The 144179-nt window shown below is 41.8% G+C and overlaps 1 protein-coding gene across 5 annotated transcripts; it reads left to right on the forward strand.

Annotated features, from left to right (window-relative positions):
- Positions 1–233: 233 nt before the first annotated feature.
- zdhhc21 (zinc finger DHHC-type palmitoyltransferase 21) lies at positions 234–77191 on the forward strand. 5 transcript variants are annotated; one of them, XM_063049129.1, is made up of 11 exons: positions 234–648; positions 749–867; positions 967–1111; positions 8034–8071; positions 8188–8403; positions 10341–10439; positions 51256–51367; positions 60963–61101; positions 63914–64030; positions 73981–74024; positions 74877–77191. In XM_063049129.1, exons 5-11 carry the CDS (start codon positions 8250–8252, stop codon positions 75007–75009), a joined length of 798 nt encoding a protein of 265 aa, XP_062905199.1. In that variant the 5' UTR covers positions 234–648; positions 749–867; positions 967–1111; positions 8034–8071; positions 8188–8249; the 3' UTR covers positions 75010–77191. The 5 variants fall into 5 exon arrangements, with proteins under 5 accessions (XP_062905199.1, XP_062905198.1, XP_062905197.1 ...); XM_063049128.1 differs by having other exon boundaries at positions 967–1104; XM_063049127.1 differs by lacking the exon at positions 967–1111 and having other exon boundaries at positions 235–648.
- Positions 77192–144179: the final 66988 nt, after the last annotated feature.

Genomic DNA, 144179 nt, shown 5'->3' on the forward strand with positions numbered 1-144179 from the left:
AATGTAATCTGAACAAAAATCGGTCCTTGTTAATGATTTTACAAGCTTGGAAAACGCTGAAACGTAATTCAAGTACCACCCTTTTCACGGCTCCACCTTGTGCCTATTCATTTAGTCACTTAGGTTTACCTTTGTTGTTGATGTATGTGAATACGCGTATGCAAACAGTTTTGTCATGGAATGACATGTCATTAATATAGGTATTTTCCCCCTTGTGATATCTGAATTTGAAGTCGCCGGTGAACCATGATCGGTCTGTAGGTATTAGCAGAGCCATGCCCCTACGCTGGATTCCAGCGTTGGCGCCTCCTGCCGGTTCTTGTTTCGGGACCAGTCTGCAGCGAGGAACACAGGAAATGGTGGTACGCTGTTTGTCTCCGCGGTTGCTGGGCTGGGGAGGTAGGTGGGGAGCTCCTAGTTGCGCTGCACTTCGCTGTATCTGGGTATAAGCGCATGCGAGGTCGGAGGAAGTAGAGAAGGGGCCGAAGGTGGCGGCGGCGGCGTCGGAACGCAGCAGCTCCAGCGCACAACGCAAACTCTGACTCAACGCGCCGGGAGCGGAGCCGCCCTCCACACCGACCTGATCCATCAGTTCGCCCACAACCCCGAAAGACTGAAAGGGGAACTACTAGAAGAGACGGAGCAGCTGTAAGTGACAACACGAGCAAGTTTTTATTCTCGTATATTAAATAGATATTATTTGAGATATTTATGGGCATAGTTTTTCATATTTATCCCTCTTATTTAGGCAGCATTTGTCTTAGCACGTCTGAGGTACTGGAAAGAGGATCATATTGGAAATACTCAACTGACCGGCCAGCAACTATGCAGAGCGGGACAGTTAACATTTTACGTCGTTGGTGTTGGGTAACTAATTCTGAATTTAATTCTCTGTAATTGGTTGCAATCAGATATAGAGCTTGCTTTAACCTAACATAAATGGGAGTATATTTTAATAAAATGCAGATCGGATGATGTCTTGGATTAAGTTCACCGATCTCCTTTAGAGATTCACACATTGACGACTAGAATGAATTACTGCTAACAAGAACTAAATCTGGGGGTGTGTAGATGGCGACCTGCGACTCTCCTACATCTTAATAGGTAAAAGGTAATTTTCCTTGTGATTAAAAACTTGCGCGGTTTCCCAGAGCCACTGGCACATTTATTTCGAGGATCGGTTCGGCAGTTGGAAGACACGGGGGCGGGGGAGGCTGTAGAATTGTCTCCAGCTTGCATTTATCCTCAACACTTTCAAGTTCCGAATCAGTAAGGTTGAAGCATTCTGTGTATCTGCTCCTGGAACGGAAAGCAACATGTGAATTTATTGCAAATGCTGTTATGGCAACATTTAAGATGATAATTGGCGTCGTCTTGTTTTTCAAGCAGCCAGATAATGAAGGCTTTCCTGGTTCGTGCAGGAATTTGGGTTCCGGCTTGCCTCCACAGTAGGCTTGTCACCTTCTAGGGCCTGTTCTGCCCTAGAAATGATTTAAATCCATCGCAACTATTTATGTTTATCGCTTCCAACGCCATTTTAATAGTTTTTTTTACCTTGCGTGAAGTTGCAGTCCGTGTTGTGTCCCATTAAGTAGATGCATAGACACAGGTTCAGTGGTAATTTAAATTACTGAATCATGCCAATTGAACCAATTTGTGTCTGCCAAAAGCAAATCTCATCAGTTTTCCCATCCACTCGCTATCCACGCACGGTTTTGAAAGTTATTTTGTTCAAATTGTTTGAAGTGGCCTGTAGGTTGGGCAACAAGAAAAGGGAGAAGGATAAGACCATAAGATACAGGAGTAGAATCAGGCCAGTTGGCCCATCAAGTCTGTTCTGCCATTTCATTATGGCAAGTTCATTTTCCCTCTCAGCCCCAATCTCCTGCATTCTCCCCATATTCTTTCATGCCCTGCTGAATAGATAGATAATTTATTGAACCCAAAGGAAATTACAGTGTCACAGTAGCATTATAAGTTCACAGACATAAATATTAGATGGGAAGTAGAAGGAATAAAAAATAAGTTGCCACAGTCTAACAGGAAGGGGGCATCACTACCCTGGCTATAGATTGACTTATTATAGAGCCTAATGGTTGGGGGTAAGAATGACCTCATATAGCACTCTTTGGAGCAGTGCTGTTATTTTAGTCTAAAAGTGCTCATCTGTTCAGCCAAGATGGCATGTAGGGATTGAGAAACATTGTCCAGAATTACCAGGATTTTCCGTAGGGTCCTTTATTCTGCCACAGCCTCCAGTGTGTCCAGTTTGATTCCTATAATGGAGCCAGCCTTCCTAATAAGTTTTTTTAAGCCTGTTGGCGTCACCCATGTTGATGCCATTGCCCCAGCACACCACTGCATAGAAGATTGTACTGGCAACAACAGACTGATAGAACATGTGAAGGAGAGGACAGCATACTCCTAAAGACCTCGGTCTCCTCAGGAAGTGGAAACGACTCTGGCCTTTCTTGTACACGGCCTCTATAATGGTGCTGCACTCATGTCTGTCATGCAGGTGTGCCCCCAGGTCCTCAACACATCCACGTCCTCACCATCAATAGTAATAGAGAACAATGCAGGCTTAGTCTTCCTAAAGTCCATCACCATCCCCTTGGTCTTCTAATGTTGAGCTGCAGATGATTCAGCTTGCACCATTTGACAAAGTCCTCCAAAGGTCTTGTATTCATCCTCCCTCAAATCTATCAACCTTTTGGCAAAATTTTAGCTAGATGACCTGTCGTCAGATATTAAAATAGGTTTTTAGATCCACAGTTAACAGTTGGAGCTAGAGAACAGAAAATGTTGAAGAATATGTACTGACTACTCGAGGACATTCCATTGAGGATAGCTGTGAGTGAAAATACAAGCAGTTGAATTTTAGCAACAATTTTTGAAGTCATGATGCTTTCTCTTAAATGCCTAGCTGCCTTATTTAGAATACTCACCCGGTTGGGCAGCAACTGTGCAAAGCTAGACAGTTAGTGTTTCATTTCCTTCTGCCATTTCCAAATCTTGCTGAAAGCACTTCTGTCTCCCACAAGCTGCAATATCTTGCTTTTAAAACTTATTGTATCTGGTTTTAAGCATATTAAAGCAACATGTTCCAATTAATTGGCACTAATTCTTTCAGAGTTAAATTCCTTGTCCCTCTGGAATTTTGGCCATTTACTTTAACCCTGTGTCTTGTGCTTAAAGATTCTCCTGAGATAAAACACTTCATTTATTTTATTAATTCTTTGACCACTGAACATCTCCATCAAATTGCTTCTAATGTTCTCTGCTGAAAGAATAATATTCTCACTGCTATTTCTACCGGTTCTTCCCCACACCAATCCAAAGCTGTGGCTCTGAATTGATTTTTCTTAACTTCAAACAAATTAACAATTAATTTGTGTTTTGGCATGTAGTACTTGCTTTTCCATTTGGCTTATTATAAAGTGATGGCTTCCAAATGGTTTATTTTTCAACTTGCACTGCCACTTTTAGTGTGTATTTTTTACCCAGCTCCCTCCTTCTGAGTGTCCTGATTCTCATGCCTACTTAAACATTGTACCATTTTGTTTGTACTGTCGATCTTGACTTTTCCTGCCAGGATTATCATCTGTTTTAGCAGACCCATACGATGGAGCATGACTTGCTGCCAGTCAAGTATTGTGGCTGATGCGGTTTACTTTTTTCACAAAAACAGCAGCTGATGCCTGACAGGAAGTTTGGAAGGTGCTGTGCTTCCTGGGTCACTTAGGATGGGCTTCCATGTGCTCATGATGTTTGAGCGTATGCCTCCCAGTATCATCCTGAATGCTCCTTTTGTGGTCTGAGAGGTATCGGGACTTTCAGGAGTCTGTGAGGTTATTGAACTTTTTCAGGAATCTGGTGTTATTTATGCAGTCTGCTCATCTGAGTCTCCTACATTAGCTTTTTTTTTGTCAAACATCTATTCTTTTGAAGGGTTAGTAATCACTAAACCAGCAAAATGTGGAATGCATTTTTCTATGCTCATCCTTCTGACGTCATCAAGCCATTGAAATCTTTCTGGCATTGGATCAAATGAGCCTACTGCTCTCCTGCTCCTTTGTGACAGAAGAACATTTCTTATCCTTAATTCAGCTGGCAACAGACCCAGAGATGTAGCCTTTACTTGGCTCAACCTGTTTTCCTCTGTCAATCTCATTTCAGCTAGCTCGATGAATATTATTATTTCAATCTGTTGTATTGCCATAATACCTCTCTGAGCTGGTCCTGTTACGTAAATAAGGAAGTTGTGTTACGCAATAGTCATTCCTAATTGTAAACCAGATCTGTTAAATTAAGGGTCTTTAACCTCTGTCCCACTTTGCATGTTACCCAATATGATAGCCTATCTTGTATCATGAGAATTATTTTCATGCCAGCCTTGTTTGAGTGAGGTTGCATTGAAATGGCATTTCTGCTGTATCACATCATTGCTGCAATCTGAAAAATTTATTGGTTATGATCTGGCTACAGATGTAAGCCCTATTTTTATAAACTGCAACCAACCCCTAGTAGATACTAGCTTCTATTACAATAGGCACCTGTCAGGTGTTCGTATTTGTTTTCACAGTTTAGTGGTTTCACAGTTGCAAATGATTTCCTTTACAAACAACTTTTGATTGACCAACTTTTGCACTGGTTTCAGTTCTGTTACATTTTCCATGTTCAACAAATTTTCTTTCTAAATTTGGCCACTTCTCAAGAGCACTTCTGCATCCTTTACAAATAAATATCAAATAAAGCTGAATGACTAAAATGTTTGAGTTTAGGATGAGGCTTTTGTTTTAATTGTCCTGGTTCACATACACTAATGGTCACAATATGAAGCTTGGTCTCATCATTCCCACCTTTCTTGGCCTATTTATTAATGTTCTGTAGGTAGTTGGTTTAGTCTCACTGATTAACAATATAATTGGATAAATTTGGCAACTTTTGCTATGTATAATGCTTGTAGATTTTCATTTTTTAAAAAAAAAGTTCCCCGAAACCAATTATTTACCTTGTCAATTCCACTTTTACTTAGGACATTGACTAGTACAGAACAGGAGCAGGCTCTTTGGCCTACCAAGTCTGTGCTGACTATGATGCCAATTTAACTAGTTTTAAAATGCTCACACATGGTCCATATCCCTCTATTACCTTCCTGTTCATGTGTTTGCCTGACTGACCCTTAAATGTTGCTGTTGTATTTTTTTCTACCACTTCCCCTGGCAATGCATTCCTGGCACCTGACACTTTTTAAAGAACTTGCTTTGCATATCTTTTTAAACTTTCCCTGTCACCTTAAAGCTGTGCTGTCTAGTATTTGACATTTTCACCTCAAGGGGAAAAAGGTCTCCAATTCTCTACCATCTATACTTCTCCTAATTTTATGAACTTTCAAGTCCTCCTCAACACCTGTTTCCGTGCTGTAAATGTTAAACTAACTTACTTACTGCCTATTATGCTGCCGGCATTTAGGGCAGCCATAAATTTCCTCCTTCATGCCAGTGGCTTCCTTCATCATGTCAATGGCTTCCTCTGAACAACAGAAGTCCAGAGAAAACAAACAAGTTTGACCAACCAACAGGAATTCTGCAGATGCTGGAAATTCAAGCAACACACATCAAAGTTGCTGGTGAACGCAGCAGGCCAGGCAGCATCTGTAGGAAGAGGTGCAGTCCACGTTTCAGGCCTGACGTTAGTCCTGACGAAGGGTCTCAGCCTGAAACGTCGACTGCACCTCTTCCTACAGATGCTGCCTGGCTTGCTGCGTTCACCAGCAACTTTGATGTGTGAAGTTTGACCAACCTCTGATTGCTCTCTAATCTAAGCAACATCTCAGTGAACCTCTCCTGCATCCTACAGTGTAGTGACCTGAACAAATGTGGCTTGGCTACTTTTGAGTTTGGAATTAAATGGCATAGTATATTTTAAGGAACTGGCTGTTGTAAGAATGCTTAAGTTCACGTTTTTGATGGTGACTGTGCAACATAGAACAGTACAGCCCAGGAAAAGGCTTCTCAGCCCGTATTGTCATGCTGAACTACTTAAGCTATTGATGCCTAATTACATTATTCCTTTCTGCCTTCACAAGCTATATGTGTGTGCCTGACTAGGAGCCTTTTAAGGCATGTGTGAATAGAGAGAGCCTTCCATGCACAGGGGAACCAGATGATTCACCGCACTATCAAATAGCCACTATATTCGCACGATTGACCTGAGACAGTACCTTTTCTATTGTATCTGTCTCCACTGCCATTCCTAGCAGTGCATTTTAGGCACACAGTAGTGTTTTCTTTTTAAAAAAAACTTATGCTGCCCATCTCCTTTGTACTTGCCCCCTCTCACCTCAAATGTTCTACAAGTTTATCAGTCTGCTCCTTTGCCTTTCATAATTTTTCGACTTCTTCAGATCTCCCCTCAGCCGCTGCTTCTTCAGAAAAAACGGTGTAGTTTGTCCAAATTCTGGACTTGCTTACTGTAGTTATATCCTAATGTTGGTTGTAGGTAGAAATACCTGCAGTTCATCGACCTCATTCTCCAGCCTCTCCTCCACAAAAATGCCCACATTGCAGTCCAGTCAGTTTGCTTCTAGAATTCCCTTTTTCAATTTAAGTATAAGTAATGCAGACTCCAAGAAAAAGTAACAGAATATCTAATGGTTTTATCCCACTCTTCCCAATCCACGATGTGTGGGTGGGGCGGAGGTTTGGATTAGGGATTCAAAGTTATCTGCACAATATCCTATACATTTCCTGTCCTGTTTAAGCACAGTGGGCAATATCTTCCAGACTCCCTGTCATCTGCAGGAGTAAGTGGGGCTGAATCACTGCCAACTGTAACAGACTACAAGTGGGTTCTGCCCTTTCCAAATTCTCAGTGAAGAAGAGGATGTTGGCTGTTACTGTGACAGTTGCCATAGCTGTGGCAGGCTGCTGATGATGGTGTGCTCAAATCTCCACCCACTTATTCCAGGCTATTGGTTTCAGGTGGTTTCGGTATGTGTCTCAGCTGCTGTTGCTGCACTCTACATCCGGTTTTCCCTCAGCCCTCTTTTCACATTGCCTCTGCCTTTTTGACACTTTGTTTAAGATGACCTTGTACCCCCACTCTGCCAGGTGCTGGGCTGCTGAACCACATGCCATTGAGTGAGCTTGCTAATGGGGTAGACCAGAGATGAAGAATAATGGGCACGTTGTCTTCTGGAACGTTAAAGGTGTCTCCAGCTTCAGTCTTGCTTAAACCTTTGCTTAATTTGTGGAGTCTATTTGTACATGCACTTGTTTGCTACTTCACAGCTTGAGTGGCACAGATTCAGCCCTAAGTTCCAGTGTTTATTTTAATTTGAGATACAGCTCAGAACAAGCCCTCCTGTTTAACCCTAATCTCAGGACGATTTACAATGACCAATTAACCTACTAACTGATACATCTTTGGACTGTGAGGAAATTGGAGCACTTGGAGGAAACCCACGCGCTCATGGGAAGAACGTACAGACTTCTTGCAGAGGATGTCAGAAAGGAACACAACATTGTGTAAAGATTTCCCATTCTCCCTTTATCTGGGTGGGTTTCCACCAGGTTCTCTTTATCTCTCTCATCTCGGTCGTTCAGTTGGTATATTAAATAACCACTATAAATCGGCCTTGGTGTATAAGTAGTGATAGAATCTTGGGGTAGTTGATGGGAATGGGGGGGGCGGTGGTGAGGATTAGAATAAAAATGTGATTACTGTTGAATAAACATGGATGGAGGCTTGGTGACTGATAGGCTGAATGGAATATGGACTGGAGAATGAAATGAGAATCAAAACTGTGGTCACATTCTGATGCAGAATACTGGGCAGAATGACTTGTTCCTGTAGGAAAAATCTATATTTTTATAAAGTAAGCATGATTGTATATTGGTAACAAGAAAAGTTCAGTAATGCTTCTTAAATATTTCAGGTAATGCTCTGAAACATTCTGGCTAATTATTAATGAAGAACATAGCTGTTGTGCAGGTGATCATTGATGTTTTGTTTTCTTTTCTCTTAAGGTATATGTTGTTTGACCTTCCTACAATGAATAACGCAGGTATGAGAAATACTTAACAAAGAATGATGTGAACCTTCAAGCAAGTAAAGCTGCTTGTGTTAATGTAAAGTTAGCAAATGTATTTTCTTAATTTTTTCTTTGTTTTTATTTACCAGGAGCAAGATGTAGGATGTATTATGAAATTCCAACTGGCAATTACTGAGGGAGCATTTTTGTGATGGGGCTTCGAGTTCATTTCATCCATGATCCACAGGGTTGGTGTTGCATCAGTATAATCACCTTCATTTGGCTGTACAATACATACTACATCCCCAAACTTATCCTGTTCCCTCACTACGAAGAAGGACATACTCCAGCTGCTATGATAGTGCGTAAGTAGTAATGGTTTCTTTTACCGTGGCTTAGCTGGGCATTAGTGTTACTGAACTCACAGAATGACAATAAATAGTATGCCTAGGGACTTGTGACTTCCCTTCATTCAGATGGGGCCTGTGTTGGAGATTATTTCCTGACTATGCATACTAGAAAGGTCAACTGTAAGGAGAAGTACACCCTTAGTATCATCAAAATGCAGCAAGATCTTTGGGTCCAAGTCTGCAGCTTCCTGAAATTAGATGGGGTGGTAAAGATAGCATACATTGTTGCTGTGAAGCATTGCATTGTTGCAATGAAGAAAGGCCTTCATTCTTCAGGGCATTGAGTATGGGAGTCAGGAAGTCATGTTGTAGGTATGTGAAGCTTTGATTTGGCTACACTTGAAGTACTGTGTGCAGTTCCGGTCACCCAATTACAGGAAGGACGTGGAAACTTTGGAAAGGTACAGGAGAGGTTTCAACTTAGATTAGAGTGCCCGACCTTTAATGTTGGACAAACTTGGATTGTTTCTCCAGAGTGGAGGCTGAGGGAAACCTGATCAATTTCTAAAGTTCTGTGAGATGCACAGATAGGGTAGGTCATCAGAATCTATTTCCCAATGAATAAATGTCAAATAATAGATAATGTTCACTTAAGGTATGAGGGGGAAAGTTTAAAGGAGATGTGTGTTAGGTGCCTGCAATGGGCTGCCAGAGGTAGTAGCAGAAGAAAGTCGAAGGCAAAGTTGAGTTTGTTGTTGTATGTAAAAGTACATACATGCACACGTCCAATGAAAAACTTACTGGCAGCAGCAGTACTGGTATGTAGCATCATATAAGCAGCATAAAAAAGAAAAACAAGTCCCTTTTGGTGTAGGGTGGTCATTGTGTTGCTGTACTGAAGCAGTGATTAAGGTTGTGCAAGAACAGAATGAAGGAAGGGAAGTAGCTGTTTCTGAACCTGGTGGTGTGGGGCTTCATGTTTCTGTACCTCCTGCCTGATGGTAGCTGTGGGAAGGTGGCATGCCTTTTAGGTTGTCACGTGTATATGGAGGGATATGGATCATGCACAGGCAGAAGAGGTTTTGTTTAATTCAACATCATTTTTGGTGCAAACACCATCTGCTGAAGGGCCTGTTCCTGTACTATACTATTCTATGTCAAGGCACAGTTTATGGGGAAAATGCTGTAGATTTGCTATTACAAGTGTGAATTTCTGTGAAAAAGTATGGATCTGTTTGGTAGTGTAATGGTTCTGACCACATTCTGACTCTGGAATTTTGCACAGAACATTGAACTTTAGCATTTTATTTAGTAACTTGGTGAATTTTCTCAACAAATATCAATTATAGATGAATTGAAATGGTAATGGTGAAGTCTAACTTGGCAATTATTTGGTTTCTGGATAATTAGGATATTTATAAACACTAGAAGGTCTGCAGATGTTAGAAATCCAAAGCAACACATACACAAAATGCTGGAGGAACTCAACAGGTCAGGCAGCATTTAGGAAATGAACAGACAGTATTTCAGACCAAGGCCCTTCTTCAGGGCTCAGGGTAATTTGGATAATTGCCAGTTCTGGAACAGTAGATCTGTCTGTTCTTGTTTGTACTGTATATTCTGCTTCCGGATGAAAATGCAAGGCAAAATATAGGAGAGAATTAGTGTTCATAATGTATCTGGTACTGTAACTGACCTGAGAAAATGTTGGCAAATTGACAAACATGAACACATCTTTAAAAAAGGAATTCATAAATAAAGCTAACAATGAATAGTAACTAGCATGGGAGTGGTTTTGAATCTCCATTTAGAAAGAAATAGGGTATCAGTGGCAAGTGTAAACATGTAATCATCTCAAAACTGAAGTACTCTTCACTACTAACAAAAAAAAAGAATAATTATATTTAATTAAAATAATCTTCAAACTGGATGTCTCCTTTTTTATTTTACAGTTTATTACTTGGTGTCACTGTTCTGTGTAATATCTCTAGTGAGAGCCTCCATTGCTGATCCTGGGAGATTGTCGCAAAACCCGGAATTTCCGTATTCAGGTAGGGCTCTTGATGTAGGCTGTGTTGACATTCCTAAGCTGGGCCAAGGGATTTGTCTCTCTGTTGTATAACATTATCTCTGCATTGATTAAACATATGCTACGCAATGTGCCATTATCCTGGGTGATATGTTTCAAAATCTGTACATGTTGCTTCAGCGTTACTCGCGATACTTCTATTATGACTCCTGTTTTCATTTGTATTAAGAGTCAATTGTTTTGATGTTTTAATGGTTCCCTCATCATTTAATATTGACAGCCCGTGAAGAGATTCTGCTTCAGCTGATGAATTCTAGCAAGGTTAGTGGTGGCCACTGCTGTCGTGCTGAAAGCAATGGTAAATGGCAGATCCTAAAGCAATAGAAGGAGCCTCTGCTAAGTTTATCTTACAGATTTATATCATTAGCAAGAATCCATTTTTAATCAGGTATCAAAATTTATTAGTGATCATTTTTTATTCAGACTGAGTTAGCATTTAATTGCCCATCCCTAACCGGTAGTTCTTGAGGGATGGGTGTGCCCACAATGCTATTAGGAAGGGATTGGAGAATGAATGGCAATATAATTTCTAATTTGGAATGGTGTGCAACTTCCTGGTAGTGGTGTTCCCTTTTGCAGCTACTGTTCTAGTCGGTAGAGCTTGTGGGGTTGAACGGAGCTGTCTAAGGAGCACTGGTGAGATACTGTAGTGCATTCTGCAAATAGTACAAACTGTTGCTGCGGTGTATCGGTGGAGGAATATGTGAATGGTTGTGGATGAAGTGCATATCTATGTGGTTTGCTACATTCTGTATGGTATCAAGATTTATTGAAGATGCACTCATCAAGGCAAGTGGAGAGTGTTCTGTCATGCTCCTGATTTGTGCCATGTAGATGGCGGATAGACTTTGTAGGGTTCGGTGACTTATTTGCTGTAGGATTCCTAGACTCTGACTTGCTCTTGTAGTTTTGTTATGTCTATGGATACTCCAGTTCTGTTTCTGATCAGTGGTAATCTTGATAGAGGGTGCTTCAGTGATAATAATATAGTAATGCCATTGAATGTCGGGATGAGTTCTGGGTTTTCTCTTGAGGTTATCGTTATTGGCTTGTACTCATTTGAAATGAACTAAATTGATCATGTTTGCGATCGTGGCATAAAGTAATAAAAGTGTATAAAGATGGTGCTGCTGCCTCACAGTTCCACTGATCCAAGTTCAATCCTCACCTCTGGTGATGTCTGTCTGAACACAGGACTGTACAACACTGTTTAAGCTACTCTAAGATAAATCAAACCCTTCCCTCCCTCCAAAGCCCTTTCATCCAAGAGTCGCTCATTCTCTCCAAGAGTTTTTCATCTCTCTAAGAGTCTCTTCAATATACATCATGTACCTGCTTCAACCTCCACCCCTGGCAGCACATTCTATGCATTTGTCACTCTCTGTGTTTGTTTTAAAAAAAAAAATTTCTCCCCCCCCCCCCCCCACCGCCCCCAATACATGCCTTCAATCATCTTAAAATAATGTCCCCTCATATTAGCCATTTCTGCCTTGGGAAAAAGTCCCTGACTATCCAATCCATCTATGCCTTTTATCGTCTTGTGCACCTCTAACAAGTCACTCTCTCATCCTCCTTTGCTCCAAAGTGAATCGGCCTAGCTCACCTAACCTATCTTGAGGCATGCTCTCTAATCCAGGCAGCATCCTGGCATATCTTTTGCATCCTCTCTAAAGCTTCCACATTCTTCCTGCAAAGAGGTGACCTGAATTGAACACAATTTTCCAAGTGTGGTCTAACCAAGGTTTAATAGAGCGGCAACATTATTCTACAGGCTCTCGAACTCAATTCCCCTATTAATAAAGGCCACCACTCTATACGCTCTCTTAGCCACAGTATCAAGGTGTGTGGCAACTTTGAAGGATATTTGGACTTTGACCCCCAAGACCCTTTAGTTTCTCCGCACCGCCACATTTTCCTCCCATGCCAGAAAGTGAATTGTAGAATGTTAGACTGTAGAGCGCATGGGTGGTAGCAGAATCAATGGAGAGGTTATGGGCAAGTGAAAGAGGAGAACCTAAATGGTCTGTGTCGATATTGTCTACTTGTTGGGCCAAATGGCCATTTTTTGTGAGGTTACAGGAATAGAAATCTGAGAAGGCTGGGTAAGAGTATATTATTCCCTACATCATTTTTGTGCAATCTCCATTTCAATTCCCAGTCATTTACATATTACAGCTGTTTTTTCCCTTGAAGAAGTAGATGAATTCATTTTGGTGGAATCTATTTAAAGATCCAAGCCCTTTTGTGCTGTGAAACACATGATGTATACAATAGGTTTCAATAGTTTTCAATAGGTACATTTCATGACAGAGAAATGTATACAATATACATCCTGAAATTTGTTTTCTTTGCAAACATCCATGAAAACAGAGGAGTGCCCCAAAGAATAAATGACAGTTAAATGTTATAACCCCAAACCACCCCCGCCCAGCTTCCCCTCCCACTCACAAGCAGCAGCAAGGCAACGACCCCCCCCCCCGCTAGCAAAAAAGCATCGGCATCCACCACTGAGCACTCAAGCATGCAGCAAAACATCAATAAAGACGCAGACTTGCAGTACCCCAAAGACGACTCGGTCACCCGGTAATTTGACATACCACAGGTTCTCTCTCTCCCTAATAAAGCACAAAGAGGTGTCCCTGTTTGACAGTGAGAGGAGTAACTCGCCAATTTATGGTGTTGAATGTCTACCGAGCTCTGTGCTCAAAGAACTCGGGTCTCTGGGCACACAGCCAGCAGCCAGCTTGCTGCTTTCTATCTTCCATTTCTTCTGCCAGGTGGCGGCACCGACCTCGAGTCTCCCCTTCTCCAGAGCCACAAAAAGCCGGCACCCTGAAGGCGTGCCAGTCTTCTAGGACACGTCCTTGGCATATTGAATAGCGGCTAGTCATGGCCGGGCCAATTCCTGCAAAGAACCAAAGTCAGTGTGTAATTCTAGATCAGGGTCTGCAAAATAACTCTAAAAAGGAAAAATAAAAGATATTGAAGGTAGAAGTAGAGCTGTTTCCGAAGATGCAAGCAAAGGATTTGCCACTGGTGGCCATTGTCCTCCTAAGTTCCTCCCACATACCCAGTAATTTTTAAGCTTGTATTTTCCCATGTGCCGTTATGAGGTTCCTGTAACCAAGGTATCCCAATATTTAAATAGCTCTGATAACATATTTTCTACGTTTCTATAAAAGTTGCACATTAACTATTAGAAGGAATCTAAAAGGAGATGACAGTTAACCATGGAAGAAAGGGAAGGAGTAGGGGAACCAGAGGGGGGTTATGGGCAGGTGAGGATAACCAGAATCCACTGCCATCCACCTCATAGCTCCTGCACTCCTTTGCTCAATCTGCTGCAAAAGGCAGGGCCTCCCAGAGACTGCCCATTCCGGTTCACTTCCCATTCCCATTCTGACATGTATGCCCATGGCCGCCTCTACTAATATCATGAGGCCAAAGTCGGGTTGGACGAGCAACACCTCATATTCCATCTATATTGTCTCCAACCTGATAGCATGAACATAGATTTCTCCAACTCCTGATAATTACTCCACCCTCAACCAACCCCTCCTTTTTCCATTCCTCATTCTGGTTTTCCTCTTGCTCTTCTCCTCACCTGCCCATCAGCTCCCTCTGGTTCACCTGTTTGTTTATTTTCTTCAATGGTACACTGTCCTCTCCTATTTGATTTCTTCTTGACCTTGTTACCTCTTCCACCAATCCCCTCCCAGCTTCATTCTTGATCCCACTCCTTCCCTCAGCCATTCACCTTGCCCCTCACCATTGTTACTGCCCATTACGCCGCTGGCGTTTAGGGCAGCATGAAGGTCTTCCATCTCTGGTGGTGTTCAGGCCTTCCTTCAGCATGTCAGTGGCTCCCTCTCAGCTTTCACTATTGTCTGTCATGCAAGACTCAGGAATACCATCACACTCAGCTGTAGAAGGATTCTTCATTGCTGTTTTCATAACAAATTTGTTTTACCAGTCAAGGTTGTTAGCCCTGAGCTGAGCCCCTGAAGCTGGAAGAGCAATGGTCCACTCTTAATCTGGCCTCTGCCATTTGACCTGTTTTGCATGGATGACCATACCAAGAGCCAAAGTGTAAAGGCCTGACTCCAGCCAATATAGCCCTTTAGGTCGTTGAGGCACACAAGCCTCCAAGCCATGAAGAGGTTGTGGTCCTCTTGGAGGTTGCCCCTCACCTGTTACCTATCACCTACCAACTTGTACTCCTTCCCCTCCCTCATCATCTTACTTTAGCTTCTGCCACCTTTCCGGTCCTGGTGGAAAGTCTCTGCCTGAAGCAGCAACTGTTGGTTCACTCCGTAGATGCCACCTGACTTGCTGAGTTCCTTTAGCACTTGGTGTGAGTGTTGCTCAGTCTGAGGCTGATCAACTATCTGAGGTACAGATTGTACATTTTTAAGCAAACAAAATCTGTGGCTAGTTTCCATGTGCTGACCACCTGGTTGTGGAGCAATGTAAAATGATTTGGATAATCATGATCTTGTGCCAGTCACTTAACTTTCTACAACTGCAGTCTGCTTGTTTACTTCACAAATCAGCAGGCAGGAATACAGTATATGGAAAGCAGCTAGTATCTGAAGCGAGAGGAAGTATGGTCTGTTTTTTTTTAATAGTTTCACTAAGGTTGGTGCACAGATAATACCTTGGAGGCTGCTATCATGTGTGGGGTTCCTGCAGGAATGAGCTGATTGAGTCTCGGAACGTTACAATGGGCTGGTTAATCAAGGAAGCAAGCCTAGTGTGAGAAATGACTGGAAGCAGATAAATGCACATTAAACCGTATCTTGACCACACGAGATATGTGCTGGCCAGATGTGTAAGCAGTTTCAGATGAGCTTAGCTGCTACAGGCAATTTATCTGTTCCTTATTAGATTCTAACTGGCTCTCAGGGAATGACAACATGGTGCCTATCCATAGAAAAACAGATTGGAGCTCATTACTGATGTGAGGAAGCTAGGACAGAAACCAGTATTTCACGCTGGTTCTGCCTGTTGCTGTCCAAGATAGGCTGGTTATTGCGGGTGAGGGGGCGGGGTATGGGGGGGCGCAAGGATTAGAATCAAATGGTGCCAAGCTAGTCAGGATGTGCAGTAAAAATTACAGCAGGAAGTAGAAAAGGTGTGTAAAAAAGGGAAATGTTACAATAGTTGCGGGGGATTTCAATATGCATTTAGATTGGGAAAACTTGGTGCTGGATCCCACGAGAGGGAATTTGTAGAATGCCTACGAGATGGCTTTTTAGAGCAGCTTGTGGCTGAGCCCACTAGGGAAGAGGCAATTCTGGATTGGGTGTTGCATAATGAACCAGATCCAATTAGGAAGTTTAAGATAAAGAAACTCTTGGGAGGCAGTGATCTTAATATGATAGAATCCACCCTGCAGTTTGAGAGGGACAAGCTAAAGTCAGATATATTAGTATTACAGTGGAGTAAAGGGAATTGCAGAAGTACGTGGGTAGAGCTGTCCAAAGTTGATTGGAAGGGAACACTAATGGGGTGAAGGCAGAACAGCGATAGGTGGATTTCTAGGAGCAATTTGAAAGATGCCGGATATATACATCCCAAAGAAGTAGTCTTATTCTAAAGGCAGGATGACACAACTGTAGCTAACAAGTCAAAGCTAACATAAAAGAATTAGTGTGAAATTTAAGGATTAGGAGGCTTGTGAAAACCAACAGAAGGCAACTAAAAAAACGATAAGAGAAAAGGTGAAATATGAAGGTAAGTTAGCTAACAATATAATAAAAGCACACCAAATGATAAAGGTATGGCAGATGAACTGAATAAGTATTTTGCATCAGTCCTCATAGTGGAAGACACCAGCAGTATGCCAGAAATTCAAGATTATTGGGGAAGTAACAGTAGATGTGGTTGCTTTTACCTAGAGTAAAGGTGCTTGGGAAGCTGAAAGGTCTGAAGGTAGATGTGGCGAGATCTGAAGGATTATTAAATATGGACTGTTCCTTTAAAAAGGGAGAGAGAGCGGAGAGTGTGTGTTGAGTGGGAGAACAACAAAAACCTTGTGAGTTGCCTTGGAAACGGCAAGGTGGATCTATATGATAGACAGCTGGTGTTCAGCAGTTGTGGAATATATAGAAGGTCAACTGTCTTTGTAGTCAGACACACCAGAGACACGGACGACACTGACACTGGTTGAGCTTTGTGTGCCCACGACAAAGGTGGGGTTTTTGCTCACAGTGTGGACAAAGGGGTGACCGGTGGAAAGCTGTCGGTGTGTTAACCCTCGCCTGGGTTGATAGCTTTACCACGTGAAAACAGCATTCTCTTTTGTGTGGTCACAGTCAGTGACTTTAATAAGTTTCAGGAGCAGGAGGATGATGTGGAAGATTTGACGGCATCGGCACTGGCAAGACAAAACATCTCTCTTTCTCCACTCTACTCAATTCAATATCTAGAACTAAACTGACTTTATACCTATACCATCGTGAGACCGTATCATTTATCACCTGAGCTGGGAGAAGTTTGGGAACTTTATTTACTCACATATATGCACATACTATACTCTGCTAATCTGTTTGCCTTATCTGGTTTTGTATTACTTTATCACATAGTTACTAATAAAATAGTGTTTATAACAGAAGACTCAGACTCCAGGTGTGTCCATTTCTGCTGGTCCTTTTTACGGGGTACGTAACAATTTGGGGCCTTCATTTGGGATATGAACAAATTGGTGGGAGCCATTTTAAAAATTGTTTGGGGCTTGATTTAATAGTTGATCTGATTGGGGAAAATCCCTGCTGCTTTGTGTGAGTGGAATATCAGCAGAAATGGAGCTTGACGTTAATAAGTTTGTGGCAGAACCAACCCCTGAGGCATTGGATGATGTTAAGAGGGATGTGTTGGTGGGAATTGCTCATAAGTTAAAAGTTAAGGTGACTACTAGAATGAAGAGGTTAATAGCACAGCATTATGCATCCAAAGGAACATTTGAGGAGGAAGCATTGGAAATGTTTGCTGAAGGTAAAGTACTTACTGAGGCTGAGGCTCAGCTTCAGGCAGCAAAAATGAAGTATGAGCATGAGTTACAGCTAAAACAGCTCGAGGCCGATGAAGCAGAAAAGCAGAGAGTACATGAAGCTAGAGAGGCGGACAAACGGAGGGAGTTCAAGAGGGAGAGGATGTGGCAAAGAGGTCAAGTGCCAGGTTGTGGTGATGAGTTGGCGGTACTGTTTAATATCAGCCAAGGAATTAAGTTAGTACCACCATTTGATGAAGCCGAATTCGATAGGTATTTCCTGCACTTCGAAAAGGTGGCCCAGACTCGGCAATGGCCAAGGGATCAGTGGGCTGTCCTGTTACAAAGTGTGTGGAAGGGAAGGCTCAGCAGGCGTATTCTGCCTTGACCCTTGAACAGTCAAAGAATTATGATATAGTGAAAGACGTGGTGCTTAAGGTTCACGAGTTGGTTCTGGAGGCATATAGACAAAAGTTCCGAGATTTGAAAAAGTCTTGGAACCGAACCTATGTGGAGTTTGCCCATGAAAAACGGTTGTATTTTGATCGTTGGTGTACTCAAAAAGTGCAGATGAGGACATGAATGCCTTAATGGAGTTGACGCTGATTGAAGAATTTAAAAACTGTGTCCCTGTTGTTACGTACCCCATAACTGGGTTGCCAAACCAGCAGAAATGGATCACTCAGTTGGAGTCTGGAGTACTAGAACTAAGAAAGTTTTATTAAAGAAACAAACAACACAGTAATCGAAAGGATAATAAATGCAACAGTTCAGCGATGATAAACACACATGTGCACAGAATTAAGATAACAGCATCAATCAAGCTCTATCGTTGTCTAGGGGTAAATGACCAAATTTCAAAATGACTCAAAGTTCAGTCCAGTTCAGTTCGCAGTAATCGTTGCCATGGCGATGGACAACGTGGGGGAAGAGAGAGATAGAACAGGAACAACTGATCATTCAGAACGGCTTCACTCACAGACCGGCGAGATTGCTCACAAGCAACTTTTGGGCGGGTCCTTGGTGATGTCACCTGAGGTCACCGACTGTGACCCCTCCTCCAGATGTGGTCGATCCTCTGCAGCGAACCCGGCACCCGGGCAAGGGCGGACACACACCGGGTTCCCGCTGATCGTACCTTTCCACCCTGGTCGTTGTCTGGTACTTCTCACCCACTCGTGAGAGGCGCACCGCTTCCAGGGTCTCGTTACCTCGGGTGGCGTGTGTGTCTGTCTTAGCGAACCTGTCCCTTTTTATCCCCCTGCTGGGGTATCGCCTGTCCATCACTTCAAACAGTTCAGGGTTCAAAGGGGGGAGCCGCTCCAGACAGCTCTCTCTCTCCCACGTCCCTTCATTACACATCTCCAGACGCTGCTCCATTGTTCCTTATCTCTCCTTCCCCTGAGGGCAGGTGGCAGACCACTTGCTGATGTCACTGATGCTAACCCAGGCCAGCAAACATCTTAATTTTATGTGTATTCTCGTCACACTGTTAACATAAAGACATACTTGAGTGGAAAAGAGGCTGCGACCCTGTCAGAGTCTGCTAGGTTAGCAGTTGAGTATGCTTTAACCCACAAGGTAAAGTTTTTCCCGAGCAAAAGCTACCAAAGGAGTAGCAGAGACAACTAAGATACCCCACAGGTTAAGCCAGAGAGTAAGTTAGGAACTAGTGACAAGAGTAAGGAGGAAGGAAAGCAGTTAAAAGAGAAGTTTGCCAGTTTTACCTGTCACTATTGTAAGAAGCCTGGTCATGTGGCGGCAGATTGTTTTGCTGTGAAAAGGGAAAAAGGAAAAGAAAAGGAGACAGTTGCAATTGGTTGTGTTCAGTCGGTTGAGACACCACGGTGAAAGAAGGGGTCTGACCGAGTGCAAGAGGGATTTATGCGGGTTATCTCAGATGGATTTGTGTTTGTAAAAGAGGGGCCAACCCCGGTTCTGGTGAAAATCTGGAGGCACACTGGAGCTTTTCAGTCACTGATATTGGACTTCGGTGTTGAGACGAAGATCGATGAAGTCAATATTATTAAAGGAATTGGAAAGGGGACTGAATCTGTGCCTTTGCATAAGGTAATTTTGAAATGCAAATTGATGTCAGGACCTGTTAAGATAGGGGTACGATCTGAGTTACCAGTAGACAATGTTGATGTCTTGCTGGGTAATGACCTTGCAGGTGGGGATGTTTACTCAGCAGTGCAGCTAACAAGCAAGCCTGTGGCTGACAACCCACACATGGATACTGATGTTTACGCCGCATGCGCAGTAACCCGAAGCATGTCTAAAAAGTCTGCTGATGCAGATAGTTTGGGGCAGGGGGATTCTGAGACCCATGACAGCAAAACCAGGGGTTCAAATCATGATAATTTGTCAGAGACTTCTCTACCTTCCATGTTACAGCAGGATTTGGGTAGTAAGGAGGATGAGAAATGTTTGTCCTTGTCCAGGGATGAATTTATAGCAGAACAAATCTGAGATTCAGAAATTGCTGCATTAAAGGAGACAGCTCTCACAGAAGAGCAGGTTCAGAGAGAGTCAGTAGGATATTATCTAAAGGATGGGGTGTTAATGAGGAAGTGGAGACCACCTACTGTGCCTGCAAGTGAGGATTGGGCCATTGAACATCAAGTTGTGGTCCCAAAAGTTTACAGGGCTGAGGTTTTAAACATGGCTCATAGTATGCCTTTAGGTGGACATTTTGGAGTGAGAAAGACAGTGAATAGGATTATGAAGGAATTCTATTGGCCTAATTTAAGAAAGAATGTTGTGAATTTTTGCAGGACTTGCCATACTTGCCAGGGTGTGCGGAAACCTAATCAGTTTATTCAAGTAGCACCACTTAAACCGATACGTGCTTTTGGTGAACCTTTTTCTTGGGTCATAGTGGATTGTGTTGGCCCATTGCCAAAGGCTGCAGCTGGTCATCAGTACTTGTTAACAATTGTGTGCTGCGTCTAGGTTCCCTAAAGCAGTGCCTCTCAGAAACATCCAGTACAAGACTGTGGTAAAAGTACTCATCAAGTTTTTCACACTGGTAGATCTGCCCAAAGAAATTCAATCTGACCAGGGTAGTAACTTTACTTCGAGAACATTCCCGGGGATAGTTAGAGAACTGGGAGCTAAGCACATTGTGTCATCTGCATATCACCCAGAGTTCCAGGGAGCCTTGGAACGGTTCTACCCCACTCTTAAGACCATGATTAAAACATATTGCGTGGAAAATGGAAAAAACTGGGATGAGAGGGTTCCCCTACTCTTATTTGCTGTTAGGAAACTGATTCAAGAATCATTGGGGTTCAGTCCCTTTGAATTTGTTTTTGGTCACAAAGCTAGATGACCTTTATCCCTACTCAGAGAATAGTGGTCTGATCCGAAAGTGTGTGTGAGCGTGCTTGATTATGTTTTGGAATTCAGAGGCAGACTTAACAAGGCTTGTGACCTTGCAAAGGAGAATTTACAGCACTCTCAGATAAAGATGAAGCTGTGGTAAGACTGGAAAGCTAGAGAACAGATATATCGTGTTGGAGATAAGGTCCTGGTGCTGTTCCCCCTCCTTATTTACCCTCTTCAAGTGAGATTTAGTGGACCATACCAGATACATTGATTCTTTGAATTATGTTATTAGAACTCATGACTGAAGGAAGGCTACTCAAGTCGTGCACGTAAACCTGCTCAAGCCTTATCATGACACGGAGACATCACCTGTGAGGACTGTTATGAAAACAAATGAAGCTGTGGAACCTGGTACCGAGATACCAGATAATTTTAATAAGCTCAGTGTAGTCTCCACAAGGCTCGAAAACACTGTTGTCTTGGAAAATCTTGACTGTAAAATCCATCATTTAGAACCTGAGCAGCAAAAACACTTGAAAGGCTTAATTTATTCCCTGACATTTCAAGACAGCGCACGGCTGCAGTAAATGACGTAATTGTAGATAAAGTTGATCCAATTAAGCAGCGCCCGTACAGAATGAACCAAGACAAAAATAAAATGGTTAAACAAGAAATTGAATACATGCTGACAGCTGGCATTATAAGGCCATCTACCTCAGACTGGGCATTGCCCTGCGTTATTGTCCCTAAGCCGGGAGGAGGCATGAGATTCTGCACAGACTACAGGAAGGTTAATGCAGTAACCAAGACAGATGCTTATCCTATCCCAAGAATGGACGACTGTATTGATAGTGTGGGGAAGGCTAGATACCTTACAAAGATTGACATGTTGAAAGGATACTGTTATGTTCCTAGACAGAAGGGGCTAAAGAAATATCTGCATTTGTGATGCCATCTGGACTGTATGAGTACAATGTTTTACCCTTTGGTATGAAAAATGCTCCAGAGACATTCCAAAGGATGATGAATTCAGTGATTCAGGGTTTAGAAAATACAGGGGCTTATATTGATAATCTGGAATGGAATGACACATGGGAAGAGCATATCTCAGCAGTAGAGAAACTGTTTGAAAGGCTGTCCAAGGCGAATCTTACTGTAAACCTGGCTAAAAGTGAATTTGGCCACACCACTGTCGTGTATCTTGGCTATGTAGTAGGCCAGGGCCAACTGGATCCTGTGCAGGGCAAAGTTCAGGCTATTGCTGAGGTTCCCGTTCCAACGGGCAAGAAAGCGTTAAGAAGGTTTTTAGGAATTGTTGGGTATTACCATAAGGTTTGTAAGAACTTCGCAGACATCGCTGTCTCCCTAACGAAACTCCTGGGGAAGAGTGAAAGATTTGTATGGAGTGACCTTTGCCAGGAGGCATTTGAATGCCTGAAAACCATCCTGTGTTATCATCCTGTGCTCAAAGCACCTGATCTTAATAAACCATTTTTGATCGCGGTAGACGTTAGTGATGAAGCTGCCGGGACAGTATTGTTGCAAAAGGGTGATGATGAAATTGAACATCCAGTAGCTTATTTCTCAAAGAAATTTAATACGCATCAGAAAAATTACTCTACTGTTGAAAAAGAGTTGTGATCACTCATTTTAGCATTGCAGCATTTTGATGTCTACATATGTCCTGCGCAGAAACCACTTGTGGTTTACACGGACCATAATCCATTAGTGTTTCTGAGGAAAATGAAGGATAAGAATAGAAGGTTACTTAACTGGAATTTGATCTTGCAAGAATATGACATGGAAATAAAACAGGTGGAAAGGTGCTGCCAACATAGCAGACTGTTTTTCTGGATGTTAAATTCAAGTTTGTATACACTTTGTTATGTTACCTGACACTTACACATGTATTGCATTAAGCTGTATAATCGATAGTTAAGACAAAGATTTTGCTCCTTGGTCAAAATTTTTCCTAAAAGGAGGGAGGTGTGACGAGATCTAAAGGATTATCAAATATGGACAGTTCCTTTAAAAACGGAGAGAGAGCGGAGAGCTTATTTGAGTGGGAGAGCAACAAAAAGCTTGAGTTGCCTTGGAAACAGTAAGGCAGAGCTATATGATGGACAGCTGGTGTTCAGCAGTTGTGGAATATATACCAGGTCAACTGTCTTTGTAGTCAGACACACCAGAGACACGGACGACACTGACACTGGTAGAGCTATATGTGCCCATGACAAAGGTGGGGTTTTTGCTCACAGTGTGGACAAAGGGGTGACCGGTGGAAAGCTATCGGTGTGCTTAACCCTTGCCTGGGTTGTTAGCTTTACCACGTGAAAACAGCATTCTCTTTTGTGTGGTCACAGTCAGTGACTTTAATAAGTTTCAGGAGCAGGAGGATGATGTGGAAGATTTGATGGCATCGGCAATGGGAAAACAAAACACTTCTCTCTTTCTCCACTCTACTCAATTCAATATCCAGAACTGAACTGTCTTTATACCTATTCCATCGAAGACTGTATCATTTATGATCTGAGCTGGGAGAAGTTTGGGAACTTTATTTACTCACTTATATATGCACATACTGTACTCTGCTAATCTGTTTGCCTTATCTGGTTTTATATTACCTTATCACATAGTTACTAATAAAAGTGTTTATAACAGAAGACTCAGACTCCAGGTATGTCCATTTCTGCTGGTCCTTTTTAACCCGTTATGGGGTACGTAACAGTAGATTAGTCAGCTGGACCAGATTGACTACACCCCAGGGTTCTGAAAGAGGTAGCTGAAGAGATTGTAAAGGAATTAATAGTGATCTTTCAAAAATCATTAGTTTCTGGAATGGTTCTGGAGGACTGGAAAATTGCTAATGTCACTCCACTCTTTGGGAAGGGAGGGAGAAGAAAGGAGATTATAGGCCAGTTAGCCTGACCTCAGTGGTTGGGAAGATGTTGGAACCCATTATTAAGGATGAAGTTTTGGGATACTTCAAGGCATATGATTAAATAGGTTAAAGTCAGCGTGGTTTCTTTAAGGAGAAATCTTGCATGACAAGCCTGTTGGAATTCTTCGAGGAAATATCTGACAAGATAGAAAAAAGGCAAGTCAGTGGAGGTTGTGTACTTGGATTTTCTGAAGGCCTTTGACATCTGTTTAATATATACATATATATGTACTGTAATTGATTTACTTAATTATTTTTCTTCCTGTATTATCATATATTGCACTGAACTGCTGCTGTTAAGTTAACAAATTTCATGATATATGCCGGTGATAATAAACCTGATTCTGAGATGCCACACACAAAGCAGCTAAACAAGTTTGACTAGAGGGTGGTGAGAATCTGTGGAATTTATTGCCACAGACAGCTATGGAGGCTAAGTCATTGGGTATTTTTAAAGGTTGTGGGGGGAAGGTAGGGAAATGGCGTTGAGAGGGATAGGAAATCATCCATGACGGAATGGTCTGGCTGTGGTTAATGCTGGAACACCGAGCACAGTGGAGAGCTCCAAGTCGACAAGCATGACTTGGCACGCAGGCAATCAGAAGCTTGGGGTTCCAGTAGAGGTGCTGATCTTCCTTGTAGGTAAGTCAAATTAGTGGCAGTACAATTGGAGGTGCTGACTGCTATCAAAAAATTTGCACCTTTTGTGTGGCTGTGCCTCAGCCTCGGTATCTGCTTCTGAAAGCTTCAATCATGCCTTTGTCTTCTCAACTACTACTTCTTCCAGTGTTCTACTGACTAGTACAGCATTGTTGAGCTTCATGAACTCGAGCTCTTACAAAACTCTACTGCTTGCATTAAAGCTTGTACTTCATCTGGTTCTTGATGATTGGTATCAGCTTCCAAGAGCAACAAGGCCCCACTTCAATTTCCCATGTGTTCTGTCCTCTCTGAGATTTTGCTGCTTCCCATCTGGACTTTCAGTCCTATAACCCACTAGAGAGCAGAGCAGGACATAAAACACAGCAGGCCAGGTAGCATCCGTGGAAAAGATCGGTGGACGTTTCAGGCTGGAACCCTTCATCAGGACTGAAGAAGGAAGGGGCAGAGGCCCTATAAAGAAGGTGGGGGGAGGGTGAGAAGGAGAAGGCTGGTAGGTTCCAACTGAAAAACCAGTAAGGGGAAAGATAAAGGGGTAGGGGAGGGGAAGGAGGGAGGTGATAGGCAGGAAAGGTGAAGAAGAGATGGGGGGAAAACACAATGGGTAGTAGAAGGAGACGAAATCATGAGGGAGGTGATAGGCAGCTGGGGGAGGGGGCAGAGTGACATAGGGATAGAGGAAGGGAGGGGGAGGGAATTACCGGAAGTTGGAGAATTCTATGTTCATACCAAGGGGCTGGAGACTACCTAGACGGTATATGAGGTGTTGCTCCTCCAACCTGAGGTTAGCCTCATCACAGCAGTAGAGGAGGCCATGTATGGACATATCTGAATGGGAGTGGGAAGTAGAATTGAAGTGGGTGGCTACTGGGAGATCCTGCCTGTTTTGGCGGATGGAGCGGAGGTGCTCGACGAAGCGGTCCCCCAATCTGCGTCAGGTTTCACCGATGTAGAGGAGGCCGCACCGGGAGCACCGGATGCAATAGATGACCCCAACAGACTCAAAAGTGAAGTGTTGCCTCACTTGGAAGTACTGTTTGGGGCCCTAAATGGTGGCAAGAGAGGAGGTGTAGGGATAGGTGTAGGACTTGCGCTTACAGGGATAAGTGCCGGGTGGGAGATCTGTGGGGAGGGACCGATCCCTGCGGAATTCAGAGAGGTTTCTCTCATGGTTCCGTCTCCCTTTACTACCTATTGTGTTTTCCTCTATTCCTTCTTCACCTTTCCTGCCTATCACCTCCCTGCTTCCCCTCCCCCACCCCTTTTGTCTTTCCCCTTACTGGTTTTTCACCTGGACCCTACCAGCCTTCTCCTTCCCACCCTCTCCCCACCTTCTTTATAGGGCCTCTGCCCCTTCCCTCTACAGTCCTGACGAAGGGTTCCGGACCGAAACGTTGACCGATCTTTTCCATGGATGCTGCCCGACTTGCTGAGTTCCTCCAGCATGTTGTGAGTGTTGCTTTGACCTCAGCATCTGCAGATTATTTTGTGACATAAAACACAGCACTGGTAGAGCTGCTGTCTTGTGCCAGAAACTCTGAATCAAGTTTAATATCACTGGCATATGTTGTGAGATGTGTTGTTTTGCAACAGCAGTACATTACAATATCTGTTACAATTGATGGTGAGGATGTGGATGTAGTGAGGGCCGACATACCTGGGGGTGCACCTGGATGACAAACTTGAATGGAGCACCAGCATAGAGGCTGTGTACCAGTAGGGCCAGAGTTGCCTCTACTTCCTGAGGAGACTGAGGTCCTTTGGAGTATGCAGGCCTCTCCTTCACATTTTCTATCAGTCTGTTGTCGCCAGTACATTCTTCTCTGCAGTGGTGTGCTGTGGCAATGGCATCAACATGGGTGAAGCCAACCAGCTCAATAAACTGATTAGAAAGGCTTGCTCAGTTATAGGAGTCAAACTGCACATATTGGAGGCTATGGTAGAACAAAAGACCCTCTGGAAAATCCTGGCAATTCTGGACAATGTTTCTCTTCCTCTGCATGCCACTTTGGCTGAACAGAGGGACAGTTTTAGTGATACACTGAGACAACAGCACTGCTCCAAAGAGCGCTATATGAGGTTATTCTTACCCTCGGCTATTAGGCTCTATAATGAGCCAACCTATAACCAAGGAAGTGATGACTTCCCCTCCTGATAGACTGTTTGAGGTAACTTATTTTTTATTCGTTCTTACTCCTCTTATAATATTTGTATGTCTGTGTACTTGTAATGCCACTGTGACACTGTGATTTCCTTTCGGATCAATAAAGTATCTGTAATGTTTTTAAAAATTGAAATTACAATGAGGATTAATTTTTAAAAATAAATTAAGTAAACAGTGCAAAAAGAGAGCAATTTTTTTTAAAAAAAGTGTCATCATCAACAAATTTGTCGATGGTGTTTGAGTGGTGCCTAGTCGCACAGTCACGGGTGTAGAGAGATTAGAGGAGTGGGCAGAGATCCCCGAGGTGTCGCAGTGTTGTTTGACAGTGAAGAGGAGATGTTATTTCCAATCTGCACTGACTGTGGTCTCCCAATGAGGACGTCAAGGCTCCAGTTGCAGAGGGAGGTATAAAGGCCCATGTTTTTGAGCTTGTTGGTCAGTACTGAGGGTATGATGGTGTTGAACAGCCTAGGTTCAGAACTGACCTTGGGTGCTGTCTCTGCGTGTTCTTCCTGTAACCATGTGAATTTGTTCTGGGTGTTCAGGTGCCCTCCCTCATCTCCAAGACAAGCAGCCTGATAGAGTAACTGGCCATTGTAGATGGGTGGTAAAGTCTTTTTGGAATTGGTGTGAATGTGAAGATAATAAAATGGAATTGGTCTAACTGGATGGTTGATAGTTGGTGTGGATTTGTTGAGCCATAGAAGCAGTTTCTGTGCTATATGACCTTGGATAGTTGGTCTAATAATTCAATGCCCTGATGTATAACTTGTTAAAATTACTCCTGAGGATATTGTTAGAATACTTGGTTTAGTGAGCTGTTTTGCATTTCCATTTGTGGTCAGTGGATAATGGTAGTCTGGACCTCTGCCACTTTTTGCTCATCCTCATCACTCCTGAGACATAGTTAAGTCGATTGATGTTTTGTAGTTATCCCTTCTAGGAGAACCCAATTCAGCATCACTTGATAATACAGTAGTGCATCAAGTTAAGCTGCTGCCTGTCAGCTCCAGTGACCTGGGTTCAATCCTGACCCCGGTGTTGACTTTGTGCAGTATGTACGTCAAGTGAAAAGGAAGGATTCTGCTTCAGAACTTGTATTCAGTTTGTAGTCTGCTCCAACTTTAGTGATGTGTTTTTATTTTCATTTATTGACATGACTGAGGTTTTGATAATAAAAATAAAAGGTGTAAAGTTTACAGCAGCAGAAGATGTGGAATAGATCCTTATCTTTTTGAAGATGTGACACTAAAATATTTAGGAACACAAGATCATTTTAGAGATTTTATTTCAGTCCAGAATTATTTTAAATGTTCAAGAAGAAGTGAACCATCATATGTGAATATTATCTTTCATTTCTCTGAACATTCATTTGGAATTGTGAGGACTTATACCTATTAAAAATTCAACAATACTCTAGTGGTCTAAATGTTGGTCTAAATGCTCTTTGGGGCAAGGAGCTTGAAGAGAGAGGAAAGGGAATCAATACAATGACCTTTGCAAATAATTGGGAGCAAAAATTGATCAAATGAAAATTCATTCTTTTCTAGACTATTTTGTGTGAAATGTTTTGATGGTAGATTTTTCCCCATTAGCTATTAATTACATTGGCAAATGCAAGTAGTTCAAGTAACATGCCGGCAACACCCACCCCCGTTACAGCTGTTCTGATAATGGAAACTCGCCCTTACAGAATTTGCAAATCACTATCCAAATATTAAAGATACAGAGTAAAATCTGCTGTTGCAGAACTTGTGTGGAGTTGGGAAGATAACAAATAAATTAACAATTTTGTAGTACAGATGACACAGCTTTGCTTTACGGAAAGTTATTGGTCACACTAACAGTAAGTGAAATTATCTACCAGCGGAATTGTTTGAGACAGGCACATTAACAGCATTTTAAAAAATTCTTGCATGGATGCAGGGAAATGTTTAGGGTGATGTAGGAGACTAGCTTAGATTGGAATGTTAGCCAGCATGGACAAGTTGGGCCGATGGGGCTCATTTCTGTGTTCTGACTCTTTGACTATGACTGAATAGTTGAAAGGCAGTACAGATTTCCACCGCCATCCGGAGGTAGAGCATTCCTATGAAACGGTTCGTAAGCCGGAATGTGGTAAAGTGAAGAAGCAATTACCATTTATTTATATGGGAAAAATTTGTGAGCATTCGCAGACCCAAAATATAACCTACCAAATCATGTCAAATAACACATAAAACCTAAAATAACAGTAACATATAGTAAAAGCAGGAATGATATAAATACACAGCCTATATAAAGTAGAAATACTTTTCTACAATCATTGCCGCACTGTTCTCCGTAGCAAAAATCTCACGCAAGCGCTCTCGGCAGAAACACGACGCAAGCGCTGTTGGCAGAAACACTTTCTCCAGTAACCTTTAAGCTGTGAAGCTGCCAAATCATACCAAATAACGCATAAAAATACACAGCCTATATAAAGTAGAAATAATGTATGTACAGTGTAGTATCACTTACCGGAATTGGGAAGACAGCGCTGAGCACACTGATGATGGTGTGTTAGGCTAAGTCGTCAAAGGTTGGGGTGGTGCAGTGGTCCCCAACCTCCGGGCAGTGAACCGATACCAATCCGCGAAGAATGCAGAGGTGGCCGGGACGCACCCAGCACATCTTTAAGAAAAAAAAACCAAAATAAACAAGCTAATTAATTAGGTGCCACCTGGCACGTAAATGCCGGTCCAGATCAGAGGTGACGCAATCGGCAATCGCCTCTGAACTGGGCCAACATCTACGTGCCAGGCAGCACCTAATTAATTAGCTTGTTTATTTCGGTTTTTTTCTTAAAGATGTGCTGGGTGCGTCCCAGCTACCGCTGCACTGCTGCATTCTTCGCGGCAATGGATCGGAGGTTGGGGACCACTGGGGTGTCATTTCATCATCGTCTGTTTCCATCAGGGCAGGCAGGTCATCTTCTATGTCTGCCTGCCTCGATGTCGAAGGTCGAGGTTTGTCGTCTGCTGTGGCTGACGTGGAAGGCTTGATAAACGACAGTATGCTTGACTGCTTAGCCTCCCGCATTTTTCTATCATACAGTTCTTTGTAAGCACTCAAACCATCCTGCAAATATGCCCTAAACGGACATACCCTTTCAAAAATTAATGTCATACTTTATCATTGCAGCGAAAATCTCACGCAGTTGCCTCACGTTCAGTTCCTGGATGACTTCACTTTCGGTCCGTTGGCTACTGCATTCGGTTTTGATTGTTATCCTTTCCCCTTCCAATTGCATCAGCTCTTCATCTATCAGTTCTTGGTCATGGGATGCCAAAACCTCTTCAACATCATCTTTGTCAACATCCACAAGCCAAACTCACTTTGTCCTTACTTTGTTCACCACGATCGAAACGCTTAATTATATCTAGTTTTACGCTCAGTATAACACCCTTATGAGCTCTTTTAGGCTTTTCCGATACCTTAGAACTCATCTTGCTAACGGCTGCTCACAGGCACGTGTTTAAGCAAAGCCGGCTAGAATGCAGTTCTGGGGGAGGAGCTTGGCTGCTCGGGGTGTGCGCTGCCTTTTTTCATAACAGTGAAAACACCTTCTATTAGCAAAAACAGGTAACTTAACGTAGGTCTTTCGTAACAGCGAGGTTTCGTAAAGCAAATGTTCGAAAAGCGGGGGGCACCTGTAATAGGAAATCAGATCCTTACAAATAGATTTTAAAATGATGTTCAAACTAAAAGTAGCTTTCTAAAGAAGAGGAGAAGAGAAATTAGGTGCAGGTGTCTTTCCCTATTAGATTTTGTTAGTGAGATTACCCAAAACAGTGAAGTATCTTAAGTGGGCAACAAGGCAACAATGGTCCAAGATGAGATTTAAGATATTAGTTGAGATCAACATTACCGGGAAAGAAAGTTAAATGGTCAGTAATAACATAACAAAAATTAAGATAACTGAATCAAAAGACTTGAGCATAGGCCCAAGTATTGTGCTGACCTGTGAACCTACAGACATCCCTGAGCACAATCTTCCAAAGGTGTGCTGACTAGTAGATTCCAGTAGTCAGCATATTTTGAGAGCTATTTAAGCCATAGCCCTAGATGCCCTATCAAAATTACTCGTTAAATTTTAAGATGATTAAAATCTAACCATTAAAACAAATACACTTGAGAACAAATGTACATTATAAGTAAGTTCTGTGAAGTCAATTTGATAAAATTTGTGCTTGTGTGCATATGGTTTTTGTAATGGTTCAGTGGGCAAGTTTCTTAGCCTGGGTGGTTGCTGAAAATCTCGAAGTACAACCAGGGAACACTGACTTTTACAGGTGGCCACTGGCAGAGTGAAAATGACCTGAAATCAGTGACCTGCTCATTGGAAGCTGAGGGCTGCCATCTTCACTTCTGGGTCCTGTGATTCCACCCTAATACGTAGACATAAGTAACCAGTCCTAAGGTCTTAAATGAGGTGGGGGGGAGAAAGAGAAATTGAGTAATGAACGGAATACGTGTTAAAAATTTAAATTTTTAAAAAGTCATCCAAAAATATAAGAAATTATTATGTATTCTGTTCTCACAGGTAAGAAACACAATAGATAGATACTTTATTGATCCCAAAGGAAATTACAGTGTCACAGTAGCATTACGAGTGCACAGATATACAAATATTAGAAGAGAAGAAAGAATGAATAAAAAATAAGTTACCTCAAACAGCCTGACAGGAGGGGCGGGGGGTCATCACTTCCCTGGCTATAGGTTGACTCAGTATGGAGCCTAATGGTCGAGAGTAAAGGATGATTTATACTTGTGTGTCAAATGTACGCAGTAGCTACCACGTACCCTACGCCATAGGGTGACATACACCTCCCCAAAAATGTAACTCGTATCACGGCGACGCAGACCGCAACAACTGTGATTGGTCCGCTTGGTAGCATCACATTTCCTCATACGCATTTCCGGTTGCTTTTCTCTGCCGTGTCTGTACACTGATGCAAAATAAATGGTTGGAGACGATGAACCATTTCGTCAAATCTACCTGCCAACATCTGAAAATATTTGAAATGCATTTCCTCGTCCATGTCTCCCACGAAGAAACTCAACACAGTGGCATAGAAACCCCACCGCCAACTACTATTTTGGCGGTGAATTGCAGAGCAACACAGACACAACTACACATGCTCACTACGTTGTAGGACTACGCAAAAGTATAAATCAGCCTCAAGAATGACCTTGTATAGCACGCTTTGGAGCAGTCCAGTTGTTATAGTCTATCACTAAAAGTGCTCCTCTGTCCAGCCAAGGCGGCATGCAGAGGGTGAGAAACATTGTCCAGAATTGCCAGGAGTTTCTGTAGTGTCCTTTGGTCTACTGCAGATTCAATGTTTAAAGTAATAGAATATCTGCGCACCCAAAAAATATCATAGTTAAACTGGCCGTTTTATTGCTTAGTTATTGCCTGAGAGGCTAATTACAGGGAAACAGCAGACAATTTAGGACAGAAGGAAATAAGTATTAAATAAACCAAATGCAGAAAGACAGATCCCAAAGGCATGCTGTTGTGCAGTTCTGTAGGTCATGGAAGAGATACTTTATTAGGTATGAGTCGGTCGTGGCTATCCCTCGAGGTCGAGGATGATGGTCTTCGTTCTGTTGATCTACTTACGGGCTCTCAAGTGGCTTATGAGTCCAAGCTTGGCTTTGAAAGTTCTTCTGCATTCAGGACAGGTAGTTCCAGCTGGCAGATCGGGCTTTGGTTGTTGCTGCCTTTCCATTTTCTTCTCTTTAATTCTGCACATCTGTTGGCTTCAAAAGTTGCTGTTCCTTCTCGGATGATGGCTTGCCAGAGTTTCCTGTCCTTGGCATTGGTTTCCCAATTGTTGATGTTATATTTCTTCATGTTGCCTTTTAAGACGTCTTTGAATCTCTTCTGTTGTCCACCTCTTTTACGTTTGCTGCCTTTAAGCTGGGAGTAGAAGATTTGTTTCGGCAGACGTTCATCTTTCATCCAAACAACATGACTGCTCCATTTTAGTTGGTTCTTGATGATATAGGGTTCAAATTGCTTGTTGTTTTTGCTTCATTTAGCACACTGACTTTGGTTCTTCTATCTTCCCAGCTTATATTTAAGATGTTTCAAAGACAGCGTTGATGGAACTTTTTCAGATGTCGTCGGTATGTTGTCCAGGTTTCTGATGCATACAGGAGCGTTGGGATTACCACTGCTTTGTACACTAACATCTTGGTGTTTGTTAGGTATGAGTAGATAATTAGAGGATTTGGAATATTGCCGAAGGACTAGCAGAAAGCTGGTGCTGATTTTTGCATCAAGAGAGGAAGAAGAACAAATTTGGTGAGTGATCAAGCTTAGTAGTGAGAAAGAAATTTGAATCTTCAATCAAGATGAAACAGAAATATATTCAGCAGCCTCGAAAAAAGCTGATTGCTTGAATGGAAATGCAAAGAACCTATGGAACAGATAACAACCCCCTAAGGGTAAAGAAAGCGTAGTGCTTTATATGATGAGAAATAGACTTTAGTCACAGACAAGCTAACCCTACCTGCCTAGAAATTTTCAAGCATTTTTACGGGCATTCTACAAGGCAGCTGTGAGCATCACTGACTATTTTGTCCATAAACTCCTGCTGAAAATGTTCCTTGCTCCCAAAATCAGACAAAACAAGTTTGAATCCGGAGGCAAAAGAATGCCTGTGTGTAATTTTCAGGTTTGTTGAAGGGGTGCACCAGAGCGTAAAATTTCTAAATGGAGAGGGAGAAGGAAAGATGCCATTCTGTGCTGAAACAAGTGTTTTGCCCTTCTATGTCCATGCTGGTTATCACTATCTGCACTCATCCCAGCCACGTGCATTTGACCCATATCATTCCATGCCATGGTTTCAAGTGTTCATGTAAATAGTTTTCATTTCCCCCTCAAGCAGTTCATTCCAGTTTCTAATCACTCTCTGGGTGAGAAAGTTAATCCTGTAAATCTGTAACCCTTTATTAAAGCCATGCCTTCTGGTCATGAACACCTTAAGAGGATAGGTTTCTCACTATCTACCCTATCTAGCTCCTTGTAATCTTGTTTGCCTCTATCAAGTCTCCCATCAGCTTTCTCTGCTCCAACCAATCCAGTCTTTCTTGTTTTATATGCTTCCCTTCAGACTATGTCCCAGTGAATCCTTTGCTACACCATCTCGCAGACTGTCACATCCTTGCTATATAGCATGCTAACTAGAACTGTGCACTTTACTCCAGGAGTGGCCTAACCAGCGATTTATATAATTGTACAATAATCTCCCTGTCCTTGTGACTGAGTGATGAAGGTAAGTGTCCACTTGCGTTTGTGACCAACTTTTCGACCTGTGCTGCTGTCTTCCAGGATCCTTGGTCATGGACAACAAGTTCCCTTTGTTCTCCTGTCCTTCATAGAGTCCTACTTTTCATTGGAAATACACCAGTCTTGTTAGTCCCAACGAGGCTGACATATGAGAATCCCAATACCAACTGTTGTAGTTTCCCTTTTGTAACAGGTTTGCTAAACCAAGTTTCCACACTTCTCTCTGCAAACACAAAACCAGCTTTGGATCAAAAATGTACTAGATCCCATGCCTTCTTGCCTTTTGAATAAGTTTTCCATGTCAAAGATCTTGCTTGCAGTCCACGTAGAACACATCAACTGCACTATACACTCACCAAAATACTTAGTCACCTCTTCAAAAAAAAACTGATCACTACCATATGTCCTGCAGGACATACACAGCAATAGTCATAGTCATACTTTATTAATCCCGGGGGAAATTGGTTCTCATTAGTGCCATCCTCTATAGCCCTGATATCCAAGTCACATCAGATAGACAGGTATGACTGTCAGTAAGTAGTTCCCAACTGAATTGCTGAAGTTTGGTGAAAAGACCTGGAGATGCTCATTACTGGTTTCACTCTGGGAGGGGATGAAATGTAACTGATCATTCATAGAATGCAGTATAAAGAATAACTTTAGTCTATAGGTGCAAAGCAGCACACTTCAAAGAATTACTGGGTAAAATTCAAAAGCAATTGCAAACATGATGCCATAAATGAAGTACAGCTGTCAAGAGTGGTTCTTGATATTATCCCATAGAGACAAGTGTGAGGGTAGAAAATTATTAAGTTTCATCATTGGGTCAGTATTGTGAAGCTTTTTCTATTTTTGAGGATGTAAAGCTTGAGAACATATATATATAATGATTATGACTGAATTCAGGTAAAATATATTCAGTAGGAGCATTATGTAAATGTTGAAACACAGTTCTTCTGTGGTGATTACCTTAACTGTCCTTATGGTTGAGTAAATGAAAAGATTTTATAGATATGCTGATCAAGTAAAATAATTAGTAAGGAGACTCGTAAAAAGAGTCCTGCTGAAGAGTTTTGACCCAAAACGTTGACTATACTTTTTTTCCATAGATGATGCCTGACCTGCTGAGTTCCGCCAGCATTTTGTGTGTGTTGCTCGGATTTCCAGGATCTGCAGATTTTCTCTTGCTTCTTGTAAAATCCAACATGCTTTACTGGATTGTTGTTAAATATAAAATTCTGCACAGTTTAAAAGAACTGGAAATATTTGTTCTGAACGATGCAGTTAATGGGAGTCTGCTTGTGTGTGATGGTCTCTGGAGAAGAGCATGAATGGTGACCCTGGCTGTACTGAAGTATTCTTGGTTCTGTTCTGTGGGAATGGCAGTGACCTGGGCTTGTGCACTGGCCAATAGCTGCAAGGACTCTGAGGTGCCTCTTTGCCAGTCCTAGTGCAGGAATACTGTATCTTCAACAACCTTAATGGTCCAAATTTCCCTTTCAGCATTTGCTCCAGATTTCAGTTTTGTTTTGTTTTGTACCTTCTAATCTAGGGCCTTTGACAGCAATTCTATAACAGTACCTTATCTGACATCAGTATGGAAGCTATAGAACTTTATCGTCATTGCAGTTGTGCACTTGTTCACTGAGCGTTGAAGAAATCTCTAATATAATCGGCCACAAGCATGAGAAAACCAGTAGGTGCTGGAAATCCAAAGTAGTGCACACAAAGTGCTGGAGGAACTGCATCGAAGGCCTGCTGAGTTGCTCCAGCAATATAATCAGCCACCTTGTTCTGTGCAAAAATTCAAGAATTCTATACAAGCAGCTATGCTTTATGATTATGCTCCCAGAAGACTGTCCATTTGGTGATACTTTTTTTCCTTAACATGAAGTCACGTCAGCTGCAGACCCAAGAGACCGCAGATGCTGGAATCAGTAGCAACACAAAACCCTAGAGCACCTCAGTTCCTCCAGCTTTGTGTATGTGTCTGTCCACATCATCATCACATAAAGAAATGAGAGTTAGAGACAAAACTGGCGTAAATTCTGTAAGCAAATGTTTATTCTGCTTCTCATTATTTTGTAGTGACACATGAATTCAGTAAGGGAGAATTTCCATTAACCAAGCTGCTGCAATGCACTGTCACGGTTATTGTGACCAAAGTGACATTGTAGTAAAAATTGTGCTCAGATAGGAAAAGTGCCTTAAATTTCATTCCCCGCTGTGTTGTGATGGAAGGGGAAGTTTCATTTGTCAGTGGAACCTAAACTGAGTGAGGTTTGGTTGGAATGAGTGAAATAGAAATCGGATTTGCTAACCTTGTTAATAATTCTGAATCAAAACCCACTTTATTCTTTGCCTTTCTTGTTTTGTTGAATCTCAGTTGAGAGATTACTGAAAGGTGTTTGCCCTCACCTTGCCTATGTTTTTAAATTTTCTCTGTACCTGGAGTTTAGAGGAGGTGGTGGAATCGGATACAATTAGGGCAGCATAGTAGCATAGCAGTTAGCGCGATCACTTTATAGCGCCAGCGATTATGGTTTGGGTTTGATTTGTCTCCCCCCCCCGCCCCCCGTGTCTGTCATGAGCTTGTGCATTCTCCCCATGACTGTGTGGGTTTCCACCAGGTGTTCCGGTTTCGAACAACATTCCAAAGACTTGCAGTGATAGCAGGATAGCTCTGTTGCCCTGGAAGTGTGGCGAGAATTGCCAGTTGCATAGCACAATCCTCACACTGTGGCTGTGGGCGCCAAACAACCCATCACACTGCATGTTTCAATGTTTTGATGAACTTGGAACAAATAAAATTAATCTTTATTATGTTGAAGAGGCACATAACAAGGCAAGTATAGAAATATATGGTTCAAATGTGGACAAGTGTAGACAGGCAAAATATCGGCTGGGATATGGTGAGATGAGCGGCCTGTTTCTATGCTGTACAGCTGATTCTAAGAAGGAATAGGTAATCTGTGGGTACTGCACGCTATGGCTGGAACTTGCTGTCTGGGGGTTTGTGGTTGTATACTGTACTGCAGCTGCCATTAGCTCTTCAGCAGAAATTTGTCCTTCAGTTTTTCAAATAAAGGGTGAGAGTGGATTTGGAAAATGTACTCCAATTGCTTCTCTGGTTACTCAGCAACAGTGCACGTAACTGAAAATTAAAATGTTTTCAGGAAATGGCTGAGTTATATTTGGATGGTAATTCATCTTTATTTAACTGTCAGAATGATGTCATCAGTATATTTTTACTATGTTCCAAAACTTGAACTTCATGGAAGGAAAAATCTGGAGCTAGTTATTATAGGCCTAATCCTAGCACCACTTGATAGGTAGGAAGAGGGGGTGGGGTGGCTCTGTGGGTAAAAAAAAATGAAATAAAATTGTTAGAAAGTGGTTACAGAGGATCAAAAGGCATAGATAGAATTGTTGTGGGTGGAGCTTAGGAACTGCAAGGGTAAAAAGAACTTGATGGGAGTTGTATACACCCCCCCAAAGAGTAGTGAGGATGTGGTCTACAGATTACAAAGGGAGATAGAAAATGCATACCAAAAGGGTGATGTTACAATAGTCATGGGTAGATTGGGAAAATCAGGTTGGTGCTGGATCCCAAGAGGGGAATTTCTAGAATGCCTATGGGATGTTTATTTAGAGCAGCTTGTGGTTGATCCCACTAGGGGATCAGCTACTCTTGTTTGGGTGTTGTGCAATGAACCAGAATTGATTGGAGAGCCTGAGGTAAAATAATTCTTATGAACAAGTGATTATAATATGATAGCATTCGCCCTGCAGTTTGAGAAGGAGAAGCTAAAGTCAGATATATCAGTATTACGTTGGAGTAAAGGGGATTACAGAGGCATGAGAGAGGAGTTGGCCAAAGTTGACTGGAAGAGAACACTGGCAGTGATGACGACAGAGCAGCATTGCCTCCAAGTCACCTCAAATACTTTTTCACAATGGTTGTACCTTCTTTAAAGTGTTAACATCCAAGTCAACCATTTTGAATAGTTTTGCATTTCCTTTCCCTCATTTTGAGCAAGTCAGCAATCTGCAACCTTTGCCCTTTCTTTAAGCAGCCGTTTGGAGCTTTGCAAATGTGGAATCTAATGCTGCTTTGAGATTCTCCATGCAAACTGTGAGGACGAAAAGTTTCAAGGAGATGTGCAAGATATTTTTATCTAAGCAAGTAGTAGGTGATTCATGGGTAGATATGGTAGCAATTGGAGTCTTTGGATAGAAACATAAATATGCAGGGAATGATGGGATATGGATCATGTGCAAGAATGATGGGCTGCAGGGCCTTTTCCTGTTGTGTACTGCTCTTCTGTAAGAGATTTCTCCAAATTACAAAAAGCATTGTAGAGATGTACTGAATCAACAATGTTCCCTGTTACTCAGTGGCAAGAGGAAGGAAACCAATAGCAAAGAAAAGGCAAAAGTGAATCATATTCACAATTTGATGTGAGAATTAAATCCAGTTCTCTATGTTGCTTTTACTGTGTATTAGTCTTGTCTTGGGTACCTACTTGGGATTTTTCTACAATGTGGACGAGATATATCAGAATAGTCCCAGGATGCAGGATATCAGAGGAAACCAGTGTGTTATGTTTGTTCTCAATAAAGACAAACTTAGTGTGTTTAACGCGAGAACATTTTATTACTCAGCTACTCCTGCTGAGCGTGTGTGACCAGCTCCCTGTCGTCATTTCATATCCCCTGGGATGAACTGCTCACATGCCCACTGGGACCTGAAGTCCTTTATTATCTGCGCACATGATAACATAGAGTGTAGCTGGAGTAATTATTTAGAGCAGGGATTATCAAGAATCCATTCATTAGAGGCATCCAAAATTAAATGGGGTAAATGATGAGAAATTATTTATACCAATAGTAGGTTCAGCAGTTAGAACACAGATGTAAGTTAATTGGCAAAATTGCTAGAATTATACGAGGAGATTGTTTTTGCTGCTTTTGGATGATGCAGAATTACTATTTGAAAGGTTAATCATTACAATTCCCACAGCGGTTTTCATTTTTGAAAAGAGAATCAGATGCACCATTGAAGGAAGAAAATTGCAGGTCTGACCTTTACAATTAGACAAGTACAGTTTCCTATCCATGATATTGATGTCGGCAGACTTGATGATGGAAACATTGCTCGAGGAGGTGAGATTATGTTCTATCTTCTTGCTGTTGTTTATCATTTAGTTGGAATATTCTCACATATTTGCCCATGCTGGAATCTTTCTCAATCATGCTACATGACGTGTTTCTTCACTAACCACCATCATCATAGGCAAGCTTCCAAATTTTAAGTATAATGGATTGAAGCATCAGCTGAAGAAAAGACAGTTCAGGTCAGAGTTTAGAGGAATGCTTATAATGAGATCCTATGACAAAATGCAACCTCAGCCATTTGGTCCTACTTTTAACACCAGTTGATGGAGAATCTGCCCTTCACCAGCCTGTTTCATTTGGTTCAGTGCTGTCTTGAGGATAAAGGTGGCAGATCTCATTAAACCTCAGGAATTTAGATCCTCCCGTTTGGACTGAGGCTCTCACTCGGACTGAATGGGTCATTAACTTTATTGATAAGAGCTGCTTGATAACACAGAAAATAAGAGTACAGCACATGAACAGGATCTTTGGTCCATGATGTTCTGCTAAACTAATTAAGCTAGTAGTTAAATGTCTAAGTAAACTAATTCCTTCTGCTTATACAATGCTCATGTTCCTTCATTCTTTGCACATTCTAGAGCCTCTTGAACACTCTATCATATCTGTCTCCACTACCACTAGCACCACATCCCAGGCACCCACTATTCTGAGCTAAAAAAAAATAGCAACTTGCCCCAACCCACACATCTCCTTTGAACTTAGCCACTGTCCTCTTAAATGCAAGCCCTGTAGTCTTAGACATGAATCCCACCGTTGGTCAGCGCCGACCTTGGATTTTGTGTCCCAGCACACTCCATGTTAATCAAGCCAATATGTAAACAAGGACAGTATGACATAGAGACCAAGCTGTTGCCCGTGTAGCAGGCTGCCCCTCTCCATACAGCTAATGAATCCCAAGGAACGGGAGAAACTGATATGGTTTGGCACCAGTGGCATTGGAGAAGTTGCCAGTCAAGGTTGAGCTCAACACAGGTCTGCCGTAGAGACTTCAGCTCCGGAATTTTCCTCACAGCTTACTCCTGAAGCCTGACCCATGAGTGGGTATAGCCACAGGGCAGTGAGGTTTGAGACCAGAGTTTTTCTTGTCCTAGCTGAGCTGCCAACCACAGTTGATGAGCCCTATCTGCCCAAAAGCAACTGGTTTTAAGGTACCAGTAACCCGCCTTTGCCCCTTCTCCTGTCAGTAGAAACAGTTCCACTGGGCTTAGTAGCTCAGCCACACATGAAGGCCAGAAGCTGGACTTGGTTATCAGAGGCTATTCGAGACACACAATATATTAGACATGCACATTTTCAATAAAGTGATGATAAAGCTGATTGCAGTAAGCTGTCTCGATACTTTACTGATCTTTGAGAGGAGATGATAGTTACATAGGCAGGACATCCCTGTGTAATTCTCCACTCTTTCAGTTTAGCTGCTGGTGTTGACGTTGCAGTGAAATAACTTGGCTGGATCTGTGGCTTGATCTTCAGCACCAGAATTGTGATATTGTTATTGGTCATAGGCAATGTAGTTTTCAAATGACTCAAACATCTCTGGAGCCTAGCTAAAGAAGGGCTGCCTTGAAGTCAGGGCCCTTGGAAAAACACAAAGATAGTTCAGAATGGGAGGTAGGTGGAAATGGGTCTTACATTTGTACCCTGCTGGACTCCTGCATCCCTGAGGATGAGTCTTTTCACAGAACTTCTCTACCCCCCCCCCATTAATAACTTTTTATCTCGCAGAATTATGAGGATTTTCCCACACATAGTTGTTGTTTGGACTATTTTTAGCTCAGTAGTTAATTTAATGTTGGCCATTTGCCACCTAGGTGGGCTGCCATGCAAGAAGAACGACTAAGTGGGAGATAGAGCAGGTGAGTATTACGCTCCTCCCCCACGTGCTCAAGAGTTTGCTACATTGGCAAAATCGTTCGTATCCAGTATTAGATTATTTCTCAGAGCAGGCGCTTCATATTGTTTGCATGTGGCTTTCAGCAATGTGCACGTAGCTTGTATTTTTAGATTTTTTGTGGGAAGATGCCAATAGACACATCATACTGCCTGGATGGGAACTCCCAATTAATTGTTAATAGACCTGTGATTGTTCTTGAGCTGGATGCACCAATGTAGAGAAGAAATATGAACATTCTATCATCCAGTTGCTGTGCCAGCTTCTTCAGTGCACATGTTGAACTAAGCATAGAACTTCAAATTTATGAAATTAGTTGTTTTTTTTTAAACTGCATCATGGAAATGGAGTTTTTAAATTTGCTTGTGTATCCATCTCTTGAGGACTGGCAGCTTAATGTTCCAGGGTTCCGATGTTTCAGACGTGATAGAGGCAGAGGAATGAAGGGTGGGGTGACATTGCTCATCAGAGAAAATGTAACGGCAGTGCTCAGGCAGGACAGATTAGAGGGCTTGTCTACCAAGGCCATATGGGTGGAGCTGAGAAACAGGAAAGGTATGACCACATGAATGCTGTTGTATTATAGACCGCCTAATAGTCAGCAAGAATTGGAGGAGCAGATATGCAGAGAGATAGCAGAGAACTGCAGGAAACATAAAGTTGTGATAGTAGGGGATTTTAGTTTTCCACATAGTTATTGGGACTCCCATACCGTTAAAGGTCTAGATGGGTTAGAATTTGTAAAATGTGTTCAGGAAAGGTTTTTTTTTGGCGTGTGCCTGCGTGCATGTGCGTCCGTGCGTGTGTCCGCGATGATGTCTTTTTCATGGCTATTTTATATGGCGCGGAGCGAGAGAGACTGTGGTGCGCCACTCCTCACACAGACATTTTCGGAGTATTTTTCCCTTTTTATTTTATGAGATCGAGTGGCGATCTCGACACTCAACCCGGCACGGATGGAAAGCATACTTGGGAGCGGACCCGACTGGTTTCGAGCCTGGGAACCTCTGCTCCCAGGTCCGGCACTGATGTCACTGCACCACCAGATGGCCCAGGAAAATTTTCTAAATCAATATATAGAGGTACCAACTAGAGAGGATGCAATATTAGATCTCCTATTAGGAAATGAGTTAGGACAGGTGACGGAAGTGTGCGTAGAGGAACACTTAGGTTCCGGTGATCATAACACCATTAGTTTCAACTTGATCATGGATAAAGATAGATCTGGTCCTCGGGTTGAGGTTCTAAACTGAAAAAAAGGCCAAATTTGAAGAAATGAGAAAGGATCTGAAAAGCGTGGATTGGGACAGGTTATTCTCTGGTAAAGATGTGATTGGTAAGTGGGAGGCCTTCAAAGGAGATATTTTGAGAGTGCAGAGTTTGTATGTTCCTGTCAGGATTAAAGGCAAAGTGAATAAGAATAAGGAACCTTGGTTCTCAAGGGATATTGGAACTGATAAAGAAGAAGAAGAGAGATGTATGACATGTATAGGAAACAGGGAGCAAATAAGGTGCTTGAAGAGTATAAAAAGTGCAAAAAAATACTTAAGAAAGAAATCAGGAGGGCTAAAAGAAGACATGAAGTTGCTTTGGCAGTCAAGGTGAAGGATAATCGAAAGAGCTTCTACAGGTATATTATGAGCAAAAGGGTAGTAAGAGATAAAATTGGCCCTCTTGAAGGTCAGAGTGGTCGGCTATGTATGGAACCAAAAGAAATGGGGGAGATTTTAAATGGGTTTTTTCCATCTGTATTTACTAAGGAAACTGGCATGGAGTCAATGGAAATAAGGCAAGTAGTGAGGTCATGGAGCCTATACAGATTGAAGAGGAGGAGGTGCTTGTTATCTTGAGGCAAATCAGAGTAGATAAATCCCCAGGACCTGACAGGGTATTCCCTTGGACCTTGAAGGAGACCAGTGTTGAAATTGCAGGGGCCCTGGCAGATATATTTAAAACGTCGGTATCTACGGGTGAGGTGCCGGAGGATTGGAGAATGGCTCATGTTGTTCCATTGTTTAAAAAAGGCTCTAAAAGCAATCCGGGAAATTATAGGCCAGTAAGTTTGACATTGGTAGTAGGTAAATTACTGAAAGGAGTACTAAGAGATAGGATCTACAAGTATTTGGATAGTCAGGGACTTATTAAGGAGAGTCAACATGGCTCTATTAGAATTTTTCGAGGAGGTTACCAGGAAAGTGGATGAAGGGAAGGCAGTGGATGTTGTCCACATGGACTTCAGTAAGGCCTTTGACAAGGTCCCGCATGGGAAGTTCGTTAGGAAGGTTCAGTCGCTAGGTATACATGGAGAGGTAGTAAATTGGATTAGACATTGGCTTAATGGAAGAAGCCAGAGTGTGTTAGTAGAGGATTTCTTCTCTGAGTTGGAGGCCTGTGACTAGTGGTGTGCCACAGGAATCAGTGCTGGATCCATTGTTATTTGTCATCTATATCAATGATCTGGATGATAATATGGTAAACTGGATCAGCAAATTTGCTGATGATACATAAATTGGAGGTGTAGTGGACAGTGAGGAAGGTTTTCAAAGCTTGCAGAGGGATTTGGACCAGCTGGAAAAATGGGCTGAAAAATGGCAGATTGAGTTTAATACAGACAAGTGTGAGGTATTGCACTTTAGAAGGACAAACCAAGGTAGAACATACATGGTAAATGATAGGGCACTGAGGAGTGCAGAAGAACAGAGGGATCTGGGAATAAAGATACAAAATTCCCTGCAAGTGGCGTCACAGGTAGATAGAATCGTAAAGAGAGCTTTTGGTACATTGGCCTTTAGAAATCAAAGTATCAGCATCTGCAGAATTCCTGTTGATTGAATATAAGAGTTGGAATGTTATGGTGAGGTTGTATAAGGCATTGGTGAGGCCGAATTTGGGGTATTGTGTACAGTTTTGGTCACCAAATTACAGGAAGGATATTAAATAGGCTGAAAGAATGCAGAGCGGGTTTACAAGGATGTTGCCGGAATTTGAGAAACGGAGTTACAGAGAAAGGTTGAATAGGTTAGGACTTTATTCCCTGGAGCGTGGAAGAATAAGGAGAGAATTGATAGAGATATATAAAATTATGATGGGTATAGATAGAGTGAATGCAAGCAGGCTTTTTCCACTGAGGCTGGGGGGGGGGAAAAAACAGAGGACATGGGTTAAGTGTGAAGGGGTAAAACTTTAAAGGAAATATTAAGGGGAGGGGGCTTCTTCACACAGAGAGTGGTGGGAGTGTGGAATGAGCTGCCAGATGAAGTGGTAAATGTGGGCTCACTTTTAACATTTAAGAAAAACTTGGACAGGTACATGGATGATAGGTATATGGAAGGATATGGTCAGTGGGACTAGGTAGAAAGATGGTTTGGCACAGCCAAGAAGGGCCAGAAGGCCTGTTTCTGTGCTGTAATGTTCTATGGCACTATGGTTCTATGTTGCCTGACTCACTGAGATCCTCCAGCAACTTGTTCTAAATTCCAGTATCTGCAGTCTCTTGTGTGTCCATGTTCTAATATTTACAATGGTTTCCCAACAAATCAGCTTGAACACCATACGTTTAAGAGCACGTGGATTTTGAGGTGAACATAGTCTATAAGGATTGCAAAGATGTTAGAAATTAGTGATCAAGCTATTAAGTTATACACTTCGAGATACATAAAATGATATTTATGACTAAATGTAGGGAGGAACCTGCTTGCATATTTTCTGCTTAGATTCCTTGTAGACCTGAAGGTACACAAAATGACAAAATAACTGGCAATAAAATCTTTATTGTCTGATTTGTCACCAGTAATTTTAAAACATTTGATTTCCACTTGTTATTACCTACATTGATGCTGTAAAGAAGATAGTTTTATCGGTAGTGTCATACTGTAGGTGAGGTACCATCTGATTTCTTCTAGAAGCATTTACCACTATAGTGACATTTTCACAAGGCTATCTGGACATTAACCTGCGTGTTTAATTATTAGTGCCAGGAAATGAGTGTTTAGTTATTAACCTTCTGTACTATTTTGCAGATTGGTCAATATTTTCACTGTAATTGCTGATGCATTAAAAGTATAAGGATTTGATAAGATAATTTTAAAATATGGTGAATATACATCACTTCTGTCCTGTGGGGCTCTAGGTAGCAGATTTTAATATTTTTAAAACCTGAGTAGTGGAGCGGCAGGATAACATAGTGGTTGGCACAATGCTTTACAGGTACAGGCGACTGGGTTTCAATTCCTGCCACTCCCTGTAAGGAGTGTGTATGTTCTCCCCGTGATTGCATGGGTTTCCTCTGGGTACTCCAGTTTCCTTCCACAGTCTGAAGATGTAGGTTAATTGGTTATTGTAAATTGCCCTGTGATTATGTTAGGGTTAAATTGGGCGTTGCTGGGTGGCGTGGCTCAAAGGGCCCACTCTGTGCTGTAACTCAATAAAATAAAAAAAATCGGTGGCTATTGGAATACAATTCTTCATCCCGCAGATTGAAGATGTTATGTTCTGAGGAAGGATCTTCAATCTGAAAATTGCTTTCTTTTTCTTCCCACTCATGCAGCCTGAACTGCTGGGTATTTCAAGTGTTTCCTGCTGCTTTCAGATCTTCAGAACCTGCGGGGATACACTTGGTGAATTTGTTCCAGGCTTTTTTCATTCCCTGACAATGGCAAGCTTTTGCTCAGCAGCACCCTCTAATGGTAGCACCTCCCAATGACATGCTGCAGTGACAAATGGATAACGATTTCTACAACTCTGGCCTTCCCCTGAATCTCCACTACTTTTCATTCAATCTTCTCTGCCTCAAACTGCTGATTGTGTAAATGTGCTGTAGGTTTAGGAAGGTGCGACATGCTTCTGGCATGATGAAGATGGGACCTTCAGCTTACCAAGTCTACGCTAACCATCAAGTACCCGTTTGCCCCTATCCATTTTGTTTTCTTCACACTTCATGAACTTGTCCTTGTTAAGTGTTTTTCCATTTTACATGCTCAAGTACTGGAGACATCAGTCAAAGGAAGAGAATTTTGGCCGAAGGCTGAAGCTTACCCTTGCCAATGTGTAGATAACCTCCACTAGCATATCTCTGGGACCCATCTCCGACCAATAAGATCCCTTCCTCCTTAGCAGAGCTCTGACTGCTGCCTTGGAGTTTCTGATTGGCTCTGGCAGTGTTGGAAGATGAGAGAATCTTCCAGTCAGTCTTAGCAGTGTTTATGTGGGTGACCCCTTAGTCAAATCATTAGATTGTCCAAATCCTGTTCCTGATATTTGAGCAGGCAAGTTGAGCCAAGACAGCATCATTGTAGATTATGTTAAATGAGTTGTTGCATCCCGAAAAAGATGTGAGCAAGGCGGTATAAATATTGTTTTTTTTGTACCTTTGGAATTGTTGTGGTGTGGCTTGTAGTTACTAGCTGCAGAATCGTTCTCTATTTGGGTGACAGCCTTGCCAAGCACCCTTGTACCCTGGAGGACTCCTACAACCTCATTCTGATGGTGCAGTCAGAGGCTATTCTTTGTGGGCCCTGGTTGAACTCTTGCTGTAAAATTTAGAACTCTTCATTTCAGTTCCTCCTGCTTAGTTTCATTGTATATCATACCAGTGAAAAAATTGGACACGGATGCATTTTTCTTCTGTGTCTTCAGTTAACTATGGAGCAACTACATGTTGTTGGTCAGGAGTTCCATGACCCTGCACAAAGTACCCTGCAGCCAATAGAGTGCATTTGATGTGTGGTCACCATTGCTTATAGGCATCAAATGAACTTTTGTTTTGACATTTGACTGGGATATCGGGAAGAACTAAAGGGTTTCACAGTGGTTGCAGCTAGGCTCACAGGACCAGTGACACGGCTTCACTCCTGACCTCATACTATCATTGTGAACATTGTTTGTTCTCCTTATAACCCTGTAGGTTTCCTCCAGGTGCTCTGTGTTAGATACGAGGGCTATGACCGAAGGAAAAAAAGATGGCTGGAGTTGCTTAGCACTTGGTTAAACTTGTAACTATCAGCAGTTTTTGTTTTATTATTTTCACAAAAAGACATCTACTGGAAAATACTATAATAGCTGCATACTTATTTTTTGTCCCATGTGAACTCCTGGCAACCCTCACCTGTCTCTCTGCCACTGAGAGCAACAAGCCCCATTGATTCGGCACCAAGACATGCCATCTTTAATTACCCACAAAGTTATCTTAATACACATGAATTAGAATATGATGCACTCCGCAATGTAGTTACAATCATATTACAAAATAAGTATAAGTATCTAACTGAAATACAGTATACAAACAACGTTCAATATACACATTTATATATCCCCCATTACTGAAGAAATAGAATATTTCACTGTGTTTGTGTAGTAAACTATATATATATAGTAACTGGGTTACCTGTCTGGACACGCCCCTCTGCTGACTGCCCCTGTGGCTCCTCCCACAGACCCCTGAATAAAAGCGATTGGGCCATGGCTCCTCCTCTCAGTCCAGGGGCAGATACTCAGCATGCTGGAGGTCACATTTTACTGCTAATAAAAGCCTTTCAGTATTTACTGTACTTCCAGTCTTTTGGAGTTATTGATGGTGCATCAGTATGGCGGAAGAGGCCCCATAAAGCCAACCCCTCAGGATCCATTATCAGAATATACTGGGGAAGACATTGAAGTGCGCACACTCAGCACAACAGCTGTGTGTGTGTGTGTGTGTGTAAGGAATGCACTTACCAAGCACACTCCATCGCAGTCTGGTTTCTTCCCACATCCTAAAGAAGTGAAAGTTAGTGGAGTAATTGACCATTATAAATTGCCTGCAGTATGTAGTTGTTTGGTAGAAACTGGTTGGAGTTGTTGATAATGTGGGGAGAACTTAAAAAGAGGAATTAACGTAGGATTAGTATTAACATGATTGGTGAAGAGTATGAACTCAAATGAGCTGAAAGACCTGCTTCTCCGCTTTACTTTTGAACCTGTAACTTTTAACTCTAGGGTCAAAGTTAGTGCCAATAAGTAGAACAAATAAAATCAAGTTTGTATTTTACTCAATAGACAAGTGCTGTAATCAGATGCCATCATCTTTTGGGTATATTTAAGACGGAGGTTGATAGATGCTTGTAGTCAGAGTTTAGAGGAATACAGGGAGAAAGCAGGAGATTGGGGCTGAGAGGGAAATGAGTCAGCCGTGATGAAATAAGAGCATAAGACCGTAAGACATGGGAGCAGAATTAAGGCCATTTGGCCCATCGAGTCCACTCTGCCATTCAATCATGGATGATCCTTTATTTCTCCTCCTCAACCCCATTTCCTGGCCTTCTCCGCGTAATCTTTGATGCCATGTTCAATCAAAAACCTATCAATTTCTGCCTTAAATACACCCAGCGACGTGGCCTCCGTAGCTGCACGTGGCAACGAATTACACAAATTCACCACCCTCTGGCTAAAGAAATTTCACAGCATCTCTGTTTTGAATGGACGCCCCTCCATCCAACAACATCTGGCACACTGCTAGTGCCTTCAACAGTGAAAACTGTTGCAAAATACTCATTTAGTTCATCTGCCGTGTCCTTGTTATTATTTTTCCAGCCTCATTTTCTAGCAGTCCTGTACCACTCTCATCTCTCTTTTTTTTTACATACTTTTACTGTCCACTTTGATATTATTTACTAGCTTGCTTAGATATTTCATCTTTTTCCTTCTAATGATTTTTTTATTTGCTCTGTAAGTTTAAAAAAAAAAATCCCAATCCTCTATCTTCCCACTAATTTTTGCTTTGTCGTATGCCCTCTCTTTTGTTTTTACATTAGCTTTGACTTCCCTTGTCAGCCACAGTTGTACTATTTTGTCATTTGAGTATTTCTTCATTTTTGGAATACACATGTCCTGCACATTCCTCATTCTTCCCAGAAATGCACACCATTTCTGCTCCGCTGACATCCCTGCCAGCAGCTCCTTCCAATTTACTTTGGCCAACTCCTCTCTCATACCACTTTAATTTCCCTTACTCCACTGAAATACTGTTAGATTAGACTTTACTTTCTCCCTATCAAATTTCAAGTTGAACTCAATCATATTGTGATCACTGGTTCCTGAGGGTTCTTTTACTTCAAGCTCCCTAACCACCTCTGGTTCACTACATAACACCCAACCCAGTATAGCTGATTCCCTAGCAGACTCAATGACAAAGTGCTCTACGAAGCCATCTCTTAGGCATTCTTGAGATCCATTACCAACCTGATTTTCCTAATCGTCCTGCATGTTAATATCTCCCATGACTATCATAATATTGCCCTTTTGACTCCCCTTTTCTATTTACTGTTGTAGTCTGAGGTTCACCTCCCAGCCACTGTTGGGAGATCTGTATGTAACTGCCATCAACATCCTTTTATCCTTGCGGTTTCTTAATTCAACCCATAAGGATTGGACATCTTCCGATCCTATGTCACCTCTTTCTACTGATTTGATGCCATTCTTTACCAGTAGAGCCACAGAGCAGACTTGACGGCCAAGTGGCCTAATTCTGCTCCTATATCTTATGGTCTTGTAAGCAACCTGTTCTTCCTGAAGAAGAGTCTTGGCCTGTAATGTCAAATGTTTCTTTATTTCTATAGAGGCTGCCTGACCTGCAGAGTTCCTCCAGCATTTTGTATGTGTTTCTCTGTTTGGAATGTTGTTTCCAGACCTTACCACAACACCAAACTGCAGGTAGTCGTGAAAAGATGCTTAAGGGACTGACGGCATTAAAAGTACCTGGGACTGGAAAATTGCAAAAGTCACTCCACTTTTTAAGAAAGGAGGAAGGCAGCAGGAAGGAAATTATAGATTAGTTAGCCTGACCTCAGTGGTTGGGAAGGTGTTGGAGTCAATTTTCAAGGATGAAGTTATGGAGTACTTGGTGACTCAGGACAAGATAGGACAAAGTCAGCATGGTTTCCTAAAGCGAAAATCTTGCCTGACAAATCTATTGGAATTCTTTGAGGAGATTACATGTAAGATGGATAAAGGGGATGCAGTGGATGTTGCATATTTGATTTTTCAGAAAGCCTTTGACAAACTGTCATACATGAGGCTGCTTACCAATGTAAAAGCCCATGGTATTACAGGAGAGTTACTGGCATGGTTAGGGCATTGGCTGATTGGTAGGAAGCAGTTAGTGGGAATAAAAGGATCCTTTTCTGGTTGGCTGCCAGTGACTAGTGGTGTCCCATTGGGGTCAGTTTTGGGACAGCTTTTTATGCTGAATATCAGTTATTTAGTTGAAGGAATAGATGGCTTTATTGCCAAATTTTCAGATGATATGAAGATTGGTGGAGGGTCATGTAGTTTTGAGGAAATGGGTAGGCTGCAGAAGGACCTGGACAGATTAGGAGAATGGGAAAGAAAGTGGCAAATGAAATACAAAGTTGGAAAATGCATAATCATGCACTTTGGTAGTAGAAATAAATGTGTGGACTATTTTTTAAATGGTGAGATACAAAGGGAATTAGGAATCCTTATGCAGAACACCCTAAAGATTAACTTGCAGATAGATTCAGTCATGAGTAAGGCAAATGCAATGTTAACATTCATTTCAAGAGGTCTAGAATACAAGAGCAGAGATGTGATGCTGAGGCTTTATAAGATACTGGTGAGGCCTCACCTTGAGTATTGTGAACAGTTTTTGGCACCTCATCTGAGATAAGATATGCTGGCATTGGAATGGTTTCTGAGGAGGTTCAGAAGGATGATTCCAGGAATGAAAGGGTTATCATACTAGGAACATTTGTTAACTCTGGGTCTGTACTCGCTGGAATAGAGGATGATTGGGGGGGGGGCGGGGGGAATCTCATTGAAATCTTCTGAACATTGAAAGGCCCAGACAGAGTAGATGTAGAACGGATTTTTCCCATGGTGGGGGAGTCTAGGGCAAGAGGGCACAGCCTCAAGATAGAGGGGCATCCATTTAAAACAGTTGCAGAGTGATTTCTTTAGTCAGCGGGTGATGAATTTGGAATTTATTACCACAGGCAGCTGTGGAGTCCAGGTCGTTGTGTGTATTTAATGCAAAGCCTGATAGGTTCTCGATTGGACAGGGCATCAAAGGTTACCGGGTGAATGCTGGGGATGGGGCAGATAAGGGGGGAGGAAAAAGAATCAGACATGATTAAATGGCAGAGCAGACTCGATGGGCCTAACGGCCTAATTCTACTCCTGTGTCTTACGGCCTTATCGCATCAAATCACTCCTTAAATGTTTGAGTGAATGAGTTCTGTAGGAATACCTTTCTTAGGAATTGTTGATGATTACATTTTTTTTCAAGTCCATTTACCTTTATTTTTCCAGAAAGACAAAACTGGGAAATCTGTAACAAATGCAACCAGATGAGACCAAAGCGATCTCATCACTGCAGTCGATGTGGACACTGCATTCGAAAAATGGATCATCATTGCCCATGGTAAGTCTTTACTTAGCATTTCATTCTTTTGCTTGAAAGAGCAACATATACATAAATGAGGATTCCTGTTTTTCTGAATGAATGCAAAATTTGATATGTACAGTTGCCTCTGGTTTCTAAACTATATCTGAATATTGTATAGGTTCTGAACATCAAACTCTTTTAGATCCCAAGCCTGTTAAATGCACGGAAGTGAGCTTATGAATATCTCACTTACACACTTGATCTAGCTTTTCTTTTTGTATCTGGACTTAAAATGTTGTCTACTGTGACTTCTCCCATGTCGTCTTAATGCCACTTTTATTCAAAGAGTAAAGTGTACAATTGAATTCAATATCATCTCCCAAACCAATTATAGTAAAAATTCTGAGATTATCATTCTTAAGAAGGTGATGTACTTTGGCATATGTACCAGCCATACTGTATACAGTTCCAGGCCCTCATCTGTTCAATGCCTGGAAATAGTTCGGCAGACCAAATGGATATTATTGTTATCCAGAAACTGTCAATAAATGTGGCCTCTTCAGTGATGTGCACAACCCGGGTCCTTGGTGCTGAGGTCACATTGTTCACATTTCACCAGATCCTGTTACGGAGATGCTGTTCTGTGCTTTGTCTGAGAAGGAGAGGAAGGAAAGGTTCAAAGCCACCTGAAGAAATGCAGTATCTGTACTGAATCCTCTCAGTCTGCACCTGACTGGTCAAGATGGAAAAGGAAAATTTCAGGGAGTACAGAGAATTCTGAGGATGCGTTTTTGGAACACAGAGACTGCACACATAAGTGAAAAGAGAAGTGAACCATATCTCAACTAGTGCTAACCACCGCCTGTCCTATCTGTGGAAGAGTCTAGCTCCCACAATAACCTCAATACTCACCCCCAAGCTCACAAAACTGATGAAGAAGCAAGTCATCCTCAGTCCACAGGAGTTCCTAAGAAGACAACCCAAAGGCAATTAAAGAACTATATCTTTAAAAGGAGGAAGTTGACATAAAATTGTGACAACAGGAAATCGGTTGCAGCAACAGAAATAGATTTAGAATGTTTATATGTTTGATGAATTTTGATGATAATGTCAAAATTCGATCAATAGTTACATATAAGGTAGTCCCAAAAGGAGCGAACTGATTCTAATAATCCCTATGGTCGACAGATACCTTCTGGAATCCCACTGGTCACTGTGCCACAGATTACTGGTAAAATAATGCTCTGATTACTCAAGGGTGTTGTGCTACATGGTAGAGCTACTAGGACTTGATGTTTCAATCCCTATGGTAAGTTGGCACTCTCGATGTTGGCAGTGGGTTTGGAGTGGTGACAAGGAGGGAGGGTAGGTACATCATCGGGGTCATCAGGTGGGCACCCTCCTTCTTTGACGTTTCATTGATAAGCCCACACCGTCTCCAGAGGGCTCAATGGTGCTACCTGGCGTCCCAGATCCACCCTCCTCAGTTCCATATCCTCCTGTCTTCATCTTGCAGCCCAGTTGTTGTCTTTTCTTTTAATCCAAATCCAATTGCTATTTTCTTCTGCTGCATTTGACAAGGACTTGATTGCTTGTTGGAGGGAGTGACCCCTCACCCCCATCTTCTTCAATAGACTGGTCGTAGATGTAGCACCGAATCCCATGCATCCCACTTCTACAGGGAAGATCTTGGTCTTCCAGCCATTCCGGGGAACTTCAGTTGCCAGTTCAGAGTACTTGGTCTTTTTCTTCTCATAAGCTTCTTTGACACCATCTTCCCATGGTACTGCCAATTCCACAACATATGGCAGTTTGGCTGTTGTGGACCACAGGACCATGTCTAGCCGGAGTGTTGTAGCCGCAATATCTGGGGGAAACACAAGCTTTTTTTCCAAGTCCACGTCCATTTTCCAATCCTGAGCAATCTGCAGAATGCTTACAGCACTGTTGCAGAAAAGCAGCATCCAACATCAGGGACCCCACCATCCAGGCCACGTTCTCTTCTCGCTGCAGCCATCAGGACGGAACTACAGGAGCCTCTGGATTCTCACCACCAGAATCAGGAACAGTTTTTACCCCTCAACCATCAGGTTTTTGAACTATTTGGGATATCTTGAGTCATGAAAAAATGTAGCCTCTTCAGTGATGTCTACAACCCATCACTGAAGAGGCCACATTTTTGAATAAGGCATCCACTCGAGCTGTGCCCTACTGTACCAGGTATTGCCTCTCCTCTCCTCCCATTGGATGTTCTCTCTCTCAATCTATACTTTTGGCACAGCTTTACCTAGCCAGAATATTGGTTAATGAACTTGTTACCACACTGAAATCTGGGTGTGGCAGGCCGGCTGGCTGCGCAATGACATCAGTGCTGGACTCTGGAACGGAGGTTCCTGGGTTCAAACCCAGTTGGGTCCGCTCCCGAGTACGTTTTCCATCCGTGCTGGGTTGAGTGTCGAGATCGCAACTCGACCTTGTAAAATAAAGGGAAAAATACTGTGAAAATGTCTGTGTGAAGAGGGGCTCACCACAGAGTCTCTCTCACTCGCTCCACGCCTTGTAAAGGCATGAAACAGACATTGTCGGAGACCGCGCCTGTCTGCAAATGGAGTAGCAGCAATCTTGTGCTGCTCTTAGTTTTGTCTCTCTCCCCTAGTTTAAACTTCAAATTTAAAATTTTTATTGTTGATTCTTGAGGGGGAACAATATGTCTATGTCTACGAGGAGTGGGAAGAACTTGTCTGAACCTAGTGACAAAGGTAATGGGAAAGGAAAGATGCAAAGGAAAGATCTGATGAAATGCCACCATGGGCTGAAGATATTGTTCAGACACTGAGTTCAATTAAAGATCAGAATGGATCAATTAAAGACCAACTGGAAAATAATAGTAATGAAAGGAAGTCAATTTTGGGAAAACTTAAAGACTTGGAAACTCAAGTCATTACACACGAAGAGGAATTGAAGATAATTAAGCAAAAATTGTTTGAAGCTACAACCCGTTGGGAAAGATATCAAAATAAGATTATAGACCTGGAAGCTAGGTCTCGCCGAAGGAATATCCGAATTGTTGGGCAGGAATATACGAATTGTTGGGCTGCAAGAAGGAGCTGAAGATGGAGATTTAACTGCTTACTTTGGTAAGCTTTTTCATACTTTATTTCCTACCATATTATCATAGCCACCTGCTATAGAAAGAGCACACAGAGCAGCTTTTACTTCAAAATTTAAAGATCCAAATAAACCAAGATCTGTTTTGGTTTGTTTTCATCATTTTAAAATTAAAGATCAAATAGTGCAACAAGCAAGAAAACAGAGTTTTTAGATTTAAGGAATCTGAGCTCCATTTTTATGAAGATTATCCGAGGGAGGTAATGGAACAAAGATCAAGATTTGCTCTGGTAATGAAACAGGCATATGATGATGAACTGTTTCCTTCTTTGCGTTACCCGACAAAAATTAAAGTTTTTCCTCCTAACTCTCCTCCTCATACATTTTTTGATCCAAAAGCCGCATTGGACTTCGTTCAAACTATACCTGCTGCCGCTACTGACTGAACTATCTGAAAGGTTGTTTGGTTATCTGTATATTATTCGCATTTCGGAAAGAAGATTTATGAAGGTTACTTGGATATTCCATTGAGAGACTAATAAAAGAAGATAAGGAGATTTGTTCATTATTGCATATTATTGGTTTTCTTTTGGAAAGAAGATCTATGGTTCAAGTATGACTGTTTAAATTGATACTCGGACATTCGACTGAGAAAAGAAGATAGAGGGATTTGTTTCTTTAACCTAATATCTGGTTTAATATTTTTTGTTAATTAACTAATTGGTAGTTTTTTTCCCACTAATAGGGCTTATATATATAATATGTGTGTGTGTATATATTATCTATCTATATATATCTATATCTATCTCTCTCTCTCTCTCTCTCTCTCTCTCTCTCTCTCTCTCTCTCTCTCTCTCTCTATATATATATATATATATATATATATATATATATATATATATAAAATATACACATACACACACACACACACACACTTATTTATTTGGGAGGGTTTAAATACCTATGGTATTATTAACTAGTATTTTTGAAAATTTAGCTGGGTTAAATATGCTATTAGCTTTTTTTCTGCTTTATTATAGCGTCTTTTAACCAATTTAATGTTTAGGGATTTTTGATTGATTTTCGATTGATCGAATTATGGAGGTATCTACACCCCGATAACTGAGAACATTCTTTTTTCACATGTTTATAAAAAATATTCAAGGATTAATTATATTATAATCAATCCCCGCTTCTTGCCTAGTGTTAAAAATTGTGAATATGACGCTATTGCTATATCTGATAATGCGTCTCTGAGTTTGTCTTTTGAATTTAATGATGTTATTATTGCCCGCCCACTATGGCTCATGTCTCAGACATTATTGCAAAACTCTGACTCCGTCAGTTTCATTGAAACCCAGATAAAAGATTATTTTTCTTTTTAATGATACAGGGGGTACATCCAAATTAATTATATGGGATACATTTAAAGCATTTTCATGTGATCAGATCATTTCTTATTCAGCTAAGCTTAAAAAACAGACTAAAGCAGAATTAGATAAGATTTGAAAACAAATTAAAGACTTAGATAATATTCATGCAATTTCCCCTAATATTGATTTATTCAAACACAGGATGGAACTTCAATCTCAATGTAACCTATTACTAACTCATCCCATTGAAGGCTATTTGTTTAAGTTAAAGAGCCAATTTTATATGTTTGGAGATAAAAAAAAACTGCTCGCATCTCAATTAAAAACGGCTAGAGCCCAAAGGCAAATTTTGAATATTCGTAGGAAAGATGGTACCCTGGCTTGGGAATATGCAGAAATTAATAAGATTTTCAAGATTTTTATACTGTATAAATCTCAAAGTCCAGTAGATTCTTTTGAAATGAATGCTTTCTTACAAAAGATTGCTTTTCCTAAAATTTCTGTTGAGGATCAAAAAACTCTTGATGCCCAAATTACTGAAGCCGAAATTCATAAAGCTATTTTTTCAATGCAATCTGGTAAGGCCCCTGGACTTGATGGCTCTCTTGTAGAATTTTATAAAAAATTTGGAAAATTGCTTTTTCCGTATATGTTGGAAATGTTTAAGGATTCTTTTGTGAAAGGTGATTTACCCTCTACTTTCTATGAGGCTTCTATTTCTTTAAATAGGATAAAGATTCTACTGACTGTGCCTCATATAGACCTATTTCATTATTGAATGTCAATGCTAAGATTCTGTCAAAGATAATGGCCAATTGGTTGGAGAATATTTTGGGTAAAATTATTTTTAACGATCAAACAGGCTTTATAAAGGGTCGTTATACTTTTTCAAATGACAATAGACAATAGGTGCAGGAGTAGGCCATTTGGCCCTTCGAGCCAGCACCGCCATTCACTGTGATCATGGTTGATCATCCACAATCAGTATCCAGTTCCTGCCCTATCCCCATAACCTTCGATTCCGCTATCTTTAAGAGCTCTATCCATCTCTTTTTTGAAAGCATCCAGAGACTTGGCTTCCACAGCCTTCTGGGGCAGAGCATTCCATATATCCACCACTCTCTGGGTGAAAAAGTTTTTCCTCAACTCCATTCTAAATGGCCTACCCCTTATTCTTAAACTGTGGCCTATGGTTCTGGATTCACCCATCAGCAGGAACATGCTTCCTGCCTGCAGCGTGTCCAATCTCTTAATAATCTTATATGTTTCAATAAGATTCCCTCTCAGCCTTCTAAATTTCAGTGTATACAAGCCCAGTCACTCCAATCTTTCGACATATGACAGTCCCGCCATCCCAGGAATTAACCTTGTGAACCTACGCTGCACTCCCTCAATAGCAAGAATGTCCTTCCGCAAATTTGGAGACCAAAATTGCACATAGTACTCCAGGTGTGGTCTCACCAGGGCCCTGTACAGCTGCAGAAGGACCTCTGTGCTCTTATTCTCAATTTCCCTTGTTATGAAGGCCAGCATGCCATTAGCTTTTTTCACTGCCTGCTATACTTGCATACTTGCTTTCAGTGACTGATGTACAAGGACACCTAGATCTCGTTGTGCTTCCCCTTTTCCTAACTTGACTCCATTTAGATAATAATCTGCCTTCCTGTTCTTACCACCAAAGTGGATAACCTCACACTTATCCACATTAAACTGCATCTGCCATGCATCTGCCCACTCACCCAGCCTGTCCAAGTCGCCCTGCATTCGCATAACATCCTCCTCACATTTCGCACTGCCTCCCAGCTTTGTGTCATCAGCAAATTTGCTAATGTTATTTTCAATTCCCTCATCTAAATTATTAATATATATTGTAAACAGCTGCGGTCCCAGCACTGAACCCTGCGGTACCCCACTGGTCACCGCCTGCCATTCTGAAAGGGACCCGTTAATCGCTACTTTAACATTATATATTCGTCCTCTTTTAAAACTCCACAATACGTCGTCTCTTTGGATGCTGAAAAAGCGTTCGAGTCGAATGGAAATATTTATTTACTGTTTTAGAGAAATTTGGTTTTGGTGTTAATTTTAATAATTGGATTAGAAGATATATAAAACACTTATTGCTACTGTTGTCACTAACAACTGTAGGTCTCCTTCTTTTCAGCTTTCATGGGGAACAAGACAAGGTTGTCCATTAAGTTCTTTGTTATTTAATTTAATATCAGAACCCCTTGCTATTGCTCTTCGTGAAGCTAAAAATATTCATGGAATCTCTGTGAATGAGACCATTCATTAGATTTCTCTTTACACTGACGATTTATTGGTCTATATTTCTAATCCCAAAAAATCTATTCCTGCCTTGCTAAAATTATTCAATAGATTTGGAGATTTTTCAGGATATAAAATAAATTTTAGTAAAAGTGAATTGTTTCCTTTAAATGAATCTATCTCTATATATGATAATACTCCTTTTAAAGTCACGGATTCTTTTAGATATTTAGGTGTTATAATCACTAAAAACTATGAGGATCTTTATAAAGCCAATTTTGTTCCCTTGATAGACTCTATGAAGTATTTATTTAGTAGGTGGAATCAACTTACATTTTCACTTGTCGGTTGTATCCATATAGTTAAAATGATGATTTTACCAAAATTTTAAAATTTATTTCAGAATATCTCTTTTTTTGACTAAGAAGTTTTTTGATCAGATTGATTCTATTATTTTAATAATAAAAGACCAAGAATTAGTAAATGTCACTTACAAAAGTTGAAAAAGGATGGAGGTCTTGCTTTGCCTAATTTAAGAATGTATTGCTGGGCTGTTAATTTGCAATATCTGTCCTTTTGGTTATATTGGGTTGATAAGAACGATCGGCCAATTTGGGTAGACCTGGAATTGAAAGCTATGAAACAGTTTTATTTAACCTCGTTATTGGGAGTTGCTTTACCTATACAATTAGCTGAAGTTACTAATTTAAACCTATACACTGTGATTAAGTATTCTTTACAAATTTGGCTCCAGTTCCGCAATTTTTTTAATCTTAAAAAATTTAAACTTTGTAGTTTAATTTATCGAAATTACTTTTTAAAGCCTCCGTTGAGTGATCCAATTTTTTTACTCTGGAAAAATAAAGGTATTAATTATTTTTTGGATTGTTTAAAGAAGATAGATTGATGTCTTTTGAACAATTAGTTGATAAATATTCTCTTTCATACTCACACTTTTTACAATACCTTCAAGTTAGACATTTCTTACAAAAATATTTGAGTAATTTTCCTTATATTATTGGAGGCTGACCTGTTAGATACTATTATGAGTATGAACCCTTCGACGAAGTGTTCTATTGGAAGAATTTATAATTTATTATTACAATGGGATAAGCATCCTTTATTTAAGATTAAGCAAGATTGGGAAAAGGAACTCAATTTGACTTTTATGATGGAGGATTGGACGCGGATTCTGAAGCTGGTTAACTCTTCTTCGATCTGTGCTAGTCATTCACTGATTCAATTTAAAATTGTACATCATTACCATTTCACGAAGGAGAGACTCTCTAAAATATTTCCTAATGTTGATAGTTATTGTGATAGATGTAAAACGGAGACAGCTGTATTGACACACATGTTTTTGTCTTGTTCTATATTGGAACAGTTCTGGAAGTCAGTTTTTTCGACAATTTTTAAAGCACTTAGAATTAATTTACAACTTAACAAATTAACTGTGCTCTTTGGAATAATTCCTCAAAATATCCATGGTATCTCTGTGTCTGACCAACATGTTATTGCATTTGTTACATTGATAGATAGGAGGGCCATTTTGTTGAAGTGGAAAGGTACGTCAGCTCCCACTTTGTCACCATGGTTCTCTCAAGTGATGCTGTGTCTTAGTTTGGAGAAAATTAGAAGTTGAACCTTTGAACCTTTATTTGGTTTTGAGAAAAGATGGGGTTCAGTTGCTCGTTATTATCATTTGAGTTAATTGATAGATTTCCTCCATGATCTAATTGTAAATTTTTGGTATTTTTTTCTTGCTGGCGGTTTGATGTTTATCTTTAGAAGCTTTTTGTATGACGCACGGCTCCAGGGTTGAACACCTAATGGGGTTCTTCCCCCCCCACACACTTTTTCTGCTTAGTAGGGTTTTTTTTTATTATCACCAAAAATTTTTCAGTCCTTAAAATAATGGTTTTTTTTCCTTGAGACATTGTAAGTGTTGTTTACTTCGACGTACTGGTGTATTTTTGAATAATATAATAATAAAAAGATTTGAAAAGAAAAAGACATTATCCCGCTAACATCGCACGTGCACGGACGCATGCACGCACACGCCAAAAAAAAAAAGGAAATCTGGGTGTGGAGCTGTCCAAATTAAAGAAGCAAGGTATTCCATATCCAACAGGAGGAGATGAGAGGTACTCTAGGCAGTTGGTCAACATGTGGAGCAGTGCTGCCAGTCCCCAGCAATGACTGGCTACAATGCTGAGACTCACATTTCAACAATAAGTGGTCACACCACTGTCCGTACCCTCCCCAATACCAGCCATGTCGACAACCTCTCTGCATGAAACATTGGGACTATTCATTGCTAACAAAAGGCGTTCCAGCTCTTCAAAAGGACAACAGCGTCAGCAACACTCCTCTCTATATAGAGCTATGCAATGACTCCTTTTTGCACTCTCGTACCTGGGAATGCATCCCGAAGCAGCGTAATTTTTCTACGGTTAACTCACATGCACAATTTCCGTAATGCATTTGACATGGGGATTTAGAGGAGGAATAATGGCAACACTACTAAAGTGGTTGATACATTTTATCAGTGTATCCTGGTTCAGTCTTCTACGTTCTCGGTTTACTTCACAATGCAAAGTTTGAGGTCACAATTACAGTGGTCTGATAATCAGAGTAAACTTTCTGAACAGTTTAAGCACGCACACTAATCAATTGACATGATCTATTTGTGCATTTTCCTTTCCCCTCTTGCTCGGCAATGAAAAACGAGTGTCTTTTGTAATATGCTGTTCAGGTTATTTCTGTTTTAATTTGCTGGTCTTGTTTTGGCTCCTGTGTATGTAAAAAATTTTAGTTTGCATTTCTGCAATAACCCCCTTCTCAAATTTCTTCAAATTTGCATGTGAAATATTTCTTTATAGGATAAACAATTGTGTTGGAGAAGACAATCACTGGCTCTTCCTACTGCTATGTTTCTACACTGAGTTTCTGAGTTTCTTCACATTGATACTCAATTTCTGCCAATATTACTACCTCCAACCTCTAACGAAAGCAAAAGAGGTAAGATGATTTTCATTGTCTGCACATAGTGTTGGCACGTGGCCAAGTGCTTAAGGCGTCAGTCTAGTGATCTGAAGGTCGCTAGTTCGAGCCTCAGCTGAGGCAGCGTATTGTGTCCTTGAGCAAGGCACTTAACCACACATTGCTCTGCGATGACACTGGTGCCAAGCTGTATCGGCCCTAGTGCCCTTCCCTTGGACAACATTGGTGGCATGGAGAGGGGAAGCTTGCAGCATGGACAACTACTGGTCTTCCATATAACCTTGCCCAAGCCTGCGCCCTGGAAACCTTCCAAGGTGCAAATCCATGGTCTCACGAGGCTAACAGGTGCCTATTAATATTATTATTATTATTATTATTATTATTACTACACATGGTAACTGCTGTTGAATATTTAAATTGTCTTCCTTGCCCTGAAAGTGTTCCATAAGACTCTAAGGTATAGGAGCAGAATTAGGCCATTTGGTCCATTGAGTCTGCTCCTCCAATTCATAATGGCTGATCCATTTTTCCTCTGAGCCCCAATCTCCTGCTTCCCCTGCACCCCCCCCCCCCCACAACCACCCTGTATCCCATCATGTCAAGAATCTACCAACCTCTGCCTTAAATATACCCAATGACTTGGTCTCCATAGCTGCCTGTGGCAAAGAATTCCAAAGATTCACCACTCCTTGGCAAAAGAAATTCATCCCCATCTCTGTTCAAAAAGAACGTCCTTCTATTCTGAGGCTGTGTCCTCTGGTCTTAGACTCCCCCACCATAGGAAACATCCTCTCCACATCCACTCTGTCAAAGCCTTTCACCATTCGATAGGTTTCAATTAGGTCATTCTTCTGAATTATAGTGAATACAGGTCCAGAGCCATCAAGAACTCTTAATATGACAAGCTGTTCAATCCTGGAATCATTATATTCACTGAAATATAGCTCTTTACATTCACTGAAATGTTGCACATGACACAAGGTGCAAATGAAAAAGTGATTCTGTTTTTTAATTATTTGTTACTAATTCCTTTAACTCGTTGTTCTTACAGAAGCTAACTATAACCTTAAGAGATAACAAAGGTGAGCTTGTACGGTTTGGTATAAAACACGATAGTATGGTTTTCTCAGTATATGCTGAAGTGTAATGAAAAACTTGCACCAGCATCACAGGCATACATCATCATATAAGCACCATTCATGAGATTAAAAATAATCATATTGTACACGATTTTTACAAGAAAGAAACACAATCAGAACGAGGAAAGATTTCTTCTTCTCCAGCCCTTGTCCTTCCCCACCCAACCGGCTTCACCCATCATCTTCTAGCTAGCCTCCCTCCCCTACCCCCAACTTTTTATTCTGGCATTTTCCCCCTTCCTTCTCAGTCCTGAAGCAGGATCTCAGCCCAAAATGATGACCGTTCATTCTTTTCCATAGATGCTGCCTGACTGCTGAGTTCCTCCAGCATTGTCTGTGCTGTTTTGGATTTCCAGCATCTGCAGACTTTCTCTTGTTTAAAGAAAGCAAAATTCATTTTAGTGCAAATTATTCAAAGTGGAACTATAGTGATTAGGGTTCTGATTGGCTGAAGAATCAAATAGTTGAAGGGAAGGAGCTGTTCTTGATCCTTTTGGTATGAGACCTCAGTCTGATTGTAGTTGTGAGAAGACAGCATGGCCCAAGTGTACTTGGCCCATGGTGTCTTTAGATGTTGGTTTCTTGAGACAGTGCCTCATGTAGATACTACCAATGGTGGGGAGGGATCTGTGCACGATGTATTGGACTGAGTTCATGGCTTTCTGCAGCTTTGTATGCTCCTGCACGTTAGGAACAAAGATGTACACCAACATAGGCTGAGGTGGTGGCCAATGATTCTGCTCTCACCTTACAATGAAATGTCTTCCATATGAGTTGACTAAAGAGAATGATCTTTCTGTGCTTTCCAGTCTTCCGATAACTTAAGAGTTAACACACAAATATGATATTCAGTATACAGGCCCTGTCCTAATTCCCAATTTACACCATGCAATGTACAGTGTTGTTTTTTCCCCAAAGGGTTATAGGCTAGGTTTTAGAGGCCACGCATCAAGAGCTATACTGATTCAAGAAGACAGCTCACCATCACTTTCAAGGGCAACTGGGGAGAGGCAATTCGGTGCTGTCTTGTGTTGCAAAGCCCATATACTTTAAATGATCAAAAAGAAATCTCTGGTTTAGCACAAAATTGTACTTGAAGCTTCCAGTCTGGAGCATTTTCAATGTATTTTATAGTGTCATCAAAAGTGGTTTTGGTCGTCCTAACTATCTCCAATTGTGCCTGCAAAATGCAGTAGATTTTGCTCATAAATCTAACTGGATTGGAATACTTAAAATATGTGAAATATACTTTTACTCAATAAGAAAGATAGTGAAACCAGTAACTAAAATTTAAATCCCTGGAGTTTAGTTAAAATTTCTAGGACCACATTTACAGGATATTTGTAAGTAACTTAAAAGGTGTCATTGTCGTTTGATCTAAATCAAATCAATTTTCTGTTCATGGTCTATAACCTGCATATTTTAAAACCTTGCAATCTTTAGCCATGTGTCCCTTTAAAGTTATAATCCTTTTATGTATAGCCAGATCCCAAAGAACATGGATCAAGTGTTAAAAACAGGAATAATTCTGTATATTCAATGCAGCACATACAAATTCAATAGAATATGGAATGATAAAAATTACTAAATGACTTTGAATGTTAAGATGTTAACAGTTCTGATAATGACCATTTTATCATAAATATAATCTTAATATTGAATAAAGCTTCATTTTTATTGCGTCCAAAAAGGATCTCTTTATGTTTCGGCATGAATTGGCCTTGCTGCGGGTATCTACCTTAATGGCCTTAGTGATGACCGGAGGGATGTCTGGCCTCTTTTACAGTCAACTGACAAACATTCTCGCCGTAAGTAAAGTTCCTGATTCTAACAAAGATTCTAGCTTGTTTTACTACCAGTTTGAAGAGGTCCAAATCTATTCCGAAGCTTGTTGTGAACTAAGATGCTTATTACCTTGTGTTTATTATTGTACTCTTTAAAAAAAAAAAATTTATGCACCATAAAACTCATTTTAGTATTTCTTAATCTTCCTCTAAGAATGGTGTGTACAACCTCATTCCATGTAACATTTGATTCTGATAAAATAAATTATTTCAAATATTGCATAAGTGTTTAAAATCTGAAGCAGTCTTAGTTGAAAGGAAATGATCTTAAATATTTAGTATTGAGTGAGTTATTCTGCACTCTCGTCAAGCAAAGCTATAACCTCTGCATGGATTGAACTGAATTGACTTTATTACTTACGTCCTTTACGTTCTTTACGTTACATCTCCATCTAAATGTGCAATTTATAGTAACTTATAATAGTATGTACAACAGGACAGTCAATATAACATAGAAATGCAGTTGTATCAGTATGAATTAATCAGGCTGATGGCCTGGTGGAAGAAGCTGTTCTGGAACCTGTTGGTCCTGGCTTTTATGCTGTGGTACAGTTTCCTGGATGGTAGCAGCTGGAACAGTTTGTGGTTGGGCTGACTTGGGTCCCCAGTGATCCTTTGGGCCCTTTTTACAGACCTGTCTTTGTAAATGTCCTGAATAGTGGGAAGTTCACATATACAGATGTGCTGGACTGTCCGCACCACTCTCTGCAGAGTTCTGCAATTGAGGGAAGTACAGTTCCCATACCAGGCAGTGATGCAGCCAGTCAGGATGCTCTCAATTGTGCCCCTGTAGAAAGTTCTTAGGATTTTGGGGCCCACACCAAACTTCTTCAACCGTTTGAGGTGAAAGAGGTGCTGTTGTGCTTTTCTCAACACACAGCTGGTATGACCAGACCACACCACATGAGATCCTTGTTGATGTTTATGCTAAGGAACCTAAAGCTGTTCACCCTCTCAACCCCAGATCCACATACGTCAATAGGGGTTAGCTGGCTCCACTCCTCCTGTAGTCCACAACCAGCACCTATGTTTTTGCGACATTGAGGGAGAGGTTGTTTTCTTGACACCACTGTGTCAGGGTGATGCCTTCTTCTCTGTAGGCTGCCTCATTATTATTTTAGATTAGGCCGATCAATGTAGTATCATCAGCAAAATTAGAGATGTCACATCTGTGGGGGCTCTAAGCTATGTGCACTTCCAAAGAATGTAGTTCTGTAACAGTATACTTCAAAGTTCTTGGCTATAAAGCAACCCTAGGCTGAATTTGAAAACTGCTATGGGATGACACAAATTTTCCCGTATTCCATGTATTTCTTGTTGCCTTCCTATCTTTATTTGCTGAATGTGAGAGTCATGTTGATACATTTGAGCAAAAGGTTAAGAAAGAATGCTGAAAATTGAGGGAGTTGCATTAGTTCTTAGATTATGAAATAGTTGCTGATGAGAATAAGAGGTGTTGCATTTAAGTTCCCGGAGTAGGAGCTGAGGTAGGTCAGTAGATGTGGAAAGAGCAGCAAGCTGGTTACTCTTCAGTAGTAGAGGGCTTTACATCCAGGGATAAAGAAGCCTCGAACTTGGATTCTCCTATCTGCTTAAGTCAATGAAACATTTATAGACTTAAAAATATTACATTAAACCTATTTCTGTTTGCTGCTGGAAAATGTGACCTCAAGATGATCGTTCCTAAGATAACTTAAATGAACCATTGCTTGCCTTCCAGCCATTTCATATATCATCCTTCCAAACACCTTCCTCTGTTTTTCTTCAAACTAGGTATTTATGTAGCTGAGAGGAAGTGCTAACTGCATCAGATTTGCCGCATCTGTTCTCTCTTTAGCATCTGACACTCCTCCTCATCGAGTGACACATGTCCAACACTTGCCCTCGGCTTTCATGTATTGCCTATTGTGCTGTATATATTTTGAGCTGTTTATGTGCAACAAACTGTGAAAAATGCATCAATATTGTGAAGAAGGTGGTCAGAAGTGAAAGCAAGCCTTTCCCTTTGGAAATGATATAGTCATCCCACCAGGTGGAGCCATTGAATTCTCAGCACTTCAGTACATTTTAACAACATGGATGGTGTTATCAAAAAGCGAAATGTAGACCATTAAATCTGGAGGAGCCAGTCAGAGGAGAATTTTGCTTTGGGTGTAAATAAAATAAGTAGCATTTTAATAAACATAAGTACATATGAGTACAATCCTTAGAGGTCTTTGTTTAAGATCCTTTCTGTTACATCCATAAATGTTGTGAAATATGAAAGAATTTCTAGCCATTATCTGCAGTGTCTATATATAAAAAAAAGTATTTGGAATCAGACAATTACCATCGTGGGATCTCAACTTGAAGATGCGAGTGAAATTAAGTGTAGCTGTTGGAGATGACGAAGTTCAGATATTCAGCTGGAATTTTTTGGCAGTTACTGAGCTTAATGGTAGGTGACAACTAGGTGGGATGGCAGAGAGTTCATGAATGCACTGTAGGAGATGGCATTGTAGAGGCTCTTGCGTCCATAATAAAACAAATGAACATGAGAAGTTTAAAAAAGGCATTCATAACAGTATTGTACTATAATTGTACAAAAATAGTGTTCTTAATCCACTGCAGCACGCACAACTTGAAGAACTCAGCAAGTTAGGCAGCATCTGTGGAAAGAGAAGCAGTCAACAGTCACAGGTTTGTGACGCTTCATCCAAATACCAAAGGGTTGGAATTGGGATGAGGGTCAAAGACCTAAAATGTTGACTGTTTCTCTTCCCGCAGATGCTACCTGTTGTCCTCAATTCTTTCAGCATTTTCTGCTTTTTGTTATAAACATTCCTTTGGTTTATAAATGTCCTAAACCACTATAAATCATTGGTTAAGAATTTATCAGTCCTAGGTCTGCATTTTAGGAAGGGTATCATGAATTTTAGAGGACGTAATGGAAAATTATTAGGTTAGTGTGAACAATGAGAGACTTCTGCAACCTGGGAAGTCTGGAGAAGTTGGATTGTTTTTATGGTAAGAAGACTAAGGAGATTTAATATGAGGATCCTGATGAAAGGTCTTGGCCCAAAACATGGACTGTTTACTCTTTTCCATAGATGCTGCCTAGCCTGATGAACTCCTCCAGCACACTGTGATGCTAAACCGTGAACATTTTTGATTATGAGAATAGCTTTTTCCACTTCAGAGGAACTGGATTTGCTGGAGATTTGAAGGAATGGCTAAAGAATCAGGAGATGATGACAAGACTCTTTTATGAAGGGTGTCACAATGATGTTGATTGCACTGCTCAAAAGACTAGGTGAAACAGATTTAAACAATATTCAAGAAGGACCCGAGTAAATATTTGATGGACATCTGAAGGAAGAAAATAAGAGGAGGACTTAATTGGATATATCCATCAAAAAAGTAACCTGGACACATTGAACTGATGGGCACATTGTAATGAATGGTGTCTTTCTAAATTCTAAGAACTTCAATCCATTACAGAGAGTTCCACACACAAACTACAAATAGATAGACCGATTTAAAAAGACAAAAGTATTTAGAATGGATATGTAGCCAGGTCACCTTTAAGCTGAGAACTCTCATTTACAGCCAGTAACAAAACTAAAATAAAAGACTCCAATAGCTGCATGCTTAGCAGTTCTCATACCAATCATGTCCCATGATCTACACTCTCTCTTGTTTGCAAGTTGCAGTTGATTGAAAAACTCTTGTGCCCGATCTTTGTCTCTTTCCTATTTCAAAGAGCCAATCACTAGTATTGGTCATGCAGCACAAGATTTCCATAGCACAGAGCGCAGAGTTTGGCACTGCTTGTAAAATGATGGAATTGGGATTGTGAACTGAAGTTGGTGAGACATCATTCAGTGTCTCTGCCGAAATGTCGACTGTTTATTCATTTCCATGGATGCTGCCTGACCTGCTGAGTCCCTCCAGCATTTTCTGTGTGTTGCGTTAGGTTTTCCTGCAGTCAGTACAAAGGGAAAGGAGAAAAGATAACTTGGATGACAATTAGTCAGTGGTGTCTTTGTCCACGTTTCCATGCACTTGATGAAGGTACTGATGGAACAAGCTACAAATGCAAGTCAGCAGAACCTACGTATATTCAATTTCAAAGAGTTTACTGGAGGGTTCAGCACAGACTTCATAAGATATTACACAAAGCTTGGAGCATGACTTTTCCAACATGGAAGTGGTTGCAAATGGATGCTACCGTGATACTTTGTGACACAGAGCGCTCGGTATATGCGCACACATGCACACAAACACGCACACACACATTGTCCTGTCATTCTGCTGTTGTTGCACTGAATGTACACACTTCACTATCTTCTCCTCTCCCCCCCCCCCACACACATCCACACCCCATAACATTCTTATAATGGATTGGCTTTATGATGCCTTTCCTGCTATACACAGTGGATTATTCCATTTCTTTAGTAATAGGCATATGTAAATGTCTGCATGTTTATATATTGTATTTAGGGGACATACTTCTGTTTAATTTGTAATGTGATTGTAATTGCATTGGAGTGCATCATATTCTAATTGATGTGAAGTCTTAAGTTAACTTTATGGGTAATTAAAATTGGTATGTCCTGGTGCCTTTAAAAAAAAGGGGCGGTTCACTCTTGGAGCAGAGAGAGAGAGACTGAGCTGCCAGCAGTTCACACTCGACATAGTATGTAGCTATAATTATGTTTTCTGGTAGATATCTTGTAAATATTGGCCGCATTCTTTTTGCTATTTTCACTGACTCTTGTAAGTTTGATGGAATACACATCCTTGCACAAAAGTGCTAAGTAACTGCAGCCGTTCTTTTCTTTGGGTTGAAACCCACAGATCATAACATACTGGAGAGTAGGTGAATAATGTCATAGGCTCCTCAGTAGAATGAGCAGCACTCACCTTGTATCTGAATCTCACACTGCAGCTTTAGTGACTCCAAAATTTAGACTGAAGTTTATTCTGTCTCACGGCTTTGCGGACGCCTACAAGTTGTGTTGCTGAATACATTTCCATAAGATCATCAGACATAGGGGTAGAATTAGGCCATTCGGCCTATTGAGTCTGCTCTGTCATTCAGTGACGGTTGATTTATTTTCCCTCTCCACCCCGTTCTCTTGCCTTCTCCCTGTAACCTGTGATGCCCTTACTAATTGGGAACCATCATCCTCCCCTTTAAATACACCCAGTGAATTGGCATCCACAGCTCTCTGTGGAAATGTATTCCATGGGTTCACTGGCATGAAGCTAAAGAAATTCCTTCTCATCCCTGATCTAAAGGGACATCCTTCTATTCTGAGGTTGTGCCCTCTGGTCATAGACTCTCCTACTATAGGAAACACCACCTTCATGGCCACTCCATGTAGGCCTTTCAATATTCAGTAGGTTTCAATAAGATTCTCCCCCCCGCCCCCCATCTTCTAAACACCAGCAAGTACAAACCCAGAACCATCTGACATTCATCATATGTTAACACTTCCATTCTTGGGTTCATTCTTGTGAACCTCCTAGATCTTCTCCAATGCCAACACATCCATTCTTAGATAAGGGACCTAAAATTGTTCACAATACTCCAAGTGGCTGCCTGTAAGGAGACTAATCTCAAAGTTGTATAATGTTTATATACTTCGATAATGAAGTGCAGTCTGACCAATGCGATATAAAGCCTAAGTGTTATATCTTTTATATTTCTAGGCCTTTTGAAATGAATGCTAATATTGCATTTTCCTTCCTTACTAGTAACTCAACTTGAAGGCTAACTTTTAGGGAATCCTGCATTAGAGCTTCCAAGTCACTTTGCAACTCCAATTTTCTTCTGTTTAGAAAATAGTCTAAAACTCCTCTCCACTGTATTCCATCTGCCACTTCTTTGTCCATTCTCTTAATCTGTCCAAGTCTTTCTTCTAACTCTCTGCTTTCTCAATACTACTACCCCTCCAACTCACTTGCAAACCTGGCTGCAAAGCCATCAATTCTGCAATCCAGATCATTGACATAGAATATGAAACAAAGCTGTCCCTACACTATCTCTCGTGGAAAAGCATCAGTCACCAGCACCCAACCAGAAAAGGTCTCCTTTATTCCCACCGTTTGCCTTCTGTCAGTCAACCAACTTTCAGTCCATATGCGGCATCTTTTAAAAGGCCTTCTGAAAACCCAAATAAACACCATCCACTGACTCTGTTTTGTCCATCCTGCCCATTATATTCTCAAAGAATACCAAAAGGTTATCCAGGCAAGATTTCACCTTAAGGAACTCATGCTGACTTCGGCCATGTTACCAAGTACCCCAAAATCTCATCCTTAATGATTGACTCTAACAACTTGCCCTCTTCCTCCCTTCTTAATGAGTGTAGTGATTTTGCAATTTTCCAGTCCTCTAGAACCATTTCAGAATTTAGTGATTCTTGAAAGAGAACTACGACTTCCCTTGTCAACCACAGTTAGTTCATCCTTCATTTAGAATACTTCTTTACTCTATCCCACTCTCACTCTGTCAACTCCAACAATGACTGCTCCTCTTAAATCTCCCTTTTTATTGGCACAAGTGAAACGTGCATTGATGCTTCCTTGTTTCAATGATTCCAACTCTTGCACAGACCTCACTCTCACTACTGCAAAGTGAAACTCGTATACAACAAGACTTATGAATCCTAGTGTAGAAGGAATACAACAAAAGACATCCGCCCCTAGGACCTTGCCTCTGCCTGATCGGACCCAATGTTCCTGCCAACCCATGCCAAATGATGAGAGCTGCTTATGTTAAATAAGCCCCACATTGGCTGTTTTATTCATTTATTAAAATTAGAGTCTCAAATATTTCTCTTTTTTTTGGTAATGCTTAATTTCTTCATATCCCTGATTAACATTTGGCAAAGGGATGGGATGGAATGGGGGGGCAGGGCTTTGCTTTTCAATGCAGAAAACTGCTTCAACTATTAATGAAAATTAAAATTATGCAGATCCTGAAAACCTGAATGAAAAATGGCAAATGCTCTACATGCACAACATGTAGAGGACACAGTTTTAAGGTACTTGGAAGTAAGTACAGAGGAGATGTCGGGGTAAGTTTTTTTACGCAGAGAGTGGTGAGTGTGTGGAATGGGCTACCGGCGACGGTGGTGGAGGTGGATACGATAGGATCTTTTAAGAAGCTCCAGGATAGGTACATGGAGTTTAGAAAAATAGAGGGCTATGGGTAACCCTAGGTAATTTCTAAAGTGAGTACATGTTCAGCACAGCATTGTGGGCTGAAGGGCCTGTATTGTGCTGTAGATTTTCTATGTTTCTATGTTAGGCAGCATTGATGGAGTGAGTAGCAGTCCTGACGAAGGGTCTCGGCCTGAAACGTCGACTGCACCTCTTCCTAGAGATGCTGCCTGGCCTGCGTTCACCAGCAACTTTGATGTGTGTTGTTTGTTGTTTCAGGAAGAAGATCCTTTTTCAGATAATTTTAAAATAATAATTGTTAATTGGGCATGTCACTCATTAGTTTTGTTTTCCTGTTTTCCCCCTCACATACCACTGCTCCACATTTTTTTTTAACCTTGTGAAAGTCCGTATTCAAAGGATAGGGAAGACCTTCCCTTTACACCCCTCTGTCCTCATTAGAGTTTGGTTGAGTGGATGCATAATACAATAATGTAAAAGCAATAATCATCAGTTTTATTGTAGAAGGAACTCACGTTATTGCTAAATTCAGCGGAACTTTGAAAGTCTGTAGAAACTACAGTCTTCTACAGTTTTTACTAGTATGTTGTAATTTGCTGCTTTCGGAAGTCATTTGCCATCGATGGAGCACATCGTAGGGGTTTCTCCAGCTGGACAGTGGTACAACTGGTAGGGTTGCTGCCTTGTAGCTCTTATGACTTGGGTTCAGTGCTGACCTCCAGTGCTGTCTGTGTGGTGTTTACACGTTCTCCCTGTGATAGTGCAAGTTTCATCCACATCACAAAGGTGTGCAGATTGGAAGTTTAATTGGCCACTGTAAACTGCCCCCCAGAGTGTAGATGAGTGTTAAAATCTAGTGGAGTAGATGCGAGAATAAAATAGGAATAGTGTTGATAGGTGATGCAGACTCCGGCTACGTCCACACTAGACCGGATAATTTTGAAAACGCCGGTTTCGCGTAAAAACGACAGGCGTCCACACTAGGCATTTTTAACAATATCTCTGTCCACACTAAAACGGATATTTGGGTGAATGTCCTCCTGGGCATGCGCAGGACACACAGAAAACAAGCGAAGAGGAAACGGTATACTTGGTACGCGTTTGTCCAGTTACAGACTAGAAAAACTTAAAAGGAAATTGCCAAACGAAAGAGTTGGTGCACGTTTGTCCAGAAACATTTCCTACAGCCATAGTCTCTTCACTGATGGAAGAGACGACAGCTACAGCAAATTTGGTGTTACCTCATTTGTTTGCCTTTACTTTTGCTAGGTCTTTGTGTATTATTTTGCTGTATTTTAACATGTGCAATAAAATGAGTTACTGGGCAAAAGTGACAATTGCATCTATTGAATGTTTGCACAAGCAATACATTAATAAACCTTGTTAAATGTATAAAAACATGTCTGCATCAGTGTTAGCTTGTATTTCCATACAATGTTACATTAGGCTGTTACACATCTATTGTCAGATATTGTTGTGGTGTTGGAGGTTGCGTTCAAGAAAACAATGAAATGCCACACTGCCACCCCCATTTGTTACGGCACGTCATGACAGCAGTTTTAAAAATAGCCGGTTACCCCGTACACGCTATGCCGGATATTGGGCGTTTTCAGATTTATTCACTCTGGAGAGCATTTCTGAAAATCTCCATTTTCGAGGGAGGAAAACACCATTTCAGTGTGGATGGAGGGTCAAAACGAAGAGAAAAAGCTTCGGTTACGGATTTATCCGGTCTAGTGTGGACGTAGCCTCAGTGAGTTAAAGGGCCTACTTTAGTTTAGTTCTATAGCACACAGTGACCATGATACTTCAGCTTTCCTGTAAGGACCAGATGTTGTAGGCTAACTCAACTTCCGTGTTTCATGTATTCTTACTTTTCTTCTGTTGCTCTGGGCCATTTGTTTCTCTTTTCTTTTTGTAAGCGTTTTATCCGCGGTGATCAGTAGCCAAGTCTGGAAGGCATCTGTGTGCAGAACCTGATGCAGGCCGCAGATGGGACTGATAAATAACTGTTACTGAAGGGCAACGACTGCCTGAAGTACACTGTGAGGACTTGGTAGCATAAACATTGAGTCAAATAAAAAGCCAGTATCAGAAATGTAAGATGGATTTCATTTTAATGCGGCTAGTCAGAGTGAATATTTTAAAATCAGAATGTTGAGAATCATTTAGACTGAGTGCAAGGATGTGGGAATTACTTTTCCTAAAAATAATCCTTCAAGTAAGCTGCAGCAGTTATAAAATTGCCACTAGCCTCCATAGTAATCCAGGACATCTTCAAGGAGGGGTGCTTCAGAAAAGCAGCATCCAACAATAAGGCCCCCCACCACCTGGGACATGCCTTGTTCCCATCGCTACCATCAGGTAGGAGGTACAGAAGGCTGAGGCACACACTCAACAATTCATGAAAAGCTTCTTCCCCTCTGCCATCCGATTTCTGAATGGACATTCAACCCATGAACACTAACTCATAACTTTTTAATTTTTTTGCACTATTTAACGACTTAGTATATATTTACTGTAATTTACTTTTTTCTGTAGTTTATCATGTATCGCATTGCACTGCTGCTGCAAAGTATAACCAATTTCATGACACAGGCTGGTGATACTAAACCCGAATCTGATTCTCTCTGTTTACTGTGGAGGAGTAAATGAGTGATAATTTTAAAGTTCTGCTTCAGGAATATAATCTGAAGTGCTGGATCACTCATTGATACTGTCCGTTTTATGTTTTCCAATAGGATGTGACAACTATAGAAAGAATGTCAAGTTGTCCAGATGAGATGTGAGTACAGAATAATGTGCTTTATAATTTGAAGGAGTATAATATAAAAGTATTAGAATATTGAAGATGAATAATTTAATTCTAATGATTTGATCATTACATTTTCAGCACCATTACACCCACTGTTAACTATTTAGAATTATGTGTGTGATGATTTTGAAGCATATAAATGAATGGCCTAATCAATAAAATTAAAGAATTTTAACACTACTGGGTGCTTTTAGCTTTCTATGTGTAGATCAGCTTCTAATTAAGCAGAATCACAGTACATCAACAGTATAGAATGCACACTGCAATAATTTGTGAAAAGTAAGGTTAAAGGGCTCAGTTTTCAGTGATGTTCAATGTAGGTCTGTTTCTAAGTGAATTAAATGCTATTTTAACTTGCTTTCCTGCCCTGTTTACAAACCTGATACCACTGCTACAGAGAACTGTGGATGCCAAGTCTGTGGGTATATTTAAAATAGAGGTTGGTAGGTTCTTGATTAGTACAGATATCAAAGGTCATGGCGAGCAAGCAGGAAAATGGGAAAATAAATCGACTATGAACAAATTGTGGGGCAGACTTAATTGGGCAAGTGGCCTAACTTTGTTCTTATGTTTATGCTCTTAAAAGCCACCATTTTTAAACATGCAACTGTAAGTACTGCGTTTTAAAGTATAATTAAAAATGCTTAATTTAAAAATGAACGTGCATTGAATTTAACATACTTGGTAAAATGTTGGGATTTAATTTTAAATAGGTAAACAAGTCATGATAAGCTGGTAGCACTATACTGGTCAAACTATTGTTCTAAACTGACTGCAGAGCTCAGTGGGAGTGCTGCCTCTTACTAACGTTGTTATCTGTAGATTGAAGCCCAGAAAGCCTTGGCAGCAAACATTCTCAGAAGTGTTTGGCACTCGCTGGAAGATCCTGTGGTTCATTCCATTCAGGCAGAGGCAACCGCTGCGCGTCTCCTACAATCATGCCAATCACGTTTAATAGTTGGAAACTGCAAAGACAAATCCTCCTGTGGCGAAGTACTTAACAACCTATCAGTAATACTCCCATCTTCACGTTCTGTTTGAAACTTGAATTTATTTTCCTAGCAACAGTAATACCTTCCAAGTAACAAACTCCTTTCTTTATTAATGGCTGCTGTAGGTTTAATTTCAAGGTCAATTTAGAGTAACAGATACAACCCCTTGAAAATGCAATGACGGTCTTGGAAATATTACAAACTGTGGGCATTTTGATGTGAATAATAATGGGACTTTTCCAGCCGAGGTTGGCTTAATCTGTATCAGAAAATTAATGAGACGACCACTTTGGTCAAAACATAGCAGTAACTACCTTCATTTTCTTCTGGAATTTTCTTTAAATAAGCATATGAAATGTTTTGGTTTGTGAAAGCTTTTAGCAGTATTGTAACATCTGATTCGTACTCATAATTGATTAACTCTGATTTTGCGTGCTGAAAATTCTTTTGCATAAAGTAGTTGAAAACCATGCGTTGCTCAACTTATATTGGTCACTACATTAAAAAAAATACATGTTTTAAGGTTAATGCAAAGAAATAAGTTTTAAATTAACTGTTCAGGCTCTTTCTGAAAAATGCAGTTCTGGTTTTAAAATATTTAAAAATGTATTTTCATGTTTTTTTTCAATGTTTTGTACAATTTATGCACTTCATTTGTATCAATATTTTGTATCAAATGTGTTGAACTTGTTATCTTATTTATTACTACTGAGGGTTGCAAGATCATTAGTACAACTTGGGGGAAAAAAGTGACAATTTTTAAATTCTCATTTATCAAGGATCAGGGAACTTCAGATGTACCCAATTGGGTGGAAAATACGTAATATGACCAATCCTGTGGGAAGCAGTTGACAAGGTAGCAATTCAACATGAAACATTTTATCAAGTGCCTATAATTTGACTTATTATTAGGCTTGTCCAAAACTGTTCAGGAACCAAAGATATCATTTGGGGACAAGTACAGATAATAGGTTAATATTTTTAGTAAAGCCTGCAGTAAACTGTTGCAGTAACTTTATTGTATCCAAATGATTAGCCAATAGATTAATCTTGATATTTCTCGAGTAATCGTGTGCTTTTAAAAATTGTGAAAATTGTGGTTTATCTTTGACTATGGAATGTCATAAAATGGAGTAAATGGTCTTTGCAATGTTTTGAAACTGCAGAGGTAAATTCTTGCATGAAACTAAAGTACTGATACTGGCTATATCAGTGGTATTAAATGAATATTATGTTAGACAGCAGGTCAGGATTATTGTGAGAAATTTGCTTTGCCATATACATGTACAATGTTGACCTCGTAAATTTTATGTTTAATTTAGGATTGTGTTTGATTAAATATTTTACAAGAGCATGTTTTTCTTTAGTTTTCTTCCTCCTGAGAAGGTGCTATTTCAGTTTGGAGAGGGAGCAGCAAATCACTGTATTCACAAAACCACACCCTATGTTCTCTTAATTGATTTTCCTCACCCTGCTTTGTTCAGTGGCACAAATACCAGTTCCAATTACCGGCTGGCCATTTCTGATCCATCACACACTTAGCTGTGAATTGCCTGGTGTCAGTGCTTCTGTGAGTGTTGTTTTTAAATTTACTCACCTGAGCCATCCAAGGCATTTGCTTTGCCAAGAAACCCATCAGAAACAGTGTCTTAATCAATGATACAATTGCACAAATTAGTATCCCTTTACAAAATTAGCACCTCATTGCAAAACTGAATCACATTTTTCATGCTGATTTTTCTAAGTGATTTAAAATGGCATTTGCGGAATTATAAGAGTAATTATTTTTGGCTTTGTTGGGAGCTGATCTTGCCTGAAAGATTCTCTTTGATCTGCTACCTTTAACATTAATATAAACAATGACCACTTTTACAGCACCATTTTTATTGCAAACCAATTGCTACTAATATTACCACATGCACAGAGAATATCAGAAGGTTTATTGTCAACCTTAGTTCTGCCACTTCTGAAAATGATGCCACAGAATTCCCTGTGTTGATATACATTGTATTGCAAGGTGCTTGGCATATGTTGAAGAAAACAAAGTTTTGTGACATCTTGTAAAATTTGTAACCCTTCAGATATCATACAACATTTTCAATATATATTTATGCTTTGCCATTCATTTCCACGTGAAATGTTATTATTAAAAGTCATTCATGTTGAATTAGGAGTGGTTTACTGTGGGTTTGTTTTTGTTTCATTGGATTTGTTTAAATTATCAGAAAATGTAAATCATAAAAGATGGTCACCTATACAAAGCTATCATAATATGAGTAAATTGTCTTTGCAATATTTTGACACTGCAGAGGTGAATTCATGTATGACAATAAAATACTGATACTGGCCATATCAGTGATGCTAAACAGATATTATGTTAGAGAGCAGGTCAGGATAATTATGGGAAATTGATAATTATGAAACCCTTATGATGTAGGTTGGCAGAATAATCTTGACCTAACCTTTACCTGCAATTATCTAGAAATACTCCGAACACTAAAGCCCAGGTAAGTTCTTAACAGAAGAACCTCACTGATAAAATTAACATAAATTTAAGTAATAAATTCCTGCTGAGCTGTGGAGTGTGATTCAGTTGGCTGAGATACTTTAGTTGATGGTTGCACGGCCTGTGATGTGAACCTCATCCATAGTTCAGCAGAAACAATCCCAGCATTTGCTGCAAGCCAATTCAGTCTATATAAATGCAAATACACCAGTGCAGTTAACATTATTAAAATAAAATTGCCGATTAACTTGAAAGAATACAAATTGAAAGCAGGATTAGGCCAGCTGGCCTCAAACAACCATTCGATCTGAACATGGTTGAAGTGATGGTAAACTTACTTCTGCACCCATGGAAACTATGGATATTCTTGCTTATCACATCAATGTAACTGCCTTGAAATATTCAGATTCTACTTGCAACAGCTTCTGAGAAGGAGATCCAAAGCTATGCAAACTTCAGAAAACATTTTCTCTCTGAAATGGGTTAAACAGTGACCTCAAATTCAAGATACTCCTACGACTGTAAAAATACTTTCCACATCTACCCTATCTAACTATCAAGATTGTATATGTCTTGACCTCTACCCTTTGCTCATTTAACCTCCAACATAAGTCTAGTCCATTCAACTTCTCCTCAAAGGCAATCCATCCATTCCAAATATCATTCATAAAAGGGTGGCACAATTGTGCAGCCAGTACAGCCAGTGCCTCTCAGTTGTCGTTACCTTCCACATAAGGTGATGGGGCCAGAGAACCTGAAATCATTGAAAAGACCAAGAGTGTGTGAAGTGTCATGGATAAAGGTAGGAAGGGACTAACTCAGAGGGGGTAGGGGGTATAAAACAAATTCGAGGTATGCTCATAGGAGTTCAGTGGGGCAGGAACAAAGTGAAACAATGGGTCTACGTGGACAAGCAAGTTTGTGGATCTTGGAGGTAGAAACAGGGGCTGCAGGTTGGTGGCGGTGGATGGGAGATCCCCAGAGTCAATAAGGTTGAAGATGACATGGGAGACAATGGCCTGTTTTCCTTCATGGGGTGCTGTTTGAGGGGTATGTAAGAGGAGGTGTCTGAGAGTTGGTGCTGGGCTTCAGTAAGGTAGAGGTCAGTGCGCCAGACTACTACAGCGCCTCCCTTACCTGTGGGTGTGATAGTGATGGTAAGGAAATGCATTGCTTGCATGTCACACACATCTGCTCCTACCCCATCCTCCCACCAAAGAGGGATAGGGTTCCTCTTGTCCTCACCTACCACCCCATCAGCTTTCCCCCTTAACAATAAGTACTCCTACGGTATAGGCAGCAGTGATAGGGGACTCTATAGTCAGGGGATCAGACTAACGATCCTGTGGATGCAGGATGGTAGTTTGTTTCCTAGGTGGCAGGGTCTGGGATGTTTCTGATCATGTTGACGTGAAGTAGGAAGGAGAACAGCTGGAGGTCGTGGTACATATTGGTACCAACAACATAGGTAGCAAAAGGGAGGAGGTCCTGAAAACAGATTACAGGGAGTTAGGAAGGAAGGTTGAGAAGCAGGACCAAAAAGGTAGTAATCTCGGGAATACTGCCTGTGCCATGTGACAGTGAGTATAGGAATACAATGAGGTGGAGGATAAATGCATGGCTGAGGGATTGGAGCAGGGGACAGGGATTCAGATTTCCAGATCATTGGGACCTCTTTTGGTGCAGGTGTGATCTGTACAAAAAGGATGGATTGCACTTGAATCCGGGGGGAACAACATCCTGGTGGGGAGGTTTGCAAAGGCTATTGGGGAGAGTCTAAACTAGAATTGTGGGGTGTTGGGAACCTAACTGAAGAGACAGAGGAAGAGGCAGCTCACAAATAGAGAAAGCTTGGAGACCGTGCAAGAGGAAGGATAGGCAGGTGATAGAGAAGGGATGCATTCAGACCGATGATTTGAGATGTGTCTATTTTAATGCAAGGAGTATTATGAACTAAGTGGATGAGCTTAGAGCATGAATCAGTACTTGGAGCTATGATGTTGTGGCCAGTACAAAGACTAGGTTGGCTCAGGGACAGGAATGGCTTCTTCGAGTGTCAGGCTTTAGATGTCTCAAAAAGAACAGGGAGGGAGTGGGGGGTGTGGCACTGTTGATCAGAGATAGTGTCACGGCTGCAGAAAAGGAGGAAGTCATGGAGGGACTCTCTACAGAGTCTCGGTGGGTGGAAGTTAGGAAGAGGAAATGGTCAATAACTCTACAGGGTGTTTTTTATAGACCATCCAATAGTAACAGGGACATTGAGGAGCAAATAGGGAGACAGATTCTGGAAAGGTGTATTCATAACAGGGTTGTTGTGGTGGGAGATTTTAATTTCTCAAATATCGATTGGCATGTCCCTAGAGCGAGGGGTTTAGATGGGGTGGAGTTTGTTAGGTGTGTTCAGGAAGGTTTCCTGACACAATATGTAGATAAGCCTACAAGAGGAGAGGCTGTACTTGATCTGGTATTGGGAAATGAACCTGGTCAGGTGTCAGATCTCTCAGTGGGAGAGCATTTTAGAAATAGTGATCGCAATTCTATCTCCCTTACCATAGCATTAGAGGGTGATAGGAACACACAAGTTAGGAAAGCGTTAATTGGAGTAAGGGGAAACATGAGGCTCTCAGACAGGGACTTAGAAGCATAAATTGGAAACAGATGTTCTTAGGGAAGTGTACGGAAGAAATGTGGCAAATGTTCAGGGGATATTTGTGTGGAGTTCTGCATAGGTATGTTCCAATGAGACAGGGAAAGGATGGTAGGGTACAGGAACTGTGGTGTACAAAGGCTGTTGTAAATCTACTCAAGAAGAAAAGAGCTTACGAAAGGTTCAAAAAACTAAGTAATGATAGAGATCTAGAAAATTATAAGGCTAGCAGGAAGAAGCTTAAGAATTAAATAAGGAGATCCAAAAGGGGCCATGAGAAGGCCTTGGTGGACAGGATTCAGGAAAACCCCCAAGGCATTCTACAAGTATGTGAAGAGCAAGAGGATAAGATGTGAGAGAATAGGACCAATCAAGTGTGACATTGGAAGAGTGTGTATGGAACCAGAGGTACTTAATGAATACTTTGCTTCAGTATTCACTACAGAAGAGGTTCTTGGTGATTGTCAGGATAACTTGCAGTGGACTGAAAAGCTTGAGCATGTAGATATTAAGGAAGAGGATGTGCTGGAGCTTTTGGAAAGCATCAACTTGGATAAGTCACCGGGACCAGACGAGATGTACCCCAGGCTACTGTGGGAGGTGAAGAAGGAGATTACTGAGTATCTGGCAATGATGTTTGCAATATCAATGGGTCGGGAGAGGTTCTGGAGGATTGTGGATATTTTTCCCTTATTCAAGAAAGGAAGTAGAGATAGCCCAGGAAATTATAGACCAGTGAGTAGGTAGGTAAGTTGATGGAGAAGAACCTGAGAGGCAGTATTTATGAACATTTGGTGAGGCATAATATGATTCAGAATAATCAGCATAGCTTTGTCAAAGGCGGGCCGTGCCTTACGAGCCCGATTGAATTTCTTGAGGGTGTGACGAAACACATTGATGAAGGTAGAGCAGTAGACGTACTGTAGATGGATTTCAGCAAGGCATTTGATTGGGTACCCATGCAAGGCTTATTGAGAAAGTAAGGAGGCATGGGATCCAAGGGGACATTGCTTTGGTTCCAGAACCGGCTTCCCTGCAGAAGGCAAAGAGTGGTTGCAGATGGGTCATATTCTGCATGGAGGATGGTGACCAGTTGTGTACCTCAGGGACCTGTTCTGGGACTCCGACTCTTCGTGATTTTTATAAATGACCTGGATGAGGAAGTGGTGGGATGGGTTAGTAAATTTGCTGATGACACAAAGGTTGGGGGTGTTGTGGATAGTGTGGAGGGCTGTAAGAGGTTACAGTGGGACATTGATAGGATGCAAAACTGGGCTAAGTGGCAGATGGAGTTCAACCCAGATAGGTGTGAGGTGGTTCATTTTGGTAGGTCAAATTTGATGGCAGTATGTAGTATTAATTGAAAGACTCGTGGAACTGTGGAGGATCAGAGGGATCTTGGGGTCTGAGTTCATCGGACACTCAAAGCTGCTGCACTGGTCGATTGTGGTTAAGAAGGCATACGGTGTATTGGCCTTCATCAATCGTGGGATTGAGTTTAGGAGCCAAGAAGGAATGTTGCAGCTATATAAGACCCTGGTCAGACCCCATGTGGAGTACTGTGCTCAGTTCTGATCGCCTCACTATAGGAAGGATGTGGAAACCATAGAAAGGGTGCAGAGGAGATTTACAAGGATGTTGCCTGGATTGGGGAGCATGCCTTATGAGAACAGGTAGAGTGAACTCTGCCTTTTCTGCTTGGAGCAGTGGAGGATGAGAGGTGACCTGATATAGGTGTATAAGATAAGAGGCATTGATTGTGTGGATAGTCAGAGGCTTTTTCCCAGGGCTGAAATGGCTAGCACGAGAGGGCACAGTTTTAAGGTGTTTGGAAGTAGGTACAGAGAAGATGTCAGAAGTAAGTTTTTTGCAAAGGGAGTGGTGAGTGTGTGGAATGGGCTGCCGGCGACAATGGTGGAGGCGAATATGATAGGGTCTTTTGAGAAACTCCTGGATAGGTACATGGAGCTTAGAAAAAGAGAGGGTTATGGGTAACCCTAGGTAAGTTCTAAAGTAAGGACATGTTCAGCACAGCTTTGTGGGCCGAAGGGCCTGAATTGTGCTGTCAGTTTTATATGTTCTATGTTTTTAAAAGGGTCATATCTAAAGCCAGGGCATCATATTCCTGTTGGATGAAGGGTAGGCAACCTTGGCTGTTGAGAGATATTTAGGTTCTAGTTAAGGAAAAGAATAAAGTGTACTTAACATAAAAAGTTTAAGGGCAGGCTTAAGAGGAAAAATAGGCAGGCAAACAAAAGAGGGTATGAGATGAAAAGTCACGATGGCACTAAGAGTGGAGACTTTTTGTGTAGCTCCTGAGCGAATCATGAAGTATTCCCATTCAGAAATACAGGTGAAATCTGCAGCCACAGACACTGCAGCGAGCAACATCCTTTCAAGTCAGTTTGAAAAAACAAGTATTGATCTTCTGTATCCATCATTTCAGGACAGCATATCACCCAAGGAACAGGAAGCTTAGGGAATGTCTCTTTTATGTCAGGAAGTGTGACTGTCAGGTCGGGATGGGGGTAGAACTGAGACTCCTGCCCCAATCCCACTACTATCATTACTAATGTACAATCTCTGAAAAATTAAAGACCCCAGGAAGATTACAGTGGCAGAGGACATCAGGAACTACAGTATACTCTGCTTCACAGAAGCATAGTGCACCCCAGCCTGAGGGCTTCATCCGGTACTGGTGTGCATTCCTCCCCTGGGAAATGTTAAACTAGCACTGGAGTCCATTATCATTATCAGCAGTAACAAGACAGCACACCCAATCACTGAAATCAAACACAGGCAAATGTACGACATCTGTAGCATGGTGTGCATGCATTACTTCCTTTAAGGTGAAACCAAACCGCATAAATGGTTGTGATTCTTCACTTTACATTCAATACTATCAATCCCTTAAAACTAATCAATCAGCTCCAAGAAATAGGTCTTGATACTTCCTTGCACAACTGGATCTTTGATTTCCTCACTTGCAGATCCCTGTTGGTATGGATTGGCAAAAACATCTCCTCCACAATCACCATCAGCACAGGTGCACCACAAGGTTTAGCCCCCAGCTCTGCTTGCTTTCTTCTTATGGTTGTGTGGCTAAGTACAGCTCCAGTTCCGTATTCACGTTTGCTGATGACACCACTGTTGCTGGCTGAGTCAAAGGTGGTGATGAATCAGCAAATAGGAGGGAGAAAGAAAATCTGATTGAATGGGGGCATGACCTTAGGATTGAAGGGCGTCCATTTAGAACAGAGAAGCAGGGAAATTACTTTAGTCAGAGGGTGGTAAATCTGTGAAATTTGTTGGCACGAACAGCTGTGGAAGCCAACTCATTGGGTGCATTTAAGGCAGAGATAGATAGGTTTTTGATTAGCCAGAGCATCAAAGTGTATGGGGAGAAGGCAGGGGAGTGGAGGTGACTGAAAAAATTGGATCAGCCCATGATTGAACATAGAACAGTACAGCACAGTACAGGCCCTTCAGCCCACAATGTTGTGCTGACCCTCAAACCCTGCCTCCCATATAACCCCCCACCTTAAATTCTTCCATATACCTGTCTAGTAGTCTCTTAATTTTCACTAGTGTATCTGCCTCCACCACTGACTCAGGCAGTGCATTCCACGCACCAACCACTCTCTGAGTAAAAAACCTCCCTCTAATATCCCCCTTGAAATTCCCACCCCTTACCTTAAAGCCATGTCCTCTTGTATTGAGCAGTGGTACCTGGGGAAGAGGCGCTGGCTGTCCACTCTATCTATTCCTCTTATTACCTTGTATACCTCTATCATGTCTCCTCTCATCCTCCTTCTCTTCGAAGAGTAAAGCCCTAGCTCCCTTAATCTCTGATCATAATGCATACTCTCCAAACCAGGCAGCATCCTGGTAAATCTCCTCTGTACCCTTTTCAATGCTTCCACATCCTTCCTATAGTGAGGCGACCAGAACTGGACACAGTACTCCAAGTGTGGCCTAACCAGAGTTTTATAGAGCTGCATCATTACCTTGCGACTCTTAAACTCTATCCCTCAACTTATGAAAGCTAACACCCCATAAGCTTTCTTAACTACCCTATCTATCTGTGAGGCAACTTTCAGGAATCTGTGGACATGTATCCCCAGACCCCTCTGCTCCTCCACACTACCAAGTATCCGTGCCATTTACTTTGTACTCTGCCTTGGAGTTTGTCCTTCCAAAGTGTACCACCTCACACTTCTCCGGGTTGAACTCCATTTGCCACTTCTCAGCCCACTTCTGCATCCTATCAATGTCTCTCTGCAATCTTCGACAATCCTCTACACTATCTACAACAACACCAACCTTTGTGTCATCTGCAAACTTTCCAACCCACCCTTCTACCCCCACATCCAGGTCGTTAATAAAAATCATGAAAAGTAGAGGTCCCAGAACCGATCCTTGTGGGACACCACTAGTCACAATCCTCCAATCTGAATGTACACCCTCCACCACGACCCTCTGCCTTCTGCAGGCAAGCCAATTCTGAATCCACCTGGCCAAACTTCCCTGGATCCCATGCCTTCTGACTTTCTGAATAAGCCTACCATGTGAAACCTTGTCAAATGCCTTACTAAAATCCATACAGATCACATCCACAGCACTACCCTCATCTATATGCCTGGTCACCTCCTCAAAGAACTCTGTCAGGCTTGTTAGACATAGTCTGCCCTTCACAAAGCCATGCTGAATGTCCCTGATCAGACTGTGATTCTGTAAGTGCCCATAGATCCTATCCCTAAGAATCTTTTCCAACAGCTTTCCCACCACAGACGTAAGGCTCACTAGTCTATAATTACCCAGACTAGTCTGCACATTTATTTCTACTACCAAAGTGTATGACCATGCATTTTACAACATTGTTTTTCATTTGCTACTTTCTTGCCCATTTTCCTAATCTGTCTTAAGTCCTTATGCATCCTACCTGTTTCCTCAACACTACCTGCCCTCCACCAATCTTTGTATCATCTGCAAATTTGGCAACAAAGCCATCTATATAATCATCTAAATCAGTGGTCCCCAACCACTGGGCCGCGAGGAAACAATATAATTTGGTGATATGAGTCAGCTGCATCTTTCCTCATTCCCTGTCATGCACTGTTAAACTTGAACAACCTCCCCCCCCCCACCCCGTCGGCCAGTCCACAAGAATATGGTCAATATTAAACCGGTCCGCGGTGCACAAAAGGTTGGGGACCCCTCATCTAATTATATACAGCATAAAAAGAAGTCCCAATACCGACCTCTGCGGAACATCACTAGTCACTGGCAGCCAACCAGATAAGGATCCTTTTATTCCCACTTGCTGCCTCCTACCAATCAGCCAATGCTCTAACCATCTTAGTAACTTCCCTGTAATACCACAGGTTCTTATCTTGGTAAGCAGCCTCATGTGTGGCACCTTGTCAAAAGTCTTCTGAAAGTCCAAGTATACAACATCAACTACATCCCATTTATCTATTCTACTTGTAACCTCCTCAAAGAATTCCAACAGGTTTGTCAGGCAGGATTTTCCCTTGAGGAAACCATGCTGACTTTGTCCGATCTTGTCCTTTGTCACCAAGTGCTCCATCACTTCATCCTTAACAATTGACTCTAACATCTTCCCAACCACTGAGGTCAGGCTAACTGGTATATAATTTCCTTTCTGCTGCCTTCCTCCTTTCTTAAAGAGTGGAGTGACATTTGCAATTTTCCAGTCTTCTGGCAACATGCCAGAGTCCAATGATTTTTGAAAGTTCATTTCTAATGCCACCACCATCTCTAATGCTCCCTCTTTCAGAACCCTTGGGTGCAGTTCATGTAGTTCAGGTGACTGTACTTTTACGTCTTTCAGATTTTTGAAAACCTTCTCCCTTGTAATAGTAACCACACCCACTCTCTTCCTTCACACCCTTCAAAATCTGGCACACTGCTAATGCCTTCCACAGTGAAGACTGTTGCAAAATATTCATTCAGTTCATCTGCCATCTCCTTGTTATTATTTCTCCAGCCTCATTTTCTAGCGGTCCTGTATCCACTCTCATCTCTCTTTTATTTTAAATACTTAAAGCTTTTACTATCCACTTTGATATTATTTGCTAGCTTGCTTTCATATTTCATCTTTTCCCTTCTAATGATTTTTTTAGTTGCTCTCTGTAGGTTTTTAAAAACATTCCAATCCTTTATCTTCCCAGTAATTTTTGCTTTGTTGTAAGTCCTCTCTTTTGTTTTTACATTAGCTTTGACTTCCCTTGTCAGCCACTGTTGTACTATTTTGACACAAGTATTTCTTCAGTTTTGGAATACACGTGTCCAGCACCTTCCTCATTTTTCCCAGAAACGCACATCATTTCCTGCTCTGCTGATAACCCTGCCAGCAGCTCCTTCCAATTTACTTTGGCCAAATCCTCTCTTATACCACTGTAATTTCCCTTACTCCACTGAAATACTGCTACATCAGACTTTACTTTTCCCCTATCAAATTTCAAGTTGAACACAATCATATTGTGCTCACTGGTTCCGAAGGGTTTTTTTAACCTTATGCTTCCTACTTGCCTCCAGTTCATTACATAAAACCCAATCTAGTATTGCTGATCCCCTAGTAGGCTCAATGACAAACTGCTCTAAAAAGCCATCTCTTAGGCATTCAACAAACTCACTCTCTTGAGATCCATTACCAACCTTATTTTCCCAATCGACCTGCATGTTAAAATCTCCCATGACTGTCATAACATTGCCCTTTTGACTCACCTTTTCTATTTACTGTTGTAGTCTGAGGTTCGCCTCCCAGCCACTGAGAGTCCTGTATATAGCTGCCCTCAACGTCCTTTTGCCCTTGCAGTTTCTTAACTCAACCCACAAGGATGCAACATCTTCCGATCCTCTTGTCACATCTTTCTACTGATTTGATGCCATTCTTTATCACTAGAGCCACACCACCCCCTCTGCCTACCTTCCTATCCCTCTGATATAACATGTAACCTTGGATATTCAGCTCCCAACTACAAATATCCTTCAGCCACAATTCAGTGATGGCCACAACATCATACCTGGCAATCTGTAATAGTGCAACATGATCATCCACCTTATTTCTTATACTCCGTGCATTGAGATACAACACCTTGAATATCGTATTTGCTACCCTTTTTGATTCTGCATCCCTAATGTTTTGATACTCAGCCTGTTGGCTGCAACTAAGTCTCATCACCTGTCTGCCCTTCTTGACATTCTGACTGCGTGCTATCTTTACTTTTTTTTACCATCTGTCCTATCCAGAGTCCCTTCACTCCAGTTCCCACACCCCTGCCAAATTAGATTAAACCTTCCCCAACAGCCCTAACAAACATGCCTGCGAGAATATTGGTCCCCCTGAAGTTCAGGTGCAACCTGTCACTTTTGAACAGGTTATACCTCTCCTAGAAGAGATCTCAATGATCCAAGAACCTGAAGCCCTGCCCCCTGTACCAGCTTCTCAGCCACACATTTATCTGCCAAATCATCCTGTTTCTACCCTCACTGGCACTTTGCACAGGCAGCAATCCAGAAATTACTACCTGGGAGGTGCTGCTTCTCAGCTTTCTACCTAGCTCTCTAAAATCTCTTTTCAGGACTTCTTTGTTTTTCCTTTCTATGCCATTGGTACCAATACATACCAAGACATCTGGCTGCTCCCCCTCCCTCTCCAAAATGTTGTGGTTGCGATCTGAGACGCCCCTGACCCTAGCATCTGGGAGGCAAATACCATCCGGGTGTCCAGTTCACATCCGCAGAATCTCCTGTCTGTTCCCCTCACTATCGATTCCCCGTTACTACTGCTCCTTTCTTCTCTCTCTTTCCCTTCTGAACTGTTCCACAACCTTTGGACTCACTTTCAAGGACACCGTAATTCCTGCTTTCAATATTTTTATTATTTATTTATTATTATTTTTTAATTGCACAGTTTGTCTTCTTATGCACATTGGTTATTTATCCATCTTTATTTGTGTGTAGTTCTTCATTAAATCTATTCTGTTTCTTTGTATCTACTGTGAATGTTTGCAAGAAAAATGAATCTCAGGGTAGTATATGGTGACATATACAGTATGTGATCTGTTAATAAATTTACTTTGTACTGGCCAGTGAACCTGGCTTCTGCAGGAAAGTTACTGGATGGAATTCTGATGGACAAGATCTACCATCACTTGGATCATCAAGGCCTCATCATGAATAATAATAATTATAATAGTAACTTTATTTATAGAGCACTTTTCATGCAATCACTGTAATTCAACGTGCTTTGCAACATGGTAAAGTACAGACTTGAAGAAAAATCAGAAAGATGTTGGTTAAAAGACATCAGTTAAAAGCTAGATTAAATACATAGATTTTGAGCTGACACTTAAGAGGGTCAGATGAGTCTGATCCACTTATAGTTTTAGGCATTGAGTTCCACAGTTTAGGAATATAGTTCAAAACAGCTAATATCCAATTACCTTTTGAGGGAAATTGTTTAAATTTAAGGAACCAGCAGAAGACCTGTGAGCTCAAGCACTGTTATGAAACAAGAGAGTTTCTATGATATATTCCGATCCCAGACATGGTGATGTCAGCATGGTTTTGCGTGTAGGAAGTCATATTTGTTGAAACATTTGGAGTTTTTTGAAGAGTTAACCAAGGAGGATAGCTGAGGGGAGGGAGGTGGATGTTGTCCATTTGAGTATCAGTAAGGTCTTTGACAAGGTCCGACATGGAATGCTCATTTGGAGGATTAGGTCTCATGGGATTCAAGGGGAGGAAATGGATTGGGTTCAGACTTGGTGCAATGATCGGAAGAAGAGGCTGATGGTTGAAGGCCAACCTTCCAGAGTGGAGGCTTGTGACTAGTGAGGTGCCCCAGGGATCACTGTTAGGACCTGTGTTTGAAATCAGAAGAATGACAGGAGGTCTTACAGAAACATATAAAATTATGAAAGAGCTAGATAAGATAGAGGCAGGAAAGTTGTTTCTACTGGTAGGTGAGACTAGAACTGGGGGACATAGCCTCAAGATTCAGGGAAGTAGATTTAGGACAATGATGAGGAAGAACTGCTTTTCCCAGAGAGTGGTGAAGTTGTGGAATTCTCTGCCCAATGAAGCACTGGAGGCTACTTCAGTAAATATATTTAAGACAAGGTTGGATAGATTTTTACATAGTAGGGGAATTAAGGGTTGTAGAGAAAAGGCAGGTAGGTGGAGATGAGTCCATGGCCAGATCAGCCATGATCTTATTGAATGGTGGAGTAGGCTCGACGGGCTAGCTGGCCTGCTCCTGCTCCTATTTCTTATGTTATGTGGTTATTAATGTGAATTACTTGGGAATGAATGTATATGGCATGATGGGATGATGGATGATCTGGATGATGGGGTGTTAAATTGGATTAGTAAGTATGCAGATGATACTAAGATAGGTGGAGTTGTGGATAATGAAGAAGGTTTTCAAAGTTTGCAGAGAGATTTAGACCACTTAGAAGAGTGGGCTGAAAGATGGCAGATGAAGTTTAATGCTGATAAATGTGAGGTGCTACATTTTGGTAGGACTAATCAAAATAGAACATACATGGTAAATGGCAGGGCATTGAAGAAGGCAGTAGAACAGCGGGATCTAGGAATAATGGTGCATAGTTCCCTGAAGGTGGAATCTCATGTGGATAGGGTGGTGAAGAAAGCTTTTGGTATGCTCGCCTTTATAAATCAGAGCATTGAGTATAGGAGTTGGGATGTAACGTTGAAATTGTATAAGGCATTGGTGAGGCCAAATATGGAGTATTGTGTACAGTTCTGGTCACTGAATTATAGGAAAGATGTCAACAAAATTGAGAGAGTACAGAGGAGATTTACTAAAATGTTGCCTGGGTTTCATCTCCTAAGTTACAAAGAAAGGTTGAACAAGTTGGGTCTTCATTCTTTGGAGCGTAGAAGGTTGAGGGGGGACTTAACAGAGGTATTTAAAATTATGAGGGGGGTAGATAGAGTTGATGTGGATAGGCTTTTTCCATTGAGGGTGGGGGAGATTCAAACAAGAGGACATGAGTTGAGAGTTAAAGGGCAAAATTTTAGGGGTAACATGAGGGGGAACTTCTTTACTCAGAGAGTGATAGCTGTGTGGAACGAGCTTCCAGCAGAAGTGTTTGAGGCAGGTTCTATGTTGTCACTTAAAGTTAAATTGGATAGGCATATGGACAGGAAAGCAATGGAGGGTTATGGGCAGAGTGCAGGTTGGTGGGACTACGTGAGAGTAAGAGTTTGGCATGGACTAGAAGGGCCGAGATGGCCTGTTTCCGTGCTGTAATTGTTTTATGGTTATGGCATGACTGGCAAGTTTGTTGATGGTACTAAGTTAGGGAGCCTTGTTCATAGTTACAAAGATATCTTGATCAGTTAAGGAGATCAAGGCTGAGGAATGGCAAATAATTTTCAACTTAGGTTTGAGTGAAGTGATGCATTTTGGGCATTCAAATCAGGGTAAGATTCATACAGTGACAGGACACTGATGAATGTTGTGTAATAGACGAGCCCGAGAGTGTAAGTGCAGAGTTTGCTGGAAGGACTTGCACAAGTGTACAGGGTAATGAAGATGATGTTTAGCGTGCTGGCCTTTGTTAGTAACAGTATCGAGTTTATGAGTAGGGGTATTATGTTGCAGTTGTAGCATGTTGTTGGTGAAACCACACTTGCAGTATTGTGTACAGTTCTGGTCACCCTGTAATAGGAAAAACAAGCTGAAGTAGCAGAGAGGAGATGCTGCCAGGACTAGAGGGCCTGAGGTATAGGGAGATGTTGGCCATGCTGGATCTGTAATTCTTTGAGTGTCAGAGAATGAGAGGGTACTTCATAGAACTTAATAAAATCATGAGAGTATGAATAAGCTATGCATTTTGTTGGAGAGGTCGAAAACTGAAGGTTTGAAAATATTCAAAGGTTCATTTATTATCAAAGTATACAACTCCGCATTCTTCTTCTTCTTCAGATAGCCACAAAATCAAGAAATAGAGGGACGGCAGCCTGATCATCAACCCCCAAACACAATAAAAGGAGAAAGATCAGGTGAAAAACACAAGATTAAAAAAACTTGTAGACTGAAACAAAGTCTATAGTCCAAATCCAAATCCAAAACACAGAAAATCAGGGTAAAATACTCTGGGCACATTTTCAGCTTCTCACTTCTTTAATAGCAGAGAAATCTCCCAGCGGTCAAAAGGCAGTCTCCCTCTCTGATAGCAGAGCGACCTCCCAGTGATTACAAGGCAGTCTCCTTCTCCAATAGCAGTGCAATCCCCCAGCGATCAAAAGGCAGGTAGCCAGCACACACCTTCCACACTTGCCTCGATGTTTCAATCTCCCTCATTGTTTTAATTAGTGAACAATGGAAGCTTTAATTGGCGATATGGAATCGAACATCGGTTTGTGCCCGTCCCACAGCCTTCTTGCCACGAGGTTCATGCACATTCCCTCTGCCTCTCTGAATCCTCTCGGAGCCTGCAGGCTGTTGGAACACCCAAGAAATCTCTAAACTGAAAATCACAGGCTCTGACAGTTCCAGAGTCATAGAGAGTAGTGTGTACCTGGAATGAGCAGCCAGAGAAAGTGCTCCAGTTAGGTACAATTGCAACATTGTAGGGGCATTTGGATAGGCCAAATGCAGGCAACTGGCTCTAACAGGGAGGAGGCTGTGATTGACATAGACCTTTTGGCTCAAATGTTAGACAGATTTTTATCAGTATTTCAACAAGGCGATAAACCCATTTGATTAAGGTCAGAGAGCTATGCCTTATGGAATCAAACACTAGAACTAGAAACAGTGTGCTCCTCAACACTAATTGGTTTCCTTGATTGTAGCAAAAATTTCTTTAACCATATGATAATTGAACTAATTGGAGTGGTTTAGCTGAGGTACCATTCCTAAAGTAACTTGTGCAGATCTTTGCCATTATGCATAACGAGTCTCTTCTCCAAGGAGCAATGCCTCAAAAAGGTAGCTTCCATCATTCAGGACCCCCATCACCCAGGGCATATCCTGTTTCTCAGTGTTACTATCAGGGAGGAGGTACAGGAGTCTGAAGGCACACACTCAACCTACTGTTATTGACAGTTCTTTTCTCTATTATGTGTTGTATTGTACTGTTGCTGGAAAGACAACGTATTTCACAGCATGATCCAGTGATATTAAACTGGATTCCGAGTCTCCCATTTAATTCTTTTCCATGTGGTGAATATTGTCCTCAGTTATAGATTGCTATTAAAACTGGCTTTGTTGTAGATGATGTTTGTGCATATTGCTGGATTGCTCCATTTGATATGTGCTCTATAAAATAGTGGGCAGAGTCTTGATACACTTCTGATCAAATTGATTACTGCATTCCTACTTCACCGTGGCAAAGACGGGCTTAGCTGGAATTGTAAACACAGGAACGTGTGAAGGTCTGAGCTGAGGGTGTGCCTATATACAAATATCAAAACTACAGACACTATCACAAATGTCAATTTATTCATCGTTCAGTCTAAGTGGTTCTACTTACCTTCAGGAGAAAGTGCTAAACACCTGAACAAACGCCAAAGTCATCAATAACCCAAACCATTTCATTCCATTTCTGCAGCAGGTTACAGGGTCCAGTAAACAATACGTATATTTTAAAATGCCATTACCTACTAGCCTTCTGCAGCCTAGTTTCCTATTTTATTTTATAAAACATATTGCACAACAAGTATTTAAAAACATAATCAACTTTATTCATTGTTTCACAATATTCTTATGGGAGAATCATATAACTTGGCATTGAAACAGCAGGTCATTCTCTCTATATACTTCCCTTTCAATGAGCCTCTTCCCTGTCATCACAGAAGTTCTTCATTGAGAGTCGAACTCAGAACTAGAATCAAAGGTAAAATCAAACATCTCAGAGGCTTGGCCATATAATTTGTGATGCGATCTGATCCAGTAATATCTAAAAAACAGTTTCATTATTTATCTGGAATACCCTATCATTCTGGGATGCCGTTGTTATTACCATTATATTCTTGAAAGGATCAAACATTGTAAGTTGTAAACACTAAAAGGTTTCCCGACCTAGCAAGAAAGAATAAAGCAACAACAAAAAAAGTCTAAGAAATTGTAACACAGTAACGCCATGGTATTGCCTCAGATTCTGTCTGTTAATTTCTAATCTGCCAGTTATATTGCAGCACTACCCAAATAAATTTCCCTTCACAATTGTCATATCCTCTCCTTGATTATGTTAGTTTACAACAGTAAATTTTGTAAGTTTTGTGGGTGATTTTTTAAAAATCAGCAATTGCTTTAACTTTCTGTAGATTTCCAGGACTCTGCAGTAGTACAGTTAGTTAGCTCTCTCCTCCTCTGGTAAGATTGCAGCATGCTCTGTTGCATGGCTTCTCTGGGTCCAAGCAAAGGTACAATTGTTCATCCTTTTTGTCTTTTTTATGATCGCGAGACGTTGCAGGATGTGAAGAACATCAAGTCCTGCAGGTCTATCCCGCTAGTGAATTGCTGGATAGTGGTGGAGCTGGACTTCTTGCACACCGTGCTGGAGGCTGCTTCTGCCACCCAGGGAAGAAGGAGTCAGTGGCAGTGCCCAAGCAGTTTGTGGGCCAGCAAATGGTAGAAATGATTGGCTTGGAACTTTCTCTTGTGATCAGAGGACATCGGTAGTGTAGAATACTACAAGTCTGATTCACTGGTCGATTGGTGAGACTGACGGCTGGGGAGCTTCATTACCTCAGTTGTTGCGCGGATCAGACCCTCATGCCTCGGGACCGCTAGAGTTGGATGCTGGGGAAGGAGGTGCTAGAGTTGGCTGTGTGCTGCTGAGTTCTGCACTGGGTTGGGAGCTGGCCCCTCCCACAGGTGCTGCCCTCCAGTGTTCATCCCAGGAAGACATGCTGGATTGTGTTCGTTCGCAGCTGCACTTGCACAAGATGAGGGATTGCTGCAGCTTGTTCTTGTAGAAACGTGGCTCCAGGGCAACATCCATGCACCATCAATCTACAGGCCATGATACTTGGACATGGGCTACATTATTATTTTTTATAATTAATCCCAGAGGAATGCTGATTCGTTTGGCTGTATTCCTGGGTATGGTTGAATGACAATTAAAACATAGAAACATAGAAACATAGAAAATCTACAGCACAATACAGGCCCTTTGGCCCACAAAGTTGTACCAAACATGTCCCTACCTTAGAAATTACTAGGCTCACCTATAGCCCTCTATTTTTCTAAGCTCTATGGACCTATCCAAAAGTCTCTTAAAAGATCCTGTGTATCCGCCTCCACCACCATTGCCGGCAGCCCATTCCACGCACTCACCACTCTCTGCGTAAAAAAACTTACCCCTGACATCTCCTCTGTACCTACTCCCCAGCACCTTAAACCGGTATCCTCTTGTGGCAACCATTTTAGCCCTGGGAAAAAGCCTCTGACTATCCACATGATCAATGCCCCTCATCATCTTATACACCTCTATCAGGTCACCTCTCATCCTCCGTTGCTCTAAGGAGAAAAGGCCGAGTTCACTCAACCTGTTTTCATAAGGTGTGTTCCCCAATCCAGGCAACATCCTTGTAAATCTCCTCTGCATCCTTTCTATGGTTTCCACGTCCTTCCTGTAGTGAGGCGACCAGAACTGAGCACAGTACTCCAAGTGGGGTCTGACCAGTGTCCTATATAGCTGCAACATTACCTCCCGGCTCCTAAACTCAATTTCACGATTGATGAAGGCCAAAACACCGTATGCATTCTTAACCACAGAGTCAACCTGCGCAGCTGCTTTGAGAGTCCTATAGACTCGGACCCTAAGATCCCTCTGATCCTCCACACTGCCACGAGTCTTACCATTAATACTATATTCTGCCATCATATTTGACCTATCAAAATGAACCACTTCACACTTAACTGGGTTGAACTCCTAATCATATTATACCTCTCCAAATGTTCATAAATCCTGCCTCTCAGGATCTTCTCCATCAATTTACCAACCACTGAGGTAAGACTCACTGGTCTATAATTTCCTGGGCTATCTCTACTCCCTTTCTTGAATAAAGGAACAACATCCACAACCCTCCAATTCTCCGGAACCTCTCCCGTCCCCATTGATGATGCAAAGATCATCACCAGGGGCTCAGCAATCTCCTCCCTCACTTCCCACAGTAGCCTGGGGTACATCTCATCCGGTCCCGGTGACTTATCCAACTTGATGCTTTCCAAAAGCTCCAGCACATCCTCTTTCTTAATATCTACATGCTCAAGCTTTTCAGTCTACTGCAAGTCATTACTGCAATCACTAAGATCCTTTTCCATAGTGAATACTGAAGTAAAGTATGCATTAAGTACCTCTGCTATTTCCTCTGTTTCCATACACACTTTCTCACTGTCAACTTGATAGGTCCTTATCTTTCACGTCTTATCCTCTTGCTCTTCACATACTTGTGGAATGCCTTGGGGTTTTCCTTAATCCTGCCCGCCAAGGCCTTCTCATGGCCCCTTCTGGCTCTTCTAATTACCTTCTTAAGCTCTTTCCTGTTAGCCTTATAATCTTCTAGATCTCTAACATTACCTAGCCCTCTGAACCTTTTGTAATCATTTCTTCTTGACTAGATTTATTACAGCCTTTGTACACCACTGTTCCTGTCCCCTACCATAACTTCCCTGTCTCATTGGAATGTACCTGTGCAGAACTCCACACAAATATCCCCTGAACATTTGCCACATTTCTTCCACACTCTTCCCTGAGAACATCTGTTCCCATTTTGAGCTTCCAATTTCCTGCCTGACAGCCTCATAATTCCCCTTACTCCAATTAAACGCTTTTCTAACTTGTCTGCTCCTATCTCTCTCCAATGCTATTCTAAAGGAGATAGAATTATGATCACTATCTCCAAAATGCTCTCCCACTGAGAGATCTGACACCTGACCAGGTTCATTTCCCATTACCAAATCAAGTACAGTGTCTCCTCTTGTAGGCTTATCTATATATTGTGTCAAGAAACCTTCCTGGACACACCTAACAAACTTCACTCCATGTAAACTCCTTGCTCTAGCAAGATGCCATTCAATATTTGGGAAATTAAAATCTCCCATCACAACAACTCTGTTATTATTACATCTTTCCAGGATCTGTTTCCCTATCTGCTCCTCGATATCCCTGTTACTATTGGGCGGCCAATTAAAAACACCCTGTAAAGTTATTGACCCCTTCCTGTTCCTAACCTCCACCCACAGAGACTCTGTAGATAATCCCTCCACAACGTCCACCTTTTCTGCAGCCGTGACACTATCTCTGATCAACAGTGCCATGCCCCCACCTCTTTTGCCTCCCTCCCTGTCCTTTCTGAAACATCTAAAATCCGGCACTTGAAGTAACCATTCCTGTCCCTGAGCCATCCAAGTCTCTGTAAGGGTCACCACATCATATCTCCAAGTACTGATCCACGCTCTAAGCTCATCCACTTTGTTCACAATACTCCTTGCATTAAAATAGACACATCTCAAACCATAGGGTCCTTGAACTTGAATAGAGTTGTCAAGAAGAACTAGAACTTCTGGACCTGCTGAGTGCTTCCAGAACTTTCTTATAGTATTGAGAAATTCAGGATACAAGTTACATGTAATGGAAAAAAATATTGCCCAGTAGCAAAGACTTTTATGTACAGGAGAAAGTGATATGAATACCAAATGGTCTTTGTCAGATAAGATCAAAGCTCTTCATACACTAAAGACCAAAATGACAGTCTACAGAGCAGTCATCCTGACTTCTCTGCTGAATGGCTGTGAAACATGGACTCCATACTACCGGCACATCAAGATGCTTGACCAGTTCCACCTGCAATGCCTTTTCAAGGTCATGGGCATCTCGTGGCCAGACAGAGTCCCCATCACCGAAGTGCAACAAAGGGCCGAGAGCTTTGGCACAGAGACGCTGATCATGAAGGCTCAACTTCGATGGGTTGGACATGTTGTCCGGATGGAAGACAACCTCCTTCGACAGATGGCATTCTTTACCAAGCTGGCACATGGCACCAGAAAGCAGGGAGGCCCCACAAGGCGCTATAAGGACAGTGTGAAAATGTCCTTGAAAACATGCAATATCCCTGTGACTGGTTGGGAGGCTTTGGCCAAAGACCGCAACACCTGGCAGTCCACAAAGGCACCAGCATATTCGAAGAGCAGCTGCTGAAGAACCTCGATCAAAAGTGCCAGGACTGCAAGGAGAGATGACCCGACCTTTCAATGGCCGTAATGTACCTGGCCTGCAGGCGCATCTGTGCTTCCCAGTTTGAGCTTTGCTCTTACAGTTGTCACTGATATCATCATTGTTCCTGACGAACTTCCAAGAAGAAGCCAACCTGGAACACCTGGAGGGTGTGTTAGAACAAAGGACCCTATGGAAAATCTTGGCAATTCTGGACAATGTTCCTCACCCTCTGCATGCCACCTTAGCTAATTGGAGGAGCATTTTTAGTAATAGACTAAGACAACTGTGCTGCTCCAAAGAGTGCTATGAGGTCATTCTTACACTCGGCCATTAGTCTGTGTAATGATTCAACTTATAGCCGGGGAAGTGATGACGCCCCCCGCCCCATTAGAGGTAACTTATGTTTTATTCTTTCTTACTTCTAACATTTGTATATCTGTGCACTTTTAATACTACTGTGACACTGTAATTTCCTTTGGCATCAATAAAGTATCTATCTAGCGATCAAATATCATTCAGTTTATCCGCCGAGGGAGTTTTCTGCCATCAGCCTGGTAGCAGAGTACAATCCATCTCAGGCCAACTTCAGGCAGGAACTGAATAACACCATCAGCAGACGCGGAACTGCACACCATCTGGTATGGAGGGGCCTCTACACAAGATCAGAAAAATTTAAACTCAGCCAACTCCATCATGGAGACTAGCCTCCCCAGCATCCATACACCTTCAAAATGTGATGGTTCCAAAAGGTGACATCCATTTGCACTGTACTGCCCCTGCTAAACAGATTTCACATCATACAAGTCAGTGGTGATAAATCTGATTCTGTGGTTATAGAAACATAGAACATAGAAACATAGAAAACCTACAGCACAATACAGGCCCTTTGGCCCACAGTGCTGTGCTGAACATGTACTTACTTAGAAATTACCTAGGGTTACCCATAGCCCTCTATTTTTCCAAGCTCCATGTACCTATCGAGGAGTCTCTTAAAAGACCCTATTGTATCCGCCTCCACCACCGTCGCCAGCAGCCCATTCCACGCAGTTACCACTCTCTGCGTAAAAATTTACCCCTGACATCTCCTTTGTACCTACTTCCAAGCACCTTAAAAAGTGTTATGTACACACTTCTGTCATTTACCATAGTGCCAGGTGAAGTAGTACAAATCTCCTATACTCCATCCTACATGTCTCATCAGTGATGCCTGGAAACCTCTTGTGAAGAAGAATGACATGGATTTTGCAGAAATCTTCATGAAGAAGGTAATTTCTGTGTCAAGGCATAGAAGGCCTTGACTAATTGCTGGTAAGTGGGATCAGTATGGATGCTACTTGATGTCTGGTAAGCACATGGAGGGCCGAATAGACTCTTGCTGAGCTGCACCCCTCTACCATTTGAATTTTCTGCTAGAATGGTTTATCCTCAGTTAGTCCTAAAGGGCCACAACTTCATTTTAACAGTAGCAGATTAAATACAATTCTTCAACTTGCATTTCCACTAGAGAATACCTCAGCAGCTAAATCAGGGCCTTAATAAATTACTCTTTTTTTTTGGTAGAGTTGAAATGCTGCCAGTAAATAAAAGGTTGCTATTATTTCATTTGCAAGATTCATCAAGAGAGTAGTGTATTGCTACCTAATTCTGGTTTCAAGATATGTGGATTTACTGCAATGGGGAATGTACATCAAAGAACCCAGCCATTCACTCTGACATATTTATTTCAGATTTTATGCTTCACACATGTCTTGCTTTTTTGGAAAGCTCTGAAGTCAGCAGTGGTATGAAGTACAGTGAACCTAGTGCAGTAAATTTGTACAGATACATAAATCCTTATCCATTTACAAATTTAACGCCTCCATATTTTGGAATGGCTGATTCATTCTTAGTAGAAGAATGAGCTGATGCAACTGGGAATGTCAACCAAGGGAAAAGAGTACAGGATATTAAAATATACCAAGGAACAGCAAGTTTTAAGAATGCCTCCGTTGATACTTGAACAACAGACTTGGCGATGGGGTACTTGACTTTAGAGACTGAGGCATCACAAAACAATGGGACTGTAATGAACATTAATTAGACCATATTTGGAGTACTATGTTGCCACACTACAGTAAGGATGTAAAAATACTCAGGGATAAAGAGCTCATGAGGAAGTTTTAGACAAAAAAGCTATATGGAGGGAACTCTATCAGTTGAGGTTGTATTCTTTGGAACAAAAGAGGTGGGTGAGGTGGTTAATTAAGGTGTTTAAAATCAAGTAACCTGGACAGTGGAATCAGGCAGGACCCATTTCCTGAAGTAGAAATGCCACAAATGAGGGTAGATAGATTTTATTAATTAGTGGGATTAGAGGGAGGATAAGAGAAAAATAGTTGTTTCAATGACTGATTGTGGGTGGGAGGGTGTTGGGATAGGGCAAGTGGAAGTAGAACATCTCATCAGATACAGTTGGTCACTTGAAGGCTCTGGACAGGAGCTTTAGGAGTAAGATTAACCTAAATTCTACTTTGCAATAAGATACACCAAGTGGCCTCCTTCTATGCCATAATTTTTCTTTCAAGATATGAATGACTTGTTTGGAGGGATGTCTGTTAATTGGCGACTTAATTAATGCATATAAAATTATTGGAGGAACTGAAGAGATCAGGGACAGGATCTGAGTAGGCAAGCGTACAGTTGTCATTTCAGTTCAAAACCTTTCATCTTAACTCATCTAGACCAGATGAAAGATCTTGACTTGAGATGCCAACTGGTCATTTTCCTCTACAGATATTGCCTGACCCACTAAATTCCTCCACCATCTCAATTTTTGTATGAACTAATTAATGAGTTATAGAATGAACAGGAAAAAGTTGTTTATCTTAACACAAGTAAAAAGCAAAGGATTAAAGACCTTTTGTTTCACTTCCTGGTTATTACTGCTCAGAAGAGTCGTACAATGGTTCAAAGGTTCAATTTAATGTCAGAGAAATGTATACAATATACATCCTGAAATGCTTTTTCTTCACAAAACATCCACGAAAACAGAGAAGTGCCCCAAAAAATGAATGATAGTTAAACATGAGAATTCTAAAGTCCAAACCACCAGCTCCTCCCTCCTGTGTGTAAGCAGCGGTGAGTAACAATCCCCCCCTCCCCACTGGCAAAAATAAAAAGCGCACCCGTTACCGAGCACAAGCGTGAGCTAAGCGATAGCAAAGACACAGACCTTGCAGTTACCCCAAAGCCAATCGCAATTCAACCGGCATTTGGCAACCCAAAGGTTCTCTCTCTCCCTGGCAAGGGAGAGGGAGATGTCCCCCATTTTCACAGTCAGTGGAAGACATAACAACAAGCCATTGGTTTACGATGTGAAAAAGTCCATTTTGTCGCTTTTTACGAGCTCTGTGCCCGAAGGTTGCAAAGATCTTGGGTCTTCAGGCCCACAGCGAAAGATTTTCCGGCCTCCCCGACGACACCCAGGCTGAAAACCTTCATGTTTCAAAGCATAACATCTGGAATAGTCATTTAAATTCCCTCTTCCAACAAGCTAGCATATTTCTAATGACTGTGTCAGAAGCTGAACTGACTCCATTTTCGTTAGTAATTTAACCATTACTTGCCTTCATCATGAAGTCAGGTGCACTGATTATTTTACTGTTCGGCTCCAATGATTATTCCTCAGGCAATCATGCCTACAACACCAGCAGTGGTGAGAGTGATGACTTGTTGCCTTGCGCCAGCAAGTGGAAAGTCAGAGTTGAGCTATTCAGCTGTATATTGGAATACTTAGATCTGCAATTTTCTCCCTTCAGTCATAATTACCATATCCAATTAATCACCTCACCCCACTGTTCAATGGTGTTACCTTCCTGGAATTTCCCACAATAACAATATTTTGACAGACCAGAAACTTAACTGTACTAGAACCTTCAATATCCAGATCAAGAGAGTGCCCTAGAACTCTCTCCTCTTGCCTGAATGCCTACAGTGCCAAGGAAACTCAAAGGCCAGAATGATTGCTGACTGTATCATATCCAACAAAGGTATCGATTGGGAGGTAGGGTAAACCAAAGTAGCTGTTTTTGTTTTGGATGTCTTGAACATCAGGAACTGAATGATCTTTATACTTTATACTTTATTGTCGCCAGACAATTGATACTAGAACATACAATCATCACAGCGATGTTTGATTCTGCGCTTCCTGCTCCCTGGGTTACAAGTCGATAGTAAATATTAAAAATTTAAATTATAAATCATAAATAGAAAATAGAAAAATGGGAAGTAAGGTAGTGCAAAAAAATCTCTTGCTTTGCCATTGATTTCTATTATTATTTGTTCAGTGCATCAATAATTGGCTTAAACATCCAGTCCCTCTACTAATGACATCTTGTCCCTTTATTAACGAGCTCAGCAATTTTAACAGCATTGTCAATGCTTTGGGCTGAAACCCTGCACCAGGATTGAGTGCGGAGAGGCGAGATGGCTAGTCAAAGAGGGAAAGGGGAAGTGGTGTTTCAGGAGTCTGAAGTGATTGGTGAACTGAGAGGGGGTGTAAGATGACAGGCAGGTTCTGCCGGCAGGAGGGGTGGAGTTGGGCAGGAGTGGCAGGAGAATGATCGATGGAGGCAGACAAAGAGAGAGGTGTAAAGATATATATGGAGAGGCAAATAGAGCAAGGTGGGGGAGGGGAGTGTGAACATGGGAGACAGATGCTGAGGGACATAAGCAAGAATATCGGTCCTTGCAAGTAAAAGGAGGTGAGAATTGGAATCATTAGAGAGAGGTGATCAGCAATTAGAAACGTAACCAGGTTGGGGAGCTTATGGGTGAACTGTGTGGCTGTAGAGGGTAGATAGAACTAGGATACATTTCTGTGATTAATGTTAAGGGCTCAGGTGAGTGAATATAGCCTGCCATATTTTACAATATCAGGAAGCATGCAATGTTGGTCAATCCACTTATGTGCTATTACTATGACCTACCCAAAGTGAACATCTTCTAGCAACATTGTCATCTGCCCAATGCAGTGATGCTCCACACATGTGATGCTGATGTCACCTGGAATTTCCCCGAGACAGCGAATATGGTGACAATTATAGGCAAAACACCCACAGTCATAGAGTCATTCAGCATGGAAATAGGCCCTCCAGCCCAACTCTTTCATGCCACTGAAGATTCCTTTGTCTGCATATCCCTCTAAATCTTTCCTATCCATATAACTGTCCAGGTATGTTTTAATGCTGTTGACGTATCTCAATCACATCCTCTGCCAGCTCACTCAATATACTGAATAGCCTCTGGATGAAAAAGTTGACCCTCACGTTCCAATTAAATCTCTTCTTTATTACCTTAAACCTATGCGAAACACACTATAATGCTGGAGAAACTCAGCAGACCAGGCAGCATCAATGGAAAAGAGTAAACAGCTGACATTTCGGGCCGAGACCCTTCATCAGGATTTGGATTTGTAGCATCTGCCGTACCTCATACTTTTGATACCTTAAACCTATGCCTTCTAGTTCTTAATTTCCCAACCCATGAAAAAAATGATATGTACATTCATCTCATTGATGCCCCTCAAAACTTTATACACCTGTCCTACACTCCAAAAAGAAAATGTCCCAACCTGCTCAACATAACTCTCCATATCTCAGTCTCGAGTTCCAACAATGTCTTTGTAAATTTTCTTCGTACTCTTTCCAGCTTAGTGGTATCTTTCCATTGGCAGGATGACCAAAACTAAACGCAATGTTCCTAATGAGGCCTCACCCATGTCTTGTACATCTGCAACATAACATCCCAAATTCTATACACAATGCCCCGAATGGTGAAGCCCAGTGTTTCAAAAGCCTTTTTCCCCACCCTGTCTGCCTGTGATCCCACTTTCAAGGAACCATGTTCTTATACTCCTCGGTTCCTCTGCTCCCCCCAGCGCTCTACTGTTCACTGTGGAAATCCTATTTGCCATATTTGCCTTCCCAAAATGTAACACGACTCACTTAACTCAATTAAACTCCATTTGCCATTTCTTCACCCATTAATCTGCTGATCAATATACCTCTGTAAATCTTGATATCCTTTATACCAATGCTTATACAGGGAATAGTCCTGGAAGAGGTGGACCCGTTACAGAAATTGAGCTTATCTCAAGAGAACATAGAACAATCTTTCTTTGAATGGTTGTTGTAAATGTAAGGGGTTTCTTCTTTTATGTTACTGCAAAGGCTAACAAAATGGTTCTTTGTTATGTTATTAAAAATGGCTTTTCTGTAATAATAACTGTAACATAAGGAGTTCTCTCTCTCTCTCTGCTTGTTTGGGTTATATTATTGATAAGAGTGAGAACGGACCAGTTGGGATAGATGTGTGTCTGTAAGCTATTGTCTTTCGTGGGCTTTGGGGCCGAAGGCGGATGGGGACAGAGAGATGAGAAACGATGCTGTAAGCTGGGTGATTGGATGGACCCTGACCGGGAGTCCAAGGCCCAGGGTTTTTGGGAGGAGATGAAGACAGACTCATGTGGAGCGTCTGGTCGACCACCGTGGTTGGTCCCAGGCGGCGGGTCGAGAAGGTCGGTGGGGATCGAATGGTGGAAAGAAGACTCCGTTAATTGAGCTCCAACTGTTGTGCACGAAGTGGTTGAACTTTGATAAGTTTGGCGCCTTTTATTTTCCTTTTATATTTTATCTCTATTAATTACATAGTTCCAGTAAGATCTATAAAGTGTAATCATTTAATCGCATAAGGTGTATTGTCTGTTATTTGGCGGGGTGGGGTACATCACACAGCATCCACACAAACTTGATTACCCAGTTTGGAGGGGCCGAAGTCTGCTCCCCCCAGACGAAAGCGAGCTGAGCGAGCCTGAGGCTTACCGGGGGCTACATTAATATCCACTCAGACTGAAAGATCTTCTCCTCCCCATCCCCTTATGTTGATATTGACTGATTATGCCCAGAGGAATGACCACTAATTCACCCATTTCTGCCATCTGCCAGAAACAATAGAAAGAACAATTCTGTGCGTAACCTCAACAGCAGCCTATGCATACACTGTGGAGTTTATAGAATCTTTCCTCCTCATAGAAATCTCACACATACAAGTAACCGATGGTCCCTATGAATATTGGGGGAGATTCTCCTGCAGATAAACTCCAAATTTCACATGGGTGATTAACACATTAATTTGATTATTTTGTCTCAAATTGCTAGTGATAATATCAATACAGCGTGAATGTTAATATAACCAATAAACTTCTTTATATGCTGCATTATCAAGAAAATTGGAAACACATTAGCACCTGAAAAGACTGCAGCCTAATATGATCATCATGGCTATTATCTCATTGTTCTATGTGCTCTGCATGTATTGACTCCCATTTCCTACATTACAGCAATTTGAACTCAATCTATTTGCTTTGGAACATACTGAGAGAGTAAAATGGGCTATTTAATTGCTAGATCTTACTATTTTTTCCCTTCTCTTGTTTTCTTTAATGATATTTTGGCTTGTTTTGGAATGAGTTTCATACCACGGTATCTTTGTGATCATCTATTTCCCAGGTAATGTTTCCCCAGCACCTCACAATGGTGTTTTTGTGTCAGCGGTATGAAGACTTTCAAAAGCGACCCGGAGAATGAAGGAAATTATTGTCTATTGATTCTTCCTCAGGTCCTGTGGGAAAGACTTTTTCCCCGTTCACCAGCATTTCACAATGATCCAGCCAAAACGGGGAACTTCACAGGGAAACTGCAAGTGCACAAGAGTGGCTCTTCTGACCCCATGGCACCATAGTTTATTTAAAACTTCACATACTACTATAGACAGTGTACCGGGACATTAATTCAAAGGAACTCATTTACAAAGAGTCCCTGTGTTCAAACGTCACAAAACAAAAATTGCTATCAGTGAATTGTCTTTAGATTAATGCAGCAATATGCCCTCAGTGAAAATCAAGCTAAGCAAGGAGATCATATTTCAAAGGTAGTAGAATTTCAAATCAAAGGAGCATTTGGAAACTTCTAATATTATTTCCTGAACCTGCTCAAGCTCTCAATATTTGTTACTCATTTGCTTATCTCTTGCTACCTGCTAAGGTAGAATAATTCACTGTAGTTCTTTGAGCAAGGTAGGAGAGTTAAAGCTTTATAAAAATAAACAATTCCAGTTGAATTGTTCTTCCCACTACACAGGTAATTTAATGCTCAGTCTCATTTCTTTTATTAGCTATTTTAATTGTAAATTATAGGTTTCAGATCAGTAATGATTAAAAAATACACATCTTCCAGAGCTAATCAGGGCCTTTTAGAAACTTGCATTTATCCAGAAAATTAATTAAATGGTTTTTATTAATTGCATAGCCCTAAGCATCAAGCCTTGGTTATGTCTACGAGAGTAATTTTTTGCAACTGCAGTAGTACAAATTTTGGAGTGTTTTTGTTTTTTTTTTGTTCATATCCTTTCATGCCTTACCTATTCAAATGTTGGCCTAAATGTCAGTTAAATAGAGTGATTGTATCTGATTCCACCAATTCTTTCCACTTAAATACTCTTAAAATCCTTTCTTCAGTCTTAAACCTATGGCTTGTTGTTTTTGGGATCATCATCAAAGATAAAAAATACTACCTATCTTTTATCGTTTTATATACCTTTATTTAGTCATTCCTTTGCCTCCTTCACTCCAGAGAAAACAATCCCAACCTAAACAATGCTTCCCCATAACTAAAGTCCTGTAATCAAGACAACATCCTGGTGAATATCCTCCTTTCTCTCTTCAGTGCAATTATATTCTTCCTCTCATGTGATGACCAGAATTACATAGGTATTCCCAAGTGTAGTCTTCAGTGGTTTTATAGTTGCAATTTTATAACCCAATTTTTATGATCTGTTTCTTATTAATAGAGGCAATGATGCCACACGCCTTCTTCATCAACCTGTATTCGTACCTGTCTTGGAACTTTCAGGGAGTTAGGGGCTTGAATCCCAAGGTCACTCCATTCATGAAAATTCCTTGCTGCCCTTCGATTTTCCTACCCCTACATGACTTCCCATAATACATCACCTCACATTTGTTGATATTAAATGCCATCTGCTAATGCTCCACCCAAATTTCAATTTAATCTATATTCTACAGCAGCCTTAACCAACCTTTCTTGTTAAGTACACTGTCAAATTTTGTGCCATCCACAAACTTACTCACTATAATTTCTTACTGTATGTACACCAAGTTGTTATATTAAGGTATATCACAACCATCAAGATTTCCCAGCACCGATCCCTGTGATACATTGTTGGTCACAGACTTCCAATTGAGAAAACATCTTTTCATCACTAACTTTGCCTCATCACCAAATCAGCTTTGAATTTGATTAACCATCCCTACTTGGATCTGCCTCTTATACAGGATCTTATTAATTGCCTTACTAAAGTCCATACAGAGAACATCTGCCCCTCTACCTTCAGTCTTTTTGGTTATCTTCTTAAAAAGCTCAGCCATATAAGTGAGGCAGGACTTCCCATGCACAAAGCCATGCTAACTACCCCTGATCAGAGCCTGCTTTTCTAAATGTACACAAATCCTATCCTTCAGGTCTTCTTCCAATAATCTCCAACCACTGATGTAAGGCTCACCAACCTGTAGTTACGTGGATTACTCCTGTTGTATTTTAAATAAAAGGAACAACAATAGATATCCTCCAGTCTTCTGGCACCTATGACTAAAACAAAGGTACACAAATTTACATTGTGGACCACAGCTATTTCCTCCCTTCTTTCCCATCATAACCTGGGATAGCTCTCATTACAGACACAAGGAATCTCATTATGTCTTGGTGAGGGGACACAACCCATAAGTATCAAGTGTCCATTTTCATCCATAAATTCTGCCTGACCTGCAAGTTCCTCCAGCATCTAATGTGCTGTTCAAGATCTTATTGGGCCTGAGGAATTTATTAACATTAATGTACCTCATGAGAACTAGCAATTCCTCCTCCTTAGAAGTGACTTGCCCCAGACTTGCTCCTCACTGAACTCAATATTTTCCAAGTCATCCTCCTTGGTGAATGCAAATGATGTGTTCATTTAGGATCTCACTCACATCTACTCATAGATCACCTCTTTGGTTCTTAAGGGGACCACTCTTTACCTGGCTCATAATGTTATAGAACATGTAGGGTTTCTCCTTAATCTTACAAACCAGGGGTGTCTCGTGTCCCCTTTTTGCCTTCCTAATATTTTTTCTTAAAATTCTCTCCTACATCCTCTATATTACCCAAGTTCTATTTGCCAATACCTGCCTCTCTGGATTTTTCTTTTCCTGATTAAACATCCAATACACACAAAGAATCATTTTACTTCTCAGGGGATTTTTCAACTCATCATATGCCTATGGGCCAAATAAAGGAGTATTTAGTCTTAACTCTTGGCTCTTGCTCCATTGTCTATAGCCTACAATAGTTTAGATGCATGTTTAAGTACTTTTTGAAATGTTATTTAGCAGATGATTTCTAGTACCTGACCAATCTTATGGTGAAAGGAAAAATCTTCACTTTTCCTCTCTTCCCATTTGTGTATTGCAGCTATTAGTCACCATGGTAAGAGAAATTGCCTGTTTCTATTCACACTCAGTTTTATACAATTCAAACAAACTTCATGAATTTGCAGGGACAATGGAAAAATGGAAAAACAGGAGCCCAGGAAAAGGGCAGCAGTATGTTTAAAGGTAGACCAGGAACACAGTCCTGATGATTTTATTTGGAGTTCATAAGGAGAGTGGGAAATGGTGTCCTGGTAAGTTTAAAGTGAGCACCTGAAAGTAAATCTAGCAAGCCAAATACTGAACTATCAGGATTTCCGAACAACGGAATAGCAGATTATTAGTGTTTTACTGTACTATGGAATTGTACAATTATTTCTCCATTTCATTAAATTCCTGACTAAACCAAGTTCCATATAACTTATAACTAAATTTCATTTCCTGAACATCTGCCCGCACCCCATCTTCCTTCCGCCCTAATGGAGAAAGGGTTCCTCTCATTCCCACCCATCACCCCATGAACCTCTGCATACAGCACATTATTCACCACAACTTCTGCCATCTTCAGTGGAATCCTACCACCAAACATGTCTGTACCTCCCCCAACTCTCCACAGGGATCGCTTCCTCTGTGAGTCCTTGTCCATTCGTCCCTCCCACTAATCTCCCTCCTGGCAAGTGGAAGAAATGCCACACCTGCCCAATCACCTCCATTCAGAGTCCCAAATAGCCCTTCCAGGTGAGGCAACACTTCACCTGCAAATCTATTGGGGTTGTCTATTGTATCCAATGCTTCCAATGTGGTCTCTCCTACACTGGTGAGATCTGACATAGACTAGGGGACTGCTTTGTCAAGCACCTTTGCTCCATCCATAAAGAGCTGGGTTTTCTGGTAGCCAATCATTTTAATTCCAATCCCCATTCCCACTCTGATGTATTGGTCCATAGCCTTCTCTTCTGTCATGATGAGGCCACTCCACTGTCAGGATGGAGGAGCAACATATCACATTCCATTCGTGTAGCCTCCAACCTGATGACATGAGCATTAATTTCCTCCTTCTTACCTCTTCTTCAATCCCCCACTCTGGCCCCCCTTACTTTTTCACTTCTTCTCTCTTCCCTGTCACCACCCCCCAGTGCCCCTCCTCCTTCCCTTTCTCCCACGTTCCATTCTCCTGAGGTGACTTCTTCTCCAGCCCTTCAACTTTTCCACCTGTCACCTCCCAGTTTATCACTTCATCCCCCCACCCACCGGGCTTCATCTATCACCTTCTAGCTTGCACTCATTCCCCTCCACACACCATCTTATGCTGGCTTCTTCCTGTCCTTTGCAGTCTTGATGAAGGGTTTCAGCTGAAAAGTTGACTGCTTATTCATTTCCACAGATGCTGCCCGGCCTGCTGAGTTGCTCTAGCGTTTTGTGTACGTTGCTCTGGATTTCCAGCACCTGCAGTATCTCTTGTGTTTATAACTATTTTCTTGTTGAGTTAGTAGCTTAGGACATTTCATATACTTTTAAATAGATCAGCACAAAGAAGATTATATCATCATTCATGGCTTTTCACTTTTAGCTTTTGAGTGAATATAAAACATGCTGTCATTTTCTTTGATACCAACTGAGGCAAATCACATCTCTTTGTGCACAATATTATCCTTGCTCTTTGATGCTAAATGTCACACAGAACATTTAAAGTTCCTTTCAATTAGTAGCCATGAAAATTTGAAGAAACATTGCCAGCACTTTCTCCAAACCTCCCCTCCACATCTCTCCTACTACAATCACTTGTCATCTTGGTTCTGAAAATCAGGTCTTGATTTCAAGATGACATGTGAGCTGAAGATTAACTATTTGATAGATACACATCTCCAAACATCTCCCAGGTACTTGGGAAAATGTATCCATTTACATCAACTTGAAAAGAAAGAATTTAAAAAGAGTCATTCTTTATCAGATTATGTACATACATAACGATGTCTTCACATGAGTCTTGCAGGGACTATTCAACAAAAATATTCAACAGATGGCTCAGAGCTAATTAGCCATATGTTTATGTATCCAAAGCAACACACACAAAATGCTGGAGGAATTCAGCAAGTCAGGCTGCATACATGGAAAAGAACATACAGTCGACCTTTCAGGCCAAGACCTTTCATCAGTTCTGGAAAGGAAGGGGGAAAAGATGCCAGAATTAAATGTGGGGGAGGAGAAGGAAGATAGTTAGAAGATGATAGGTGAAGTCAGGTGGGTGGGAAAGATAAAGGGCTGGGGAGGAAGGAATCTGATATCAGGAAGAGGAGAGTGGACCATTGAAGAAAGGAAAAGAGGAGGGGTGTCAAGGAGAGGTGATAGGCAGGTAAGAATAGGTAAAAGGCCAGAGTGGGGAATAAAAGAAAAGGGGAGCAGGAGGGAAAACATTTTTTACCGGAAGACGAAATCAATATTCATGCCATCAGGTTGGAGGTTACCCAAATGGAATACAAGGTGTTCCTTCACCACCCAAAGGATGGCCTCATCATGGCACAAGGAGAGGCCATGGACCCACATGGCAGAACTGGAATGGGAATGGGAATTAAAATGTTTGGCCACTGGGAAGTTCCACTTTTACCGGATGTAGTGGAGGTGCTTGACAAAGCGGTCCCCCAATTTGCAATGGGTCTTACCAGTGTAGAGGAGGCCGCATCAGGAGCATTGGATAGGATAGACAACTCCAGCAGATTTGCAGGGCCCTGAATGGAGGTGAGAGAGGAGTTGAATGTGCAAGTGTAGCACTTTGGCTGCTTGCAGGGGTAAGTGCCGGGATGGAGATTGGTGTGGAGGGGCAAATGCGGAAGAGAATCATGGAAGGAGGGATCCCTGCAGAAAGCAGGGGGTGGAGGGGGAGAAGAGGTAAAGATGTGTTTCGTGGTAGAATCTCTTTGGAGATGGCGCAAGTTGTGGAGAATGATGTATTGGATGCAGGGGTTCATTGGGTGGTGGGTATGGACGAGTGGAGTGTTAGGTGAGGAGAAGAGGAACCCTTTCATGGGGTGGTAGGTGTTTATGTCTATATATACCTCTTAAATTAGTGTTGTCAAGATTAGTGGCAGAATAACCAAGGAAAAAAAGAAAGGATACAAGTTTTACACAGAAAAGGATAGTTCTTTTCCCATTAACGGCATTACATCTCAAGTGATTTGCACAGCCATACTTTTAACGGTAAGTCATGTACACAATGAAACTAAAATATATTCCTTTTGCTGAGAGTATATTTGTCCAAATGGTTAGGCCATTGGAGCTAAATAATGAACTGGAATTGGTTTTGCAGTGGGAAAGCAGAGGTCCCAATCTCATATGCAGGATACTTCCACGTAGTTTTCCAATTGCACTCTGACTTGGATTCCATTCATTTGTATAATTATACAGTAATATCTGATAGAAGGAAGCGGTAATTTACATTTCTTGATTATATTTAGTATTTTAAATGATTATTTATCTGAATTTGTTTAAGCCATTAACTGTAGTGAAATTGACATTTGCATCTGAAGTCTGTTGTGTAATACTCGGGAGGCTGCCTGGAGGTTCAAAGGGTTGCTGCTCTTCACCCCAGTCACCTCAGATCAGGTATACTTCCATTGCTGCATATCACTTCCACATCATAGGTGCTTAATTGGAGGTTGTATTGGGTATGCTACAAGATGAGGAGCTGCAGGACGGGCATCAGAGGTGGGGCAGACATAGTGAGAGAGGATGATTAGATTATATCCATAGACCCTATCCTGCAGGATTCCCAAGGAACCTGTGTTCTGACCTGCAGATTTCTGAAAAGCCATGTCTCTACAGGTTAAGGTGTTGAAACTTGGTGGCAGCAATTGATATCCCACAAGCATAGGTCCAGCCATGCTTCGTGTGGGACTGCAGATCTTGTCACTGACACCATGGGCCAAAAGGTTTTATCCTGCACTGTATTGGTCTATGTTCTAAAGGTTCTTGGCTCTTTGAATTAGACCATAAGACCATAAGACAAAGGGGCAGAATTCGGCCATTCGGCCCATCAAGTCTGCTCCGCCATTTTATCATGAGTTGATCCATTCTCCCATTTAGTCCCACTCCCCCGCCCTGATGCCCTGGCTACTCAGATACCTATCAATCTCTGCCTTAAATACACAGAGATTGATAGGTATCTGAGTAGCCAGGTCAGCAATTTCCTAGCCTTTGGTGCAGAACAAGCAGTAACAGCTGATGTATGCCAATTTTTCCAAGTTACCATGCATTTATAAATCTCATCATTCGAGAAACCAGGACTTCATAACCATTTATTTCAGTTAGAGTGTGTACACTGATTCATGAATGTTGTTGGGCTTCTGAAATTCAGGAATGATAAACTACAAAGGTATGTTCTTTGGAACCAGGAAGTGTACATGAATCCCAAGAGTTACGACTACTTAAGTGTACTCATTACTCATAGTCAATGTCCTTATTTTAGGCCTCTTTATTAACTTCTATATTTTAGCTCCTATTCTGTAGGGAAAGCTGAAATCTGTAGATAAATGTTATTGCTTCCTGATTCATTTTTGTTTTCCAGAGTGCTATTAGAATGATTGATAAAGAATCAAATAGGGCCTTCATAGGGAAACCAGCCTCAGTAATAATCCAACAAATATACAACTCAAGAAAATAGGAGCAGGCGAAAAACGCCTGACCCCTCAGGTTTGTCCTGCCATTCAATCTGATCCTAGCTGACCTAACCCAGGCTTCTGTGTCAGTTCCCCATTACCTTTAATTCTTTGATCTATCAGAGGGGGAAGCCAGGGAATCACATAGGCAGCCAATGCAGAGTACCCCTGTGGCCATTCCCCTGAATACAAGTATACTGCTTTTGATACTTTAAACTAGAATGGTTGGGGGGTGGGAATCAAATTAAAGAGGCTAGGAGTGAGGAGGTTAGTTCACAACAGAGGGATGGGAACCAGTGCAGAGAGACAGAGGGGTGTAAAGTGAGCGTAGAAGCAAAAAGTACAAAGGAGAAAAGTAAAAGTGGCAGGCCGACAAATCCAGGGCAAGCATTAAAAAGGGCCACTTTTCAACATAATTGTACAAGGGCTAAGAGAGTTGTAAAAGAGCGCCTGAAGGCTTTATGTGTCAATGCAAGGAGCATTCGTAATAAGGTGGATGAATTGAAAGTGCAGATTGTTATTAATGATTATGATATAGTTGGGATCACAGAGACATGGCTCCAGGGTGACCAGGGATGGGAGCTCAACGTTCAGGGATATTCAATATTCAGGAGGGATAGACATGAAGGAAGGGGAGGTGGGGTGGCGTTGCTGGTTAAAGAAGAGATTAACGCAATAGAAAGGAAGGACATAAGCCGGGAAGATGTGGAATCGATATGGGTAGAGCTGCGTAACACTAAGGGGCAGAAGACGCTGGTGGGAGTTGTGTACAGGCCACCTAACAGTAGTAGTGAGGTCGGAGATGGTATTAAACAGGAAATTAGAAATGTGTGCAATAAAGGAACAGCAGTTATAATGGGTGACTTCAATCTACATGTAGACTGGGTGAACCAAATTGGTAAAGGTGCTGAGGAAGAGGATTTCTTGGAATGTATGCGGGATGGTTTTTTGAACCAACATGTAGAGGAACCGGCTAGAGAGCAGGCTATTCTGGACTGGGTTTTGAGCAATGAGGAAGGGTTAATTAGCGATCTTGTCGTGAGAGGCCCCTTGGGTAAGAGTGACCATAATATGGTGGAATTCTTCATTAAGATGGAGAGTGACATAGTTAATTCAGAAACAAAGGTTCTGAACTTAAAGAGGGGTAACTTTGAAGGTATGAGACGTGAATTAGCTAAGATAGACTGGCAAATGACACTTAAAGGATTGACGGTGGATATGCAATGGCAAGCATTTATAGGTTGCATGGATGAACTACAACAATTGTTCATCCCAGTTTGGCAAAAGAATAAATCAAGGAAGGTAGTGCACCCGTGGCTGACAAGAGAAATTAGGGATAGTATCAATTCCAAAGAAGTAGCATACAAATTAGCCAGAGAAAGTGGCTCACCTGAGGACTGGGAGAAATTCAGAGTTCAGCAGAGGAGGACAAAGGGCTTAATTAGGAAGGGGAAAAAAGATTATGAGAGAAAACTGGCAGAGAACATAAAAACGGACTGTAAAAGCTTTTATAGATATGTAAAAAGGAAAAGACTGGTAAAGACAAATGTAGGTCCCCTGCAGACAGAAACAGGTGAATTGATTATGGGGAGCAAGGACATGGCAGACCAATTGAATAATTACTTTGGTTCTGTCTTCACTAAGGAGGACATAAATAATCTTCCAGAAATAGTAAGGGACAGAGGGTCCAGTGAGATGGAGGAACTGAGTGAAATACATGTTAGTAGGGAAGTGGTGTTAGGTAAATTGAAGGGATTGAAGGCAGATAAATCCCCAGGGCCAGATGGTCTGCATCCTAGAGTGCTTAAGGAAGTAGCCCAAGAAATAGTGGATGCATTAGTGATAATTTTTCAAAACTCGTTAGGTTCTGGACTAGTTCCTGAGGATTGGAGGGTGGCTAATGTAACCCCACTTTTTAAAAAAGGAGGGAGAGAGAAACTGGGGAATTATAGACCGGTTAGCCTAACGTCGGTGGTGGGGAAACTGCTGGAGTCAGTTATCAAGGATGTGATAACAGCACATTTGGAAAGCGGAGAAATGATCGGACAAAGTCAGCATGGATTTGTGAAAGGAAAATCATGTCTGACGAATCTCATAGAATTTTTTGAGGATGTAACTAGTAGAGTGGATAGGGGAGAACCAGTGGATGTGGTATATTTGGATTTTCAAAAGGCTTTTGACAAGGTCCCACACAGGAGATTAGTGTGCAAACTTAAAGCACACGGTATTGGGGGTAAGGTATTGGTGTGGGTGGAGAATTGGTTAGCAGACAGGAAGCAAAGAGTGGGAATAAACGGGACCTTTTCAGAATGGCAGGCGGTGACTAGTGGGGTACCGCAAGGCTCAGTGCTGGGACCCCAGTTGTTTACAATATATATTAATGACTTGGATGAGGGAATTAAATGCAGCATCTCCAAGTTTGCGGATGACACGAAGCTGGGTGGCAGTGTTAGCAGTGAGGAGGATGCTAAGAGGATGCAGGGTGACTTGGATAGGTTGGGTGAGTGGGCAAAGTCATGGCAGATGCAATTTAATGTGGATAAATGTGAAGTTATCCACTTTGGTGGCAAAAATAGGAAAACAGATTATTATCTGAATGGTGGCCGATTAGGAAAAGGGGAGGTGCAACGAGACCTGGGTGTCATTATACACCAGTCATTGAAAGTGGGCATGCAGGTACAGCAGGCGGTGAAAAAGGTGAATGGTATGCTGGCATTTATAGCGAGAGCATTCGAGTACAGGAGCAGGGAGGTACTACTGCAGTTGTACAAGGCCTTGGTGAGACCACACCTGGAGTATTGTGTGCAGTTTTGGTCCCCTAATCTGAGGAAAGACATCTTTGCCATAGAGGGAGTACAAAGAAGGTTCACCAGATTGATTCCTGGGATGGCAGGACTTTCATATGAAGAAAGACTGGATGAACTGGGCTTGTACTCGTTGGAATTTAGAAGATTGAGGGGGGATCTGATTGAAACGTATAAGATCCTAAAGGGATTGGACAGGCTAGATGCAGGAAGATTGTTCCCGATGTTGGGGAAGTCCAGAACGAGGGGTCACAGTTTGAGGATAGAGGGGAAGCCTTTTAGGACCGAGATTAGGAAAAACTTCTTCACACAGAGAGTGGTGAATCTGTGGAATTCTCTGCCACAGCAAACTGTTGAGGCCAGTTCATTGGCTATGTTTAAGAGGGAGTTAGATATGGCCCTTGTGGCTACAGGGGTCAGGGGGTATGGAGCGAAGGCTGGGGCAGGGTTCTGAGTTGGATGATCAGCCATGATCATAATAAATGGCGGTGCAGGCTCGAAGGGCCGAATGGCCTACTCCTGCACCTATTTTCTATGTTTCTATGTTTCTATACTGTTGGGGGAATGACCCACCAGTGGGAATCCACAGTGACCAGGTATCTGGTACTGTGGCTCAGACAGGAAGGAAGAAAAGGGTGGGCAGTAGAGATGGGGATTCGATAATTAGAGCAGAAAGCAGATTCTGTGATGTGAAAGAGACACCTGGATGGTAAGTTGCCTCCCAGGTGCCAGGGTCAGGGATGTCTCAGATTAGGTGCATGGCAGAATAAAAGAAAGAGGAGAGTGAACAGCCAGAAGTTGTGATACATATTGGTACCAATGACATAGAAACCATAGAAACTACAGCACAGAAACAGGCCTTTTGGCCCTTCTTGGCTGTGCCAAACCATTTCCTGCCTAGTCCCACTGACCTGCATACGGACCATATCCCTCCATACACCTCTCGTCCATGTATCTGTCCAATTTATTCTTAAATGTTAAAAAAGAACCCGCATTTACCACCTCATCTGGCAGCTCATTCCACACTCTTTGGACATAGTTTGGAAAAGGGAGTAGGTCCTGAAGAGAGGGACAGAGTTGGGCAGAAAGCTGAAAAGCAGGACCTCCAGTGTAGAAATCTTTCGATTGCTGCCTATGGCCCACACCAGTGAGGGTAAGAAAAGAATGATTTTGTGGCTGAAGAATTGGGGCAGGAGGTAGGGTTTCAGATTTCTGGTTCATTGGGATTTCTTCTGGGGAAATTATGACCTGTACAAAAGGACAGGTTACAGCTGATCTCAAGGGGCACCAATATCCTTGAGGGCAGGTTTGCTTGAGCTGTTTGGGGAGGACTTAAAACAATTTGGCAAGGAAATGGGAACCGGAGGGATAAGGTTGAGGATGGGATCGATGGCATAAAAGTAGATGCGGTGAGCAGTGAGACTGTGAGGAAGGGCAGGTAGAAGATAGGGTAAAATTGCAGGCAGTGGAATGAGTTAAAATGTAACAGGAGGCCAAAATCAAAACAGGTGATGAATATAGGACTGAAAGTGTTATATTTGAATGTATGCAGTTTACGGATTAAGGTAGGTGATCTTGAAGTGCAGATAGAGATTAGAAGGTATGATGTTCTGAGTATCTCTGAGTTGAGGCTGAAAGAAGGTCATTGTTGGGAGTTTAACATCCAAGGATACATATTGTATCAAAAGGTCAGGCAAGTATGCAACAATGAGAAAGAGGTGGAGAATTGTAAATGGGGAGAAAATTTAAAAAAAATCAAAGGTGTTGAGGGAATTAGAAGTCCTTGTGCAGGATTCCCTAAAGGTAGCTTGGAGGCTGAGTCAGTAGGAAGGAACTAAATGCAATGTTAACATTCATTTCGAGAGGACTATAATACAAAAGCAAGGATGTAATTCTAAGGCTTTATAGGGCATTGGTCAAACAGTGCTTTATCTAGGAAAGGATGCACTAGCATTGGAGAGAGTGTAGAGGAGGTTTATAAGAGTGATCTCAGGAATGAAAGGGTTAACATACAACAAGCGCTTGATGGCTCTGGGCCTGTAGATGCTGGAGTTTAGAAGAATGAAGGGGAATCTTGTTGGAACCTGTCGAATATTGAAAGGTCTAGAAAGAGTGGATGTGGAATGGATGTTTCCTATAGCAGAGGGAGTCTGGGATCAGAGGGCACAGTCTCAGAATTGAGGGATGTCCATTTAGAACAGAGATGAGGAAGAATTTCATTAGTCGGAGGGTGGTAAATCTGTGGAATTCTTTGGCACACAGTAGTTCAGTATATTTAGGGCAGAGTTGACAGTTTCTTAATTAATTGGGGCATCAAAGGATATGAGGAGAAGGCAGGAGAAAGGGGTGAGAAGGATAATTAATCAGCCATGATGGAAGGTGGAGCAGATTCAAAGGGCTAAATGGCCTAATTCTGTTTCTAGGTCTTATGATTATCACTTGGCCATCAGAGGGACATAGCCTTTGCCTAAGGCTCTCTAGCTAGACTTGGAGGGAGAGCGAGTAGCAGAGAAGTATCCAGGCAGACAACAGCAGAAACGCTTTCGATTTATGGTGCCTGGACTAATTTTGTTGCCAATATTTCCTACAGCTGATCTCAAATGCAAATGTGGGTCACTTACTGAATGAAAATAAATTACGTTGGTGAATGAGAAAATGATAGCTAAATTAAACAACCATTTTGTGTCTTCCTTTGCAGAGGTAAACAGCCAAAAAAAAACACTCCTAGAAATATTGGAGCAAATTAGGTCTAGAGAGAATGTAGACCAGAAAAAAAGATGCATTAGTTAAAAAAAATTGTGAAGAAATAAAAACAATAAATTGGCTTATTGGCAATGCTAGCCTGAACACCAAGCTTTGAACAAGGTTTTCTTGGAGATAGTGAATCTAAAATTCTGGAACAGCTCTGACAGATTTGAAAGGTATCAAATCGATCACCACCTAAGTGATAGAGTCTTACAACCTGCAAAGAGGCTCTTCGGTACAACTTGTCTATACCCACTGATGCCCGGTGAGCTAGTCCCATCACACCTATCTATGTACCTATCTTGATGACTTTTAAACATTATTATTGTGCCTGCCTCAATCATTATTTCTGGGAGTTCATTCCAAAGACGCATCACCTTTACCACGAAGGAACTGCCCTTGATACCACTTTTAATTCTCCCAAGTATGACTTTAAACTTGTGCCCTCTTGTTTTTAACAATGCCCTTGGAAACATGCAATGTTCTTTCATCCCGTCAATACCTCTCATGATCTTACATAACTCTATCATTTGATGCCCCCAATCTCTTATGTGCCGGGCAAGAGGCACACGATGTAGTGAATTTGGATTTTCAGAGGGCCTTTGATAAGGCAACAAACTAAACGTTTGTGGGCAATGTACTGCCGTGAATGGAGGAGCAGATGAATTATAGAATGGGGGCTGTAGTTGGGTGGTGTTAGGGCCCTGGCTGATGGTGCAGTCCTGTTGGTGTTGGAGTACTTGCTGTTCTCACTCTATACCAATGTTTGGACAAGTGCCCCAAATTTATGTAAATTTGTTGAAGTTACAAAGCTGGGCTGTAGTGTGAGATATGAGGAGGATGCAGGAGGGATTCAATGGGATACGAGCAGGCAAAGTGAATGGGCAGATGGAAAATAACATGGAAAAAATTAACTCAGATACCTTAGCAGGAAAAATAAAATAGCAGAGAAACGTGTTGGTGTTCAGAGGGGGATGGATGTTCTTGTACAAGAATCACTCAAAGTTAACATGGAGATACAACAAGCATTTAGACAAGTAGTAAGCTGGGCTTAGTGTTTGACTATGAGTAAAGATGCCCTACTACAAATATATATGAGGTGAGGATATATATAATTTGCCGATGTGAATGCCTCTATGAAAATGATATGGATGGTTTCTCTCACCAAGGAGGAATGAAGAAAATGAATGAGTGTTTACCAAATTGATTTGTGGCATGAGAAAGAATGTACTTTGAGATATTAAGCAGATTATGTTGATAATCTCCTCATTTCAAAAATGATGAGATGTGATCCCATTAAAATATGCAAGATGCTTTACAAGGATTCACAAGTTGATGAGGGAGCGAAGTTCTCCCTGGTTGGGGAGACCAAAATCAGAAGCTACAGTCTCAAAATTAGGCCATACATGGAAGGGATTACTTCTGAAGCAAAATGGGTCTTTGAAAATCTCTGTCCAAAAGTGCTGTGAAAGGTTTATCACTTACTATACGCGAAATGGACATCAATAGGTTTGTAGATATTGAGGAAATCAAGAAGACATGAAGCTTGTACATCTGAGATGAAAGAACAGGGTGATCTTATTGAATGGAGGAACAGACACAAGAGGCCAATTAGCCTATTGCTTTTATTCCTCCAGGGCTTCTCTTACTTTTTCTTCAATGAGAATTTGATAGTCATTTGAGAGAAAATAACTTTCAGCCTTGGGAGAAAAGAGGAGTGAAATACAATTGCCTTGATTGTTTTATAAAGAAATAGTATTGACTTAGTGTGCTGAGATTCCATACTGATCTTATGATTCTGTAACAAATATAATGTATAACTGGCAAGGCCTGCTACTATGCCTCAGGAACATACACATCTTCATTAATTTCACAATTCCACAAGGATTAATTTCACAATGTGAATGCACAGACACATTAAATAAAGGAGTGAATCCACCCAATTTCCTCCTACACTCACCCAGCAAACCACCTCCCCATCTCCCTGTTTCTTTACCCTTCTCCACGCACTTACCTGCCCATCACCCACACACACCTTCCATTGAGTCCCCTCCCCTCTACTGTTCCCATTTGTTTTCTTCATCTCTCTCATTTGGTTCCATGTTCCACCTTTGTTCCCCGTCAGATGCCATCTTCAACAGCTCTTTGTCACCTCCACCCATCACCTCCCAGCCTCTGTCACCATTTTTTCCTCCCTGTTTTTCCATTTGCCCATCACCATTCCTCATGTGGAGTCCCCTATTATTTGTCAGCTCTCAATCCACCCAGTCTCTTCAGTTCTTTACACTGGCTATGGCCTCACAATTGTTCAGACTAAGTGAATGGTCTCAACCCAAACATTGACTGTCCTTTTCTCTCCTCAGATACTGGCTGACCTGCTGAGTTCCACCAGCAGTATGCATTTTTGGTCCAGATTTCAACACATATAAAGCAAAGGTTGATAGGTTCTTAATTAGTAAAGCTGTTACAGATTATGGGGAGAAGGCTGCAGAATAGTGTTAAGAGATCAAAGTTCAAAATAATTTATCAAATATAAAAGGAAAGGTACATCGCATCTGGAGTTTCTCCGGTTAGCGGACGATTTCCCTCCACGCCTCTCTGACATAGTGGGGAACCGCGTACGGGGCAAGTTACAGCAGTGGTTTGCCATTGCCTTCTGCCAGGTGAGTTTCCAAAGAGATCACCAGCTCGTAACCCAGCACAGATGGAAAGCATGCAGGGGAGCCGGCCAAAGCTGGATTCGAACTCGGGACCTTTTGCCCCGAGGTCCGACGCTAGGCCACCAGCAGACTTCTGGCTACCAGCTGGGTCTTAAATATTGTGCCTATAAAAAGTATTCACACCCTGGAAGTTTTCATGTTTTATTATGTTACAATATTGAATCACAGTGGATTTAATTTGGCTTTTCTGACACTGATCAAAAGAAAAGATTCTTTGTGTCAAAGTGAAAATATCTCTACAAATTGTTCTAAATTTATTACAATTATTAAACACAAGAACTGATTGCATATTTACTCACCCCCTTCAAGTCAGTATTTAGTAGATGCCCCTTTAGCAGTAATTACAGCCTTGAGTCTGTGTGGATAGGTTTCTGGCAGCTTTGCACATCTGGAGACTGCAATTTTTCCCTAGTCTTCTTTACAAAACTGCTCAAGCTCTGTCAGATTGCATGGGATTGTGTGTAAACAGCCCTTTTGAAGTACAGCCACGAATTCACAATTGGATTGAGGTCTGGACTCTGACTTGGCCACTCCAGGATATTAACTTTTTGGTTTTTAAGCCATTCCTATGTAGCTTTGGCATTCTGCTTTGGGTCATTGTCTTGTTGGAAGACAAATCTTCTCCCAAGTCACACTACTCTTGCAGACTGCATCAGGTTTCCCTCCGGAATTTCCCTGTATTTTGCTGCATTCACTTGACTCTCTACCTTCACAAGCCTTCCAGGGCCTGCTGCAGCGAAGCATCCCCATAGCAAGATTCAGTCACCACTATGTTTCATGGCAGGGATGGTGAGTTTCTGATAATATGCGGTGTTTGGCTATCACCAAAGTGTTTAGTCTGATGGCCAAAAATCTCAATTTTGGTTTCTTCTGACCATAGAACATTCTTCCAGTTGACATCAGAGTCTTCCACATGTCTTCTGGCAGACTCTAGTTGAGAATTCATGTGAGTTTTTTTCAACAGTGGCTTTCAGTTTGCCACTGTCCCATAAAACTGTGACTGGTGAAGCACCCAGGCAACAGTACACACGGTCTCTCCCATTTCAGCCACTGAAGCCTGTAACTCCTCCAGAGTTGGCATAGGTCACTTGGTGGCCTCCCTCACTAGACCCCTTCTTGCATACTCACTCAGTTTTTGAGGACATTTTGCTGTGAGCAGATTTATAGCCATGCCATATTCTTTCCATTTCTTGATGATTGACTTAACTCTACTCCAAGAGATATTCAGTAACTTGGAAATTTTCTTGTATCCATCTCCTGACATGTGCTTTCCAATAACTTTTTTTGCAGAGTTGTTTGGAGTGTTCTTTTGTCTTCATGGTGTTGTTGTTGCCAGGGTACTGACTCACCAGCAGTTGGACCTTCCAGATACAGGTATATTTTCACTACAATCAATTGAAACACCTTGACTGCACGCAGGATACAATAGGGTCTCTTAAGAGACTTTTGGATAGGTACATGGAGCATAGAAAAATAGAGGGCTATGGGTAACCCTAGGTAATTTCTAAAGTAAGTGCATGTTGAGCACAGGATTGTGGGCTGAAGGGCCTGTATTGTGCTGTAGGTTTTCTATGTATTCTGGATGATCGCCATTTAACTGTAACCCTGAGGTTTGGCCAGCACACGTTTGTCTAGGAGAAGACAGCCTCTGGCCCAGCCAAACTAAGAAATCTTGTTTGTGTGGCTGCTGCGTAGTGTTGCCCGGTTACAAATCTGCTCCACAAAATATCAGACAGTACACCATATGCAATTAAACAATTGAACTTTATAAATCTTAATCTGACTCTAGGGTTAGTAAAGAAAATAAAAAGAAAAAGGGCCCACTTTAATGAAACAGTCTAATGTGCATGTTAGAGCTCATGGATATGTCCATTCGTTCCACATCAACCTCCTCTGAGCATCACTGACCTTCAGACCCTCGCTCCCAGTCCACTCTGTCTGGCGGTCTACCAACTCTCTCCACTTGCGTCTTCCCTCTTCATCTCTCGCCGACAAAAGACCATGAAATCCCTGCTCCCCAACCCACAAGAAAGAACAACATACTTCTTTTTGGATAGCATACATTCCAAAGCCCCTGTTATCTCTAGTCATAACCAGACATTGCTGCTACAGAGAAACCATTACCTTAGCAGGGAAACATTACAGAGAGGCCATTACATTAACAGTGAAACCTTACAGTGCGTTACACTTGCCCTCCACCAAATTTAGTCTTGTCCTCGTGACGTTGAGATAATTCGCCAACCCTTCCTACAAAACACAAAGTCCAATCCAGGTGCAAAAGGCAGTGACATAGCCCCCCAAAACAGTAGGGGTCACACTCTGTTTCCCCAGTGCTACGTAGGCCAAGCTACCTGGTGGACTCCTAATTCTCTGAGACCTCCGTACCCCCTCACCTAACTCTCCAGGTTCAGACACTAACGGGGAATTCTTCCAGTCTACCTGGCGAGGCCTCCCCCCACCTATCACTCGTGCCCACCTGCAACTTGGACCCCTCTGTCCTGTGGCCAAGCCCCACTGCCCCTGACTCAGTGGGAGAAGGGCTGGGAGTCTCTTCCTCAATGAATGGGGAGTTAGCGAAAGGCAGCATATACCATACATCCAGGTCTTCATCCTCTGAATCAGTATCCCTCTCAGGGGTGGGGGCCAGCCTAACCTATCCTGCTGTGAGCCCTGCAGTCGCCCCACGTCACCGCAGAGTCCTCCAGGTCGGGCTTTGGGTCTACTTGCACCTCTTGTCCCAGGGACAGCAGGTGGTTCTGATAGAGAATCTTGACAGGCCCATTCCCATCCTCTGGTTTCACCTGGAAAACTGGTAGGTTTGGCATTTGACTCTCCACCACATAGGGCTTAGCTGCCCAACGGTCAGCCAATTTATGTTTCCCAGGTAGCCCCAAATTCCTTATGAGGACCTAGTCCCCCGGCAAGAGTTGGGAGAACCCCACCTTTTTATCATACCTCCTCTTATTTCCTTGATTCTGTCTGGCAGCCGCGACGCCTGCTAATTCATAAGCCCTTTTCAGCTTTCTTCTCATGCCAAACACATACTTCAGGTAAGTCTTCGGTGGTAAATCACCCTCGTCAGTCCCAAAACAAAGGTCAATGGGCAACCTCGCTTCATGCCCAAGCATCAGATAATATGACGAGGACCCAGTAGCTTCATTTCGGGTACAGTTGTAACTGTGAACCAGATGTCCAATATGTTGACTCCATTTGCTCTTCTTGCTGATCTCTAGAGTCCCAAGCATGTCCAGCAAGGTCCGATTAAACCTCTCTGGATGGGGATCATCTTGCAGGTGATAGGGCATGGTCCTCGACTTCTCAACTCCAAGCATGCCCAGTAACTCATGGATGAGTCTGCTCTCAAAATCCTGTCTCTGATCACTATGTGTCCACCTGGGAAGGCCATAATAAATGAAATACTTCTCCCATAACACTTTTGTCACCGTAGACATCCTCCGGTCCTTGGTAGGAAAAGCCTGAGCATGGTGAAGTGGTCCGTGATGACTAAAACATTCGCCGTGTTGCTGGCACCAGTTTCTATTGACAGGAAATCCATACACACCAGGTCCAGAGGTCCCGCATTCTGAAGGTGGGATAAGGGAGCTGCCCGCGTAGGCAGTGTCTTCCGCCATATGCATCGAATGCACGACTTGCAGTATTCTTTGACCTCTGACTTCATCCAGGGCTAGTAAAATCTTTCTCTGAGCAATCCATTGGGTCTTTTCCACTCCTAAATATCCAGAATCATCATGAAGTAACTTCAATGCAATCCTCCGATAGGTCTCCGGCAGAACCAGCTGGCAACGCCGAGGCTGGTCTGGGGGTGACATGACCCGGTACAAAATCTGGTTCTGCAACTCCAACCGAGGCCATTCAGTCAGTAATGGAGGCAGTGGTGTGTGTTTCATCTTCTCTGCCTGAGCCATGTCTCCCTTTTCGACCGCTGACCAAATGGTATCGATGCCAGGATCATCTCACTGAGCAGCTGCCATTTCCCCAGAACTCAATTCCGGCAGCTGATTTGTCTTCAGAGCAGTCAGATTACGGTAAACTTGGGGATGGCGTCATCAGAAATTCCCAATTGATCTACCACTCGATCCCGCTCCTCCTTTACCTCTGCCTTCACAGTGATGGCAAACTGACCATGGCTTTCAATCCCAAGGCAGGAAAACTCTCCCACTTCTTGTCCCTGTCCAGTCCCTCATGCATCAATGTTCCAGCACCCAGCCGGTACTTCAGGCTGAAATCTTACGTAGACAACGCTGCCAACCACCGATGGCCTGTGGCATCCAGTTTCGCCTAGGTCAGGATATAGGTTAGGGGGTTGTTGTCCATCCTCACCTCAAACTTAGCCCTGTAGAAGCAGTCACTTAACTTATCCACCACTGCCGATTTCAGTGCCAGAAATTCCAACTTGTACGTGGAATAGTTTTTCCTGGAGGGGGACGGACTCCGGTTGACAAACGCAATGGGTCTCAACCTGGTTCCTGATCCTGATACAGTACGCCCTCCCAAGCCCTCTCAGCTGGCATCCGTGTGCAGTACATACAGCAATCAAGGGTCTGCAAAAGCCAGCACTGGTGCCTGGGTCAGCAGCTCCTTCAATGACTGAAAGGCCTCTTCACATTTTACATCCCACCTCAGTCCAAAGGGTTCCAACAGGCTAAGATACTCTCCACCCTCCTGTCCTTTTCTCCCCCAGCCTTTCTTCCTCAAGGGAGGGTAACTGCACAGAAGCTGATTCAATGGGTGACTCACTTTTGCATAGCCTTTCACAAACCTCCAATAGTAACCACAGAACCCAAGGATTGAGGGCAGAGTGTTCACAGTCTGGGGTCTTGGCCAAGTGGTCACTGCCTCTATCTTAGCCGAATCTGTAGCTACTCCATACCGTGAGACTATGTGCCCAACATAGCTAACAGATGCTTTGCAGAACTGGCTCTTGTCCAGGGAAAGTTTTAACCCTTCGGCTTTCAGGCGGCTGAGTACCTTCAGTAGCCTCGCTTCATGTTCCTCCAAGATGGATCCAAACACTATAAGGTCATCCAGATACACCTGTACCTCAAGAAAGTTCACATCCCACACTGTCTTCTCCATGACCCACTGGAAGGTTGCAGGGGCTCTCGATACGCCCTGGAGCATCCTTTCGAACTGGAAAAATCCCAGGGGACATATAAATGGCATCTTCTCTTTGTCGGCCTTACTCATGAGGATCTGGTAATATCCACTCCTCCAGTCCAGAACACTGAACCACTTCGCACCATTCAGACAGGCCAGCGTGCCTTCGATCCTCGGGACCGTATACTGGTCAGGGATGGTGCACTTATTCAGAGTTCTATAGTCCACACACATCCGTACTTTCCCATTCTTCTTTTGGGCCACTACTATTGGAGATGCATAGGAGCTTCGAGACTCGGTGATGATCCCAGCTTACTTCAACTTACACAAATGCTGCCAAATGTCTTCCACATCTGCAGGGGCCAGTCTCCACAACCTCTCTCTAAACGGGTGTCCTCGGTCACTCAGATTGTGTGACGAGTGCTCTTGGAACAACCCACATTAAAGTCATTAGCGGAAAAAACACCTTCCAACTTCAACATCTTCTCAACCAACTTCATCTTCCAACCTGCAGGCACCGGGGATCCCCAAAGTTAAATGACTCAGTTGTCAACTTTCCCCCTTTTTCCAATAGTTTTTCCCTGGCTTGTCTCATAGCGACACTAGACATTACCGTCACTGGGAACAGTTGCGCCAGGGGCATCACCCACTTGAAGGAGGCCTCCCTCTTCGTAGTGTTCCTGATAATCACTGCCATCCTATTCACCTGTACAACTGAGGTATTCTGCAACTCAGGCCTCACCAGTACCCCAGCAGGAAATCCTGACTCCCCCTCGTGGTCTTCCAAAGTGAGCACTAAGAGGGCCTCGCCCTCAGGCACTCCGGGATATTTGGGGGTCCCCATCACTCTTGCTACTTCCCTGGGCCATACCACCATTGGCTTCAACTGAGTGAACCATACAGTCCCTCGTCCAAATTCAGTATTCGTCCCTATGCAGCCACACACTTCCTCAGAAGCGACACAAAACCCTGGGTGCACAGACAATGTTCCCAGAAAGCTTTCACCAGCCTTCTCCTTGCAGGCCCCCATAAGCCTCCTCACAAGAGGGGTGTTGGTCCCCACCAGTGTTGAAATGCCACCCTTCTCAATGTGGTCTGTACAAACCAGAACTAATGTATCAGGGATTTCAGACACTCCCACATTGGCCTCCAAAAGATCCAGCTTCACTGACAAATAATCCTTGTATGGATAATCACTAGCACTAAGCCCTCAGATCTCCAGTGCCCTGAATGGTGTCAATGGTAAATGGCTTCAGATTCCAGTTATAAAACGAAAGGTACAACAACGTGACCTGCAACCTGGTGTCGAGTATGGCTTTAACATAAATACCTTCTAACCACATTGACACACTGGAGCATGGTCCCACTAAGCCTTCAGGAATAGGTTCTTTCGCTTTCGGGAGTTCCTTAATATATTACTGGGAATGTGTTCCCCCAGAGACACCAGACCATTCCCTCACTGGGTCTCCTCTAAGTTTCCCGTCATTTCTCCCTGCTTAGGTACCCGGAGGCTCACTCTCCGAGGGGCTTCCCGCTACTCACACTCCCGCCTGAAGTGTCCCTCTTCACAACAGCACAGTTATAGCAGACAATACCGGCTGCCCCCCTTCTCGCAGAACCATGGCCACCCGCAACCCTCTGCGCAGTCCGTCCACTTAGGGGTCCCCCTCTCTACCAGTCCTATCATACGAGGAGCCCACAGCCACAGTTAACAACTGGGACATCTCAGTTCTCAGCTCCGGGTTGGGCTAGCCACGGTCACTTCACCACAAGGGGCTACTACCGAGAACTGTACCCTGCTGACGAGCCCTCCCACACCTCTGATGTGTTCTTCTCCTCCTGTACCTCTCTAATCAGCTCAACAAAGGAGGGAGGGGGTGCGTCTTATGGGACTGTCAGAGACCCCAAGCAATCATGTCCTAGGACTGGGTGCCCTTGGCTATCTGGTCCATTCTTAACTTATCCACCTCAGCCGCCCCCTTTGTGCCGCAAACAATTTAGCTGCCTCTCCAGCCAAAAAATGAGGGCAGAAAGCTTATCCTCCTGCTGCATGTTCTGAAACCCCGCTACGGGCTCCCTGTTGTATCAAAGGCGCTCTCCAATGCGCTCAGATACTCAGCAAGGGTAGCGGAGGATTGGCGAGTTTTCACAGCTCTCACCACATTAGCGGCCAAACCCCTCAAACTTTCAAACAATCTCTGTCGTTTACGTCATCAGAGCACTGTGTGACGCCAAACCAAGCTATCGGATGATTGATGCTAATGAGAGAGGTAAGAGAGACAATGGAGAAACATTCAAAATGCTAATAAGAGAGGAGAGAGGGATTAATGGAAAAGAAACACAATTCAGAATATTGACAGACCGGTTGCTTTGAACCTGAACTGTTTGAAGTTTGATGGACAGGTGATACCCCAGCAGGGGAATAAAAAGAGCAGGTTCGCTAAGGCACGGGACACCATGAGACCACGAGACAATGAGACCCTGGAAAGAGCGGTGTGCCCCCACAAGTGGTGGGAGTTTGGAGGTCCGGTTCACGGGAACTGACCATAGGCTCACAGGGTGTAAAGGTACGATTGGTGGGAACTTGGTGTGTGTGTCTGCCCTTGCCTGGGTGTCGGGTTCACCGCGGAAGAACGATCGTATCCGGAACGGAGGGGTCACAGTTGGTGACCATAGTGGGATAGAAAACATCAAAAAGGGTCTGCCCGAAACCAACTGCGAAGACATCAAAGGTCTGCCTGAACCAAATTGCATCCCCCCCTCTCCCTCTCTCCAACGGTACAACAGCGATTACTGTGAACTGTACTAAGCTGAACTGAACTCTGCATCACTGTAAGACTGATCATTTTACCCCTAGACTGCGATAGAGCTTGGTTGATTCCTATTACCCTAGTTCTGTGTATAGGTGTGTATTGTCATTGCTAACATGTTACATTTATATCCTTACGATTAGAGTACTGTATTATTTGTTTCTTTAATGAAACTTTATTAGTTCCTAGTAATCCAGACTCCAACAAGTGTTCCACTTCCGCTGGTTTGGCAACCCAGTTACGGGGTACATAACAGCTGTCACTCATCTAACAACTGAGAGGTCTGCTCCACCCAAGTCTCATACTCCTCTTCCCCCTTGGTGTGGGCATTATTCCGGAGAATATTCTTAGCCTCCAGTGGGAAATCTTCTGCCTGTGCACTGGGCCACTTATTTGACAGATAGGTAAGGGCTGACGCCAACTTGGAACTCTCACTCTTCATTGGGAGACAGGGACTAATTAGACATTCCAAATCTGACCACTCCTTCCCGTCAATCCTCAGAAATTATAGAATCCAGTCTTTGAAGTCTCCACCCCCAGCTACAGGAAGCTTGACTTGTGACTCGGCCCACTCCGCTGCCTTCTCCACCTTCCTGCCAGTATGGACAGGCCATGGCCCTGCCTCACCTGGGACACTGTCAGAAACGGGAAGTTCTACCGTCGTTATGTCAGCAGTAGTCTGAGCTAAAACAAGGTCTGAGCCCACTATCAAACCTCCGCGCTACTACCTCAACTTTGCCAAAAGCTTTAACCGTACTCAAAAATCGAATTAACAATTCACCCGGGGTACGAATATCCGCCCCACACAACACGCACGCATAGTTACTGGTAACCCCATGGGGGCACACTAGCACTCCATCCGGCAGCGTCCATACCAGCACAGACTTAAACACAACCCACTGGTTCAATGCTCAGGGCAATCACACAGCATTCCAAGCAATCAATCCTGGATGAGGCCCCACAATTGTAACCCTGAGGTTTGGCCAGCACACGTTTGTCTAGGGGAAGACAGCCTCTGGCCCAGCCAAACTGAGAAATCTCATTTGTGTGGATGCTGCGTGATGTGTTGCCCAGTTACAAATCCGAACCACAAAATATCAGACAGTACACCCCATGCAATTAAACGATTGAACTTTATAAACCTTAATCTGACTACAGGGTTAGTAAAGAAAACAAAAAGGGAAAGGAAATTGCTGGTGAACGCAGCAGGCCAGGCAGCATCTCTAGGAAGGAGTACAGTCGACATTTCGGGCCGAGACCCTTCATCAGGACTAACTGAAAGAAGAGATAGTAAGAGATTTGAAAGTGGGAGGGGGAGGGGGAGATCCAAAATGATAGGAGAAGACATTTTGGAGGAGGAATGAAGCTAAGAGCTGGAAAGTTGATTGGCAAAAGGGATATGAGAGGATCATGGGACAGGAAGCCTATGGAGAAAGAAAGGGGGAGGGGGGAAGTCCAGAGGATGGGCAAGGAGTATAGTGAGAGGGACAGAGGGAGAAAAAGAGAGAGAGAAAAAAATTATAATAATAAATAAGTAATGGATGGGGTACGAAGGGGAGGTGGGGCATTAACGGAAGTTAGAGAGACCAATTATGTGACTTCTTAAACCAATTGGCTGCACCAGTGATGATTTGGAGTGACATATTAAAGGGGGGGGGTGAATACTTAAGTAATCAATTATTTTGAATTTTATATTTGTAATTAATTTAGATCAATTTGTAGAGATTTGTTTCACTTCCATGCGAGTTTTTTTTCTGTTGATCAGTGTCAAAGAAATCCAAATTAAATCCACTATGATTCAATATTGAAAAATAATGAAACATGAAAAATCCAAGGGTGGGGTGGTGAATACTTTTTATAGGCATTGTATATATATATATGTTCTTCAGGTGGATGTTTCAAAGCAAAGGACGGGTACCACTATCATGGAAAAAAATGAGATTATCAACAGATGGACTGAGTATATTCAGGAATTGTTTGAAGACGATTGAGGCGAAAAACCAGAAATTAAGAAAAACATTGAAGGTCCAAGTATTTTAAAATCTGAAGTTCGTAATGCAATAAATAAGTTGAAGAAAGGAAAGGCAGCGGGTCCTGATGAATTAGTAATAGAACAAATTATCGCCTTTGAAGATTATGGAATTGAAAAGCTTACTGATTTAATCAACAACATTTATGACACTGGAATAATACCAGAAGAGAGGAAAAAAATCAGTATTTATCACTCTTCCTAAGAAACCTGGAGGAATAGAATGTGAATTACATAGGACCATAAGTTTAATGAGTCATATCACCAAGATACTTCTAAGAATTTTGATGACAAGAGCTAAAAGTAAGATACAAGCTGAAATAGGCAAAGAACAATGTGGTTTTGTGAAAGACAAAGGTACAAGAAACACAATATTGATGTTAAGGTTACTATCAGAAGGAGCTATTCAAGTGCAAAAAGATTTGTTTGTTTGTTTTATCGACTACACAAAAGCATTTGATAAAGTGAAGCACAATAAGTTATTTGAAATATTACAGAGAACTCTAGATCTAGATTCGAAAGACCTCCGCCTAATCAGAATTCTGTACTGGGAACAAACTGCCACTGTAAGAATAGATGGAGAAGTGAGTCAGTTTGCGAAAATCAAGAGAGGCATTAGACAAGAGTATGCTTTCTCCCCTGATTTATTTAACGTGTACAGTGAAACAATATTACAAAAAATAAGAGACATCTTGGGAATCAAAGTTGGCGGTGAAAACATCAATAATTTCAGATATGCAGATGACACTGTGTTAATTGTAAGTATGGAGGAAGAACTACAAAACTTAATTGATGTAATTGTTGAAGAAAGTGCAAAGATGGGTCTATCTATCAATTGCAAAAAGACAGAATGTATGGTGATATCCAAAAAGAAGGAGAATCCTATCTGTAGGCTGAGAATAAACAGGGAAGACATAAGACAAGTACAGAACTTTAGCTACTTAGGAAGCTGGGTGACATCAGATGGCAGGTGCGACATTGACATCAAAAGAAGAATAGGGATGGCAAAAGACACCTTTACGAGAATGAAGAATATACTGACTACTACTAAGCTAGGCATGACAACCCGCCTCAGAGTACTGAAATGTTACATTTATCCAGTTATGTTATATGGCTCAGAATGTCGGACAATATCTAGTAACATGAGGAAACTAATTGTAGCGGCAGAGACGTGGTTTTTGAGGAGGATGCAAAGAATATCATGGATGAAACGAATATCTAACGACGATGTCATGAACAGAGCAAACACAAGAAGAGAAATAATTTATGAGATCATGAAAAGGCAATGTAACTTTATTGGACATGTGATTAGGAACGAGGAGTTAGAATGTACAGTAGTTATGGGAAAGGTTGAAGGGAAGAAAGCAAGAGGAAAGCAAAGACAAATGATGATGGAGACAGCAGCCAGAGAACTGGAAATGAATACCAATGAACTGATCCACTTGACCCGAAACAGGAGTGTGTGGGCCATGGCAGTCAAAGCTCAAACTGGGCACAGCACCTGATGATGATAATGATATATACGTCACCATATACAATCCTGTGATTGGTTTTCTTGCAGGCATACACAGTAAATCCAAGAAAGACAATAGAATTGTAACACCCTGGGAGAGATTTCTCTGTTAACGTAATGGTCTTTCTGTAGAAGCAGTGTTTGGATTATGGTTAGAGATAATGGGTGCTTTGGAATGTGAGCTGTCCAATGAAAGGAGTGTGCTTTTGTGTTGTGTGCCTCACATCGGTGTGAGCTGGGTCTTTTGTTTGGCGGGAGATGAAGGGAGAAGATGCTAGTGAGAAGAGGTCATAGGATTCGACCCGGAGCGGGGCCATATTTAGACGAAGCTCGGAGAGATGGAAGAAGCAGTGGTGAAGGGGAAACTGTGTACTCCAACTTGTGTACATAAGACTGTTTTCATTAAAATGGGCCCTTTCCTTTTTTTCTTTTTCTTTACTGACCCTTTAGTCAAATTAAGAACTATAAAGTTATATCATTTAATTGTATGCTGTGTATTGTCTTTTATTTTATGGTACTTATTTGTAACAAGGCAACGAATCACGCAGCATCCGCACAAACAGAGGGCTTTGGGGCTTTGCATCTCAAACTCACATGTTTGGCGGGGCCGGAGATTATCTTCCCCAGATTTACACAGCTGACAGAACCAGAGTATGTCAGAATCAGTGAAAGACCGCACACAACAGGACAGAAAAACAAACGATGTGCAAAAGTCAACAAACTGTGCAAATTCAAAAGAAAAATATAATAATAAGTAGATAAGCAATACGTATTGAGAACATGAGATGCAGAGTCCTTGAAAGTGAGTCCATAGGTTGTGGGAACAGTTCAGTGATGGAGTGAGTGAAGTTGTGTGAAATTATCCTTTCTGATTCAAGACCCTGGTGTTTGAGGGTTAATAATGGTTCCCGAATCTGGTGGTGTGAATCCTGAGGCTCCTGTACCTTCTTTCTGATGACAGCAATGAAAAGAGAGCGTGGCCTGTGTGGTGAGGGTCCTTAATGATGGACGCTGCTTTCCTGCAACAATGCTTCATGTAGATGTGCTCAATGTTGGGGAAGGCTTTACCCATGATGGACTGGGCCGTATTCATTACTTTCTGAAGCATTTTCTGGAGGGCTAATAAATCAGCTTTGAAGTAATGGTGGACTAGACTCAATGGGCTGAATGGCCCTCCTTTTTTTCCCATGGTCCCCTCGCCTCTCCGATTCCTTCACTTTACCTTTTTCATCCACCTGGCTTCACCTATAACCCTCTTACTTGTCTTCCTTCCCCTCTCACCATGTTTTTATTCTGGCATCTTCCCCCTTCCACTGCAGTCCTCACAGAGGGTGGCAACCCCAAATGTTGACTGTTTATTCACTTTCATTGATGCTGCTTGACCTGCTGAGTTCCTCCAGCGTTTTGTGTATGTTAAATGGATTAATTCTGTTCCTATATTTTTGCAGCAAAAGTGCATACATCAGCATGCTCTTCATCAATTACACCAGCATTTAACACCATCATTCCCTCAAAACTCATCAGTAAACTCCAAGACCTGGGCGTCAATACCCCCATCTGCAATTGGATCCTGGATTTCCTCACTTGTAGACCCCAATCAGTTTGGATTAGCAAAAACATCTCCTCCACAATCTCCATCAGCACAGGAACACTACAGGATGTATACTTAGCCCCCTGCTCTACTTGCTTTACACCCATGACTGTGTGGCTAAGTACAGTTCCAACACCATATACAAGTTTGCTAATGACACCACTGTTGTGGGCTGTATCAAAGGGGGTGATGAATCAGCATTCAGGAGGGAGATTGAAAACTTGGCTGAGTGGCGTAATGACAACATACTCTCATTCAAAGTCAATAAGATCAAGGAACTGACTGTAGACTTCATAAGAGTGAAAGCAGAGCACCATGAGCCAGTAATCATCAGAGGATCAGAGGGGGAGAGTGTCAGTAACTTTAAATTTCTGGGTGTCACTATCTCAAAGGACCTGCCCTGGACCCATCATGTAAATATTATAACAAAGAAGGCACAACAGTGCCTCTACTTCCTTTGGAGTCTGTGGAGGGTTGGCATGGAATCGTAAACCTTGGCAAATTTCTATAGATGTGATGTGGAAAGTGTGCTGACTAGCTGCATTACAGCCTGGTATGGGAAAACCAAGGCCTTCGAGCGGAAAATCCTATTAAAGTTCGTGGTCAGCCCAGTACATCACAGGTAAAACCCTCCCAACCATTGTCCAGATCTACATGAAATATTGCCGTAGAAAAGCAGCATCCACCATCAAAGATCCTCATCACCCAGGTCATGCTCCTTTCTCATTGTTGCCATCAAGTAGAAGGTACCGGTGACTCTGAACTCGCACCACCATGTTCAAGAACAGTTACTACCCCTTAACCATCAGGCTCTTGAGCAAATTGGGGTAGCTACGCTCATTTAAGGACTCTGTTATATTGTTATTTATTGCTATTTATTTATATCTGCATTTGCATAGTTTGTTTACAGTTAATAGTTCCTGATATTTACATTTTACAGCTACTGTTTTATAGATTTGTTAAGTATGCCCACAGAAAAAGAATCTGTGGTAATATGTGTGTATTCAGATAATAAATTTTACTTTGAAATTTGAACTTTATGGTCTTACCTGCAGTATTTTGTGTTTCCACTTCAAGTTCAAGTTCGAGTTTACTGGCATGGACATACGTACAGTACAGCCGCGCCACAGTGCACTACAAACACGACAAACATAAATTATAAAGCTTAAATTATCGAAAGTTAACATAGTACCACTTAAGGCAGTGTTAGGCTCTTGTAGATATTGACATAATAGGTTGTGTTATCGAAGATCTGTGCATTACGTATTCACTCCCCGGTCATAGTGAGATGAGCTATGGTTGAACATGTGTCAGACAGCTTCAAATCAGCAGTCATATAAATTACAATAAAAAACTGTAAATTTCCAAACCCATTGATGCTTAATACCTGTTCATTGCTCTGTATTTCTAATAGTAAAGCATATCATTTAAATTATGGATTATTTACTGATATTCACTTCTTTGACACCATGATACAAGTTATCCTTTCATTTATGAATAACCAGACAATGGTTAGAAAATGTGTGTATTCTCAAAGCTAACAGATGGTAGGATTCAGCTGCATTACTAAGGTATGGGTTGATTCAATGGTCTTGGTTTTAAGGGACTTATGTGCACACTGGACTTGAACCAGGGATGATAGAGGCTTTCAGTATCCCATTCTTATTCTGTAGTCAGGCAGTTAACATCTTTCCTTCAAGACTGACATTATTATTTTCTAAATTGATGGTCATTTTTGATTATAGCACATACTCCATGTTTAAAATAATCCTTTTGTTCTCCACAGAAAAGATAACTACAGGGACTATAAATATAGCTTTGATGAGATAAAAAGCAACTCTTTTTATCTTAAACAAGCAGCATTTAGCACAATGTCTGCAGTCAGGACAACAAAGGAGCTTTTATCCACTAAGTCGTTGACAAGCCTAAAACTGTAGTCTGAGTTAGGGTGGAAGGAATATGTTCTTGGCTAACTGCAATAAAGGAGTTTAATAATAAGAGAGCAGAGAACAGGAAGCTTACACTAAAACATGTCTGTGACCCAGGCGAACAGGGACTCAGTTCTGCGCAGCTGAAGATACAGTGGGAATTCAATTTAGAGTTTACTAATTTACTATGGAAGGTTGACATAATGGAAAAACCCTTATTCTCCTTGCCACACGATTAAAAGCTATTAAACGTTCCTTATATAACTACAGCAAGAAGATTGGTTTGTACCTCAGAGACAGAATCCTATGTTATGCATAGTCATAGAACACTACAGTTCAAAAACAGGCTCTTTGGCCCATCTACTCTGTGCTGTATCAGTAATCTGCCTAGTCCCACCATTTTGCACGGGGTTAAAGCCCTTCATACCCCTCCTATCCATGTAGACAATAGACAATAGATGCAGGAGTAGGCCATTTGGCCCTTCAAGCCAGACTGGTTGAGGACTCCCCCAACATCGGGAACATTTGGATGTACCTATACAATTTCTCTTAAATGTTGAAATTGACCTCACATCCACAACTTGCGCTGGCAGCTTATTCCACACTCTCACCACACTCTGCATGAAGAAGTTCCCCCTCATGTTCCCCTTAAAAATTTCCCCTTTCACCCATAACTCATGACCTCTAGTTGCAGTCTCACCCAAGCTTAGTGGGAAAAGCCTGCTTGCATGCTTTCCATATCCATTTACATTCCCTATGCTACATTTAAGAAACACTCTCATCTCTCTAATAAAGTTTAATTGTTGTCTTCTGCAATCTCACTTTATTATGAAAGAACAGTCAGAGATAGAACAAAATCATAGAGGCAAAGAAAATATTTAATTATCTGATATGACAATCTTTCCATGTATTTGTTGGATTGCTTCTTGATATAAACATACAAACAAAGATGCTAATGGAACTCAGATATGTTTCCAGGATTTGGCAAAAGTTTGAATCGAATTGACTTTATTTCTTACATCCTGCACATACATGAGGAGTAAAAATCTTTATGTTACGTCTTTGTCTGAATGTGCAATGTGCAAATTTTGTAATTTATAATATATAGTATGTACAGTAAGATACACAACAGAACTGTCAATATAACTTAGAAATACAATTGTGTCAGTGTAAGTTAATCAGTCTGATGGCCTGGTGGAAGAAGTTGTCCCAGAGCCTGTTGGTCCTGGCTTTAAAATGCTTCGGTATTGTTTCCTGGATGGTAGCAGCTGGAACAGTTTGAGCTTGGGGTGGCTCGGGTCCCCAGTGATCCTTCAGGCCCTTTGTATGCACCTGTCCTTGTAAAAGTCCTGAATAGTGGGAATAGTTTGCTTGACTCAGAGCGCAATAGATCAATGCATTTTGAGTGATGTTTGGAAATGATCTTCTTCAATGTGACTGCTCTTTCCTTTGACCCCAACTGTAGATGAATTGACTTCATGTTCTGTAGTCCTGCTGCATAGGAATTGTGTAGATGTGTTATGAAGTAAATTAGATTTGGTTTATTAATTGCATATGTACCAAGATGCAGTGAACCATTTCTGTTTGCATGTTGCCCAGGCAGATCATTCCATACATAAGTACATCGAGATAATAGAAAGAAAAACAAAATGCAGAATACAGTGTAGCAGATTCAGAGAATATGTAGCGCAGGGAGAAAAACAAAGTTTTATGACCAAGATGAGGAACTCTGGGAGAGCAGGCATATGATTGTCAGTTCAAGAGTCTGATAACAATAGGATTAAAGTTGTTATCAAATTAATGAGAGTATTGAATTTGCAGAGTTTGTTATAGCTGACTACTATAATGCTAAAGTGGGCAACCCCTGAAAATAACTATCTGTTTCACGTATGGCAGTAAGTCCATGCATGAGTCTTTCGACACAAGCTTCATGCTGCTCATTTGTATATTGTATTCATTGTCCCTATGCCTCAGAAAGAGTCCACTTAAAAAAATCCTGCAGTATTAAGGCTGGTCAATATCTTATAAAAAGTGTGTGCAATTTGTTGCCACTGCAGATGCTGTCAGGCATTTGACAAATCAAGTTGACCCAGCGCAAGATGGGAGACAATGGGTTCCACACAAGTTTCAGATGTTGGTCTTGGCAGAGGAGCTGCAAAGCAGAAGAGATGCTCAAAATTCGAAAGAGAAACAGAATATGCTGGAGATGGGCACAAGTAATATTTTTAAAAGACATCTGGAATGCTTGGATAGAAAAGGTTTCAAGCAGGGGTTTTCAACCTGGGGTCCACAAACCCCTTGCTTAATGGTATTGGTACATGACGTAACAAAGGTTGGGAGGTTGGGAACCCCTGATTTAGAGGATTATGGGACAAACATAGGCAAAGGAGATTAATGTCAATATGCATCTTAGTCAGTGTAGACAAATTAGGCTAATGGACTTGTTTCTCTGCTGTGCTACCGTGACTTTATAAATTTATGACTGATGATTGAATTGCATGCAGTTCTTAGTCAACACTGCTCAGTAGGTCTAATGTTGATGCCAGGTCTTCAGCTTTTAAAGAACGACTAGCTATTCAATAGAGCATGCTGTGTGAGTGGCTGGGGAGAATGTCATAGCTGGGCAAGGAGTGGGCTCCGGTTTATCAGTACAGTAGCAGTGTTGGCATAGCATCCTGACAGAAATGCCCCAAGAGGAGATGGTCAGGGTCAAATCTCTCAGGAGCTGGAATCCCAGAAGAAATTCCGTAATCTCACACTTGGCTTTTTAAATATCGAAATTAACCTTATCCATAATAAAGTAAATTATTTGCAAGAATAAGCTGTGCAATGTCTTTCATTCTTACATTCATAGACAATGCTTTCATTATGGTTCTAGAGCATTCCTTTAAACCAGTAGTACTGCTGTACAATACTACAATAATTGAGGGACTTCCTCACCCAATCCACCCTCTCCCCCGTCAGTGACTGTGCGCTTTCTCCACCGAGCACTCTCTGTGGCTGCACAAATGTTCAGTGCGTCCTTCAGCACTTACTCATGCAGCCTGGAATGTGCCAGCCTGCAGCATTCCTCTACAGACATCTTGACGTACTTTGAGCAGACCAAAGGGCGTCTTGCATCTGCCCGCAGCACTTGATGTATATCTTTGTGTGTGTCCCTGGGAACAGACCATAGATCCTCTGTCCTCTGTCACTCAGCTGCTTAGCATGAACCATGACACAAGCTCTTGCATCTTCCTCTACACCCTCTTTGCAAACACAGAGTCCACAAAGCTACCATCTCCTCCCCACCACCGTCAACTCTGGGCAGCGCAGGGTGGGAAAGATACTCTGGGCATGTAGGAAGGATCTGACTGGGAGGGCCCCTTTCACTGCCAGCCAGGCAAGGTCTTTGTGCTCTGGTGATGAGGCATTCTGCCAGATGGCCTGGACGGTCTGCTCAGAGAACCATCCCATTGTGTTTTCCTGCAGTGTCTGCAGGACTTTCCATGACTGATGGACTTCTAGTGAAAGGTGTTGGTCTCGAACAATTTTTCCATGAAGGACAGATAATGTGGCATATGACAATATCCAGCTGACTGCGATTTTATGAGGCAATGGTGACAGACCCGTCCTTCACAACAACAGGGACAGGTAGAACCTCAGCACAAAGTGCCCAGGTACTTAGTTCTAAGCACAGCCTAATGCAGCCACACATGAAGGTGCTCATCAGAGTGAGGACGACATTGCGTACATATTTCCCTAATTGTTCTGGGACCCATCTGACCTGCTCCTTCTTGGATCCCCAGATAAACCTGATGATGACTGGGATGATTTCCAAGCTGGAGGAGTTCAAAGTAAATTTATTATCACAATACATGTATGTCACTGTATACAAACTTGAGAGTTATTTTATTGTTCTGTCTGCCAGAGAAAGCAGGATCTCCCAGTGGCCACACGTTTTAATTCCATGTCCCATTCCCATTCTGATATGTCAATCCATGGCCTCCTCTACTGTCAAGATGAAGCCACACTCAGGTTGGAGGAACAACACCTTATATTCCGTCTGGATAGTCTCCAAGCTGATGGCATGAACATTGACTTCTCTAACTTCTATTAATGCCCCACCTCCCCTTCGTACCCCATCCGTTATTTATTTATTTTCTCTCTCTCTTTCTCTGTTTTCTCCCTCTGTCCCTCTCACTATAACTCCTTGCCCATCCTCTGGGCTTCCCTCCCCCTTTCTTTCTCCCTAGGCCTCCCGTCCTATGTTCCCCTCCCTTCTCCAGCCTCGTATCCCTTTTGCCAATCAACTTTCCAGCTCTTAGCTCCATCCTGTCTTCTCATATCATTTTGGATCTCTCCCTTCCCCTCCCACTTTCAAATCTCTTACTATCTCTTCTTTTAGTTAGTCCTGACAAAGGGTCTCGGCCCGAAACATTGACTGTACTTCTTCTTATAGATGCAGCCTGGCCTGCTGCGTTCACCAGCATTTTTTGTTTTGAATTTCCAGCATCTGCAGATTTCCTCGTGTTCCCGTCCCGATCTCTATGTCTTTATCACTGGAGACAGAATATCTACTGACTCTCACAGTTATCTTGACAGAACCTGTTCCAGTCTGTCACTTGTAAAAATGCTATTCCTTTTTCTCAGTTCTGTCTGCACCATATCTGATTTTCGGATGAGGTTTTCCATTAAAGAATATCTGACTTGTCTTCTTTTTTCAAAGAATGGGGTTTCCTTTCCACCACCATTGATGCTGCCCTCACCTGAATCTCCTCCTTTTCACATACATCTGCTCTCACTCCATCCTCCAGCTAGCATAACAGGAAAAGAGTTCTCTTTCTCCGTATCTACCACCTCAAGAGCCTCCATACCCAGCACATCATTTTCCATAAATTCCACCACCTCCACCAGAATCCTACCATGAAGCTCATCTTTCACTCCCTTTTCACTTCACTTTCTGTTTCTAAGTAACACACAAAATATGCTGGAGGAACCCAGCAGGTCAGGCATGAGATGAGGAATTAACAGTCGGTATTTTGGACTGAGATATTTCATCAAACTGGAAGTGAAGGGAAAGAAGCCAGAATAAGAAGGTGGGAGATGCGAAGGAGGACAATCTGGCAAGTGATAAGTGAAGCCAGGTGAGGGGGAAGGTAGCTGGGTGGGGAAGGAGGAATGAACTGAGAAGCTTGAAGTGATAGGTTGAAAAGGTAAAGGGCTAAAGAAAATGGAATCTGATAGGAAGGACCGTTGGAGAGAAAGAGAAGGAGGAAGGCACTGAAGGGAGGTGATAGGCAGGTGAGGAGAAGAGAAAGGGTAAGAAATGAGCCAAAATGATGAATGGAAATGAGAGAAGAGAGAGGGGAAGAAATTACTGGAAGTTAGTGGAATTGATGTTCATGCCATCAGGTTAGAGGCTAACCCAACGGAGTATGAGGTGTTGCTCCTCTAACCTGTAGTGGTCTCATTGTGGCAGCAGAAGATGCCATAAAGTGACATGTAGGAATGGAAATGGGGAGTTGAATTAAAATGGTTGGCCATCAGGAAGTCTTCCCTGTTGCAGACAGAGCAAAGGTCTAGATTTCCAACATCTATAGAATCTCCTGGGTTTACCTTATGTATCTGTGGGGGAAGCACAGCGATGTAGCAAGCAGAGCCTCTCCCTCAACACTTTATTGAGCTGGGTTCAAAGGGTGCTGTTTGTATAGAATTTGCACATCCTCTTTTTGACCACTTGGGTTTCTACCATGTGCTCCAGTTTCCTCCCTCATCTCAAAAAGTTATGGGTTGATAAGTTAATAGGCCTTTGATAATTGTCCCCAGTATGTAATAGAAATGAGGGAGGATGGAAGCAGTATGAATGAAGGATTAATGTAAAAGGAAGTCTGATGGCCAGCTTAGACCAAAAGGGCTGAATAGTTCCCTGAAAACTGGAATGCAGGTTGCCAGGGTAAATGGTATGCTTGCCTTCATTGACCAAGGCTCTGAGTATGAGTTGGGATGTCAAGTTACAGCTGTGCAAAACATTGGTTAGGCCATACTTGGGGTATTGTGTGCAGCTCTAGTTGCCACACTACAGGAAGAACATGATTAAGTTAGAGGTGGTGCAAAAAAGATTTACACAGCTGATATCTGGATGAGAGGGCTTGAGTTATCAGAAGAGGTTGTGTAGGCTGGGAGTTTCTTTCCCTGGAGCAAAGAAAGCTGAGAGGTGACATGAAAAGGAATATAAAATTGAGAAACTTAGATAGGATAACTAATCATTGTCTGTTTCCCATGGTAGGGGTACGGTATTTAAAACTAAATGTCATGAGTTTAAGGTGAGGGGGAAGGTTTAGATCGGATTTGTGGAGTACATTTTTCATGCACAGTAATTGATATCTTGAATGATCTACCAAAGGAAGTGGTAGAGGCAGGAGCCGTAGCAACATCTAGTGCTATCTAGAGTTGTATTTGAATGAGAAGAGTATAAAACAGGGGTTTCCAACCCTCAGATAATGTTGGGGTCAATGGCATTAAAAAGGTTGGGAATCTTCTGGTATAGAGGGATATGGAATTAATGCACAAAGTGTGGTTAGTACAGATAGGCATGATAGTCAGCATAGACTTGATGGGCCGAAGGGTCCTGTTTCAATGCTGTACATTCCTACGATTTTATGAGAGTTAGATTGTTCTGATTGCTGTAGGTCAACTCTATGACTTTATTTCAGACCCGTTTCAATGGTGTAAAACTTACCTGCTGCGGCTATAGGCCACTGCTAGAGAAGAAAAGGGATAGTTGCAAGTGCTGATGGCAACTCAATCCTGAAGAATTGTCTCATCAAATATAATTTCCCATCAACTATACCAACAGCCTCTCACACTGCTCAATGCATCATGTTGTCCTCATTCATCTAGCAATATTACTTATCAACAGAATTAGGGAACATTTCCTTTGGCTGCAAATTCATGACACTATCCCTTACAGAATGTTGGGCTAATTGCCCTGTACTTTGTTTCTGTATTGTAGATGTATGTGACTGAGACAAATCTTGACTATTGTGAACAGTTGTGGGCTCCTTATCCAAGAAAATATGTGCGGGAGAGAGTTCAGAGGAGGTTCACAAGGATAATTCTAGGAATGAAAGGGTTATCTTATGAGGAAAGTTTGATGACTCTGGGTTTGTACTTGCCGGAATTTAGAAAGATGAGAGCAGATCTCATTGAAACCTTTCAAATGTTGAAAGACCTAGACAGAGTAGATGTCTCCTCTAAGACTGCTTTTCTCTGTTCCTTCATCTCTGCCACATCTGTTCCCAGGATGAGGCTTTCCTTTTCAAGACATCAGAGATATCCTCCTTATTTAAAGAATGGGATTTCTCTTCCTCCACCATTGATGCTGCCCACATCAGTATCTCCTTCATTTCCTGGACATCCGTGCTCACCCCATCTTCCTGCCACCTTTACAATGATAGAGTTCCTTTTGTCCTTACCTACCACCCCATGAGCCTCTGCATCCAACACATCATTCTCTCAACTTCCGCCATCTCCAAAGGGATCCTACCACCAAACAAATCTATACCTTCCCCCCTCCGCACCCCCCACACCCTCCGTGAATGACATTGTTCATTTCTGTAGATGTTACCTGACTTGCTGAGTTTGTGTGTTTTGCTTTGGATTTCCAGCAACTGCAGAAATCAGTTGTGTTTGTGATATCCCTGCATATACAGTGTTACAGAAGTTTGGTCTTTTTTCTCAAATAACAGTTGTTACTAGATTGTTAATCTCTAATCTGGGACTAATAGTGTTTCAAAAATAAAATGCATTGAGGTAAATGGAATTAGGTTACAGATGAACCAAGGTTTCATTGAATGGTGAATCAGGCTGAAGATAATAAGCATCCTGTAACTAATTACCCATGCCACCAGATCGTAAAACAAGAGATAAAATGCAAAGCTAAATAGACTTATGGATATAAGCCATGCCAAATTTTAGATTTAAATTTTAAACATGGTTCAGCAGTTCTTAGAAATTGAATGGTTGCTTCCGAACTAATCAAGAGAAGGCGAGAAATCCTCCAGAGTTCCTGTGGGGAATATGCAACTACAATTCTGTTAAAGTCACTTCTGATATAATTGAAGATCCTAAAAGTGCAAATGCTGGAAATCAGAAATAAAACTGGAAAATCAGAAAAACTCAATAGGCCAGGCAGCAAGAGGGTCTATGTTTAGAGTCGATGCTTAGGGTCTGAGACCCCTTTGTCAGAACTTGGAAAGAGAGGTGCAAGTTCATTTTCAATGGGAGAAAAGATGAGGGAGATATGCATGGAACTAAGAGAATGTTGCTTGATATTGGAAGAGTT

The sequence above is a fragment of the Mobula hypostoma genome, chromosome 5 (assembly GCF_963921235.1).
Source record: "Mobula hypostoma chromosome 5, sMobHyp1.1, whole genome shotgun sequence".
NCBI classification, from domain to species: Eukaryota; Metazoa; Chordata; class Chondrichthyes; order Myliobatiformes; family Myliobatidae; genus Mobula; species Mobula hypostoma.

Coding starts and splice junctions, on each gene's coding strand:
- zdhhc21 (XM_063049129.1), top strand. CDS start 8,250: ATGGGGCTTCGAGTTCATTTCATCCATGATCCACAGGGTTGGTGTTGC. Junction 8,404..10,340: donor TCCAGCTGCTATGATAGTGC/GTAAGTAGTAAT, acceptor TTTATTTTACAG/TTTATTACTTGGTGTCACTG. Junction 61,102..63,913: donor CTCTAACGAAAGCAAAAGAG/GTAAGATGATTT, acceptor GCGTCCAAAAAG/GATCTCTTTATGTTTCGGCA.